Source organism: Sorex fumeus, unplaced genomic scaffold, assembly GCF_029834395.1.
Source record: "Sorex fumeus unplaced genomic scaffold, SorFum_2.1 ptg000047l, whole genome shotgun sequence".
Taxonomy (NCBI): Eukaryota; Metazoa; Chordata; class Mammalia; order Eulipotyphla; family Soricidae; genus Sorex; species Sorex fumeus.
The window spans coordinates 23,063,342-23,190,433 of NW_026606104.1; the positions used below are offsets into that span (position 1 = coordinate 23,063,342).

At 36.3% G+C, this 127,092-nt stretch overlaps 1 pseudogene; it reads right to left on the minus strand.

Annotated features, from left to right (window-relative positions):
• Positions 1-55,302: 55,302 nt before the first annotated feature.
• LOC130031527 (poly(rC)-binding protein 2-like) lies at positions 55,303-110,816 on the minus strand (annotated as a pseudogene).
• Positions 110,817-127,092: the final 16,276 nt, after the last annotated feature.

Consider the following 127,092-nt stretch of genomic DNA (forward strand, 5'->3'; position numbering starts at 1 on the left):
GATGACATTGTTTTAATAACACTAAACATCAGCCAAGCGGCACAAATGCTGGCCGACTTTGACCATGAGTGTGGAAAGGTAGGACTACAGCTGAATCTTACAAAGACAATGTTTGAGAAACAGCCTCGTTCCTGACGCCCCATTCGCTCTCAACCAAACGACCATCTCCGAATGCAACAGCTATGTGTACCTAGGTCGAGAGGTCAACATGACAAATGACCTGGCACCCGAGCTGCACAGGAGGAAGAGAGCGGCTTGGAATGCCTTCAAGAACGTCGAAGAAATAGCTAAGAGGACGAAGAACCTCCGGCTCCGGGCACATCTCTTTGATTCCACTGTTCTTCCTGCATTAACATATGCCTCAGAGACCTGGGCCCTACACAAACAAGATGAGAACGCTATTCAGGTCTCCCAAAGAAGAATAGAAAGAGTTATGCTTGGAATATCACGTTTCACTCAAATGAGAGAAAGAATCCGGTGTTCCGACATCCATCGATGATCAAGAATCAGGGACGCTGTCTCATTTGCAAGGTGTCAAAAATCAGATGGGCTGGTCATGTAATGAGATTTAAAGATGACCGCTGGACTAGAGCTGTTACCGACTGGATTCCACGGGATGTCAAAAGACCACATGGCCGCCCACCTACCAGATGGTCAGACTTCTTCGTCAAGATCGTGAACGATCGGTTTGAGGCCCTTCATGTTCCCGGAGCGAACAGATGCCATTGGGCTACACTAGCATGTGACAGGGACAAATGGTGATGTTACTGGCGCCCGCTGGAGCAAATCGACGACTAACGGGAAGTTAAGTGATTAAGTGATTACGTTTGGCATTTTATACAATTATAATAGGTACATGAAAGTCGTCACAAGATAATTGATTCCTGCAATAATAACTAAAGAAAAAAAGAATTAAAGGAGGTGTTTAATGCATTATGGAAACAGCAACAAAACTATTGTGAAAAATGAACCTCACAAATTGATTTGGGCTAGAGTAAGGGGGCAATGTAACTATGTAGATAAGGGTAAATTTATAAACTTGCTTGCATATATTTTTTATGTCTATTTTGTTGAGTCCATAGCTAGAGTTAAGTTAAAGTTTTGCTAGTAATGGATAAAAAAGTAAATCAAATAGGAATGGCAGGTAACTTTCAGTATCAGAGCTTCCATTTGGGGGAAGAAAGATACTGGAGTTATTTTGATTGAAGGTGCAGTTTCAATAGACTGACACCAAGGAAGTAAAGTCTTAAATTTATTACTTACAGGAAAGTTAGTCTTCTCTCCTAGGACATGGGCAAGCAGGAGACAGAGAATATAGTAGTAAGTTAACTATTACTTATAAGATAGTTGGTATAGACATCACTGATTTTTTTTATGGACTCAACTTTTGGGTTATTTTAAAAGGAATCCCAGAAAAAGCAAAGCTGGACCGTTTAACAAGAATCTTGAGCTAGGGTCATTGTTGAAACGTCCAAATTCTGGGTGAGAAGGATTTTTGTGTTGTGAAATTCCTATCATTGGTGATAAGAATGACTTCCCCTAGTGGTATAAGATTGTTACCTTTCACAAAGGTTTATGCTCTTTCGGGGAATAAAGGGTGAAGGTATGTAAGACGAGTCTTTCTGTTTCTATAAATATTTTATTGAGTTCCTCCATCTTAAGATATTAAAAATATTAAAATACATTATATAACAAACTCACAGTTTTGAAAAATGTGTCCTGAACCTCATTAAGAACAGTAAGAAATGCCCATTATAAAATATAACTATTGAATGAATGCAACAGAGGTAAAGGTAAAGGCCCTCCCGTTGATCGTCGATTTGCTCGAGCAGGCCCAGTAACGTCTCCATTGGAGACTTTGTTGTTACTGTGTCTGGCATATCGAATACTCTCGGTAGCTTGCCGGGCTCTCCTAGAGGGGTGGAGGAATCGAACTCGGGTCGGCCATGTTGCCGCTTGTAAGGCGAACGCCCTACCCGCTAAACACATGAGTCTGGAATCATAGTACAGCAGATGGGGCATTTGCCTTGCACACGCCTACCTGGGTTCAATCCCCTGCATCTCATATGATCCCCCAAGCACTGCCAGGAGTAATTCTGAGTATAGAGCCAGGAGTAATCCCTGTACATCAGCTGGGTGCGACACACTGTAGCACTGTCCTCCCATTGTTCATCTATTTGCTCAAGCGGGCCCAGTAATGTCTCCATTGTGAGACTTGTTGTCACTATGTTTTGGCATATTGATACCTCACGGGTAGCTTGCCAGGATTTGCTGTGCAGGCGAGATTCTCTGTCTTGCTTGCCAGATTCTCTGAGAGGGGCGGAGGAATCGAACCCGGCTTGGCCAGTCTGGCCGCATGCAAGGCAAACGACCTCCCGTTGTGCTATCTATCCTTCCAGCCCCTGGGTGTGACACCAAAAAAAAATAATAAAATAAAATAAATAGATAAATACATTTTTTCAAACAAAATATCCCTAATGGTAGAAGTACAAATAGAAAATTTTCTCACTCTAAATGTTTGTGTCTGTGTCTATATTGCATTCAACCATCAGAACACAACTATGGTCTAGAAAGAGTTTCCTAGATTGCATGATTGAGAATAAATAACCCTTACACTCACATATGACTTCATAGTAAGTTGCTAATGCCAACTTTAGTTATTCTGCTCAGAAGTGTAAATAGACTGTTTAGATACTGCAACTTCACCATGATATGGCCTTTAAAGGCTATGGGAAGCAACATTGTTCCACTGGACATAAAAATCATTTCATTTGTTTTCTACTTTATCTGGAAATTGAATTGACCATGGTCAATTAGATGTTGAGAATATTTTTGTTTTGTTTTGGGGCCACTCTTTGTTTTGCTCAAGGCTTACTCCTGGCTCTGGGCTCAGGAATCTCTCGTGGTGGGGCTTGGAGACTATATTAGAGATGGAAGCTGGTCAGTCTTGTGCCATATGTACTGTGCTATTACTTCAGTCCCTAAATGTTAAGGATATTTGAAAAAGCAATACTTGACTAGTGAAAAGGAGAACTGGAGTGAGAAACCAGATCTCTTAGAATAGGACTGGAGCTTAAAAATATCTGTGTTCCAAGAGATCAGTTATCAAATTATTTCTACCCCAAATTTCTCTCCCTACAAAAGACGATTCTTAGTTATCAAAGGATTAGGCAATTCCTCTTATATATTGTCCTACTATTCAATTGGGTGACCAACATTTTTTAATGATTGAATTACAAAGCAACTACATAAAAAAAATGTGAAAACTTTTTTTTTAAATGTGTATTTCCTTTGTTGTAATACCCAAAATTGAGCTACTTCTGTCCAGGGTGTCGAGCCATCAAACTGAACTTTTTTTCCTCTAAGTTCTCTGATTAAACAGAAACACAATATTGTAGTCCATTCTATCTTATTTTATGGTTTGATTTCCCTTGAATTAAAGACAAAATGATTACTAAATTGTACTATTTTTGTCATTTTGTAATTTGACACTTCCAACACTGACACAGTTACTTTCAATTTCAAGATTTTGATTTTCAAGAAATAGAAACAACATTAAGTATTTGGTTATGGGGGATAGTGTGGAGCTGCAAGGATGGAACTCTGGGTTTCTCACATTCAAAGCAATTATATTACTGCTGAGCTTTAGCTCCAGCCCCAACATTAAGCTCCTGTTTTTCCTCTTCTTTTCTTTTTTTGGGGCTGGAACGATAGCACAGCGGTAGGGCGTTTGCCTTGCACGAAGCCAACATGACCGACCCGAGTTCGATTCTCCGCCCCTCTCGGAGAGCCCGGCAAGCTATCGAGAGTATCTCGCCCACACTCAGAGCCTGGCAAACTACCCGTGACGTATTCCATATGCCAAACACAGTAACAACAAAGTCTCCAATGGAGACGTTACTGGGCCCACTCGAGCAAATCGAGCCTTTTCTTTTTTTATCTATTTAAAATTTTTCAGAATATCTGCTGTTAGACTGCTTTTAAAGGTGGGATTTTTTCCTCAATTGAATTTAGACTCTTAGAGATAAGATTATTCTGAATTTGGAATTAGTGGTTTATTGAACTCAATACTGTACTACAAATGATATATCAGTCAGAATCCCAGAATGTGGCCATTTTAAGGTCTTTTTTTATTCAGTAAAAGTTAAAATGAGATATATTAGTATGACTTGCATGTGGCTTAACCTTGGTTTGATCACTGGAACCCCAGGCAATCTCCCAAACATTACCAGGATTAATTCCTGAACACTGCCAAGTATGGCTCTAAAACAAAAAAAACAGAAATCCAAATTCAAGGAGGGAAAAAAAAGCTCACTTAAGGAAATTTCAAGAATAAATTGCAATCAAAGCAGCTTGTACTTTATAAACATGATATAAGCATTTAATAAATGTGAATTTTTTTCTATTAGTCTTTTCATTATAATTAATATATTTTATTTATGAATCACTGGCAAACTTAGAAAATAGATGGTAATTGTTATGTTTAATTAAACTAGGCAAATTACCACCAGAATAAATGAATAAGTAACTTTTAGCTACAATTTATGAAAACCTCAGCAGTTTTATGCCATTAAAATCCATATTAGATGTAGGGCTTTTTTGCAGTTAAATTCCTAATGTCTTCCTACATTAACTATAATATAAACCTCATTATTTATAAAATCGTATAGTAGGTAATCAAAATGATAAAGAATTGTATAACAATAAATTTGCTCTGTTTTTCAGAAAAAGTATCTCACTAAATATTAAGTAATTTTAAAAGTAAAAAAGAGAACTCTAAGTTGAAGAGTATTTAAGGTTTTTTCACATTTCATTATTAAACTGCAATTTTTAGAAAATACATTTCAAGGAAAATTAAATTACAAGTTTATTTATAATTTAAGATCTCATCTCCCCAAAGATACAATTATGCTCTAGCAAATTACTTATTATAAAAATACTTCATATCTAATGAGTACTTCATGTGTGTGGAACACAATTCTAAACTCTCATTCATATATATGTGAGCTCACTTACGCTCTCATCTCAACGAAAGAATTACTGATATTATCCTTATTTTGCCAGAGGAAACTGGCATTAAATGTTATAATAAGCTCTCTAAGATTAGAAGAAACTAAAATAATATTCCTTAATATTAACTGGTATAAACTAGGTAGAAAAAAATATTATTTCCCCAAAAGTTTATAATCAAAGTTGGCATTTCTCCAAGATGTTCTATATTCCCATCAGGAATTGCTAGATAACCTAAGAGAAAGGACTCTCATAGGATATTGTTTTAAATAAAGATAACTGTGTGTGAAGACTTTAGGTTTCAGTTGGTTAACAATGTATTAATAATGTGCAGTATGATACATCAAAAGTAAAATATAAATAGTTACTTGGGCAAGCTATTTATTGTAAGACCCCTACTTTGTAGGTATTGTGTTAGAAATTAAAATAATAGAGAAATATATAAAACTTACTGCTGGAAATATTTTGCATAATGAGATCCATGAACAAATATTATGTATAATTTAAACATATAAAAAGGAATCATATGGAATTTATAAAAGAAGTGTCAGTAAAGGATTTTGGAGTAGATTCAGGAATATCTTAAAGCGCTGGAACACTTATACAAAGCCCTGGGTTCAATCCCTAGCACTGCCTGACTTTCTGGGTACTTCTGGGAGCAACCTCTGAGCACTGAGCCTCTGAGCACAGCCATATGTGTCAAACAACAATAAAAAACAAAATAAAGTTTTTTGGAGTAAAATAAGTAGAAGGATGGGGTAGTTAAAAGAAGAAAAAGAAAGATGTCTGGTAGAACTGCAGTATGTGCAAAAATACTGAGGTAATAGAGAGGAGTCACATAATTTGGAAAAGTTTATTAGAAAGAATCTACTCCTAATGAACTTGTCATCTTCAGAGATTTGGAGATATCAAAGATTTTTGGTTTCACCTATGTAATTAGCTAAAATAGGTTTTCTTTTTTGGTAAATATATGCCAATATGTATTATTCACATAGAAGAATAAAAAGAAACTAATACGTATTTCTCTCTAATAATACAAATCATATATACTTTGCCAAAACTCTTTATTTGCTTCTGTTTATTATTACTAGTTTAGTTTAAACCACCACCCATCCTTTTTCTATCTTTTTGAAAAACTACCTCTAAGTACTCTGCTACTTCTCCCTCAACCCCAATTTCTAGTCTTAATTTTGGATCTAAATTTTATTACAACATATAAATCACAGTATATCGATAGCACAGCGGGTAGGGCGTTCGCCTTACAAGCGGCCAACATGGCCGACCCGAGTTCGATTCCTCCGCCCCTCTCGGAGAGCCCGGCAAGCTAGCGAGAGTATTCGATATGCCAGACACAGTAACAACAAAGTCTCCAATGGAGATGTTACTGGGCCCGCTCGAGCAAATCAACGATCAACGGGAGGGCCTTTACCTTACCTTTTATTAATTTAATACCAGGGCTTCCCAATGACCCTCAAGAACTCTATGCTTTTCTTTAAAGCTCTGATCTTGCTACTTTTGCTCTAGAGCATCTGAACTTACAAGTCCATGATTCTCACTATTTTTGGTGCAGAGAAGTGTGTAATTTTGTCCACACACAGTGATGCTCAGAGACTATTCCTATCTCTCCTCATTGTGCTCAGGGTTGTAATGCTAAGGATTGGACTAGGACATGCAAGACAAAGTGCCTTAGACCAAGTACTATAGCCCTGGACCCTCCTGGTTTTCTCTTTATTCTTTGGTATAAATATTAAAGTGTATTTTGGTAAAGAGATCAATTTATTTTACTTTAAATAATATAGTTTTGTGAAATTGTTATTTTTGTCTAGGGTTGTCATCTCTTAGATTTCTAAAACTCTGTCAATAAATATTTAGATAACTCAAATTTTGTATATTTCAGACAATTTAATAAAATACAAAGGTTGATAATTTATTTTACATTCAGCAGAAGAAAGTTTGAATTGGATGATACAGAACATTTATAATGACTTTAAATTTAAGTTTTCCCTATCTTGGAGATAAATTTATGGAGGAGAAACATGACTTTTTTTAAGTTAAAAAAAACTTAAATTATCTGGAGCATAAGATATTAATATAGAGACATAGTTTCCACTACCTTAGTTAATTATGATGCTGCTGAAAACAATAGATTGATTGCTATTGTCCTTGAATGTGTCACTGTACAATGGGAGCTGAGATCTGGGTGTGGTTCCTGTGTTAATTACTAAGTCTAAGTAAGTAGTGTATTCTGTAAATAGCAAGCTAGCACTGTCTGCACAGACTGTGTTTTTCACTGTTCATAGCTACAGGAAGTGAACTCTGCTCTAATTTCCTAAATGATTCAATAGGGGGGAAGCAAAGAAATCCAAGCTAATGTGACCTTTAAATGCTTTCTATGATATTAAACTTTAGACAAAGAATTTTGGGAAGAGGTTGCTTTTTACTATCAGGAATAAGCAATTCTGTATTAGCAAACAGAATTTAACAATTTAATGTCTTATTAAAGAGAAGTTCAAAAATATGTTTATGCAAATATTGTAAAGCTTAGAATTGTAAAGCCTATTAGAATATAATTAACCTAGTCATCGAGATTGGTGGTCAATTTATTATGTTTATAGTGTGACACTTTGTAATGTTATTTCTAATTATTATTGAACATTACATAGTTGGCATAATCTTCTTCATAGCTATCTTTGAAGTTCCTGTAATTAGACCTCACCTTTGTGTGATAAATCTTTAAATTTGATATATGAATGAATTAATTTCCAGATTATTTAGTAGTCAGGTAAAAATATCTCAACGAGAGAATAAATTTTCTAAAGAAAGTCTGGTAATAATGAAAAGTGATAATATTGCTGACCTTTAGTGGGAAAACAAGTTTAGAAACAAACAAAAAAATCCCCAAGCTGCTCAAATGATACTTGAAAAATCTTGATTCAGAGACAGCTGGAACTTCTAAGTAGGAAATACCAGAATATTACTTATACCTCCAGGTGAACGTACCCGAATAACAGATTGCAAATGTGGCTGCATAATTGAGGAAAATTAAGCCCTTAATTTTGGGGGTGGGGGTGGGAAGTGAGGTTGGGGATACACCCAGAGGTGCTCAGGACTTGCTCTGGCTCTGCAGTTAAAAATCACCCCTGGAGGGGCTCTGGGGGAACAAATGCAGTTTGGGGAATAAAACTGAGATTAGCTGCATGCAAGACAAGAATCCTACCCCATTACGATCTAAAAACATATTTATACCAGTCCTAAAATAAAAATATGGAGCATTTCATACTTTTCCTCTATTGAAAAAAATAATAGTTTCTTAAATGTGCCTCAAGGAATTGTTTAATCCAGCAGGGATTTTTGTTGTTATCATTTTTATCAGAATGACCTCCTTGGAGTCAATGAAATAGTACAGTGGGTAAGGTCTGACCAGTTTTGATTCTCTATATGGTTCTGTAAGCATGGCCAGGAATGATCCCATAGGACAGAGTAAAAAGTAAGCTCTATTTAATAAACCAAAACAAACAATGCATAATGCCATCATTCCACTGGGAATCTAGTCACCCATTTTGGTAATGGCAAAAACAAAAAAGTATCTTAAAATCCAAGAAATTCTAATTCATATATGTTAGTGAATGGGAGGATTATTTTTACTCTTATTCATTCATTCAAATATATTTTGAAAGGTATATCAAGATGGAAGCATCTAGAAGTTCAGAGATAATATATTGTCTCTCAACTATATTGAAAGATTTTGTCCAATATTTTTCATATTTATTTGTCAGTCATGTTTATATGTGACTCTGCTCTCTGACAGTGATGTAGGTGGAGCAGTGTTGAGTTTCCATTTGAATCTAGAAACAAGTTCTCTTTTCAACAGAGCTAGGGAGAAAATCTGAGGTATTCATGTCATGGGTGTGTAAACACACAAAAAATAAAAAGGCCGGCGGTCTGGCTGTTTCCCCACTCCAGGGAGGTCGATGGCGATGGTCAGGCGAAGGAAGGAAACGAGGCCAAGCTAGTTGGTCTTAGTAGCCGTTTATTACATGGAAGAGATGTATGTCATGGAGGCCTCAGGAATCCTCGAGCACGTGCGCCTTTGTTCTCTCAGCTTCTGTCCTCAGCCCCATCTTCCCAGGTTCTCTGATTCACGTGTCCCCCCAGAGAGCCCTGAAATCTCCCTTATATAGATCATAGTACCTCTAAAGGGCGCAATATAATGATGTCATCAAAAGGAGTTACAGAAAGAACATTGAGGCAGCAAACATACATTGTTTCCTTACATCCCCAGGCAGGCCAGTAATCCTGGCCTCACCTTTTCACAAACTACAAGCACTTAGATTAGCACAACAAAGACCAGTCTGCTAGAGCTTGGAATCTACATCTCCAAAAAAGCAGTCTCATCCAAGCTAGTCAGGACACACAGGAAACTGCTTCTAGGACGTTTCTCCTCTCCTTGTCCAACCAACATATAAGCATACATGATATTAATCATTTCGTATGGACACAGTAAGAAATACTTTGAGCTTATAAAATTGCTCTCCTAAGGCCATCTCGATCTCAGACTGCAGTGCTCAGGCCAGATATCTTTCCTATTCCTAGCAGCAGGGCCCTAGTCTTGTCGTTACTTTTGGATCATGACATAATGCCTATGATCAACCTCTTAACTTATAGTTAAGAATCGTGGCACCTTGGCCTGGCCCATCGCGATGCCAGGGTAGCACATAACTTACCGGCTTGCCCTGGTTCCATCCAGTCCTACGTCGGGACCCTGCCCTTGGGGTGCTAGGAAGTGAGGGCAACTGAGGCTTAAGTTGAGAAGGCAGATGCCCAGGAGTGAATAACATTCAAAGCCAATCAATTCCTAAGTTACGGAGCATATTAATTAATTGTCTTCCTGTATCTATACAAAAGGACATTGCATTAAAGTAAACTGCTCAAAACCCTCCATGACATTGAAGCTAATGGTATCTTCAAAGATGCCACGCCACTGGCCGAGCAAGTGAAAACAGAGATAGATAAATGGGACTATCTTAAACTAAGAAGCTTCTGCACCTCCAAAGAAACAGTGACCAAAATACAAAGACAGTCTACAGAATGGGAAAGGATATTCACCGAATACACATCTGACAAGGGGTTGATATCCAGGATATACAAAATACTGGTTAAACTCCACAAGAAGAAAACATCCAACCCCATCCAAAAATGGGGCAATGAAATGAACAGAAACTTTCTCAAAGAAGAAATCCGAATGGCAAAAAAGCACATGAGAAAATGCTCTACATCATTAATCATCAGGGAGATGCAGATCAAAACCACAATGAGATACCATCTCACACCTCAGAGACTGGCCCACATTCAAAAGAACAAAAGCAACCGATGCTGGCGTGGATGTGGCGAGAAAGGGACACTCCTTCACTGTTGGTGGGAATGTCCACTGGTTCAGCCCTTCTGGAAAACAGTATGGACGATTCTCAAAAAATTAGAAATTGAGCTCCCATTTGACCCAGCAATACCACTCCTGGGAATATATCCCAGAGAGGCAAAAATGTATAGTCGAAGTGACATCTGCACTTGTTTGTTCATTGCAGCACTCTTTACAATAGCCAGAAACTGGAAGAAACCTGAGTGCCCAAGAACAGATGACTGGTTAAAGAAACTTTGGTACATCTACACAATGGAGTACTATGTAGCTCTTAGAAAAGATGAAGTCATGAAATTTACATACAAGTGGTACAATATGGAAAGTATCATGCTAAGCAAAATGAGTCAGAAAGAGAGGGATAGACATAGAAAGATTGCATTCATCTGGGGGATATAAAGTAACAAAGTATGAGATTAATACCCAAGAATAGCTGAGATCAGCACCAGGAGGATTACTCCATAACTTAGAGGCCAGCCGGGTATCCTAGAGGAAAGGGCTGTTCAGATAGAGAAGGGAGCACCAAATAAAGGATGTTTGGAGGATCCTCCCAGGAGGGGAGATGCATGTCGAAAGTAGACTATGGACTGAACATGTTTGCCACTCAATGCCTCTTTTGCAGACCACAACACCCAAAAGGAGAGAGAGAACACAGGGGATTGCCCTGCCACAGAGACAGGGGGGGTGGGGGGATGGGGGTGGGAGGGATATTATCCATGGTGGTGGAAAATGGGCACTGGTGGAGGGATGGGTATCTGATCATTGTATAATTGAAATCAAAGCACAAAAAATTGTAAATCTACAACTTTAAAAAAAATAAAATAAAATAAAGGGAAAAAAATAAAAAATAAAAAAAAATAAATAAAAAAATAAAAAAAAATAAAAAATAAAAAAAAAAAAGTAAACTGCTCAAAAGACATAAGGAGAGGAGAAAGGCAATATTAACTACAAATTGGTTGGGGAAGAGAGCATAGAAGAGGTTACAGACAGACAAAGTAATGGGAGTGACTCGGGAGCACTGTGATGGGTACAATCTGATAAACCTAAGCTCCGTGTACTCCAACAATGGGAAATGTAATGTTATTGATTCTTGAACCCCAGGATGACTATATGTATTTTGCCATTTGAACACAGTCCCTAACAACTGATCAAAACAGAGAGACTATTGTATTAAATGAAGGTAGAGATGCAAGGACAGTGGAATAAGAAACTTCTTTGGCTTCTGTTATATCCTCAGAACATTTCCCCCCTTCTCTCTTGATAACATTTAGCTTCTGAGTTTCATGAAAAAATTCTAAATCCATATACAAGCTGACTTCTGAATTTTTCAGGCAGTGAATTTTTAAATTCAGCTTGTATGGTTAATGCTTATTAAGATAAAAGGACTCTTAACTACACTATAAATTTTACTTTAGTGCAAATCTACAAACCTAATTTCATAATTATATGAATGCTGAATAGATGGTGCTAACCTAGAAGAATCATGCTTTAGGTGAATCTAGAAGAAATGACATACATGAGTGGCTAGGTGAAAGTTGTAAATGAAGTCCGAAAACATGTCAAGTGCGAATATTATGAAGTATTTAACACTTGGTCTATTTGCTAATATGATAGAAAAAGAGAAAAGGACCAATATATTTAGGGTTTGAATATGCCTACTGTTAAAATATACTAGAGCTGAGGAGTTTTTTTTGTATTCTTATAATATGAATGTAGAAAGATTTCTAGGTAACATTTATCCTGATAGGAGGGATTAATTTTAACTCTAGTAAAATGAGTAGAACATGGAAAACACACACACACACACACACACACACACACACACACACACACACACATACACACATCTATTTTAGTTTGAGAAGGTAACAAGCCAATTTACAGAATAGTAGCTATTAATTCACTACCTCTTTCTTTAAGATACTGCAGATACACAAAGCAGTTAGGTCAGCATAAATGTTATCAATGGAAAATAAAATGCCTACCAATCTCATTAAGATAAACCATGTCTTTGATGCTCAAGAACTAAAATACCATTAGACAACCCCTGTAAAAATTGTGATATCTCTAACAAATATATACACAAGAATTTATTTCTATCAACTGTGCTTTGGGCTTTCTAATTACATGGTATTTATGATTAAATATAATAAAGTTTATTATAAAAAGAATTTTAATGAGGTACCATCAGGGCTGCTATTATTCAAAGGAATGCATTTGAAATATGTGAACAGTCAATGTTACATCATCAAAACCTACTTGTACTTTGATTTGTTCTCATAAAAATGTAATAGCATTGTAATACCAAAAGCAAAGTTAGTTAGATTTAATATTTTTATTAACTGTATCATAATTCATCACTCTGATATGAATATACTATTTTCAGGTTACAATTTCTTTCCCAGGTGAAGGATTTATAAACAATAAAATAAAAAACAGGAAAAAAAGGAAGGAAAATAATAAGTCTGCTAATAAATTGAGAATGCCCACACTTTCCCCATGGTTTATGGAATGATCAAGTACTTTGGTTTTAGGCATCCCAAATTTTGGAAATCATGTCCCTAACACTCTTATGTTGTGTCATCTCTTGTGTAAGAAGCAATTTGATGCAGAGTGTGCAGATACATTAATTGCAATATTACCAGTTCATATATCATAAAATTTTAAATCTAAAAGCATTCTAGGAGTCATCAGTCTCGTGATCTTACCAAAATGTAACAGAAATATAAAGAAGTTCAGAAATTCTTAAAATAATCTGTTTCAGCTAATTAGCAATCACAATTTGTGCTGTGTTTCCTTCATCTCTGGACTTTTGATCTGTATCTTTTAGGAGACTTTCTACTAAGAAACATCATCTTAAGGTAATTGGCATACATTATATTATTTTACAGTTTCTAAGATAAGCTTTTCATTACATATTAATACATATGATAACAACATACCTAGAATATAATAAATATTATAATACATTATATTAAGCTACCTAGAATTTCGTGGCCAGGCAACACATCATAAAACTCTCCCTACCCATTATCCATAATTACCACAATATATTTGATGGAGTTCAGACAGTAAGCAACAAATCATAGAGAAAAATACATTTATAAATACAACATATATATATGTATATATATGTTGGAGAGCCTGGCAAGCTACCAAGAGTATCCCGCCCACATGGCAGAGCCTGGCAAGGTACCCGTGGTGTGTTCAATATGCCAAAAACAGTAATAATAATGGGTCTCATTACCCTGACCCTGAAAGAGCCTCCAATATGGCACCATTGGGAAAACAAATAAGCAGAGGCTGCTCAAATCACAGGGCTGAGTCAAATAGAGACGTTGCTGGCACCCGCTAGAATAAATTGATGAACAACGGATGACAGTGATAGAGACAGTTAGCTAGAATTACAACTAACTTATTTTTTATTAATTAATTGCTTATTAATTATATTGCTTATTCAGAAATCTAAAGTATTCACATTTCACCCTCAAAATTAAAATTCTATATATTAATGTTAGAATCTGATTGTGTTCTGCACAACCACTCATTTGTTGTCTTTAGTCATTTCTCTGACCACACCCATTACTCCACAACTTTTATCTTCTCCAAGCATAATAATATCTGCATGAAAATTAACTAATTTCTTGAAATTTCTCAGTCGCCTATGAAATCCACCATTTCTGTCAATAGCATTTTATATTTGATATATTTATTCTGAAAGTACAGCTTATAAAAATGCTTTCTGTGCATCCTTTTGTCTGTTCAATGCATTAAACTGTTATGTAAATTAAATAAGGATATTATTAGTCTAAGGCAGCTCTAATGCCAAGGTGACCTACCAAAGCAAACTGAAATTTAATCTAGTAAATTTCTCAAGGTTCTCACCCCAAAATACTAAATGCTTTAAGGCACAGTCAATGGCACCTAACCACCTCCAGACCGGCACTGATGATTTGATTTGATAAATGGTCAAATACATCCCTAAAGATCTGAAATCTTTATGATTATAATATTTATTTTTTCTACCTTTATTGTAATTTTCTTTACTTTCTTTCCTCTGTTGTTGTTGTTGGAATATCCACGGTTTACACACACAAACTTGACTGTGGTGCTCATGTATAAGCACCAGGTGTTGCCTGTGAAGTTGCAGTGCTAGTACATGTCACAGTGCTCACTACAGAATATACAACTGCAGTTTTAGAGCTCATAATACTCCCAGAGACAGAACTTTCTGAATTTACAGAACATGTTTTCAGCATTCAATGTTTGCATATCTTTTTAGTCATGGTACTAACTGGAGGTAGCACCCTTTATTTGTGGTGTTTTGTACACACCTTGCTGAGATGAGGTAAGCTCATGCCAAGAATCTCTAATAGCAGATATACAAACAGCAGTTTCCAAAATTGTTCTGGGTTTCTGCAAGGTGCATCACAGATTGAGCCTATAATCTGACACTTGCTAGGCAGGCATTATAGTCACTGGGTCATCTCCCAAGCCCACTAGCACATGCTTTAACAGTACTGTTCGGTACATTGAATCACAGACAATTATTGGCTTAGACTTTTCTAAGGTATAATGCACTGTTTTCCCTCTATATGATTGAAACTAATGTTGACTACATAGCTTATAAAACATAGCTTTCATCTAGTCAAATCACTAAAATAATAACCATCAGACTTTAATGTTATTAAAATCATTAACCGGTCTCTTGGCAAATAAAGAACATAGTGACTGGAGTTACAATTAGGTTTGAGCATTGCTTTGCATTCAGAAGGTCTGGATTCAATCCATAGAACTGCATGGCGCCCTGAGTTATGCCCAGAGTGACCCATTTAGACAGATGGGAATAGCCCCTGCACACTGCCCCAGTGTGAGCCAGCCCCCTTTCCCAAAATGAATATGTTGACCCATTGTGACTATTTTATTTTTATAATGGTTGCCTTTGTTGCTGTCTGGTTATGTTTGTACATTATTTTAAAAGTGTGTGTGTGTGTGTGTGTTTCATTTATAAATGTAAGGAATATCTCAAAAAAGAAATGGCAACATATGCTTATATTATTAGAGTTTTACATTATCAGACAATCAAGCAAGGCATTATTTTCTAATTGCCTTCGATTCTTTGAAAAATTTAGACTTGGCAGATATTGCCATGAAAAGTGTTAACAAAACAATTAAGGACATTAATTACAAGGCTCTCTTTTCAATTATTCCCAAATGTGTGTTTGCATGTATATGTTTGTGTACAGTTACAGTTTCTCATCAGCATATAGGAAGAACTAAGATATTTATCTATTAAATTAAAGACTCTAAAGGCAAATGTCATGTATTTGTCTTGAACTATCATATTGATCTAAATATAGTGATCTTAACAATCTATATACTTCCATGGGTCTACTTCGGTATTTTAAAATTTTCTCTTTTCATAACTTTGTGGGTTCTTTTTCAGTTGTTTCCTTGCCTTGCAAAGTGAACTGTGATTGCAAACTGTTTTCTTTCCTTGTGCACAGGTAACATTTAAACTTTTATATTAATAAATGGTTTTCTCTACTCTTTAACAGGAACTTGAAATTTGATGTGTTTCACTCTTTCTGAATGACAAACAGTTCCATTTTCCTTTAGCATTTATATTTTATTAGTTTTTTTTAAAAAAAAACATCAAATTAACATGCTGGGTAATAAAAGAGTCAGTTGTATTTTTATAAGCTTTGTATATAAATTTAAGAAAAGTGTTGAAGATCTGACAGATTGGAGAGAGTAATAGTTAATAGATATATGTATTACAAAATAAATTACATTTTTAATCGAAATTGATAGTGGATAAATTTTTGAAGACTGCTTCCTTTAATCAGGGCAAAATATGAGAAAATATTATAAAACAAAAGAATGTTCAATGTTACAATTAAATGAAGGGCCCAAATAGGGTTTTAAAAGTAAATCTATATTAAAAGTGCTATGCATAAAAACAGACTTTGTAATCTGTGATTAGAAAGAAGTACATGCACTTCACTTGCCCTTGAATATCAGCACCTAATTTTTTACTGTACTTAGTTTACATTTTACTTACAGAGATTAATCTTCTCTTTTGCTAAGTGCATTGGAAATCATGAGCACTAACTATGTAAATTATGCTGGAAATGTATCCCCCAAGTATGAAATAAAGTTCTAACTAGATAATGCTAATAAATATTAATATGTGAAGATAGCAATGGAATTTTAAATGATTAAGCTGCCCAAAATAAGAATAATAATATACCTAAAGTTCTCAAAGCAGCCATTCAGTTTTTTAGGGCTCTACAAATATTAACAAAAGTAGAGCCTGCAGAGAATTGCATGTCCTAAAGCTTGATAATTGAATCACTACAATAAGAAGAATTGGCAATGCCTCTAATAACTAAATATGAGAAAGATCGACTCAGTGGTTAGAGCTGGCAATTAATTCCAAAAGTCTGCTGTTTTCATATTTCAATAAGCAGAATTTTTTTCTATAGAAATTACCATACTCTACTTTTTTCCCATTAAAAAGATTTTTGTAGAGTTTAATAGTCTGGAGAATTTGCTTCTATGATAACTAAATGACTTATTATATTTTATTCAGATAATTGATTAATATTAAAGTAAGAGGAATACATTTATATTAAGTAAAATAAAGGAGCCTTTCTCACCAAAGCAAAAATGAAGTTCACCAAGATACATGCTATGCATGCATGATATCTTCGCAGAGTAACAGATGAAATGAGACGCAAATGCCCTAATTCCCTAGTGCAATAGAACATCAAGAGTGGTCATATTTATTTTTTATTGGCTCCAGCATTTGAAGAATATCATGCCCAAGACAAAACAAATGGCACCAATTTAAGTGGACATTCTCTCCACTTTCCTGCATCATTGTTATTTCCAGTATACTCTTGCATCACTCCTAAGTGTCTCAACTGATGGCCAAGTCAGTGGAGTTTTCTAAGAAAGAATTTGTACACAGCCATAAATGTTTTACTTTTGTATTAAAAAGGTAAAGAGAGTAAATGATGATAACCTTTCTAAGGTGCCAGATTAATGCTCAAGTTTCATGGCTAAACCCAGCATTCAAATATATCCCTTGCATCAAGAAAAAATACATAATCATACAACCATATATTGGAACTATAATAAAAAGTTCTGAACATAATCGTAAGATTATTTTCATGTTGTGATAATATTTGAGAGTGATACCAATTCACCTGCCATATTAATAGTTATACCAGAATCTGTCTCTAAATTAAAGGCAACAGTTTTGGAGATATTAAGAGTCAGTATGTTAAATCACAGAACTACTGTTGCAGTTTAAGTTGTACTTCTTGCCTATGGGGATTATGTAAAACCAATAATGAGGAAATGACCTGGAAACAATTGAGTAGCCTTAGCATGATTGCTACTGTGCTTGCAAAAATCAGAGGAACACAAAAAAGAGAAAACCGGATTACTATAAGAAGCAATACAAAGCAAATGGCACAAAGCAAAGTCTATATATGTTTCAAGTAATTCAGTGAGTTTCTATACAGTGCATAGCTTTCAGCTTCAATAGAAAGCCAATTATTAATCCTGCAATTACAAACCCTTATCACCACTGCCCACACATGCTGACTATGGCTAGAGTTCTAGATGATATTCTATTCATTAGTGTGACCAAAGGGAAATTTAATTAGAGATACATCTCTTGAATGGACAAGAGGAAATATAAGGATTAACAAATTAATCCCAACACTTAATTACATTAAAATATTTACCATTCTTTATAGAAAATATTGACACTCCAGCTGACCTTTTTTTATCTACTCTTATATAACAGTGAAAACACTATTTTTGAAGAGATAAAAAAGTGGGGTTTCCTTCCTGCTAGCTTGAGTTCTGAACAGGAAGAAATAATCAACCTGTTTTATTCTGAACTTTATCAGTTCCTGAGCACATTCCGTAAATGCAAGCACTGAAAAAAATGATATACAGGTAACAGACCCAAAATGTGTACTGATTGAGAGATAGGATACTGTGACTAAATGAATGCAAGTAAATTCAAAATACAGTTAGAGAAAGAAGCCTGATGGAATTTTTAAAGACATAGTCATAACTGCATCACTAACTTCCATTATCCAAGCTACTCATTAAATTCTCTTTCCATAAATCTATGCCAGCTTGGTTCTTTAACATTTTTTTTCCTTACCTTCTCCCTGTCCTGCCTGTGTGCATAGGTAAGATAATACGTGTTTCTTGGTGGGTTTCTCAGCTGTCTGAAAAAATAAGGTCAAGTTATAAGGATTTAAAACACTCTCTCAACATTTTACATGTGCATGCTATAACTTGACTATTATTGTTTTGACATTTAGATTTCCACTTTGGAAAGCAGACATCTGTTTTTCAGAACTCTTTCCAGAAGCCGAAGCGCTCTTGCAGGAGCACTATAAATTAAAGAAGCTCTACCATCTTGCCCCCTTCTTCTGTCCCTTCATCCGAAACATTTTAGGAAACAGAAAAAGAGAAACGTACGAATAAACTTACAAGCTTGAAGACTCTTATGACATTGATTAAATAAGCCTATGAAAATTAAATGTTCCCTCCAAAGGAATCTATGCTAATGCAATGTACTTGTAAGAAAGAAGAAGGAAGTTGAGCTCTCTGAGCTGTGATATGTAAAGAGTTGCCTGAGGAGCCAGGTAGTCCAGAACTTCAGAAAAATTGCATAATTCCCATGAAAAATAAAGTCTGTCTGTTTTTATTAAGAAAAAGCTAACATAAATTGCATATAATCATTTGTGTCTGGTTCTTGCTGTTTGAACGCAATGCTTAAAGGGGGGAATTTTCATGAAATGTGCAGAGAAGGAATTCTTTTTTTTGTGGCTTGTTTGGACTTTATTTTGGGTGGGGGGGGTCACATTTTGATTTTACTCTAAAATGTATACATTTCCAGTTTCATCAAAGAGTAGTTTGCAAAATATGAAATTGTAAAACCCTCAGAACATATCTGGTTCATCTGGAATTTGTAAATATATTAACTCACTATTCTCCAGGGGGGCAGTGTATGTTTTAGATGAATTTTGGATGTAAATTCTAAACAGGTGGACAGAGCAGCAGGGGGTCGATATCAGGCTTCATGCAGGAGGCCCACACTGTATAGTTGTAGAAAATGAATCACAAGGACTGGTGAAATTATATTTGCCAAGCTGAATATTTATAGGCGAAAGGAGCATAAGCGTTTAGTAAATTATAGATCAGCGATCCAAAATTGTGAGTCTACAACCACAATCATGCAGCCTCACTGCACGCATCTAACTGTCCTCACTAAAACAACATACACATTTTTAATTCAATTTTTTAAGGACTGTGCCATAGCCTAAATGTTTGCATGATGGGGAAACATTTTTTTTTCTGTACACATAGTGCACACATGTTCCTGGCAGCAAAGTTGTGTTTTCTTTTAATTACAGACATTTGTGAAATTCCTGCTGATGACACAAGTTGTGAATTGGCAAAAATCAAGTTCAGGTAGAGAGGTTATGAACTTTGTTTGCCTCTTATTTAAATAAAACAGAAGACTGCAAGTGTCTTTGTTTTGTTTTCTAGCTAGGCACAAATTGACCCAAGAATAAATAATGAATGTGGCATTTTGGTAGTATACTGCCTCTGGGGTCATAGATATTTTTTGTAAAATGTCCATTTATTCTTGATGTTCTAAGACATGTACAGACCCTACCCACCACCCCATAGTTGGTAATTTGCAGGAAGCTTGAGAGTTTTCCTTTAAAAATGAATTTTAATAATTTTTTTAAACAGTGGACATTCCATGTTTAAAAGAGCTTGACTTACAGGCTATATTAAACATGGTGAGTTCATTCAAATCTTTCAGAGAGGGGAAGGGGAGGGGATCCCCAGCATCACTTGCCCACTTTCTCACAGCTGCACTGATTGACTCTGGCATTTTGCTCAGCATGACAAGAAATATATTGATAATAATGTAATTAAGATTTACTGAGCATTTACTACTTACAAGACACTGGATTAAATGTTTTACATTCATTATCTCACTTAATCCTCACTCTAACTCTGGGAGTTAGGTAGCATTATTATCCGCTTTAGAAAATGGATGATGAAGCAATAGTTTGAAGAGGTTAATTAATTTGCCTGAGATAACTCATTTTAATCATTGGGATAGCCAGTCTCAAAATTAGACTTTTCCTACAAGGAAGCTGTATAGAACCAATCAGTGCAAAGTTTATTGACTTCTCTCCAGACTATTGATTTTATTTTTTATTGAATGCAGTTGTAGAATATTGGTCTTCAAAAGTTAGCATAGGAAAAATTGGAGTAAGACAATTTAGTTTGACTACACGGAAACTTTCTTTAATGAACTCTGGAAGAGGTTTCCCCTTTCCTTCCCTTCTAACATTTCCCTTGACCCAAGCAAACAATCCCGATTGGCCCTCATTCTTGGCACTTATTATTCAGCCCCTAGCTGTATACTTTGCAACTTCTAGATACCTTCTCTGGGCAGTCCAATGAAACCTAGAAGAGTATGGACTTGTTCTTGTCCTCCCAGAATTCATCCAATTGACTGGCACTAATCAGTTTTGCCTCACCAATATCTAGTCTTGTAAGTACTCTCTAACAGAATAATTCTTTTCTTTTTTGGCTTTTTGGGTCATACCCAGCTATGCTCAGGGGTTACTTCTGGTTTTGCACTCAAGAATTACTCTTGGCGGTGCTCCGGTGACCATATGGGAAGCCGGTGATCCAATGGGTCAGCAGCTTGCTTCGCAAACTCCCTACCTGCTGTATTTTCGCTCCAACCCCCGAATAACTCCTGACAATATCATCTAAAAAGGAAATAAATCAGCCTTTCTTTCTGTAAATGTTGGTAGAAAAGAGTTACACTATAGTTTCCCAGACGTCCTCATTAGTAGAGAGTAATATATGAGGAGTCTAATCTCTTTATCCATGAAGACCTTCAAAAGTAACTTTCAGTAAAGAAACATGAAATTGTGTTTCCTCTTGGATAAAGAAGACCATGAGTTTCAGAATACAATCTTTACATATATTGTGTTTTATAAGAATGACCCCAGGTTCGTGCTTTTGCAGTTTCAAAGTACTACAGGAAGTAAAAACACTTAGAACAATTTCTACAGAGTTTATTTTGTAAATATGCATATTATGATTTGGCAGATACACTAGCACATTTTCACTCACTAGTAGAAATTTTAGTTTGTTGTATCCTGTTATACCTCTAGCTTTACCACTATAAGCATCACTATCTATATCTACAGTATCTATCTCTCTCTATCTACCTATCTATACCTATCTATCTAAATGATTTTACTTAAATTTGGAACAGTTTTCTTAGTGTACTAAGTAACTTTGAAGAATTTTTCTTTAACTTTGTTCAGTGCTTATGCACTGTAATTTACTATTTTATGCATATAAATTATTTATATTTTTAAATATGTAACCAATACAAATTCATGAATATTTGATGAAAAATCACTAATTAAAAAACTAAAGCTAGACTTTTGGAGTTATGACTGAGTTTATATGTAGAAATTTTACAATTTTCAGTCATATTATTCAATTTGATTTTGAGTAAGTGGTCTAATACACATATATATGTAATTTTTGTCTTAAATGAGTATTAGTACCACCATTTTAAAATATATTTTACATTTCTTACATTAATTTAAAAATTGAAGTGCTGTGTACATTGAAGGCATTGCCTTTTTAAAATTTATGACTAAAAATTAAAATTTAATAAGCTACTTTCAAAGAAAAATGCATTGTTAATTGCTTTAAAATAATAAAATTATAATTACTATTATTTTAAGTCTTTAAAGGAATAAAACAAGATGATAGTGAACTCTTACTGTTAAGATAAAATAATATATAATTCTATTTTTAATGAAATGCAATCAAAAGTGAAAATTTTATTTAAATAATTAAGAAGATATTATTTTAAAGAAAATTGTCTTTCTTTAAAGTTTCATCATCCATTCTTTCCTGTATTTATCTTGCAGAATGCAGAATTAATTTTGGTAGAGTTATTAAATATATTAGCATTTCATTCTTTTTGAGAGGTTTGTACATCAATAATAGAAAGTGTCACATAAGCGTAGACCTGGCATTCTTGACTCAAAAGCATTGTCTCCTATTTTTAAAAATGATGTGACTTGGTTGCTATAAGCTTGTAAGGTAAAGGTAAAGGTAAAGGCCCTCCCGTTGATCGTCGATTTGCTCGAGCGGGCCCAGTAACATCTCCATTGGAGACTTTGTTGTTACTGTGTTTGGCATATCGAATACTCTCGGTAGCTTGCCGGGCTCTCCGAGAGGGGCGGAGGAATCGAACTCGGGTCGGCCATGTCGGCCCCGTGTAAGGCGAACGCCCTACCCGCTGTGCTATCGCTCCAGCCCATAAGCTTGTAAAGTGACCAAATCCAAATGTTTTTATAACTCTATGTGTTCGGACCTTTCTCTAAGTAGATGTGTACAACCAAAAGCAAAGGAAATTTCAGATACAGTTCAATCTAACTTTACGGAAATCATTTCAAGTCTGGGCTGGAGCAATAGTATACCGGTAGTGCGTTTGCCTTGCATGCAGCCAATATGGCCGACCCGAGTTCGATTCCTCTGCCCCTTTCGGAGAGCCTGGCAAGCTACCGAGAGTATTTCGCCCACACGGCAGAGTCTGGCAAGCTACCCGTGACGTATTCGATATGCCAAACACAGTAACAAGTGTCACGATGGAGACGTTACTCGGCCCGCTCGAGCAAATTGATGAACAACAGGAAGGCTGTGACAGTGAATTTCAAGTCTACCCTGCTAAAGATCCCTATGCTAATATATTTATGTATATATCAATGCAAATGCGATAATACTTCAGAAATTATTTGACTCCTGTTAGACAGCAATGAAAAGAAAATATGGGCAAGTATTCAAGATAGAACCCTCAATATATACACTGAAGTGCTTACTTAACATTGTAACTGTGAACTTTTTCTGTTGCTGACATTTTCATGAGCAAAACACATTGGATATAGCTAATAGAAAATAATGTAGCAGGGATGTTAGCTGGCTGCTCAAAAATAATATTTGCAGTTCATCACAGTCCTATTCAACACCTATTGAGAAGTCTTCACACAGTGCCAAGTCTCTGGTGGCCCTAAAGAAGGGATAGGAAAAGGAAAAGTTGGTGGTTATTCACACCTAAATTTTATTAAAAGTCGGAAGCATTTTTATCTTATTATCCCAAAATGTATTGGGATCACCAGTGATGCTCAGGGATTACTCCTGGCTCTGCACTCAGGAATCACTCCTGGCAATAATTAAACAGCTTTATAGTGGTCTCTCTTAAGGTGATTCAATAAAAATTTTTTTAAAAGTTTGCAAATTATTTTTTCTAAAGTAGCATTATCCTTTCACATTCTTCCCAGTAATGTCAGAGGTTTTGTTACCTGCAAATTATTTATTGGTAATATTTATATTATGACACTAGTGAAATAATTACCTCCACATGGTCTTGTTAAGAAAAGGTGTTACTCAAGGGCTTAATGCAGAACCCAGCAGCTTGGAGCAGAAAAGTGAAAGGACTATGCGTTAATCCAGGCAATCATTTCTGCCCAGAGGGGAAAGGGTGTTGCTCCCTTCCGCCCTCCTCCCTCTGGAAAGAAAGATGGCGGCCACATGGGAGCCTTGTGGACAGCAGGTATGAGCCGGGGGTGTGGGGGCGACTAAAACCTCATGGGAAGAGGGGCGTTCTGGTCCGTCCTTCACGCCCTACCGAGGTCACCAGTTGCCCCCCACGAGCGGCTCCCCAGCACGGCCACAGTCCCAGAAGCACAAGGACTTAATGCAGAACCCGGCAGCTTGGAGCAGAAAAGTGAAAGGACTATGCGTTAATCCAGGCCATCAAGTCTGCCGGAGGGGAAAGGGTGTTGCCCCATTCCCCCTCTCTTCTCTGGAAAGAAGGATGGCGGCCGCATGGGAGCCTTGTGGACAGCAGGTATGAGCCGGGGGTGTGGGGGCGACTAAAACCTCATGGGAAGGGGGGCGTTCCAGTCCGTCCTTCACGCCCTACCGAGGTCACCAGTCACCCCTCACGAGCGGCTCTCCAGCACGGCCACGGCCCCAGAAGCACAAGGACTTAATGCAGAACCCAGCAGCTTGGAGCAGAAAAGTGAACGGACTATGCGTTGATCCAGCCCATCAAGTCTGCCGGAGGGGAAAGGGTGTTGCCCCATTCGCCCTCTCCTCTCTGGAAAGAAAGATGGCGGCCACATGGGAGCCTTGTGGACAGCAGGTATGAGCCGGGAGTGTGGGGGCGACTAAAACCTCATGGGAAGGGGGGCGTTCTGGTCCGTCCTTCACGCCCTACCGAGGTCACCAGTTGCCCCCCACGAGCGGCTCTCCAGCACAGCCACGGCCCCAGAAGCACAAGGACTTAATGCAGAACCCAGCAGCTTGGAGCAGAAAAGTGAACGGACTATGCATTGATCCAGGCCATCAAGTCTGCTGGAGGGGAAAGGGTGTTGCCCCATTCGCCCTCTCCTCTCTGGAAAGAAAGATGGCGGCCACATGGGAGCCTTGTGGACAGCAGGTATGAGCCGGGAGTGTGGGGGCGACTAAAACCTCATGGGAAGGGGGACGTTTCGCTCCGCCCTTCACGCCCTACCGAGGCCACCGGTTGCCCCCCGCGAGCGGCTCTCCAGCACGGCCAGGACTCCAGAACACAGAAACCAATTTCTTAACTATCTGACTTTCAGTAGAAATACTTCCAGGGTCAATAGGTAAAAGAGCAGAAATACAAAACCAACATTTAATTCTTGAACCCAGCCGTAGAAAGCAAATCACTTCACAATGCTTTTTCAGCATTGGGGGGGGGGGGGTAAACTCTAAATAATAGTGGTGAATCTTTTATTGAAACAATGAATCTAATCAAAGCAGATAGAGTGTTAACTAGAATTCATCTGCCTCACAGGGACGGGGAGGGGTGGGGGGTGGGGTTTTATTGGGGTTCTTCATGGTAAAAATAAGTATTGGTAAAGGGAAATGTGTTTGATATTTGCATGACTGAGACATAAACCTGAAAGCTTTGTAACCTTTCCCACAGTGATTCAATAAATAAATAAAAAAAATTAAAAAAAAAAAAAAGGTGTTACTGAAGTTGAGTTTTTTTTTTGCTTTTTGGGTCACACCTGGCGATGCACAGGTGTTACTCCTGGCTCTGCACTCAGAAATTACCCCATGCAGTGCTCGGGAGATCATATGGGATGCTGGAAATCGAACCTGGGTCGGCCACATGCAAGGCAAATGCCCTACCCGCTGTGCTATTGCTCCAACCCCAGGATATTTTTTGTTTGTTTGTTAGTTGGTTGGTTCAGAAACTCTAAAACCAATCTCCCGGAAGAGAACAAGGCAGAGTCTTCAGCCCCCACACCTGGCTGTCCTCACCAGGGCCCTTGGAGGAGGGCGGATTGACTTTCCCTCTCCGCCCTGAGCAGAGCCCCAACAGATGAAGACCTCCAGGACCCAGCCAAAGCCATGCCGAGACCACTCTCCACACGCTTGGATGAGGAACCGGCAGAGGAACCCAGGTATGTGGGACCAGGGCTGAGATTTCCAAGCCTGTTCGGTTCAGGACTGGTCATCCTCCACCCACCTTCCAGTAGCTAGACAGTTACACCCACCAACTGCTGTGTAACCCCATCAACAGCCAGGATCCAGAGACTCTAAAACCAAGGTCTTATTAATGAGACTTCTTATTTTCTAGTTCTCACTCTCTGAGAACCCAGCAGGCTACTGAGAGTATTATATCCGCCTATATGCCTAACTAGATCACCTGTAAATGTGATTAGAGGCTATTCCCAGAGCCTCCATCCATCTCGGAGAGCCTGGCAAGCTACCGAGAGTATCCTGCCCACACGGCAGAGCCTGACAAGCAACCCTTGTGGTACTTCATATGCCAGAAACAGTAACAATGAATGGTCCTCATTCCCCTGACCCTGAAGGAGCCCCCAATATGTCATTGGGATACACTTGCACATGACAGGGACAAATGAAGACGTTACTGGATCTGCTCAAGCAAATTAAAGAACAGGGTGATAGTGATAGTGATAGTGATTCCAAAATGTAAAAACATTGCTCAAAATATAGAGAACGTTTATTTTGGTCATTTTTTTTCATGATTTATAAAGCCATCATAGAACTATCAACCACAGAGTAGTTGAAAATGATTTATGCATTTGCCATTTCTTTCTCTTACCTATTTATAAGACAAATATTGTCAAATAGCTATAACTGCTAGAACTTTCATCACCCTACAACATAACTAATAATCAAAAGCTAATATCAATAAAGTAAACTTGCAGTATTTGTTTGAAGAAATCCAACTGTGTTTTCTCTCTATATAGATTTAAAAAGGAAAACTGGGGTGAGTCTGATTAGTACTCATGCCTTTAAGGAGCTCACTTTTTCAATAAACTATTTAATATCTTTCAAGAAAATTGCCAATAGGCTTCTTGAAAGAGTTGGTTGGCCTCACACATATTCTTTTTCACATCTAAAAATTGCCAGTTTAGTTTACTAAATTATCCTTCAATAAATATCTGATTTTGATTGCTGAAAACATAGTACACAGGACAGGGTTCTTGCCTTGAACATGTCAATGTGGGTTCAATGTCTGGAACTCCAAAGGTTCCCTGAGCAACACGAGGAATGATGACTGAGCACAGAACCTGGATTAAACTCTGAACATCACCAGATGTGGTCCCAAAACAAAACAAAAATGATGTATCTAATTTTATATAATACTTATAGTAAATATCCTTTGTATTTAAAGTATAGGAAATGAAAAGAAAATTTTTGACAAAGATTAATATCTAATTTAGAGGAAAGGACATTTCCTAGTGTGAAAAATAAATTGCCCATTTTTTTATTTCTCAGAGGAGATATAACATATTTTATATCCTTATCCAGATGTTTTTTTGACTTGTTCTTATTTCATAATGAATTAACCATTTCCAAAACAGATTTGAAATCCCTGACCAAAAATTATTCATCACCAAAATCTTAAGTCAACTTTGTAAGATATATAACATGCTACACATAACTCTTTTTAGGGTCATATGAAAATAATTCTGAATTAAGGTTTAATTGATTGTTACTATAACTATAAAATTTCTTAAAAATAACAAATTGTAAGAGCATATTATTATTTATTTTCACTCTTTATTTCTTCATATATTTTGATGACACAATTGGTATGTAAACTATGCTTGTTTTATAACATTGAAATTCTTATGTTGAGAAGTTTGTAAAAGATAAAACAACTACTTACGCCTATAATCCACCAAGTCTTCTACAATCTCAAAGAGATAAAGAACAGCTAATTTTTTTTTTTTGTCTTTTGGCTTTTGGGTCACACCCGGAAATGCACAGGGGTTACTCCTTGCACTCAGGAATCACTCCTGGAGGTGCTCAGGGGATCATATAGGCTACTGGGAATCGAACCCGGGTCGGCCGCGTGCAAGGCAAATGCCCTACCCGCTGTGCTATCACTCCAGCCCCATAAGAACACCTAAGTCTTACAGGATTTGGGACCACAGGTATTTGGAGGTCATTTCATAGAGTTTACTTGTTCTAACAGGAACTTCTCAGGTCCAGACACTTCCAATGAAAAAGAGACTATTTCTGTATATCCTTAACTTAATGGGTAGCTACCAAATAAGACTCAATTCCAGGAATTGAGTTACATAGTATGTTTATTTCTAATAAAACCCAGTATCATATCTAAAGCTATTTCTCAAAAAGAAAAAGCTGTGGCCTTGTTCTAAAATTAAGAGTACTCAGTCTGAGATTCCAATATAGGAAACAGTCAGATTCCAAACATCATCTCTATGTCATCAGATATCTTTGCCACTTAATGCACAATTGGTTTAGCTGAATCATACAATTTGCAGAGCAGAGCAGGTTGCACACCTGGGAATTGTTTCCAAGTCTTCTCTAGTTCTGGGTCTTATTTAAAGCTAGTAGTTTTAGGTTAACTTGGTTAAAGGATTAGTGTACATATTCAAATTAAGAATGCTATGCTTAGCAAAACCAAAAAACCTGCTATGCAGTATGTCTTTTGCAAGGTGCTGATAACCACACTTCATTCTTCTTCTATTTTTGAAGAACAAATAGGGTTTTAGACAATTTATGTAATATGCCCAATATAGATAGCAACGGTTCAGAAGTAGAAATAAAGTATAAACAGAAGAAATATTATGTTTCAAAATTTGTTTTCTTACAACTACATAAGATTCTATCTTAGTGCATTTTGGTCTCTCTAGATTTACTTTAAAAACTAGAAAATCATGACAAAATATTGTGGAAATAATTGAATACTAACTCAATAGTAATACAAATACTAACACGTGTTGATATAAATCCTCATGATAGGCACTATAAGTATAGAAGAAACAATAATAATATAAGCATTGATTTACTCATAAACTGATAATCTACCAGGTGTTAAGTTGACTCTTAAGGTTAGAAATATAAATTAAAAGACACCATCACTACTATACACATGTACCTAATTTAGTGAAGACAAACATTCAAACTAAAACATAAATTAAATTAGTGGATTCACATAAACATGACCTCAGATTGAGCCTGCTGGTGTAAGGAAAAATAGGTGTGTGTAAATTTGTCAAGGGGGTTCAACAAAGGGAGTCTGCATTAAAAGAAACAGTATGTAAATATTGCCAGTATATAACAATTATAAATGGCTTGTTATTTCTATACTGTAGATCCATTGAGAGAACAGAAAACTGATCGGTACAAATAGGATTGATAAGCAATAATAATTAAAAGCCTCAAAATATTTGTGGTGGAGACATAGGAAAACCATGTTAGAATTTGCATGTTCAAATGATATTTCATGTCAATTAAGGTGTCATATATGATGATGTAGGATCTGCCATTGAATGTATTAACCCCTCAAGGAAATTTAAAACAAATTATTGCAAATTGCTATGATGTCAGGAAGTGGTCCAAAAATAAACGAAAAATTGAATTCAAACTTTAAAGCAGCCAGCTCTTCTGGGCTGGGATTGTTGACAATGTAACAGATATTTTTCTTTTCTTATTATTCCTCTAAAATTTTATACAAGGAAACTAACATGAATGCTAAATTATTCTGATACAGTGGATCAGCCCACAAGGAAATTTATTGACCATCCTGGTGATCAATTTTGACAGAAAGCTGCCTAGACTCATGGAAGGAATTTCAAGAAAAGGCTATCAACTAACCAGAATTCTTACAACTAGATGGTGACTTTCTTGAAGGGGAATAGAAAAGAATATTCCTGTGTCTGCCACACTCAATAGTACCAATAAATCTGAACCTCATTATTTGAGTCAATATAATTTGACACTAAAGAAGACATATTATCCCTTTACTTTCAATGTGACAATCAAACCAAACATGCTATGCATTCAGAAATCACACCGGTGTTTGTCTTTGGAAGTGTTTTGGAAACAGGACATGAGAGAACTTGTAGGGATGATAAAATTATCCCAAGTCATAAATACTTGTTGGAAATGCTGGTATAATTGTCAAAAATCATTCAGTTGTCTACTTAGAGCTGTACATTCTGTTTCAATTTAAAAATTAACTATTTACCATATTTCACTGTCACTGTCCTCCCATTGTTCATCAACTTGCTTGAGCAGGCTCAGTAACGTCTCCATTGGAGACTTCATTGTTACTGTGTTTGGCATATCGAATACGTCACAGGTAGCTTGCCAGGCTCTGCCGTGCGGGCAAGATACTCTCGGCAGCTTGCCGGGCTCTCCAAGAGGGGCGGAGGAATCGAACTTGGGTCGGCCATGTTGGCTGCGTGCAAGGCAAATGCCCTACCGCTGTGCTATCGCTCCAGCCCATATTTAACAATTGTCAATACTTCTTGAAAAATATGTAAGCATATGAAATATAAAATGGAAATATTTTATCTTTAATTCTCTATCAATTTATAGGTGTCAAGTAATGATTCGCCTATAAAGGTTTAAGTACAAACAATTGAATCTTGAGGGACAATTGGACATTTAATTGGGCATGATTTGGGACATCAAAAATGTAAAAAAAACTTAAATACTTATGGCAGGAACTTTTTGCCACCGAGTCACCTCCTCTCCACACTCCCCCCTCCTGCCCAAAAATACTCAGATATATATTTCTCAAAATAATATTTTGCCTATTTTCTACATTTTTTAAGAAGAAAAGGTAGTAATAATTGTTAATATGAAGATAAGATAAAGGCTTATATATCATTCTTAAAGTGAAAAATTGCATTTATAAATGTGAAGATAAAATCCTATTGTTCTATACACATGAATAAATAGGTAATTAAATATATATTAATTTCACCAACTATTGCTGAATATCTATAAGATGACAAAAGTGGAAAAAAAGTAGATCTGTAGAATAAATGAACAGATTTATTGCTGCATGTGACATTTGCTATTGATTTTATATAATGTGAATAATATCATTACTGAAATAGTAAGAGATTATATCAATAACTGAAAGCAGCACAAACTGAGTAGAAACAGTATGAAAATAGAGAACCATCAGTTCATCCAGTCAATAAAGATCACAGTTCGCCATATTATGCTCAAATTACTGTCATTAATCACACAACGCACTTACAGCAGACAATATTGTACAGTGATGATTGATAATCATCTTGGGCATTACATCAGATCTTCCATGAACCAGGAAGATGTGGACTAGGAATTTGAAACTCTCATAAGTAGTAAGAGTCCATGATTCAATAGCTGCTCAAATTGGTTACTTATTATCATTATTATTGAATGTCTTTGGAGAAAACAACTGAAAAATTATTCTTTAGATTTTTAGAGTGATTTTTGAAACAGGTGAATTTATGACACATTGATCACAAACATAAAAGTTATTAGAAGCAATTGTTCCATAATAAAAATTGGGTGCACATAATGTGTTATAGCACAAACATCTGCCACTCATGCAGACATCATTCTGTAAACCACTGTAACTAACTCTATTTTCCCTTTGGATTGTATCAGGATAGCTTGTGGTGTGACAGTGATTTGAGTGACAAGCATCCACCCTGGCACCAGGTGATGAATACTTATATTTTGTTTATGGGGATCATACCTCCATGAAAAATGTAAATTTTTAATTTTTTTATTGAAATGGAATCTATTAGGAAGCAATGTTGTTGTCTTCACTCTTTAAAATGTCATATTTATAGTCTCCCACTTTCATAAAATTTTTACTAACTTTTCAAACTGACTTTTTGGTTTTGTAATGAAAAAGACCATGAATTATTTAAAAGATCTAGACAGGTTTTTTTTTTAAAGTATATATACGTATATACATATACATACATATATATGTTAGAACCACAGAATACAATGAAAAAGATAGCATTTGAGCAAAAGCAGAGCACAAGCTACATAAAAGATGTTAACATTTTTACAACTACCTCCACAAAAATTCCAAATCATTTTTAAAATTTTAAACTGATGTTTGTGTTGGGTTTATTATATGTTATATACAACTCTAACAAATGTATAGATTATTTGGGGAAGTTAGCACTCTCTGTTTAGAAGACATTTCTGAATATATTATTGTCAAAATACCATCCAACATTTGCTCAAACATATACCAGCATTTGAAATTTATGTTTATATAATTTTCTAATATTCTATATTTGAAAATACTCTATAGAAGGATCATCTCATACTAATCTAATATCTATCTTGGCTCTATTTTCACAGAAAATGCTTTCATTTCCAAGCTATCATCACAATCACGATCACGACCGTCCTGTTGTTTGTCAATTGCCTCGAGCAGGCCCCAGTAACGTCTCCTTCGTCCTAGCCCTGAGATTTTTTAAAAAGTGCCATATTCAAGGCTCTTTCAGGAGAGTGAGACCCATTATTGTTACTGGTATTTGGCATATTGGGTACGCCATGAGGAGTTTGCCAGACTCTGCCGTGTGAGCAGGTTACATTCGGTAGCCTGCCAGGTTGTCTAAAGTAGGAATGAGATAATAAGATGTCTCCCAGCTTCCGGGAGCTGGGTTTTATAGTCTCTGGGTCTTGGCCATTGATGGGATTACACGGCGCCAGGGGCCCAGTTGGTGGGTGTGACCCCTGCCTACTGGAATTTGGAGGATCCGGGTGGAGGATGCTCAGCCCCGATCTGAGCAGGCTTGGAGATCTCAACCCCGAGACCCGCATGCCTTTGTTCCTCTGCTGGTACCTTCATGCGTGTGGAGAGTGATCTCAGCATGGTGGTAGCTGGTTCTGGAGGTCTTCAGCTGCCGGAGCCCTGGTCGGGACGGGGAGGGAAACTCAACCCTCTCCCCTCTAAGGGGCCCCTGTGAGGACAGCCAGGCGCGGGGGCAGGAGACTTTGCGCTGTTCTCTTCTGGGAGCTGGGTTTTATAGTCTCTGGGTCTCGAGACCTAAGCTATCATAACACAGCAAAATATTTTACAACTGTCCATAACACTGTCCTCCCATTGCTCATTGATTTTCTCGAGCAGGCCCAGTAATGTCTCCATTGTGAAACTTATAGTTACTGTGTTTGGTATATTGAATATGTCACGGGTAGCTTAGCAGGCTTTGCTGTGCAGGAGAGATACTCTTGATAGCTTGCCGGGCTCTCCAAGAGGGTCGGAGAAATCAAACCCAGGTTTGGCCAGGCCAGCTGCATGCAAGGCAAAACGCCCTACTGCTGTGCTATTCTCCAGCCTGTTTCTGCAATTTTGTTTTGTTCTTAAAACAGAATCTTTTCAACTGCCCCCTTTAATAACAATGAAAATTGTTAATGTATATGAATGTAATCGCCTTTGAAAATAAAATAATTGTAATGTACCATAAACTGAAATTAGTTTTATCAAAACAAACCAATTCCCAATGTTGAAGAGACTATATAATAAATATTAATACATAAGCTGGCAAAAAATTGCCTAAGAATTTGAATTTCTGCACTTCCCTTTGGTTCTGTTTGACCACACCTTCCTTCCATCACAGAGCAACAGATGTGATGGGTCACTATAACAATTGTTATGAACAATTTTTCACCACCAGAGCTGCTGTGTAGACCAATAAACAGACCAATAAACAAAATATTATTGGTCCTTTGCCAATAAACTCATGCTTGCTCTTTAATTGTACCAATATATAAGTAGATATTATACATTGTGTGTTTGTCTTACTGCAAATTAATTTGTGATGTGGGGAGAAAATTAGTATACAGACCCAGCAGACTCTTATTGCTGTATCACTGTGTTGTACTACAAAAGAAACCATGCTCTCATTTTTCTCTTTTATTTGTTAATTCAGTGGCCTCAGATACAATTTGCCCTCGGAACTTTATTTTTATTTTTGAATCCCTGTCATTTTCTACTACAGTTATTAATAAGAAAAATATTTATGGTTCACTTAATAGAAAATATAGAAATTCAGAATTTAACCCAACAATGTCATTTTAATGTTGTTTGAACCAAGATAAAGATTGAATATAGGTAAAATTCTGCCCTTCTGATTCAGATGCAAATTGTGGTACAATTCTCATATAAAATATTCTTTCCACTATGAGTTTAGGAGGAAAATAACAATAAATAGGAGACGGAAAAATTTTATTGATTTCCTTATCAACCTGAGTATTGAAAAAAGGTGTATTACATATTTTCCAAAGAACTTACATTTTTTATACTTAAACAGGGTAGCAGAACGAATGCAATTTTCACAGACTTTGTCATTTGTACTCATAACTTTAAAAAAGTATAATAGTTTATATATGCAAGTCTTGGTATGGAGAGTATTATATAGGGAAAAATAGCTTAATAGAGATCTCAAAAGACTTATTGAAAATGATGTGTTATAAAATATTGAAACAACTTAGAATGTTGCAGTTATAAGAAAGAAATATGATGGAAAATTTAGGTAACAGTAAAATGTACAGGGTTCCAGGAAGGATGCACACAACTGGTAGTTGTCTGAATAATAAATGAGTAAATTTTGCCACCATTAAAGGTATGTGGGCTTTTAAAGTGGTTTTTAAAATATTTTTCAACATGAAGGTATTTTTAATACTCATCCTTAATACAATGAAAATGTGAGAAAAGGGTGCTATCACCTTTTATTATTTATGAGTATAATTTTGTTTCAAAGGACCCCATTTCCTTAAACAGAAGACAGATCAGCTGTGCCCCGTTACCTGAAGTCATTCCAGTTACTTAAAGCTAATTTTACCTCCACACTAGAACTGTGTTCTTTCAAGTCATTCTAACATACTGTAGAGAGATTGACAATACTGGGTGGTCAGGAACAATGAGGTTATATGGCACATAGAACTCGTTGCTGTGTTAAAATAAAGTCAAGAAATAGGGTCAAGTGATAGTACAGAAGGTAGGGGGTCTCCCTTGCTAATCCCAAATCTATCTCCTGCACTGTATATGATCCTTCAGTCAATCGGAATGATTCCTGAACACAGAGCCAGGAGTAAGCCCTGAGCACCGCTGGCCATACCTAAACACCAAAACATTTTTAAAAAATAAATAGCACTGTAGCACTGTCCTCCCATTGTTCATCGATTTACTCGAGCAGGTCCAGTAACATCTCCATTGTGAGACTTGTTGTTACTGTGTTTGGCATACTAAATACATCACGGGTAGCTTGCCAGGATTTGCCCTGCAAGCGAGACACTCTTGGTAGCTTGCTGGGCTCTCCAAGAGGGGGAGAGAAATTGAACCCGGCTCAGCTGGGCCGGCCACATGCAAGGCAAAGACCCTACTGCTGTGCTATCGCTCCAGGCCATAAATAAATAAATAAATAAATAAAAATAAAACTAGGAAAAGTCCTGGAAAAAGTTGACTAGCCAGCCACCTACTGGACATATAATTACCAGGAAATTACAGAATATAGACCTATTTTATATATAGCCTCTATAGTTCAGACACAAGAAAATATTTAAAAACTCTGGTCTATTTCCAAAAACCCCAGGAACTGATGTTCTCTTTCAACCTTTTCTTGTAAATGAAACAGAATGGGAATAATTAACTATTTAAAAACGAGACCAGCCTTATTGAAAGTGTCTGTTTGTTTTTAGTGGATGGTGTTCCTGGTGGTATTCAATTTAAAAATAATTATTATCCTCTCACAATGATAGATTCCTTTGAAAGAAAATGAACACTGCTTATCTTCTATTTAGAGAACTAAGTGAATTCTAGAGCCAACCTACCCATTATGATGCAGGTTTTTAGTTCAGAAAACAAAGCCTGGAGGGAATAATGCATAAAATAAAGGGTAAAATAAAAAGTGCAAAGGTAGAATTTAGTGAGAGAAAATAATTGCATAAACATTGTGCATTATGCATAACATTCAGGATATTTGCCACCTGAGGGAAGAAAGTTCTTTAATGTATCAGAGATGGGAGAGGTGGTAAAAAATACTCCAGGAAGTGTGGAATAAAACAACTCCCATAAAAATAAGAGTGCAGGACAAAAACTAGTTTATAATGATTTCAGTAAAGGAAGCAAAATCTTAGTAAAAATAGAAGCATAGAAAAAAGGCAATCAGTTTGTAAACAGAAGTCTCTAATTCTAATGCCGTGCCTGAAAAGTTAGAAATCAAAAGAGTTGGGCATTTAAGTTTAATATTTTGATTATAGTGAAGCAAGAAAACAGATGTGTTTGCTACAAATTTGCAGATTTTAGGGAATAGTCACGTGCTCTCCACATAGGTGATCTCATCTAGTCTTTTGGCTTTAAGTATTGTTGATATGCTGATAACAACCCAATTTATATTTTTGAAAAAGACTTCTGTCTTGAACTCCTTACATGGCTGAAAGTCAAACTACATTATTCCTCAGTGTCCATCCCTACAATTTCCATCTCTTTTAAACCTTTACATTCTCAATAAAAGAGCAGAAAGGAGAAAGACAAGCAAGAAATCTGAAAAGTAATGTGCTCAAAAAGTAAGCTCTCCCATTTGACCCAGCAATACCACTCCTGGGAATATATCCCAGAGAGGCAAAAAAGTATAGTCGAAGTGACATCTGCACTTGTTTGTTCATTGCAGCACTCTTTACAATAGCCAGAATCTGGAAAAAACCTGAGTGCCTGAGAACAGATGACTGGTTAAAAAAACTTTGGTACATTTACACAATGGAGTACTATGTAGCTGTTAGAAAAGATGAAGTCATGAAATTTACATACAAGTGGTACTACATGGAAAGTATCATGTTAAACAAAATGAGTCAGAAAGAGCAGGATAGACACAGAAAGATTGCATTCATCTGGGGAACATAAAGCAACAACATGGGAGACTAACACCCAGGAGTGGCTGAGATTAGTACCAGGAATTTTGTTCCATGACTTGGAGGCCAGCCACATGTGCTAGGGGAAAAGGAAGCTCAGATAGAGAAGAGAGCACCAAGTAAAGGGTGTTGTGAGGATCCTCCCAGGGTGGGAGAAGCATGCTGAAAGTAGACTATAGGCCAAACATGATTGCCACTCAATGCCTCCCTTGCAAAACACAGGACCCAAAAGAAGAGAGAGAGAGAGAGAGAGAACAAGGGGGAATGCCCTGCCACAGAGGCAGGGTGGGATGGGGGGATGGGGGGTGGGAGGGATGCTGGGACCCGTGGTGGTGGAGGATGGGCGCTGGCCGACGGATGGGTACTTGATCATTGTATAACTGAAACCCCAGGCGCAGAAATTTGTAAGTGTATAACTGTACTCATTTGTTGGTGTTTCACTAAGAAAAAATAAATAAATAAATAAATAAATAAAAATAATAATAAAAAAGTAAAATCTGACGTCCTATACTCTCTTCACCAGCGACTCATTGTTTTCCTTCTTTATTCCCTTTCTCTATTAATGAATTTTATGTTGATAAACCTGAAAATGATGTTTTTTCTCCTCCCCCCCTCACCTACATTTAAAGATTAGTTTAGTTTTAGCAACAAAAAATATGAGAAATGACATCTTCCCTGTATATTCACTGCAATCTTTTCTTCTGTACTAAGATTCTATTTGCAAAAGTGTGGAAAGTTTACTCAAAGGAAAAATGGGACGAAACAGCATTCCAGGTCTAGAATTAGTGGAGGAAATTTTACCACAGTAAGTCCAAAGAAGAAGGAAGAGATCACTGCATGGTAGGATAATTAGAAGCCTAAATCCAGCTCATGTAAACCAATTAACACACATAAAATTCTCTGCTTCATATTTTTATTTTACCCAAAGAATAAGAATAGATAACAATGGTATTTTGTATTGAATAAATTTAACAAGAATTCGGAGGATTTATGAGCCTTTTGATACAGTTTATGAAAATCTCCATAAACAAAAATAGAAAAGGCTGGAAAAGACTATATATTTACTGATTTCTCATTTCTGTTTTGACTCACTGCAGTCACTTCTTCATTCTTTAGGTCTTCTCCTCAGAGAAACATCAAGAGTCCTATTGACTTCTGCTTTTACTGTTCATCCTATTCACTGCATCCTTTTCTTTTGTGAGCATATGCATCTATCAGAAGCCATCGCATAGAGAGATAGATTGATGGGTGGGTAGATATAATGGATATAAAAGTAGACAGATGAAAAGATATAGATGAATCAATAGTGTATATGTTAATTCTGTCTTCCTACACAGGAAAGATTTTAAATGCATTAGGAAAGGAACCTTGCATGACCTATTTATAGCTACAATCTCAGGTTATAAATCAATGTTTCATTTATTATATATTTGTTGAATTGATCAATAAAATTATATTTGAATTATTTTAATGATGAAAATTGTTTTTAGATGCATTAATTGGAGCATTAAATTAAAAGCTAATTCTCGTGAATATTCTTAGAAGAAATACAACCCAAACTAGCTGGAATCCATCATTTAGGATGCCCTGAACCTCTGAGTATGGTAATAATTATCAATTTCTAAACAATAACTTTGCTATCTATATGTTAGTTCAAAATCAAGATACACTGCTATATTACCATAACTGCTCCTTTTGCATTTTTAGTTTTGGGTTTATACCGGGTAGGATTAAGGGTTTACTGTGGAGAAGCCCTTGGCTTTACATCCAGAGATCACTCTTGGCTGCACTTGGGGGATTATTTGGGATACTGGGGATCAATTGTCCCACATGCTATGCTATTGCTTCATCCCACTATATTGTAAGGTCCCTAGGGACCCTGAGAAAAATTCCAGAGCTAAAATCTGCTAATTAGTAACTCTTCCTTACCTGTCCCCTCCCTGGTAAAGCCTTGAGATGTAAATTCTGTCTCCATTTGTTGACCCTTCCTTATTGGGATGTTAATTCTGAAACCATTTGTTGGCCCTTCCTTATCTGTTACCTCTGTTGGGAACTTTTCCCTTATCTGCCACCACCAGAAGGCAGGAGCCTTGAGCTGAGAATCAAAGAGAGCCAGGTAATAACCAAATATATGAGTTACCAGATACCCACTAGTCACAATGCCTATGTGCGTAAATGCTGATCTTTGAATCTATAGGCTAAGGAGTGATGTACTTTTAAATGTATTGGTTAAGAAAGTATATGTCGTTACAAATCTATTGGCTATGAAATGCACAGGCTTTGCTGAAATGGCCAGTGAAGGCCTATATAAGATCCCCTTTGAAGAAGTTCGGGGTCTTGCCTGATGGCTTGACCCTGGCTAGCCAGCTCAATAAACTACCTGCTTGCTGATTGCATTCCTGTGTGGTCCTTGCTTGCGGTTGGAGATCCAGAGTTGTGCCCTAACATTATATTCATACATAAAAGTTTGTGTGCATAAAGATAGGGGGACAAGTCAACCCCAGCTGTGCTTGGGGGTTCCAGGGTCACTGCCTGAGATTGACACAGTGGTTTAGACTTGATATTTTGATACGCAGCGTTTCTTGTTCTTGTGGTTCTTCACAGACACTAAGGACACACCACAAAATATCAGGAGACCAAGAAATACTAGGGATTGAGCTGAAGGTCATGTGATTCAGTTTTTTGACTTCTAACAGCAGTTTTCTCTTTTCCTCTCTCATACTCTCTCTTTATTAGAAATTAATGATCATTTACCTTAAACAATCTCAACAAGTTACTGTGAAGTTACTATCTGAGAAGTTATAGGTAGGGTTTGGGGGACACTCGCAGAGTATTATCATCACCCTTTTAATTTTGGTGGGCTCTTATATTCATAACCTCCACTGAATACTTAGGGCTAGGACTGATGGTCTTATTTTGCGCAGGTCTGGGTTGAAATCTGAGGCTCACATTTGCTAGTTCCACCCAAATACTATGTTGCTGGTTTATGCTGTTTCTAGCCTTCACAGACCAAATCTACACCTCTGTGTTGAGCCCCTTTTAACAAATATCTCAAAAAATAACGCTACACCGGCTGCTTTAGTCCAATAACTGGATACTTGTTTTCCCCTAGATGATGTCTGTCTGGAGAGTTCTTCTTTTGTCTTCTTCTTTTGTTCTTCTTTTGTCAAAGCCTGACACCAGCTTTATCTTGTCTTTGTCTTTGCCTGAAGCCTTAGCCAGAAGCACTAGAGGGAGGTGTCTGTGTTCTTATCAAAGTTTTCCACCTAGTTTTATGCAGGTGGAGATTTCAAAGATTATGAGCCAGTTTGCAGTCCATGTATTCCCATGTATTCTGCGCCACCTTGGTCAACTTCTACCCCCAGCTGCTGTCTGAAGAAGTATCTTTTTTTGATATATTCACCCTTCCATTAGGACTATTGCTTCACATTCAGTTGAAGAACTGGTCACTAAAACTCTGTGTGGAAATTCCTTCAGAGATCTTAGCAGATACCATCACCAGTTGACATTAGAGTCTGATAGAAAGATTCTTGTGACTGGGTTTGTTGTTGTGTTATTGTTTTGTTTGGGGGTCCCATTTATAAGTGTTCTGCATTTACTCCTGGCTCTGTGCTAATGGATAACTTCTGGAATGGTTTATGGGACCTTATGGAATGCCAAAGATCAAGCCACAGTCAGTCGCTACAAGACAAGTGCTCTACTCATTGGACCTAAGACTACTTTTATGTGTTTGGCTGCCAAGCCTGAGGTGAGATCAAGAGACCTGATAGATCATGAGACCATATAGAGTGCCAGGGATCACACCCAATTTGAGATGTAGTCTTTTCATCCCCACAAAGACAGATCTTGGTTGTTTTTACAACATGAACACTTCTCTGATATGGACACTGAAACCAAAGCAATAGTAGAGAATAGAATGGTTGATGCCATGTAGAAATGTTTTTAGAGAAAAAATAAAGTCTGAAATAAGAATTTTGACATATTTTCACAAAATTGCACTAAGCAAACATACCATTCCTACCTATTTCTGGCTCCTTTACTTCTTTTGCCTAAGAGCATAACCAGCCATTCCTTGTGTTTCTTCTCAGCCAGTTGGATGTAAAAATGATTAGCATTGAGAATTTGATTATGATCTACTTTCATTTACTTAATAGTAGATAGAGCCCAATAAGTGAAAATAATAACAATAGTAGATAGAGCTCAATAAGTGAAAATAATAACAAAATGGCTTATCCTTCACTAACAAATAATTCTATTTGCCTTTGTTTTGTAACAAACAATATTAAGTAAATTTGTTGTTGTCCTAAGACAACAAATTTGAAGGGATTGTGGGCCTTTGTGTTGTAACAAACAATATTAAGTAAATTTGTTGTTGTCCTAAGTAAGTAAATTTGTTGTTGTCCTAAGTAAGTAAATTTGTTGTTGTCCTAAGACAACAAATTTGAGGGAATTGTGCGAAGCTGGGGACATTGGTGGAGAGGGAGTCACAGTAGTGATTGGATTAGTGTTGGAACACTGAATGGCCTGAAACACCTTCATTATGAACAACTTGGTAAATCACAATGCTATAATAAAAATTGTTTTAAAAGAAAATATATCCTTGTTCTCAATAGAGCTTCTGGTCAACAGTAGACTACTAGCTAGTAGGAAGATTACTAGTTGTTACGTTTTCAGGAAGTGGAAATTTATACACGGATTTCCAACTTTGCACGCCTGAGTGTTCCAAAAATTGGTATTATTCAAGGGTAAACTGTATAAAGATATATATTATATAAATGTTTATAATTAAACAATGCATTGCATAATTTTGTTATATTCATGTGTTTATTATCATAACTATAGAAATATATTTACTATATTTTTATACAATTCTTTTTGAAATACAAAAATAAGCATATTACAATCCACAAAGATCTTTAATTCCCAATGGGCAAGAACTAGTTAGATGAAAAATATAAAACTTTAAAAAATTTTACTAAATATAATCATGGGGATATGTTTAAAAGTTATTTAATTATTAATTTATTCATGGAAATAGTTACATATAGCAAGTATGAGTATTAGAGTAAGATCTTTGATGGACAATTTACTAAATTTGAGGGTAGCACTGTAGTACTCTCCTCCCGTTGTTTATCGATTTGCTTGAGCAGGCACCAGTAACATCTCCATTGTGAGACTTGTTACTGTTTTTGGCATATCGAATGCACCAGGGAGAGTTTGACAGGCTCTACCGTGCGGACGGGATACTCCTGGTAACTTACCCGACTCTGAGAGGGGCAGAGGAACCGAACCCAAGGTTGAGTGCGTCCAAGTCAAATGCCCTACCCACTGTGGTATCGCTCCAGCCCAAATTTGAGGGTAGTTCTGGAAAAGTTATCCAAAGGTTTTAATAATTATTCTCTTCCTCATGTAAATAAATTAAATAGTATTATAAAATAGTATCATAGCTAAGATTTTAGATGTGGGGCTAACGCAATAGTATAGGAGGTAATGCTTGTGTAGAGTACAAAGTGATTATCTTACACACAGCCTATTTTGGTTCAATCCTAGCACCCCAATTGTCCCCCAGGCCTTGCCAGGAGTGGTCTCTGAGCAGAGTCAGGATTAATCCCTGAGCACTACTGGGTGTAACACATAAACATGCACAAAGATTTTAGATGAAAATTAAATAGGAAAGTAGGCAAAACGTACATGGTATTAAGTTGCCTGTAGATTCCACCAAATTGTTAAATTTCCTCCATTTCTTGCATTGTATTGTAGGATCATCTTGAAAAAAATGGAAAATTCTATGATAAAATAAACATCTTTATTTCTGTAATTATTATTTACATTCTATACATGCTTAAAACTTGAGATATAACTTTCCTAGGAAACTGTAAAATTCAGAAGAAATTTTTCAGAAGTAGCATATTAAGTTTTCTTTGAAATGCTCCATTTAAAGTTAAGATTAAATATTAAAAGTAAAAAGTATTTCTAAAATACATATAAAAGCTCTAACTTGACACACAGAAAAGATGAAGAAACAACAAATAGTCGTCTTTTGGAACACTATGCCAATGTAATAAATGTATTCACCCTTCAAGGGGAAGACTAATCTAAGAACTGCATTGATTTTTAGTACTGAGTATTACTAATAAGGAACTCTGCATTAGCTTTCAATTCCGACAAGGAATAATCCTTAATAGTCGCTCTTTATCTCTGTCTCTGTCTCTCTCTCTCTCTCTCTGTCTCTTTCTTTCTGTCTCTGTCTCTCTCTGTCTCTGTCTCTCTCTCTCTCTCTCTGTCTTGTGCACACACTTTGAAAGAAACAAATCCATAATTTGACAATTTTCAACAGTGAAAGAGAAAAGGGGAAAATCACACTAACCATATCAAACATTTCAGGGGATTTCAATATTACAGGGAGTATTATAACTCCTGAATGAAAGCACTCAATGAGCGTGACATGTTATTTCTTCAAAGAAACTTTGCCTTTGCTGGCAATTGATTTGACTGAGAAGCAATCTTATAATTCCTCATAAATGGATACGTATCTTGACCTGAGCACACACAAATATTAATCTTCCTCATAATGTACATCTTATCTGTAATTGTTTAGAATTCTAGTTTTTCATTTTGAAAGTCCTTTGACAAATACTACATTAGTTGTCAGGTTAAATGTTTAAGTAATCAATAATGTAATTCTGAGTTGTTCAACCCATATTTGCATTTTTATAACTAAAGAAAAATACTAGTGGGTATAAAAAGCTCTTCTTGGCTTTAAGAGAAGCTAGGAATCATTCACTCTCCTGTATGTATAAAGTCTCAATTATTCCTAGAAATGGAAGAGGTAAATTCATGTATAATTCAAAAGCATGAATAATAATAAATTGCATTATATTTGGCTTTGTGGTACATAATTTGGGGTGCAGAGAGATTTCATCTTCCTAGACTGTAATCTGCATACAGAACTACAAATAGGAATTGGACCAGTGAAACTGGTGGAACATGGTAAGACCTTTAAATGAAGTAAATCTTATATAAAATACAATAGTAAAACTTTGTCATGTTGACAGATAAATAAAATATTTAAATACAACTTCTGTCACGAAAAAAAAAATCTGACTTTTGTCAGTGTGATTTGTATAGTCTTGAATTAAAATTTTTTTAAAAAATGTCTTGGCTCTCTCATTAACTCATGAGCTTTATGTTCTCATGGAATTAATGTTATTTTACTGAGCTTCAAGTATTTCATATGTAAAATGATAGATTTTCATTAAGCAATCTCTAGGGTGCTTTCCAGATTTTAAAATCAGCATATCTGTAATTACTTCTAACACTGAAACAAACTCTCTCAGGAAAGAAAAATAGGCCAGAGCAGCAGTTCTTAAATTTGTTTTCTCTAGAAACATATTAAACAACGAGATGTTTCTATGGATCTGCATCCACCTTTTTTCTCATTTATTCTTTCTTGTACCTGCTCCAAAACCATAGTTTGTATTTAACCTCTACCAAATTTATCTTGGTTCCAGAAATCCACCAGTTTTTACATATTTTCTTCTAGACTTAATCATATTTTTAGTGATTCAAGACAAAATTTTTAGACCATTCCTAAACTCCTCTCAAAAAAGCTCTACTTTTTGATTTAAAAAACATGATCTATAATGTAGCTATACAGAATCTTATGTATTGCTCTACTATACTTACTTTATTAATCAATTAAATTTCATTTATATTACTATATTTTCAATAATAAAACAAGCATTTATGAAGTTATTGTCTCCATAGACATGTTACTAAGTGGACAATTTTATTCTATTTATTTATTTATTTATTTATTTTGCAATGTCAGGGCACAAACTCATGTGAGGCTTGTGCTCCCCATCCTTTATATCATTGCCTCTGCTCCTAATGCAAAATAACAATAATCAAGTACCTTAACTCATCACCTCCTTTCTAATGTTTATACATATTCAATCCATGTATATATATTCTATATTTTATTTTATTCTTTTTTGTTTTGGGGGATGCATCTGGCTGTGCTCAGGGCTTACTCTGACTTCAGGGGTCACTCCTGTCAAAGCTCAGGGGACCATATGGGGATGCTGGGATTAAATCTGATCAATTATGTACAAAAGAAGCACTGTACATGCTGTACTATGTATGTAAACTCCAAGATTTTAGTTATTTACTAAAGTTCATTAAAAGATTTTCATTTTTGTACATATATTTATACATATTTAGTTAACATTTTAAAATGGAACCAACTTTAATTTACATAACTGTAGATGTTTTAGAAAGGTAATATAAATGTATGTTACCACATTGCATCCTACATGATATCCTAACAGCCTTCTCCAAATTTCAGGAAACCCACCCCCAATAAAGCACATCTCACCCTTGACTTAGAGGTGGTTAGACTCAACAACCTCTAAGAATCTCAATTCTGTGAACTGAATCCAAGGGTTTCCTTATTTCTTCCTCCTTTTGAGGGGAGGGAGGCGGTCTGCTTCCTTGCTGTTTCTGTTTCTCTTTTTCCCTCCAATAAAGGAAATTATCCACGGTCACGGTCATGGTCACGGTCCTCCCATTGTTCATCGATTTGCTCCAGCGGGCCCAGTTATGTCTCCTTCGTGAGACTTGCTGTTACTGTGTTTGGCATATTGAATATGTCACGGGTAGCTGCCAGGCTCTGACGTGGGGGCGAGATACTCTTGGTAGCTTGCTGGGCTCTCTGAGAGGGGCGGAAGAATCGAACTCGGGCAGACCATGTTGGCTGCATGCAAGGCAAATGCCCTACCCGCTGTGCTATAGCTCCAGCCCAAAGGAAATTATCCAGATTGATAAATTTCTTTCTGACAAATTTCACTTAGCATTACCCTTACAGTTCTATCTATGTTGTAGCAAAAGGAAAGTTATTTTTTCTAATGGCTGAGCAATATTCATTGTGTGTAAATAACACTAATTGTCCACTGATCTGTTATTAGGCAATTGGATTTTGGATTTTCTTTCAATGTTTTGTGCTCTTGATTCCTTTATCATCAGTCCTTGTGTGTGAGGATTTAGTTTGAATTTTATTTCTAGTTTATTTTTATGTATGATTTGAGTCCAATAATGTATTTCATTGATTCCTATAGCTTTGAAGTATGGTTTGTAATCAGAGGATATGAAGCCTCTATTCTTTGATTCCAGATTCCTTTATTTATTTAGGTTTTTGTAGTTTTGTAGAATCTTGTAATATTTGTTCTATTTCTTTGAAGAACATCATTGAAATTTTGATAGGAATTGCACTGAATTGACAAAATGTTTGGGTTAAGATGCCATTTTAGGTTAATCCTTTGAGTTAAGATACCAATTAGGTTAATCGTTCCAAATACCAAATAAGGGACATATTTTCATCTCTTTATGTCTTTTTTCTATTTATTTTAATAGTGATTTGGTTTTCTTTTATTTGTTTAGTTTGTTTCTGGTGGTAGTACTTAGGGCTGACTCCTTATTATGTACTCAGGGATCATTCCTGTTAGGTTCTGGGGTCCATACGGGGTGCAGGAGACAGAACCCAGGTCCTACAGAACCCTTTTTGCATTTTAGGACAGACTGGGATATGCTCAGAGTTTACTTTTGCCACATCTAGCTATGTACAGGACTCAACACTCCTACACACTAAATGTGGTGCTGAGACTAAACCCAGGTCAGCTGTGTGCATGGGAAACACCCAACACCCTCTACTATATTCCCTGCCTGAGTAGTTTGGTTTTCAATGTCTTCATAATATTCATTCATGGAAAAATAATTCTTTTTAATGTGGTTGTAAATGTCATTCCTTCCTTTCTCTTTTACTTCATCGCCTGAATATGAAATTCATCAGATATTTTATAATGATTTTATAACCTGCCACTTTCTCTTAACATACTTAACATATTTTAGTGGAGAATTTGGGTTTTTTTTTCCATTTTTACAGGGGTGTAACATATGTAATCTGTACACAGTGAGTTCTACTTCTTTTTCAACCTGGATTCTAATTTAATTTTATTTTTAAATTCAAAATGCTATGCTCAAGACTTCCAATATCATATTGAATAAGAAGATCAGAGTCAACTTCCTTGTCCTGTACTCTCAGAGAAAAAACTTTCTGCTTTTCAACATTAAATGTGATATTAACATCAGGTTTTTATATATATAGTCTTTACTGTAAATAAATATATTTTTATTTTTATTTTGTTATCATAAACTCATGTTGGATTTTGTCAAAAGCTGTCTTTGCATACATTGATACGATGTTTGTATTTTATTTTGTTGATATGGTATATTACATTGAGTTTTTAAAAATCAAACTATTGTTGCATCCCTGGAATAAATAGCACCTGATCATATTATATTCATATGTTGCTAAATTTGGTTTCCATAAAGGCTGATCCTGACAACCTTTCCAGTAGATGCATGTCCAGCCCCACTAAAACTGGCTGTTTCCAGGCATTTGGATATACACCATTCTCAGCAGCATGTGATGCTATCTCTTTGTTAAAACACCTTTTATTCTAAATTATCTTACCTCTTGAGTAGTATAAAGAGGCTATATAATGAGGCCATAAATGTAAACATCTCTAAGTACCTAACTAGACAATTAAAGAGTTAAGTAACAAGATAGATGGTATTTTGGGAATTTTTAGGGTCTCTAAATAAATAGTTCCTGAATAAAGCAAAAGCATGTCTAATTCTGAATATCTGGAAACATATTCTTCAATAAAATGAATTTATTTACTTTTATGCATCAGTAATGTCCAGGAAAGTGGACCCAAAATGAATTTGTCTAATCAAATCATACCCTAATGCTTTTTGTTAAGAGAAATCATGCACTATTTACATAGTATTATCCAGAGTTTTATATTGGCTTTGCTTAAATCCGGGTGAATTCTCAAGATGGCATAATTCAATATACTAAACGTGACATACAGAGAAAGTAAATACCTAACTATTGCATTTAGAAGCTATATCTTAGAGTTTCTATTTCTATAAATTATACTTCATCTGATTTCAGACAATTTTTAAATGATAATTTCTTACAAATATGTATAGCCACTTTCAAGTTAGTTTTGTACCCAGGAAAGCAAAAGTACAGTAAATTTCAAAATCATATCCATATTACTAATAGGTATTCTCACATACAAAAATCAAGACAGTTTGCCGTATTTGGTACTATTAACATGATGATTGAACTTGCAAAAATTCAAAATTAGTGGGACTTTGGGGCTATAGCTCAAGTGGTAGAACATGTTTTATATGTTCAAGGGCCTGAGTTGTACTTCTGGCACTGAGTGGTACCCTGAGAAACACTTTTCCCTGCATCTTGGGGCCCCAGCTCTGCAGGGTATAGCCACCACAATAATTGCAAGAAAATCTCAAATTAGAGTTCACAGAAGAGAGCAAAATATGGCTAAAGGTAGATGACAGAGCTAACAAGAGTTAGATGGTTGTTGTAAAGAAGACATTTTTCTAATAGTAATTATTGATTAAAAATAAAAATTACTTGCCTAAAAATTCACTTCAAGTATTTCTTTTATCCAAATAAACTAGTATGTTAAACAATCAAATTCTTTTTTATAATATAGTTTCAATATACCATGTCTTAATTTTATATCAAATGCTGAAAATTTGCTGTAACATTTTTCTCTTCTCAGTAAATAATGTACTTGTTTATTTTTTTAATTGGGGGCCACAGTTAGTGATCCTTATGGCTTACACTTATCCCACATTCAGGATCACTCCTAGTAGGCTCAGGAACCATACAGAGTGCCAGGGATGGAACCTAGTTTTTCTGCATGCAAGGCAAGTAACCTACCTGCTATGCTATTGCTCAAAAAAATGTTTAAATGATAATTTTGATAATGTCAGTTTTTATACGTGGATGAAGCTAAAAATGAGAAAATTTAGCCTTGTTTGGAATTTAGGAATGCCAAATGGCAGCCAACAACATTTAGATACTAGTTTTTAGGAAAAAAAAACTGATACTGTTTTAGAGGGTTTTCCAAATGACTGTTTTGGGGGGTTTTGCTTGTTTGTTGGTTTTTCCTTTTTGGGGGCACATAACTTCCAAGAAATAGATATTTCTATGAAGTTTACTTAAAAATTTATGAGCATGGTCTTGATGGGAAACTATGTATTTAGTAGTTGTCTACTGATTATTTTGGTTAGTTTACCTAGGACAATGTAAAGTAAGTAAAGGCCCTCCGGTTGATCATCGATTTGCTCAAGCGGGCCCAGTAACGTCTCCATTGGAGACTTTGTTGTTACTGTGTTTGGCATATCGAATACGTCACGGGGAGTTTGCCAGGCCTTGCCGTGCGCACGAGATACTCTCGGTTGCTTGCCGGGCTCTCCGAGAGGGGCGGAGGAACTGAACTCGGGTCGGCCATGTTGGCTGCGTGCAAGGCAAACGCCCTACCGCTGTGCTATCACTCCAGCCCCAAAGATTATATATACTGACATTTCAGAAAATCATAAAGTAATATACAAAATAATAAAATAATATAATGCATAGAAGAACTACTTTTGTAACTGCAGCCGTTGTAGCCTCTTTTAGTTCAAACTGTTGTAAATTATATGGGCTTTGGAGATATAGTAACTGAATTCATGGGTTTCAATTTCCAAGGAAAATAAAAGCTAAAATTGTACAACACTGGTCTTCTATGAAATTAAAATTCAGAATTAGGGATACATTAAAAAAGAAAACAGTAATATAAACTAGTCAGCAGGGTTCTAGATGCTCAAAAGTAATCTGAGGACAGAGACATGAATTTTACTTCATAAATATTCCAGAATCTATCCTTTATTATCACTTCAATTACAGAAACTTTACGTAAACATTTTTATAAATCTTCTTTAAATACTGAAAATTTCAAATGTATTATGTATTTATTTGAAAACTGTCTATTCAAGGAAAATATCATTTCAAATCACCACTAAAGTTTAAATGGAGGATTGGTTAGGTATACAGTGGATCAGGTGCTTGCCTTGCATGTAGTGTGAGTTGGTGATATGAATGTATTAATTTTAAGGGTTCTTTTAGAAGGTCTATTTCTAAAGAATAAAATTGAAGAGACTGATAGTGAAGAACGTTTGTAAAATTGAGATCTTCAGGACAAGTTGTTTAAAATATAACTGTATATATGCATTTTTCAAAATGGGAGAAAATTTATTGTTGAGTATATGAATTATTATACCTTTATTTTTTCTATACATGAAAAAATCCATAAAAATGAATTAAAGAAGTTCATTTTCTTTCAATTATTTTCCTTATTTTTTTCATGGTTAAACTTCTAATTCAAATTCACTATGCTTTTGCAAAATTTGCATCCTGTTCTATATTACTTGCCTAAAAAATCATTGCCAAATTTAGATACTCACACAAAGAACCAATACCAATATGTAATCTTGTTCAAGCCATTGATAATTCAATAATTTGAACAAGACTCAATCATATGATTCTTCTGTTTCATGTAATGTTAAATGAGGTTATTTCATGGTGATAAACAGCCATATGGGGCATTATTGAATGTTTTCAGAAAGCTTTCTTCTCTGGAGTTTTTGCCAGAATGTCTGGAAAGCTGGACTGCATATTCTTAGGACAGTTACCTTTCCTGTCTGCTCTAGATTTTTAATTTATTTTTAAATTTTTATTTATTATTATTTTATATTTTTAAATGAATCACTGTGAGATACAGCTATAGGTTTACAAACTTTATGATTACATTTCAGTCATACAATGATAAGTACCCATCCCTCCACCTGTGTTCCCAGTATCCCTTCTGCCACCCCCACTCTATCCCCCACTCTGTATTTTTTTTAAAGAAAATGAATGTCTACAAGAGAATAATTTTCACCAAATCCAAAATTAAAGTCCTCTTATAAATTTTCTTTTAAAAGTCCCAGGTTTTCACTTCTTCCTTTTTTATTGGGAAATTAATTTCTATCCCTCAATGGGAAATGTAGTAAATATTTAGCTGTGAGGGAAGAATGTCAGCAGTTCCATTGTATGACATGCTCTATGGTCAAGTGCCCAGCAGAGGAACCAAAGAGACAGGGGACCCACAGACTGATGGTCAAAATGGCCAGTTTGTTTCCAGAACCAAATGGCTTATTATAGAGAATCTGAGGGGGTTCAATGACTGCACATAGTTGTGATTTGTTTTAAAGTTGTTCATGAAAATTTATTGCATCCAATATTCCAACACTAATTTCACCACCATTATTTCCAATTTTCCCAAGCACCACCCATACCTGCTCCAATAGTAGGCCCTAAATACTTTATTTTTTATTCCTTCTTATGAATAATTCGCTAAAAATAATCAAAAACAATTTCTTTAGAAGAATGTGTGAAGGTTGTTTTATCTCACCCTGGAGCAATTAATCCCTTCTAAAAGAGATTGCTAACATTTTGTGATAGGTTAAACCTTGTGTATTAATATTCTCTTAATCAAGATTAGTTGCCTTCCACTTTACATCCCATCCAAGGTGGTGTGCTATACTTGGTGCACACTTCAGGAATTCTAAAATTCTTAATGGAGTGATACAGGTGGAGTTAAATTTTTAACTGTATGGTGACTTTGGGGCCCAGAAACATCTCAGTAGCTTGTTGATCCCTTTCAAGATTTATCTATCAGTTTCTGGATCATGGTCAGTAAATGAGTTTATATGATGCCAGAGGCAGTTCATGGGCATGACTACCAGACTTCTGAAAAAATAGAGGAATTGAAGGCTTCACCCATCCCAAACCCTCTGAGAGCCTGGAAATTTCAGACACAAAACCCGCACACCTGAGTTTTTTAACACATTCATTCCTGGATTAAGCTCATTTTAAACCTATAGAATCTGGCCATGAGCATGGTAGCAATTAGATTATAGAGGTTTCGGCTGACCTGGCTCTGTTTACACTGGTGATGGGCTTACCTGACCCCGTCCAGGATGCCCCGGATATGAGAATCAGCCTGGTGAGGGATCTGGAGGAATCTCTACTACTTGTTGATCTCTTTCGAGATTTATTTATGAGTGTGCATGTAGGTGTGACTGATCATTTACAGAGGTAAAGTGTTTCAATGAAGGGAACTCTTTGGGGGGGATTAACTCAAGGAGATGTTCTGTCTAAAACAATACTAACAAATTCACTCGGGCAACAAGCATCTATATTGCTTTTCTCTTTCCCTTGCTGTTAGCACATATTAAACAATTAAGTTTATTTCTTACTAATATGGATAAACACATTAAGCAATATAGATTCCAAAACTTAGTTATCTGGGGTTCAGAATTTAAGGTTTAAATTCAGCTGAGCTTTTACCATAAATCCCAGACTAAGTCTTCAAACTTTTCCTACTTTATATGGTCCTGTATTTTAGGTCATTATAACTTGTCAAGACAGTGTTTTATGATTTCTAGACCGTCCCATATTGAAGCCAGGGTAGCTTTGCTGTTTTTCCCTGGGTCCATCCAGAGATCCCTTGGTGGGACACAGATTTGGGGGGTGTTAGGAATCCTGAGTCAAGTAATTATGACAGATTCCCAGGAGAAAATATATTTTAGAGTCAGTCAACTCCCAAATATTAGGAGCACAGCATTAACAGTCTTTCTGTGTTTAAGCAATAACATTGTTCTATAGTAAGACATGAAAAGGTTCTAGGGGAAAGATAAAAGCAAGTAGTTCACTGTAGATACAAATTCCAGAGTTACCAGAAGGTTTGACTTTATAAGTAATTAAGCGTATTACTTTGACTTTATAAGTAATCAATTCCTCAATTTTAATAGCTAACAATGAGAGGTAAAGTACAAAGGAAAAGTGAAAGATAAACTCGGGATTAGGAATGCTCATGTGAGCACTGTAAGTTTCTCTGTGGGGGAAAAAACAGGACAATCCACTGATGAAGCCTAAAATACTCAGGGTTAATATCCAATATCTAGTTAACTTAAATCTATCACACTCAGATGTCTGATCACCCATTACTTATCCTTCTTCCATTTAAAAAATACATAGTGTCCTCTCAAAGCCAACCAGAAGTTATTGCATTACAGAATTAGTTTTAAGTTCAAATTCCATGAATTTTATATCTAAATCAAGTCTGGCTTAGAAAGTATTCCCCCAACTACATGTTTGCGCATAAAATCTACCTTCTGCCTCCCATGAATTTCAACATATTTATTATAATTTTCCATGTTTCTGTGAATTTGCCAGGTCTGGTTATGTAAGTTTATTAAATGCACTTGTATTTTGTTGCACCCTGTTTTAGTGAGCATTTAAAGGGATGGGAGAGGAGCTCCTAAGTGGTGCTCAGGAGGCTCAAGGAGTTGATTTCTGTAATTCTTGGCTAATCAGGCTGTGTGGAATCAGTGGACCAAGGATGCAGTGTTTCTCGGGTTTTGCAGTACTAGAGATTACCTGAGCCGCTCTCACGGTGTCAGGGGACCTCTGGTCTATTCCCTGTAATATTCATGTAATGTCCATGGGGACCATGTAGTCAGGGATCAAACTGGTTTCTGTTTTAAGCACGGCTTGTGCCTTAACCTCTCTACTATTTCTCTGGCCCCTTGTTTAACTCTGTTGTTGTTGTTGTTGTTATTTATAGTAATGCCAGCACATTTTTTAAAAAAAATGTTTAAAAAATGCTCAATAATGCCGCAACCAACATTTCAGTAAGAAAAAAAATCTTCATAGGGTTGGTGTAATGGTAAAACAGGTAGGGAACTTGCCTTGCATGCTGCTGACCCAGATTTGAAACCAACACCCCGTAGGATAATAGGATACCCTGCCCTCTCCTGGAGTAAACATGGATCCAGAGCCCTAACAACACAAAATGTGGCCCAAAAACAAACAAGAAGTTTATATAAAATCTGAGACAATCATGCAGTATACTGACATACAGCAGACATAAAGCAGACATATAACAACACGTATATGGCATTCATACTACTATGTGGTTTATATACTGTTATATGTTTATCTAGCATGTGTTTACTTATATTCCCCCATACAGACTCTTCAAATGACTTTTTTAGGTTTTCTCATACATGATATTCAAATTCCACACATAATGACTGATATGCCCCAAAGTAAGAGTTCTGAGAGAAAATAAGGGGCAAATATTCTTTAAGACAAGAATTTAAAATTGGGATAATGGTAACTTCCTCCAAAATATTTTGCTCAGCAGCTGTTCAGCCTCAATATTGTATCAAATTACTTTTTATGGTATACAACATCTTATTAAAACATTCCTTTACATGAGCCCTTATTATCGTTTTAGTCTATTAAGTATCACTTTGATACTCATTGAATACAGGATTTTGGTTTCAAATTTTACATGCTATTATTTTGAATAAATTACGGAAAGTCTTTATAGTACCACATATTTTATTCACACCAGAATTTTCACATCTTTCAACTAATGAACACCAAAAGGACTAGTGTTCATGAGATACATTCTATACTTAACCAATCTGGAAAACTATAAAAGTTTATATAAACAAAGACCTGCTTCAAACATCAGGATTAGTATTAGTTTTAAAAAATAATATATATTTAACTATTTTGCTTACTTAATGGGCTGGAGCAATAGCGGGTAGAGCGTTTCCCTTGCACGAGGCCGACCCAGGTTTGATTCCTCCACCCTTCTCTGAGAGCTACCGAGAGTATCTAGCCCACATGTCAAAACCTGGCAAGCTACCTGTGACATATCTGATATGCCAAACACAGTAACAACAAGTCTCACAATGGAGACATTACTGGGCCTGCTCCAGCAAATAGATGAACAATGGGAGGACAGTGCAGTGCAGTGCAGTGAAGTGCAGTGCAGTGCAGTGCTTACTTAACAGACCAAAGTTGTGGAAAACAATTTATAGTATGTTCTCATAGTTCTCTCTCTTTTTTTTATTTTGTTCTCACAGTTCTGAGAAGCCATGGCCTGGGATCACTGCTGGGTATTAATCCTAAAATGGGAAAATATTTTAAAAGTGAGATTGGTTATTATCTTACAACATCATTATAAGAAGCATTGAGATTTTGAACATACAACAAAGTCCACTTAAATGAACAGTCACAAAGAACTACAGATAAAATTAAACATTCATTTTATTATTCAAAGTATCTCTTAGTAATGCTTCCTGAAAATTACTTAATTCTCATAAGTAGACACAACTATATTACTTTACAAAGCAATTCATATGGACAAAGTGAGTGAAGGATTAATTATAGTCAATAAGCTTAGAAATATTAAAGGCAATGTATTCAATGTGTTCATTTAAAAATGAAATTTTGTGACCTCTCTCCCAACACTGCCATCCTGCATCATTGTTCTCTATCTTAATACCAAAATACTGTATTGAAAATATGTACACTCATTCCATTCACAATTAAGTGGGATTTAACTTTCAAACATGAGAAAACCTCAATGTCTAAAAAGAACCATATTAAAGAGTTATACAGACTACCTCTGAAGTCTCAAGATGATACTATTGGAAAAATTGAGACTTGCAATTACTTTTTTTGTTTGTTTGGAATTAAAACACTTTAATTAAAAAAGCACAAGTGGATGATAAAGTGTGTAGAAACTGAAAATTTACAAACTATTTAAAACCTGGAATCGGTGACTGTTCAGAAACTACACAGATGGATCATGGGTGGTGGTGAACAGCAGAATGAATTATGGATTAATCTGCATTGTTCTAGCTGCTCCCCATGCCACCCGTCTCTGAGGAAAGCCTGACATTAATAAGATATTGAACCAAGCTAATGATGGCAGCAGATCCAGTGATGGTAACCTGCCTATCAGTAGATCCTTCCACTGGGTTCGCAATTTTGATCTCCACCCCAGGCATCTGACGGATGGATCTCATTGATTTTGGCACCTTGACACCCGATTATGCAGACAATCAAATCGTTTGGAATGGTGAGTTCATGAGAAGTAGTCTGATGCACCCAAACCTGAAGTAGTCTGATGCACCCAAACCTGCACTGAATCCAATGTTGCCATGCGTCATAGGAAAATGTTGCATTGCCAATTGGTGCAGCCTGGTCAAATCCAGCTGTGTAATTGCATACTGTCTTTGAATGGTATAGGCCTCTAGAGATGGTCCCTCCAGGTCAGGGTTGAGGCACATGGATGGGGTTGTGTGGGGATAGCTCTCATTGTCGCTGCCTGTGGTGTACCTACCCTGACCACCTGCAGAGATGACTGGAGAACTGGATGTCTTGGGCCGGTACGGGATGACCCTTGGAGGGGCCTCCAACATGACCATAAAGATCTGTTTCACACACTCAGTGATAGATTGTGGGATGCCAGCTGTATGACTGAACAACTTTGTAAGGGTCTATCTCACAGTGATTCAATAAAAATGTTTTTTTTTTTAAAAAAAAAAAGAATTTTCAAGCTAATAAAAAAAAAAGAGGGACAGGTCAGCCCCTCCTGCTCTGCGGTCATCCCCACCCTCCCCCATCCTCCACGGCAGAGAATATTCCCCATACTCTTAACTGTCGTTATTTTTAATTGAAACAAAACATTCCTATTTCCATCATTGTGTTATAATTTATGGGATTTCTATACCCATAATGATTGAAAGTTTAGATTATCAAGTATTTCATAGGAATCGTCTTAAACAGTGTAAAATGTTTACTTAGGTTAATTTTGTACACTATCTTGAGGCAGTTTTTTTATAACCCCAGTCATTTATTTAAATTTGCCTTTAGTTCTTTTAAAATTATAACAATTTTAGAGCAATCTCATCTCTATTTATTCATCTAGAAGTTAAAAGTATTTTTATTAGATTTTATTCTTTCTATATTGAATTCCTACTTTTTTGAGCATCATTTTGAGTGCCTGTCACCTACAAATTCAACATATTAATGTGTCTGAGTCACATTATGAATTATTGAAGTCTAAATCATCCCATCAATCCTCAGGTTGAAGTTTTTAGTGTTTTGATGCAATATTCTCCTTTTGAACATTAAACTTAAAAGCAACCACTTATTTAATTTTCTTTCTATAATAAATTAATTAAAATTAATTAATAAAGTAGAATTAGAGGTGTTAAGATAGTTAAAAGCTAAATTTTAACTGAAATCTACACTTCTAAAGTTACAGGTGTTCCTATTTGAGTATTTGAGACTTGAAATCATGTATTACCAAGTAACAAACCATTTCAAAACATTTTGGGTTGATATACCTTAATTTATTTCTGGACTAATAAATACCCCAAAACAAGGAAAACAAAGAACATGAGAAGTAGTACTCAGAAGGAAACATACCTATTGAGGGGTTGGGAGATAGGTCAGAAAGAGGACATAGTCTATGATGGAGGAAAGCATTCAACAGCAAGTCAGAGTTGGTGCTGAAAGGTGGTAGAGTGTAATGTATAAAATTCTATCAACAACCATACTGTAACTATAGTGCAAAAGCTTATATTTAAAAAAAATGTGCCTCTTATACAAGCAGACTGGATGGGAAGCAAAAAGGGGTTGGGAGGGAGTATTGGTAGAGGGAAGTGAACACTGATGAAAGGATCAATGTTAAAACGTTATGTACCTATGGGGCTGGAGAGATAGCACAGTGGGTAGTGCATTTGCCTTGCAAGCGGCCGACCCGGGTTCAATTCCCAGCAACCCATCTGGTCCCCTGAGCACCGCCAGGAGTAACTCCTGAGTGCAGAGCCAGGAGTAACCCCTTGCATTGCCAGGCGTAACCGCCCCCCCAAAAAAGGAAAAAAAAACGTTATGTACCTGAAATCAAACCCAATTGTGAATGACTTTGTCATTTCATGGTGACTAAATAATATATACATGTATATACCTTAATTCATAATTTATTATAATTCCTTGAGTTATTAGAAAAAATGATATGTTGGTTCAACCTACACAAACTAATCAGTTGCATTGAGCTACAGGCCAATAGGTGACTGACCTCAGTTGGTTGATGGGAAGAGTTGTGCCTTTTCTCTGAGATGTTATTTTATGACCCTATGGGGTCTTCATTGATTTCTGAAGGTTATGTTCATCTCAGAAATTCAAAAAAACTAGGACAGCTGCATATTTGGTGGAGTCCATTAAAAATTAAGGGGGAATTGTTCAAAAATTATTAAGTTTAGAGATGATCACTTGATCACTTGACATTCCGTTGCTCATCAATTTGCTCGAGTGGGCACCAGTAATGTCTTCATTCATCCCTGATCTGTATTAGTGTAGCCCAATTGCATCTGCTTGCTCCAAGAATACAAAGCGCCTCAAATCGTTCATTTAGGGTCTTGATGAAGAAGTCTGACCATCTTGTAGGTGAGCAGCCACGTGATCTTTTGATGTCCCTTGGAATCCAGTAGGTAGTGGCTCGAGTCCAGTGGTCATCTCCAAATCGCATTACGTGTCCAGCCCATCTGATTTTCAACGCCTTAGAAAACGAGACGGCGTCGCTGATTTTTGATCGTCAATGGAGGTCAGAACTCTGGATTCCTTCTCTCACTTGAGTAAAGTGTCATATTCCAAACATAGCTCTTTTGATTCCTCTTTGGGAGACCCGAATGCATTCTCAACCTACTAATGCAGGAAGAACAGTGGAGTGGAAGAGATGTGCCCAGAGTTGAAGTTTCTTCATCCTCTTAGCTATTTCTTTGACGCTCTTGAAGAGAGTCGCTCTCTTCCTCCTGCACAATTCAGGTGCCAGATCGTTCATCATTTTGAGTTTTCAACCTAGGTACACATAACTGCTGCATTTGGAGATGTTCATTCTGTCGAGAGCGAATGGAATGTTAGTAACTAGTCATTTCTCATAAACATTGTCTTTGTGGGATTCAGCTGCAGTCCAACCTTTCCACACTCATGGTTGAACATATTAAATATATTAAACTTAGCACAGACTTTTGAAAGTTTGGGACTTTTCAAAATTTTCAAGCTGGGAACTACATAGTCCAGAAAACAAAGAAGTGAGTCCTAGAAATGAACAACACTGAAAACTATAACATTTCTTGGAGTTTTGGTTTAAAGTCACACATCTTCACATATTTCAAAGTCTTTGACCGCAAGACCAGAGCACATTCTAAGGAGTAGACCAAAATTACAGAAAAAGTATGTTATTAAATTTTACATTATATTGCAATTGATGTTTAATGTCACACTTTGTTTGGATTGATGGTATACCTGGTGGTACTCAGGGTTTAATTCTTGCTCTGTACTCGAGGAACACTTCTGGCAGTGCTGGGCCAATATACGGATCAAGATGGAGTCAACAATGTAAAAGGCAAGCACCTTAGCACCTGTTTCATTGCTTTGTCCTACTTTTCCTGTATTATTTATTCGTTTTTATAATTTTCTTTATTTCAACAAAGATAATTAATCTTTAAACACTACTTATTTAATAAAGTTGAATTCATCCTGTCATTTACCATCCTTTTCAGTAAACTTTAATACTTTTTAAACTATGGTGGATGATTGAAAATAAGGTAAGGTAAAGGTAAAGGCCCTCCCGTTGATTGTCGATTTGCTCGAGCGGGCCCAGTAACGTCTCCATTGGAGACTTTGTTGTTACTGTGTCCGGCATATCAAATGAAAATAGAGAAATAAAATTATCTTTTAAAATTCTATAGTTTAAAAATCAACCGATGCTGGCGTGGATGTGGCGAAAAAGGGACACTCCTTCACTGTTGGTGGGAATGTCGACTGGTTCAGCCCTTCTGGAAAACAGTATGGACGATTCTCAAAAAATTAGAAATTGAGCTCCCATTTGACCCAGCAATACCACTCCTGGGAATATATCCCAGAGAGGCAAAAATGTATAGTCGAAGTGACATCTGCACTTGTTTGTTCATTGCAGCACTCTTTACAATAGCCAGAAACTGGAAGAAACCTGAATGCCCAAGAACAGATGACTGGTTAAAGAAACTTTGGTACATCTACACAATGGAGTACTATGTAGCTGTTAGAAAAGATGAAGTCATGAAATTTACATACAAGTGGTACAACATGGAAAGTATCATGCTAAGAGAAATGAGTCAGAAAGAGAGGGATAGACATAGAAAGATTGCATTCATCTGGGGGATATAAATTAACAAAATATGAGATTAATACCCAAGAATAACTGAGATCAGCACCAGGAGGATTACTTCATAGCTTAGAGGCCAGCCGGGCATTCTAGGGAAAAGGGCAGCTCAGATAGAGAAGGGAGCACCAAATAAAGGGTGTTTGGAGGATCCTCCCAGGAGGGGAGATGCATGTCGAAAGTAGACTATGGACTGAACATGTTTGCCACTCAATGCCTCTTTTGCAGACTACAACACTCAAAAGGAGAGAGAGAACACAAGGGATTGCCCTGCCACAGAGGCAGGGGGGGATAAGAGGATGGGGGTGGGAGGGATATTATCCATGGTGGTGGAAAATGGGCGCTGGTGGAGGGATGGGTATTTGATCATTGTATAATCGAAACCCAAGCACAAAAAATTGTAAATCTACAACTGTACCTCATGGTGTTTCACTAATAAAAAAAATTCTATAGTTTAAAAAGGAAATTACATTTGGTAATAAAGAGATATATCGAGGGGTCATTAAGTTAGCAGACTATAAAGACTTGACTGGTAAATAATTTATTATAGATGAGTTCCTGGGTGAGTATATATGGATATGGAGATATTAATTTCCACCAAACAGAATTTCCTGAATCCTAGATTAGAATCAACCACTATAGAACATCAGAACACACGTTTGCTCAAGTGAGAATTATCCTCTAGGTGTGCAAACTATATCAGACATATTTTTTATGTGTAAGTGAAAAAAAGCCACTTGTTTTCTTTAAAGAGAACAGAAGTGAAGAACTTTGAACACCAAAATCTTTAAATTTTAGGAAGAAAGGACAAATCTAGGGTGATGTCATTTTCATCTAGAGCCTTCTTTGCCTTAAGAGAAAGCTGCTACAATACCAAAAATTTCAAGTTCCTAACCGGAAGATCCAAGGAAACTTAAATCTTGAAAGACTCCATTTTTCTATCACCACTTGGAAGTTTAATATTTAGATACAGTCTTATGATTTTAGTAACATTTCTTAAGTGCGACTCTATCAATAAAAGAATGGATCCTATGTATCTCCCATGTATCAACTCAGTTTTTCTTTGTTTCCAGCTTGGGGGAATGGTAGAGATCAATATATACAGAGGTGCTCTACTGATGAACACTTTTCATGGCCATTCATCAAATCTGATCTTCCAAGAACATTCTATTACATCTCCTCTATATTCTTACTCTATTTGTACTGTCTTCCTTTTCTTGATATCTAAAAAATCTAAAAGGATAATTTTGAACCTTAGAATCACTGTCCTCATACTTGTACAAGATCAAAGGATTGTTAATAGAAAGAAATTGGACATGCTATATTTTATGATAATTGTAGAGACTTTGTTGCCTTATTACTAAGGAGGGAATACAGTTTAGTAACTGAGGAGTGTAGAAGGTTCCCTGGGGTCTTCCAGTAAGAACTCCAAATTTTCGTTGTGATTGCAGTTTTCCAACTTGAAAAAGACACAAAGGGAGAGGCAAGGAGAGCAGTGATGTCTGTTACCAACTCAGGGTAATTGAGAAATTGGATCATTCTGCTGAGAGGGCACCAAAGAGAAGAAAACCCATTAGTAGATGAGGGTGAAAAACCTGGGGAGCGACCAGATTGCCAAAGTGTGGATCTAGCCGCACTGAAAGCAGGCATGAGACAGAGCCCCCCACAGCTTCAGCCAGAAGGACTCCTTTCTTGTCCTAATGCTGATCATGACGAAGACTGAGGACATTTAACAGGCTGGGCTTACTGGGAATTTTCAGCTTTCCATATGCTATTTACCGCTGCCAGGCTGCATTACGTTAATTAAACCTCTTCCTCCAACACAGCTATTACAAAAGTCTGCCAAAGTCCAACACAGTGTACGGGCCCAGGAAGGCAGAATAGGGACTCTGCCAAGAGATGAGAGTAATCCCAAACTAACTCACCCCGAGATTTGGGAAGGAGAGAGTATAATAAACACAAGATTAACTGGTTTCTATTCTTACAGTGAAACAATATGCTGAGTCCCTGAAAAAGCACTGTGTGAGTAGATTCCTTGGAGCCAAATTTACTAATTAGAATATTCTCAAATGACCCTACATCTCTTGCCAAGGACTGCAGTGAAGAAGAGTAGATGAGTGCCCTCTTCTGCAGGATTGTGCTTACATACCTCCCTGAGATGAAGTGGTATAAAATGAAAAGTTTTGCATGAGCACTGAAAAACAATGATACTGAAAAGTTGAAGAAGACCCTTGCCTAGAAATTTATTACTAAAATAATTTGTCCGTATGACAGCAATATTAGGTAGATGAGACTTTTCTTTTTGCTAATTATGTCAGTATAGAAGAAAGTAAACTTGTGACAATGAGTCGTGGTTGTGTGCAGAAAGATATATACAAATTGGAAGAAAGAGAACACAGATAAGAAAAACAAGTAAAGTAAAAGTAAAGGCCCTCCCGTTGTTCATCGATTTGCTCGAGCGGGCCCAGTAACATCTCCATTGGAGACTTTGTTATTACTGTGTTTGGCATATCGAATACGTCACAGGGAGCTTGCCAGGCTCTGCTGTGCGGACAAGATACTCTCAGTAGCTTGCCGGGCTCTCCGAGAGGGGCGGAGGAATCGAACTCGGGTTGGCCATGTTGGCTGCGTGCAAGGCAAACGCCCTACCACTGTGCTATCGCTCCAGCCCAAGAAAAACAAAACTATATAAAAAAATTTTTTAAAAAGCACCTTTACCCAAAGACAAATCCTCAAATCTATGTTTATTTTCAACAAAGGAGCTGAGTACATGAAGTTGAGTAAATATAGCCTCTTCAACAAATAGTTTTGAAAAATTAGATAATCCCATATAGAAAAATAAAGTTGGATTCAGATTTTATTCTTGACACAAACATCAACTCACAGTGTATCTAAGGCTTTGAGATCAGATCAAATCAAAATCCATTAAATATATTGAGGAAAATAGAAGTAGAAGACTCCAAGATTTAAACTTTAATGGTATTTATAATGATATGATTTCTTTTGCAAAGACAACAGAAACAAAAATAAACAAATGGGACTACATCAGATTAAAAAGTTTCTGCTGGGAAAAAAAAGATTAAAACTAAAAGATTCCCAACTGATCACGATCACGATGATCTGTTGATCATCAATTTCCTAGAGCAGGCACCAGTAACATCTCCTTCGTCCTCGCCCTTGAAATTTTAGAAAGTGCCATATTCAAGGCTCTTTCAGGGTCAGGACAATGAGGCCCATCATTATTTCTCATTTTTGGCATATTGAGCACTCCACGGGGAGTTTGCCAGTCTCTGCTGTGTGGGCAGAATGGTCTCGGTAGCCTGCTGGGTTCTCCAGAGTAAGAACTAGATAATAAGATGCTTCCGGGAGCTGGGTTTTACAGTCTCTGGTTCTTGGCCATTGATGGGAGTACCTGGCACCAGGGGCAGTTGATGGGTGTGACACCTACCTACTGGAAGATGGGGGATCTGGGTGGAGGAGGCCTAGTCCTGATACGAGCAGGCTTAAAGATCTCAGCTCTGGGACCCGCATGCCTTTGTTCCTCTGCTGGTTCCTTCATAAGTGTGGAGAGTGGTCTTAGCATGGCTGTGGCTGGTTCCGGAGGTCTTCAGTTGCTAGGGCTCTGCTAGGGGCAGGGAGGGAAACTCAACCCATCCCCTCCAAAGGGCCCCGGTGAGGACAGTCAGGTGCGGGCGCAGGAGACTCTGCCCTATGGAAAAAAAAAAAACATAAGATTAAAACTAAAAGATTCCCAACTGAATGGGAGAAAATATTAAGGAAATAAGAAAATATTTGGTCAAAACACCAAATAAAGTATTGATATTCAAGTTACAGAAATAACTCACAAAACTCAATAACAAAAATCCAAAGACCCAATCAAAAACTTGGAAGAGGACAATTTTACCCCTTTTACCCTCACCAATTCCAAGGGTTCTTGGGTCTTTATATTTTCTCCAATATGTCTATTCTAACCCTTATATACAAATGGGAATATTAGGTATGGAACTGCATGAACAGTGAAATAACATCCTAAGCACAGACATTATTCGATTGATACATTTTGAACGAGTACTGCTTGTTGAAAACAACAAATTACATAAGATCTCAGATATTTGGAAGGCTGAATCTCAAATTATAGTACCCACAAATCTTTAGGAACAATTATGAAATAAAGTATTTAACCTGCTCTGGCAGATAAGAAAACAAGTCCTGAAAAATCATAAAGTTTAAATAAATCTGCAAGCCTCAATGTTGAGACTCTCAAATCAAAGCCTCATACAACAGTCATGGAAATAAAGCAATCACTGGAAGAAAGATTCAAGCAATTTTAGGATGAACACTAGATGAGGAAATGTATCCCGATAAAGGGGAAATGCCTAGGTCACCCTTGACCTAATTGTTTAGAGAAGGACAGAGAAGGAAAGAAATCAAGGGCAAGGGGTAGAAATGAGAAGAAGAGAATGGAAAGTAATGAGGAACATGGTTAGAGCTTCAGTTTTACTGACGATATGGATGAGTGTTATTCCCAAAACACAGAATCATCAAGACTGAAAACATGAAATCTAAGATGAAAATCTAGACTGGAACTTGGTAATGTCCCTCTCAAATTGGCAGACAGGGGATGAGTCTTGAGTTGGGGCGTTGGGAGGGAATATGGGAACACTGGTGGAGGGAAGTTGATACTGGTGCTGTGAGTAGTGTTGAAATATTATATTTCTAAAACTCAACTATCAATAACTTTGTAAATCAGGGTTTTTATATTTTTTTAAATTTTAATTTTTTTAATTTTTAAAAATTTTAATTAAATTTTTAAAAATTACCAAAAAAAATCCCCTGAGCGCTGCTGAGTATGGCCCAGAAATCAAAGTGGGGGAAAACTTATTTCAAGATTGGAGTTCTGTGTATTAATTTTATGCATAAATATTTATTTATTTTAAATGTTCACTATGCCTAATGAACTATTTGATGGGATTTCCTATTGATCTTTACCTTTGAAATTAAATTTTGGTTAGAAGTGTGCCAAATTTACATTGAAAATTAGTTTATATTAAAGTGTGAATTGTTTGTGCAATTTCTCATTTTAGTAAATACACCAAATTTAAGCATAGACTACCATTTCAACAGTGTTTGGTATACAATACAGCACTGTTATCTGTATGCATAATGTTAACCAACATATATTTAGAACGTGTTCATCTTCTATAACTGAAATTGCATGCTATTGATTTATAACTCCCCATTTGTCTCTGCCACTAGAAACCACCTTGCAAGTCTATGATTTTATTAGTTTGATCTTTAAAAAAATCTTATATAAGTGAGTCATGCAATACTTGTCCTTCTATAACTGACATATTTCTCTAAGCTTAACGTCCTTCAGGTTCAATCCATGTTTTAACTTATATTACAGGCTATCTTAATAGAGACATGTTTGTCATGTTTGTTTTGTTTGTTTGGGGCATCACACCCAAGTGGAGATATTTCTAGCTCTCTGTTCAAGAGAGAATCCTGGTGATGGTTTAAGGACCAAATGTAGTGTTGAGGACTTGAGCCACGGTCATCAAGATGTAACTAAGTGTGTTAACCCCTGTACTATCTTTATGGCACTTAAAATAGTTTCTGAACAATTATAGAAAACATTAAATTTAAAATGATCAGAAATATAAGAGCAAGTAAAATACTCTCTAGGCAAAGACCAAATATGTTAGAAAATAAAAGCATTCTCTTGACTTTGAAGCTGATCATTCAACAAATTTGGAGTTTGCTAGATTTTCTGGTTTGTTCAGCCCCAGGCCATAAGTTTTGAATTCTGTTGCTCTTGAGGCTCAAAGCAATTTATGGCGAAAATAAACAAAAATGAGACTCACTGATCGAAAGTCTAATTCTAGAGTTACTCTATTTTCTCCAGTGTTATATGCCTTAGTTCTGATGGAAATTCACTGCAGAGGCAACTATAACCAAAATGAATGTACTGAATTTGGAATCAGAAGCCTCAATTTATCACTGAGTATGTTCATTTACTAGCTAAGGAAGGGTGAGAACTCTGGATTAGAATATATATTGGTTAAATCATTGTTTTATTAATACACAGAGATAAATCTAAAAAGCATATATTTAACAAAAGACTTCTAATTGTGGAAAGGTGAATAATGTGTATAATGTATAACAATTTCAAGAAGAAGAAATTTACAGAAGAAACTAATCTGCAGTGAAAGAAGTAGGAAGAGTGATTGCTGGAGATTATGATGGTAAGGTAAGATCAGAGATAAAAATTGACTGGAAATAAATGAAGTAAATTGCTCAATGATGGATATGTTTGATATTCTGATCATGGGATGGTCCCTTGGGTTTATATTTGATTAAAATTTCCATGAAAAGGGCTGTATTATAGTACAGTAGGTAGGGTGCTTTTCTAGCATACAGCAAAACAGGGTTCTATTTCTGCCACCCCAAGTTATGCCAGGAGTGATCCCTGAGCTCATTGCTAGAAAGCCTTGAGAAACTTCTCAAGACTTTTATTAACTTTGTGGTCCAAAAATCAATAACAACAACAACAACAACAAATCTGCTTTTATTGATTTTGTGGTCCAAAATCAATAACAACAACAACAACAACAAACTTGCCATGTAGCAATCAGGATTTGAATATTGCTTTCACATAAGTTATATCTCAAAAAGACACTGAAAAACATACATGAAAACTGAACAAACAATATACAAGTATAAAAAGGCTTATATTAAAGAAAGCAAAGTCCAAATCTGCATGAAAGAATAAAAATGTGCTTTGGGATTACTGCATCCCTAACTTAGTCTGTTGAGAAAAACAGAATTATTAACTAGAATAAGAGACAGAAAATTTATTTTATTTATTTATTTTCTTGAGTGAGGAGAAAGAGTTTTAGTCACATCTGGTGATACACAGGGGTTACTCCCGGCTCTGCAGTCAGGAATTGCTCCTGGTGGTACTCAGGGGATCATCTGGAATACCACATTGGCTGTCTGCAAGACAAACACCCTACACATTGTATTACCACTCTAGCCCTCATAAAAATTGTTTAAATAGAACGTCTTTCTTGATAACCATGGGTCAGTCTATCCACATTATTTTAATTTATATGTCATTGTTATTGATTCAAGAAGTTCACAAATGACCTGGGTAGACCATACTCAGGGACCCAGGCAGAGAGCTCAGTGCTAGGACCCAATCTTAGGCTTTACAATCAACCTCAGGACTCTGAACATGCAAAACATGTACCTCTGACTCCTGATCCATTGTGCCTCTGGTTCCTACCCATTGTTTTCTTGACTCTCAAAAACCAAATTGTTTTTTAGTGCATACTAAGGATTCATTAAACAAACAAAATACATTTTTAGAAAATTTAGAAAATTATTTTTCTATCTGAATATACCTAAGTATGTTTTGCAAAAAATATTAAAGTAGGATTGCACAATATCCAAATATTTGTTGTAGGCGGGTAGGTACTGTCCATATTTACTGTATTTATTATGTACTGCCTGATGTTTTGTCATTTTTGTCTTCTCATTTTAACTTCTCATTTAAGGGGAGACTGCAATCCTCTCCCCTTCCCTGCCCCAACATTCAATGTGTTGCTAGGAAATCCCTTACCAGAGAAAGGCCATATCACATGCAAATACTTTGGGGAGATATGATTCAGAAATGAAATATAATTACTCATTAATAATCAAAGAAAATGGATCTAAGATTTCCATTTCATCTCCTTGCCATTTCAAGATTTTTACACCATTAAAATACTCATATTGTAATATAACCAAGTAATATTACATTTTATTAGTTCACATTTTAATATGACATTTATATTCCATTTTCTATTTCACTAGTTGTCATGTATATTCTTATTGTTTTCCTATTCCTCGTTTTGCCAATAGTGCTTTTTAATAAGATTTTTCTTATAAAGTCAAATCTAAGATGTTTTGATGTTCTGTATAATCAATTTTCCAGTTTCTGTAATGATGGCTTTATAACATTCGATGCTGACTTTATTGCCTTTGTTTTCATTTTAAAACTATTATAAGAATTGAAAATATAAATGCAAGTGTATAGTTTTCCATATCACTGCAAACTTTAAAATTCAGAGCTTTTGCAGAGCACTTTGTAAAAACATGACAATATAATCAGAAACTTAAATGATGGATTTTTTTATAGAGGACTGTTTTTGTAATATAAACTTAAAAATATAGAGTGTATAACCTGGATGTTCATACTTCTGGGGAACAAGAATGTTTTTTTACTCTCTCAGCATCATTTCCCACTGGAGTTAGTTAACAAAACTATGTCTAATGATAGTCTCAAATTATCTAAAAAATTAAGTACCTACCAATCAACAAATTACTCTAGCACCAATTAAATTGTTGAAATCTTTAATTGCCTCACTGATTTTTCATCATTGGAAACATGCATATACACATATACTCACAAATGAGAATTAGTGTCAGAAGCCTAGAGCATATTGTATCGCAATGTTATAGGCAGAACTGTTTCTGAAATATTTTTGTTCCTGGAACAACCCCTTTAAGTATAAGATTTCAGGCCATTGTTTCTTAACTCTAACTATATATAAAAAAAATTTGGTGTAATGCCACTTTCATTCTCCAACATGAAATTCACAAGAAATAACATCTATCAATATTCTTTTAAAGAAATAAATCATTAGCTGTAATATGAATGATAATTATACAGAAATTAAATATATAACAAAGTGCTATACATTTGGCATGCAAATTTTATGTATGATTAGTCTAGTAATCACAATGACAGGTGTTTTCTCATATAGATATCATCACTGTAAATGCTACAATTTAAAATGCAAATTGGGGACAAGGGAGATAGTTTAAAGGACTGGACCACATGCTTTGTATATCTGAGCCCTGGTTTTAATTCCTGGCAATACATGCCACTAAAAATTGCAGGAAGCAACCACTAAACACCACAAATTGAGCCAAAAAAAACAGCAAGAAAGTAAACTGATAACTCAGGAAATGACTCAAATGATAAAGCAAATTCCTTGCATGTTTGAGACTCGGGTTTGATCCCAGGTACCACTAGTTCCTCACCTCTCATGTGCTGAGAAAATATATATGCCCTAAAATTACTCTGAGAAATACACAAGCATAATTGTTATCTGCAAATATGTCTTTTCTTTTCATGGGTATCAGTGGAGTATCAGAAAATTACACAGACCCATATTATCAGTCACTCTACAGAACTTTTCCAAATAGCATAAATATCAAGGATCTCTGACAACTACCCACTAAATTTTAAAGAGCATTACCTTTCCACTACTTATGACAAATGTCCCAAAACACTGCACACCTAGTAAAAAAACATTGCTTTAAATAAATAGTAAGCTACCCCTTTGCTACTATGATCAGGGCACACATCTTTAACAACAAAGCATTATAAGAGAGCTTCCCTTCCATTTTTCTCTCTTGCTTTTTGCCTTAAGAGTCTTTAATATAATGGAGAGAATCATCTTCTACACTCTCATTTTCACTTCTTTTATATCACAGTAAGACTAAAAATAAATAGCTTGAAGACAAGGTGGGCAAAACGCTCCACAACATTGAAGCAAACGGTGTCTTCAAAGATGACACGCCACTGGCCAAGCAAGTGAAAACAGAGGTAGACAAATGGGACTATCTTAAACTAAGAAGCTTCTGCACCTCAAAAGATGCAATTACCAGAATACAAAGACAGTCTACAGAATGGGAAAGGATATCCCAATACCCATCCAACAAGAAGTTAATATCAAGGATATACAATGTACTGGTTGAACTCCACAAGAAGAAAACATCCAACCCCATCGAAAAATGGGGCGACAAAATGAACAGAAAATTTCGCAAAGAAGAAATCCGAATAGCAAAAAGGCACATGAGAAAATGCTCTACAACACTAATCATCAGGGAGATGCAAATCAAAAGAACAATGAGATTTCATATCACACCACAGAGACTGGACCACATCCAAAAGAAAAAAAACAACCGGTGTTGGCGTGGATGTAGCGAGAAAGGGACCCTCCTTCACTGCTGGTGTGAATGCTGATTGGTTCAGCCCTTTTGGAAAACAGTATGGATGATTCTCAAAAAATTAGAAACTGAGCTCCCATTTGACCCAGCAATACCACTCCTTGGAACATATCCCGGAGAGGCACAAAAGTACAGTTGAAATGACATCTGCACTTGTTTGTTCATTGCAGCACTCTTTACAATAGCCAGAAACTGGAAGAAACCTGAATGCCCAAGAACAGATGACTGGTTAAAGAAACTTCGGTGTAGAAACAATGGAATAGTACGAAGCTGTTAGAAAAGGTGAAGTCATGAAATTTACATAGAAGTGGTTCTACATTGAAAGTATCACGTTAAGTGAAATGAGCCAGAAAGAGAGGGACAGACATAGAAAGACTTCACTCATCTGGGAAATAGAAAGTAGCAGAATGGGAGTCAAATGCCCGAGAATAATTGAGATAAGTACCAGGAGGTCTGCTCCAGGGCTTGAAAACCAGCCTCACATGCTGGGGGGAAAGGCAGCTCAGATAGAGAAGGGAACACCAAGTAAAGGATGTTTGTAGGACACTCTTGGGATGTGAGATGCGTGCTGAAAATAGACTATAGACCAAACACGATGGCCACTCAAAACCTCTATTACAAACTATAAGCTCTAAAAGGAAAGAGTGAGCAAAAGGGAATGCTCTGCCAGAGACGGGGTGGGGGGGGGGATGGGGTGTGGGGATGGGAGGGCTACTAGTATCATTGGCGGTGGAGAATGGGCACTGGTGGAGGAATGGGTATTGTATAACTGAATGGATGGATCATTGTATAACTGAAACCCAAGCACGAAAGTTTGTAAGTTTACAACTGTATCTAATGGTGTTTCACTAATAAAAAAAAAGAAAATGAATCTTTAAAAAAATAAATAAATCACTTGATCACTTGACTTCCCATTAATCATTGATTTGCTCAAGCAGGCGCCAGTAATGTCTCTATTTGTCCCTGTCACGTGCTAGTGTAGCCCAATGGCATTTGTTCATTCTAGGAACATGAAGAACCTCAAACTGATCATTCAGGGTCTTGACAAAGAAGTCCGACCATCTTGTAGGTGGGCAGCCTTGCGGTCTTTTGACATCCCATAGGAATCTAGTCAGTAACGGCTCTAGTACAGCAGTTGACTCCAAATCTCATTACGTGTCCAGCCCATCTGATTTTTGACGCCTTGGCAAAGGAGACAGCGTCCCTGATTCTTGACCATCTATGGAGGTCTGAACTCTTGATTCTTTCTTTCATTTGAGTGAAACGTGATACTCCAAGCATAACTCTTTAGATTCCTCTTTGGGAGACCCAAATAGTGCTCTCATCCTGTTTTTTTTTTGTAGGGCCCAGATATATGAGGCGTATGTTAATGCAGGAAGAAAAGTGGAATTAAAGAAATGTGCCCAAAGCCGGAGGTTCTGCATCCTCTTAGCTATTTCTTCGACTGCCCTCCAACATCCTGATGGATCTATCACATCTTCCAGAAGGGCAGTGGAGAAGATTATCTGACTTCTATTCAGATCTCTTTGATAGCCACATCCACCTGCCCACATACCAAATTCCGCAGGATGGTATGTCGTTCCCAATGTTCTCACTTCTGAAATCCGACATGCCATTTCGTCAGTAAAGAAATAAACAGCACCTGGCCCAGAAAAGGTCGGACCTGAACACCTGAAGAACCTATCATCAGTACTCATCAATACACTGGCTCGGCTCTTCACACGCTACCTGTCTGAATGCAAGGTTCCATCACAATGGAAAATCAGCAGGACTGTACTACTGTACAAGAAGGGAGACATCCACAACATTGGCAAATATCACCCGATCTGCCTATTGTCTGTCATCTACAAGCTGTTCACTCAAGTCATCCTGAACAGGATTGGCAGAACTCTAGATGAAGGGCAACCATGCGAGCAAGCCAGCTTCCGAAAAGGATTCAGCACCATCAATTATATCCACATGATAACCAAGTTCATTGAGTTTTTGGGGGACTTCAAAATACCTCTGTCTAATGTTCATTGGTTTAAAGAAGGCCTTTGATTCCATTGAGACGGAAGCAGTCATTGAAGCCCTAGCCAATCAGGGCATTCAAACTCAATACATCAGAATCCTCCGTGAGCTGTATTATGGATTCACTACCAGGATTTCACCATTCTACAAAGAAGTGATCATTGATGTCAAGAGAGGGGTTCGGCAGGGTGATACCATTTCAACGAACCTCTTTAGTGCCATCCTCGACAACGTCATGTGACAACTGGAATAGGAAGAAATGGGAGTGAAGATTGATGGTTGGCAACTACACCACCTCCGCTTTGCTGATGACATCAATTTAATAACACCAAACATTATCCAAGTGGCGCAAATGCTGGCCAACTTCAACCATGAGTGTGGAAAGGACAGACACCAGCTGAATCTCACAAAGACAACGTTTATGAGAAACAGTCTCGTTTCCGACGTTCTATTCACTCTCAACAAAACGACCATCTCCAAATACAACAGTTATGTTCCCCAGATGAATGCAATCTTTCTATGTCTATCTCTCTCTTTCTGGCTCATTTTGCTTAACATGATACTTTCTATGTAGTACCACTTGTATGGGGGTTGGGAGGGATACTGGGATCTGTAGTGGTGGGAAATGGGCACTGGTGGAGGGATTGGTATTTGATCATTGTATAATTGAAACCCAAGCACAAAATTTGTAAGTCTACAACTGTACCTCATGGTGTCTCACTAATAAAAAAATAAATTAAAAAAATAATAAAATAAAACATGTTAAATAAAAGGAGTTAAACTAAAAAAAGAATAAAAATAAAAATAGCTTGTAATCACTGAACCAGAATATTTGCTTTTGACCGTTTTTTTTTTTTGCTTTTTTTTAATTATTATTGGTGAAACACCATGAGGTACAGTTGTAGATTTACAATTTTTTGTGCTTGGGTTTCAAATACCCATCCCTCCACCAGTGCCCATTTTCCACCACCATGGATAATATCCTCCCATTCTCCTCCCCCCCCCATCCCACCCTGCCTCTGTGGCAGGGCAATCCCTTGTGTTCTCTCTCTTCTTTTGGGTGTTGTGGTCTGCAAAAGAGGCATTGAGTGGCAAACATTTGACCGTTATTTTTACACTAGATTATTTCTGAGGACAACGAACCACTGACTTATAGGATTCATGTAGATTCATGAAACATGAGACTGGAGTGTACCTATTAAGTATGAAACTACACTTTCAACAAAAAGGTAAAAATCAAAGTGAACTCCAAAAATTATTTCAGGTACATTTCTAAGCTATATTGTACCCATCAATACATTTAATTCTCTTAGCCCTAAAATGAAGGGCTTATCCTATCAATTTTATACAGATGCTCGAGCTCGAGCCCTCCCGTTGATCGTCGATTTGCTCGAGCGGGCCCAGTAACGTCTCCATTGGAGACTTTATTGTTACTGTGTCTGGCATATCGAATACTCTCGGTAGCTTGCCGGGCTCTCCGAGAGGGGCGGAGGAATCGAACTCGGGTCGGCCATGTTGGCCGCTTGTAAGGCGAACGCCCTACCCGATACAGATGCTAAGTGAAATAAAGTTTAAAGTCACACAGCTGGAAAGATAAAACAAGACAAAAAACCTGGTTGACTGTTTATCAATCAATGTGGTGACAGAATCCATGTATAAAAACTATTAACATATTTTGCATAGTAGATATGCTTTCTAAAGCACATAGAAAAGGGCATATTGAATAGTTATAAACTGGCAGTTTAAAAGGTTTTGTTTTATTATTTATTTTAATATTGTTAATGCAGCCATTCTTTCTCTATCAGCTGCCTTCTCAAATTACTTCTGCGGAGAAAGCATTTTACAAGATCCAGCACCCGCTTATGATGAAAACCCTTGCCAAATGGGGATAGATGGGACTTTCCTCAATATAGTTAAAGCCATCTACCTCAAGCCTACAGCAAGCATCATCCTCAATGGGGAAAAACAGAGAGCCTTCCCCTTAAGATCAGGGACGAGACAAGGAAGACCACTTTCTCCACTACTGTTCAATATAGTACTGGAAGTACTTGCAATAGCGATTAGGCAAGAAAAAGATCTTAAGCGCATCTAGGTAGGAAAGGGACCCTCCTTCACTGCTGGGGGGAATACCGACTGGTTCAGCCCTTTTGGAAAACAGAATGGACAATTCTCTAAAATTTAGAAATTGAGCTCCCATTTGACCCAGCAATACCACTCCTGGGAATATATCCCAGAGAGGCAAAAATGTATAGTCGAAGTGACATCTGCACGTGTTTGTTCATTGCAGCACTCTTTACAATAGCCAAAATCTGGAAAACCTGAGGGCCCAAGAACAGATGACTGGTTAAAGAAACTTTGGTACATTTAAACAATGTAGTACTATGTAGCTGTTAGAAAAGATGAAGTCATGAAATTTTCATACAAGTTGTACTACATGGAAAGTATCATGTTAAGCAAAATATGTCAGAAAGAGAGGGATAGACATAGAAAGATTGCATTCATCTGGGGAAAATAAAGTAACAAAATAGGAGACTAACAACCAAGAATGCCTGAGATTAGTACCAGGAATTTTGCCCCATGGCCACACACTCTAGGGGAAAAGAGAGCTCAGATAGAGAAGGGAGCACCAAACAAAGGGTGTTGGGAGGATCTTCCCAGGATGAGAGAAGCATGCTGAAAGTAGACTATAAACCAAACATGATTGCCACTCAATGACTCTTTTGCAAACCACAACACCCAAAAGGAGAGAGAACAAAAGGGAATGCCGTGCCACAGAGGTAGGGTGGCGGGTGTGGGGGGTGGGAGGGATACTGGGACCCGTAGTGGTGGAGAATGGGCACTGGTGAAGGGATGGGTACTTGATCATTGTATAACTGAAACCCAAGCACAAAAATTTGTAAGTCTACAACTGTACGTCTTGGTGTTTCACTAATAAAAATTAAATAAATAAGTAAATAAGTAAAAGCATTGATGGATACTCAAAAAAAAATCCACAATCTTTTTTCATTATTTTGAATCACCATTTTCTGCATATTTATCATAGAAATTAAATAATGATTATATTGTAGTTTAAGCATAATTTTCCACTGTAGTAAAAGTTATGGATTATCAGAAATTATGCTCTAAGATCCGAAAAAAGGAAATATTTATATTGGTAGATATAAAATAATCAAAATTGTAAGCTAAGTGCTCAAAAAATTACCTCCATTTACATAATTTTAAAAATCAAAACAATGTCAGAAAAGTTAAAAATCTATAAAACGTTCATTGCATCATTAAGTTGGCATGTATGTAATGGTTTATCTTTCACTGCAATGATACATCAGTATGGCATGACATGAAGGTATGGCTGCAATAGACAGTTTACTTCATAGTATACATTTTGTTGAAAATCAAAAAAGAATTCAAATAAAAAATATTTATATAAAATATTCTTCTGTCACATAATAAACTGAATTAACCTGAAAGAACAATTCTTTTAAAAATGAAACAACACTTCAAAGATCATATTTTAAGTAAAATTTAACTATACATTAAATTCTAAAGTATATGCCCTAGTAGAGTATACCTTTCAAAGAATCTCCATAAAAGTTTTCTAATGTTCCAGTTATTTTAATTTGCTTTATCCTACTAAAGGGAAATTCAAACCTTATCTTTCAAAAACAATTCAAGTCAACTTTTAAAAAGCTACAATTTCCAAAATTAAAATACAGAGAAATATCTCTATTAGAATAAACTGAGTAAGACTACAAATTTTCTCTAATACAAAGGCCTCAGAAGAGCATTTGGGACAATATATCAGAATGTCTAAAACACTTTAAAGGAATAACAACTTGCAAACATACATTTAAATATGCAATTCACATGTTACACATTTGATATGATATATACAAATATATTTATATACTTTAAAATTTTTGGATTCTTTCTCTCATTTGAGTGAAGCATTATACTCCAAGCATAACTCTTTTGATTCCTCTTTGGGAGACCCGAATAGTGCTCTCGTCCTGTTTTTTTGTAGGGCCCAGGTCTCTGAGGCGTATGCTAATAAAGGAAGAACAGTGGAATCGAAGAGATGTGCTTGGAGCTGGAGGTTCTTCATCCTCTTAGCTATTTCTTTCTCTTGAAGATGTGCCAAGCTGCTCTCTTCCTCCTGCGCAACTCAGGTGCCAGGCCATTCATCATGTTGACTTCTCGACCTAGGTACACATAACTGTTGCATTTGAAGATGGTCATATCGTTGAGAGTGAATGGAACTTCAGGAACAAGACTATTTCTCATGAACATTGACTTTGTGAGATTCAGTTGTAATCCAACGTTTTCACACTCACGGTCGAAGTTGGTCAGCATTTGTGCCACTTGGCTGATGTTTGGCATTATTAGAACGATGTCATCAGCAAAGTAGAGGTAGTGTGGTTGCCTACTGTCTACTTTCACTCCCATTCCTTCCCATTCCAGTCGTTGCATGACGTTCTTGAGATTGGCACTGAAGAGTTTAGGTGAATTAGTATCACCCTGCTGAACCCTCTCTTGACATCGATGATCGCTACTTTGTAGAATGGTAAGATCCTGATATTAAATCTGTAATACAGCTCACGGAGGATCCTTATGTATTGAGTATGAATGCCCTGATTGGCTAGGGCTTCGATGAACGATTCCATCTCAACAGAATCAAAGGCCTTCTTTAAATCAATGAACATTAGAGAGAGCGGAATCTTGAACTCCAAAGAAACCTCAGTGAGCTTGGTTATCGTGTGGATATGGTCGATGGTGCTGAATCCTTTTCGGAACCTGACTTGCTCACATGGTTGTCCTTCATCTAGTGTTCTGCCAATCCTATTCAGAATGAATCAAGTGAACAACTTGTAGATGACAGACAATAGTCAGATAGGGTGATAGTTGCCAATGTCGTGGGTATCTCCCTTCTTGTATAGTAGTACAATCCTGCTGGTTTTCCATTGAGACGGAACCTTGCATTCAGACAGGTAACGTGTGAAGAGCCAAGCCAGTGTATTGATGAGTACTGACGGTAGGTTCTTCAGGTGTTCAGGTCTGACCTTGGCTGAGCCAGGTGCTCTTTCTTTCTTTACTGACGAGATTTTGTGTCGGATTTTGAAAGGAGAACATTGGGAACGACATATCCATCCTGCAGAATTTGGTATGTGAATAGGTGGAAGTGGCTATCGAAGAGACACGAGTAGAAGTCATGGATAATCTTCTCCATTGCCCTTCTGGAAGATGTGATAGATCCATCATGATTTCAGAGGGTAGCAATCTTGGTCTTGCAGTTGGTGAAGGACAGGCGGGCGATACAAATTCTTTTCCTGGCTTCTGCTGCATCTACCATCACTGCTACTCTTCTCTCTTTGAGGTCTTCCTTGATCACATCTCTGCACTGCTTTGCAAGCTTGGAAGTTCGCTTGAGGTTGCCTGAGGCATGCACCAAACCACGTTGGCTAATAAGCTCAAGAGTTTTTGAAGACAGGCTTTTTTTGTTTTCTCTCTCTTGGCATTCCTCACACAATCATGGAGGTGCTGAACCAGTCAATCATATTCCTGGTCAATGTTGTCAATGATGGCATCTTCCCATGTTGCCGCAACAGAGCCAAAGAGCTCCCTGTTGGTGTTCGTTCTGGGAGTTTTCTTCTTAAACTGTACATTCCTTTCTCCCCACTCTGTGAAGTAGAATTTTGCATGAAGGAGACTGTGATCTGATCCTGTTTGGAATTTTGGGATAGCAGCAACATCAGTCAGGCAAAACTGTTGACTGAATATGATGTGGTCAATTTCGTCGTGGATCCGTCCACCAGGAGACTCCCATGTCCAACGTTTAGATTCAGCCTTTTGGAACTGTGAGTTACCATGGATGGTCTTGGTTGACATGATGAACTCAGGCAGTTTCTCACCCTTTTTGTTCCATTCTAGGCCATGGGTCCCGATGTGGAGTTCTTCGGCTGATCTTCTCGGTCCTATCTTGGCATTAAAAGCACCCACAATGTTCTTGCAGAAGGTGTGGTCTTCTTTATAGAACTTCTCCAGCTCCATGTAGAACTTCTCAATTTCTCTTTCACCATAATTGGATGTTGGTACGTAGACATCGAAGATAGAAACTGCCAGCAGTGAGCCTCATCTATTCCAGTGTAATCGTCCAATTCGGGTTGTTAGGCATTTGAGTGAATCAATGCTCATGGCTAAGTTCGTGTTGACAAGGACACCGACACCAGTGACTCCTCTTTTGTTGCATGTTCCAACGAACAGTTCTTTTTCAGTGTTGAAAATGGTGTGATGTGATTGATGCCTTCTTGTCTCGGTCAGACCAATGATGTCGTACTCGATCTTTCACGCTTGTACCATCAAGTCCTCGATGGATGCATCAGATGCCAGTGCATTGAAAGTACAGTCATTTTTGTCTTTCTTCCTTTTGACAGCCTAGTTTAGCCTTGAGATTTTATCAGCCTCTCCTTCCACATCCTTCTCTATGCTGCCATATTCAGGGTCAGGGGAATGAGTTCCATTGTATTTACTGGATTTGGCATATCAAATACACCATGGATTGCTTGACAGGCTCTGCCGTGTGGGTGGGATATTCTCAGTAGCCTGAAAACACAAATAAACTTTTCAGGTGTTCCTATTCAGGCATATGTGCTGGTATGATACTCTCAGTAGCCTGCCGGTTTCTCTGAGACAGAATTAGAGAATAAGCTTCCAGGAGCTTGGTGTGATAGTCTCTGGATCCTGGCCATTGATGGGGTTACATGGCAGTTGGTAGGTGTAACTATCTAGCTACTGGAAGGCCCAGTCCCGAACCTTGCAGGCTTGGAGATCTCAACCCCACGTCCCACACACCTGGGTTCCTCTGCCGGTTCCTTTATGTGTGAGGCTCATCCAAACGTGTGGAGAGTGGCCTCAGCATGACTTTGGCTGGGTCCTAGAGGTCTTCAGCTATCGGACCCTGGTGAGGACAGTCAGGCATGGGGGTAGGAGACTCTGCTTTGTTCTCTTCTGGGAGCTTGGTGTGATAGTCTCTGGATCCTGGCCATTGATGGGGTTACATGGCAGTTGGTCCTTTATTGATCGTGTACCTCTTTTTTCATATTGTAAGTCATTTTCACTTTATTGTTGTTATATAAAAGCATTTCATCTGTTCATTCTCCAATATTTTTCCCAGTTTACTCATCTCCAAAGGTATATCCTAAACCAAAAACTCTGTTTATAACTAAAAATGCTATTCAAATAGAATTTATAGAAGCTGCTATTTTCACAGTCTGTCATCAATTATTTAAATATTGCAGACATATTTCAATATTGCAGACATATTTTTACCAGTTTGTACTATTTCTTATAAAACTTAGTATGATAAATCCTATCCACTTGATAATAGAATAAAAATAGTATTGATCATGATCACAACCATCCTGTTGTTCATCGATTACCTCGAGCAGGCCCCAGTAACGTCTCATTCATCCTAGCCCTGAGATTTTTTAAAACGTGCCATATTCAAAGGTCTTTCAGGGTTAGGAGAATGAGACCCATCATTGTTACTGGTATTTGGCATATTGGGTACACCACTGGGAGTTTGCCAGACTCTGCCGTGTGAGCAGGTTACATTCGGTAGCCTGCCAGTTTGTCCAAAGTAGGAATGAGATAATAAGATGTCTCTCAGCTTCCAGGAGCTGGGTTTTATAGTCTCTGGGTCTTGGCCATTGATGGTATTACACGGCACCAGGAGGCCAGTTTGGTGGGTGTGACCCCTGCCTACTGGAATATGGAGGATCTGGGTAGAGGATGCTCAGCCCCGATCTGAGCAGGCTTGGAGATCTCAGCCCCGGGACCCACATGCCTTTGTTCCTCTACCGGTACCTTCTTGCATGTGGAGAGTGGTCTCAGCGTGGTGGTGGCTGGTTTTGAAGGTCTTCGGCTGCCGGAGCCCTGTTTGGAGTGGGGAAGGGAAACTCAACCCACTCCCCTCCAAGGGGCCCCGGTGAGGACAGCCAGGTGTGGGGGCAGGAGACTCTTGATTGTATTGATAATAGAACAAAAATAATATAGTGTCTACATAAGATTCACACCCCTAATCTTTGATAAAAATTTCTTTCTTTCTCTATATGTATATATAAAGAAAGAAATTATATAATATATATATATATATATATATATATATATATTTGCTTTTTGGGTTACACCCAGTGATGCTCAGGAGTTACTTCTGGCTCTGCATTCAGGAATCACTTCTGGCGGTGCTTGGGGGACCATATGGGTTGCTGGGAATATAACATGGGTTGGCCCCATGCAAGGCAAATGTGCTATCGCTCCAGCCCTTCCTTAGATATTTTAATATATAATTCTGGAAGCATTTAAAACCTTGGCAATAAATCTGGAAAGTTCCTTTGTACATATTTTATGATTCTCTCTCAAATAATGACCGGGCATCCAAAAATCAATTGAATACATATAGAAGTAATTCCTGATGTATACAAAATTCTGCTTGGAAGGTTAGAGTATTGTCCATTTATATGTTTTGTTTTGTTTAGTTTTGTTGTAGACACAAATAACTTTTTTTAAGTTATGAAGAAGAAGAATGATTAAAAACATAGATGAGATTCCACACTAGTCAGAGAAATTGAAACTCTTCTCAACTTCTCTTTGAGATGACCCTTCATTCATAAATTTACAACAGTAATAGTCCCACTTCAGAGAATTGAAAATAATTAAGTTAATTAATACATATATAGTCCTCTGTGTATTTTATGTTTGAAATGTATCAAGAGTTATGTAAGTAGTTATAGTTTTAAAGATACATATTCTTTAGCCTAGAAATATATTATTTAATTCCAGAAAGTATTATAGCATGACAAATGTGAGTAGATGTATAAACATATTTATAGTGAAATCTATTCAGAAGATTCCCTGTCAAGAGTACATGACATGAGGCACAATGTGTACTTTTTCCAAGTATAATAAATATCTACTATTATTTTCTTTTTCTTCTGTTTAGACTGGACAATTTAAGGACATGTCTTTTCAACTTTATCAAATAGAGGTCACCACTGGGAGAACCTTGATGGAGTGCATCTGTAAAGATGGCGCCATTTAGTTAAGGGCAGAGTTCCAGTGTACAGAACTGATTTCCCCAGAGAGTTCTTACTGGACATAAAGTTTCACTGAAATTCCAACTCAATAGCAAAGTGCAGGGATTATCACCATTAACCACAACATATTCAACTCTTCATGTGATCTCTTTATAAAGACAGGTATATTTAACCTGGGATATACTTCTTTTATCTAACCAGGGATTCCTAATAGAGAAAAGTAGAAGCAAGGGAACTCTTGTAAATAGTCGAATACCTGAAGAAAAATTTTATACTTCTCGTTTGTTTTTGCTTATATAGATAGTTGGGCAAGTACTTTCCTGTAGGATTTAAGTTACTATTACTGATGGTCAGAATATATTTTAATATATTTTATATATTTTAATTATATTTTAAATATATTATATAATATGTTTTATATATTGTATGTTTATGAGTTTTAATAAGTAAGATTATACTTGCTAACATTATAGTTGAAAGAATGGAGGTCTTTGTGTAATATCCTACACAAATAGTAGCAGTAACAAAACAAAAATTTAAATGATTCCATTTCACTATTTTATGTTCCCTTTGTCATATTATTTTTGACTTTTCTTAGAGCTGAGGAAAATTAAATTATTGTTTTGATTTTAGGGCCATACCTGGAAGTACTCAAGACAATATTCAGGCTGAATGCTCAGAAATCACTTCAGGCAGGGTTCAGAGGACCGTACGGGATGCTGGGGGATTGAATCCAGGACTTCTATGTGCAAATCACTCTGCCAGCTATACTATCTCTCCATCCAAAAAAATTACATATTTTCTAAATTCTTTGCTTGACCAAGGAGTAAATATAGCTTAATATTTTTCACTTTCCTTTAAAAAACATAGTAACTATAATTTTGATTTTTTTACCTCTTCAATTTTATTGACGTATCTATTCTGTTTTGTCTTCTGATCAAGAAATGTTATTGCTAAAGCAAAAATCACTAAGTAAATCATGATGCTACAGATTAATGTGACCTGATCTATGTTGACCTGTGACTATTATGGTCTCTAGATACTTCTACGTTGCTTTCAGAAATTCTACTATCAGAACATGTCTGCTATTCTTCCACGAAAGCTAACTTTAGCTTTGAGAAATTTTATCAAAATAATAAAGAGGTCATTAAAAGTCATTTCATGAATAGTCAGTTTCTGTACCTGAACAGCTGCATCTTATCCAAAGAAAATCAGTTCCATGAAGTTGCTGCTAAAACAGTATATTTTAAAAATTCCACTATGTTCAGCAAGATTTTAATAGGTAGCTAAGAAACTTATCATCCAACTCAAATAATGCTAAAGCAGTGAATGTTATTATTAAATTGAGCTTTGAGAAAGATTAAAACAATTATGTTGGTTTTCTATAGTTACTGGATTTAAAAATTATTAATTAAAAATCTATTAATGAAAACTATTAATAAAACTATAAATAAAGGTATTTTCCAACATGTGAGAACAGTTAGAGCAGTTTTCCCTAAGTATAGAACCAGGAATAAGCCCTGAGCATATTTTGATGTGGCCCAAACACCCACCCGTCTCCCAACAAACACAAAAATTGTTATACAATATTTATAAATTTTGAAGCAAAAGGTCAAAACATCATCTACAGAACCACAAGGCTCAATCATAATGAAAAAATCATCAGTTTTCACATTTCTGGATGAGTGAAAAATATAATTACTTTGGAAATATGAGGAAGACTATCTCAGAATACCAGAATTAATCTTGTATTAAATTAATTAATTAAAACCAATCCTGTCTCTGAGTCTATGAGGGCAGGGACTTCATCTCATTAATCATTCTACTTGTAGTACCTACAATTATAGATGAACAATGTGGACTCTTAAAATACATTGGGAAAAGGATTTATTAAAGTAATAAATGGCTAACTTGATAGTAGCCAAGGGCAGAAAATGCTGAAAGAATTCAGTACATGATAAGCTTGCCAGAATTTGAGAAGAATGGTTAGTTGACTATAAAGTAAGCAGAATTTCTCCAATTTACTTACCACAGTTTCTGATTATATGCAAACCCAAGTATGTTGTTGGGAAAAAAAAAAACAAAACTCTTAGTACTCATTTCTAGTGTTCCAGTCCCAGAAAAGTTATATCTCCGACAAATTGTGCTTCATAGTATCTGCCATCCCCTTGTTGATCACTGTGCTATTCTTACTGTCATGCTGAGTTGCACAGCGCCCCCTCCCCCACCCAAACCTGGGACCCCAAAAGTCAGCCGCCTCTGGGACCCTGGCCTGGGGCACCAGCTTCCGCTTCTCCAGCAAGTGCCAGCCCAACTAGTCATTGCCCCAACAGATCTGTGGACTAGCATCTGGACTGGCTGGAGTCGTGGCCACCACTGTAGGGGGTGTGGCCTCCTTGAAGTGGGCGTGGCCTCATTAAAAGTGGGCTTGGCCTTCACCAATGCCCTCGTTCCTACTCCCAGCACTTCTGACTTTCATCCCAGCCTTTATCACCTAATTCTGTGGAAAAATTCCTGGCCACCTCAACTACAATACACCAATAATCCACTGGCCTACTCCAATTCTAAGAAAAGACCAGTACACAAGAAGCTGTACAAGCCCAATATTAAAGAGTACCTCCTCCAAAGCCTCACTAGATGCCTGCCATAAGCCAAAGAATAATGTGTGAGAGGAAGGTCAAACCCTAGAAAGGGAGACGTTTGACCACCATCCACCAACTTTATCCAGAAACCTGGAGGACAGTGACAGTGACAGATTATAATTTGTACAGACAGAATAAATTTATAAGACAGAAAAAGATATTGCCACACATTATTTTCTACTTGCTATCTCTATGCTACGCACTGTCTAAAGTACACATATAAAATATAAACAAGACTTTTTCAACATGAAATTAGTTTTAACATTATTATCCCAATAAAAGAACTGGGTTGGACTCTTGTAACCTACCAAACCCTTAAATATTACATCATACTTTTCTTATTTCTTGTGTCTAATTAAGTTAATAGCAAGAATACTATTGTCACTAGCAAGATAGCTATTAAAAGGAAGAACAATTATGAGCAGAAAAGATGAGTTAGTATTTCTCTATTTTAAATTACAGGATCTGACACGATACTCAAGAAGTTGGAGTAAATAGTAAAATGTTTAGAAATTGGATTCACTGGGTTGTGTATGAAAAAATAAGGTCACTACATAAGAGGAAAGGTGTGGTAGAGATTAGGGAAAAGAACAGAATCTTGAGTACAGTCTTCATTTATAAAAGAAAGTATCCTCAGAGAAAGAGAATAAAGAGTTTCCATTATTTCCTACTAATGCACTGTACCTTTGGAGTAGGGTTTCTGGGTAAAATTCATTGGAACATTATTTCAAGCTTAGGCCACTTTTGACTTACCACCTTTCCAACACTCATCATCAGGCTTTGTGTTTGACAATTAGGATACTTTCAAAACTATTTTCAAATTCTTTGTAAGGAGTTAATATTTTTTAAGTATTCTATATGGCTCATGAATTTTTATAACAGCATCATTGGGGGTTTTAATTTCCTCTCTTTAGAAATAAAGTACCTCACACATTTAATAAATGGGAAAACTAGTAATCAACACAAGATTTGACTAATTCCCAGTCGGTTTCTGTTTTCCAAACTTTGTTACAGAGACATCTGCCTTTTGTTAGTTGAATTGTTTTCAGTGTGATTTAATTTTTATTGTGGTGGTGATGATGATTGTTGTTTGAAGGGATAAAAAGCTTTATTTAACATGAAGTGATGAGCTGTCATTCTTATTGTCTTTCTCATTCTATCATAAAGTTTATATGAAGAGGGGAACAAAGGACATATTGACAAAAATTTTGTGTTTAATAAAATAGTTATTCTGTCTAAACAAAAGGAACCAAGCAGTTAGCAATATATAAAATTGTTATAAGATAGTTTTATAATACCTCTGAAGTTTGTTGTTCCAAGGAAAAATCATCCATCTATCCAAAAAAAGGGGGGGGGGAATTTATACTAAGATAGTATATGCACTTTTGTCTTGCTAATTGCACAAGCAGTAATTCATGTGTAAACCTTAGGAGTTTAGTACTTAAATATATCTGCTGATTTGGATATTGAAGTAGTAAATTTTATTCTTTCTTTAAGGGTTATCCGTTTGTCCAAGAGGTATTTAGGTGAACAAACCAAGGCCAAACAGAGGAACTATCTGATTTGCTCTCCAGATATTCTCCAGAACCCAGAAGCAAAGGACAGGTTTTCCTCTTTTGTAATAGAAAAGATACCCCAACCATTGGGGTTTTTTAGTGTAATATTGATATTTCTGATGGAAAAGTGTCATTTGTTTCTTAGATAAGAAAGTTGTGCATTGACCCAAATGAAAACATAGTATCTGAATTACAACTCCCTCCCTCCATTTGGAATAACACGAAACAATCCTCTGCATTGCTAACTCTTCAATATGACAGTGAGAGTTTGAAAGGAAATAAGACAATATCCTCATGAAAAAGAAGGGAAGGCAAAAACACACACACACATAAAATGGCACTTTTTATGTGTATAAGCAAAACTGATTTATAGTAAAATCCTCTGCAGATTAACACCCTGAGGTATTTAGAGGTCCATGAGGTGTCAGGGACAGAAACTGAAGCTCCTGCAGGCAAAGCAAGCCTTGCAGTCTTTTGAGACATCTCCCCAGTACCTTTCATTCTAGTAACTCATCCTCTTACACTCACCCTGATCTCTTAAAGCTTTTTGTAGATTTCATAATAAATTTTGATATATTTTAAAACAAAATGTAAAACAGACAGAAAGAAGAATTAAAGCTTATGTTTTCTCAATAGCTATTTATAATGTTAGTGCATTATAAAGAAAATAAGTGTATTTTCCATTCTAGTTTAATTTTGATATTTCATTGTTATATTTGGTATTACTGACCAATTACACTTTATGTATACATTATAGATTATATGATTGGGAAATGTAAAGACAGTACATGATTTATTTATTTAACATTCTATTTTCTGTAGCCTGACCTCTGGTTTCACAAATTCTAATCATGAAACAGAATGAAAATCAATAGAATTTAAAAGTACCAGTAATGACATACAATATGTTTGAAACAGATATGGCATTCCATACACAAAAATAATCACGTCAGAACTTTTTTTTTGTATTTGTTGATTTATCTTCCTCCCATGGACTGGCTTTCATTGATACAGCCAGATTTTAGGTAAATATTTCTTTTCAGTGTCCCTCCTACCTTCCAACTCCATCTTGCTACCTAAGTAAACAAGCAGAGTTTCCCTTTTACAATTCTCCAGTAAGGATAAACTTTATGAAAACTGCAACTTCTCCTAAATCTAAAAGTCAAGTCATTCTTTAAAAATCTCACATGATTTGCTCTCTGGCACCCTGTATGGTTCACTGAGCCTCACCAGGAATGCAGAGCTAGTAAATTCCCACCTCAGACAAACCTAAAAATTAATATATGTCAAGAATAGAATTAAAACAGCCAGGAAGGTTTATATTATAATGGGCATTTTTAGTTTTCAATGTTAGTATTTTAGCCTTTTTATACATTAATTGTGTCTATATGTGGAGCAGTTTTTGTGAAGAAAGTATTTGTTATTGTAATATTTTTTATGAGTAAGGTATACAAACTACTATTTAAGCACAAAATTTACATATTTTGAAAATTAATATTATGTAAAATGACTATTTAATCCAAAATATTTATTGTAAAGAATAAGACCAGGTTTACCAAATAAAAGAAACTGAATTGGCAAATTGATGGTAATATGATTATTTTTCTAGGAGTAAAATGTATCTTTCAATCAATTCTAACATAACTATTCTCTCATAAGTTGTTCATATGTGCTGGTCAATTTGCTATACAATCTATAATCACCATACCAAAAAATAAAAATCTAATTCATCCAACCAGAGCTGAAATATCTGACCTGTTGCTCACTGCATAGTTCTAACCTCAACCTCATTAGGTAGTTCTGAATCAACGGTACTTACCAGTACTCACCAGCCAGAGACATGCAGGAGCGTCATTAAGTGTTCAGATTTCCTGACATATACACCTTCCAAACACACCACAACTCAGTGATGCTTAGTAATGACTCATCCAGAAGCTGCCATGCACTTCTAGCTTCCTGAGGAAGGAACAAAACAACAAAACAACAGACTGAACAAACCCCAGCCCTGATAAGGTTTAAGACATCATTATCTTCAACGTCTACCAGCACTTTTACAGACTTCTTCTTCTTGGCATGGTGACATATCAATTCCATCATATCTCAGAAAAACATACCTCAAAATAATGCCTCATGCAGAATTAATATTATTACTATTTTGTTATTAAAATTTAAATTGTTCTTTTAAAATCTTTCTCTTGGAAAGCTATATTTAACTAGATAACATCTAGGTTCAGATACACCAGAATATACATTTCAGTTACTGGATGTTTATTGAGAAACTCAGATAAAATGGCTAAGAAAGTTTTAAAAGGATTTATTTTAAACATAACTCAAAAATACACTGCAAGGAAAGCACAAGGCCATAGGGAAAGAAAGGGAAATGACCATTTTATTTAAAACTATTTGGCAAGTCACTTTCCTCATAATGTTTCTTAGAACTCTTTATGTGAGCTCAGAAAGCTGTGAAAATATTGTATATTATACAACTGAAAACATTACAGTCATCCTGAAAAGTAACAAAAGTGAAATAGAATGCTATTTCAATCACAAAAAGTTAAACATAAGGGTTTCCAGTAATGTTCTTATAAACATATAGTTCTAGACATATAGAAGAACACGTATAAAATCCTGTAATTAAAACATCCATTAAAACACATATGGACTTAAGAGTCTCACTGAAATTTCACTATTAACTTTTAAAGAGTCTTAAAGTTGCCAGGTCAGCTGTTTAAATAATAGGAAGACTTGTAATAGGAACATATTAGGTCATTGTAATAGAAAATCCTCTATTATATACCCTTTTAAAGTCAGTCTTTCCGGTATATTCCTTGCATATCTTATTAATATCAGAGTCTAAGTGTTATTTCGGCTACAGAAATAATGTAGGTCCTCCAGAATACATGAGAATAGAAGTATTTGAATAAAAACAGAAATAAAAGCATTTAAAATAACCATAAGTCTTGTAAGCAAAAAAGACTGCTTATGATGGTAATTTTATCTCTCATCAGAATTTAATAAAATCATTATCCTAAACTGTCAGTGTTTAGAAACTCTCTGGGAAAATTTGAATTGTCATGAATATAAAGAATAATAGATGAAGCTTCAAGTACTCATGACTGAAAAAAGTAGAGTCCTAGAAGATTATTCCTGTGCCCCTCTCGGAGAGCCCCAAAAGCAACCAAGAGTATCTTGCCTGCAGGGCAAAGCCTGGCAAGTTACCCGTGATGTATTCAAAATACCAAACACAGTAACAAGTCTCACAATGTTACTGGGTCCGCTCGAGCAAATCAATGAACAACGGGAGGACAGTGACAGTGATATATATGTATATATATATAAATATATATATTTAAAATCGCTGCCATTTGAGTGGCCAGAGTGATAATACAGTAGGTAAGGGGTTTTCCTTGCTTGGGGCTGACTGGGTTTAGATCCTTGGCATCCCATGTGGTTTCCTGAGTTCACCAGAAGTGATCCCTGAGCACAAAGCCAGAAGAAAGTCCTGAACACTGCCAGGAGTGGTCCAAACACTTACAGAAGTAAATAAATTAAATAAAATTGCTGGCACTATTTGGAAGATAATTTACTAAAGGTATCTGAGAAATTATTGACTTACTGATAATGAACTATCTTTGGTAAAAACATCATATCACTGGGGCCATAGGAGAAAAAGCAATTACTAAGTATAATACAGAATACAAACTAAAAGTGTCTCTGATACAGCAGGAGCTGAGCTGTGGAGCACCAGGTTACTTTAAATCTCCTCTCATGGAACAGGTAGCCAATCAAAATAGATAATGGGATGGCTGGGGGTGGGATCTGGCAACAGATTAAAGGAATACCCCAGCCCCAGTCTGTATCTCTGTCTCTCTGTATCTATCTCTCTGCCTCTGTCTTTGTCTCTGTCTCTCTCTGTCTCTATCCCCATCTCTGTCTGTCTCTGTTTCTATGTGTGTGTGTCTGTCTCTGTGTCTGTCTGTCTATCTGTCTGTCTGTCTGTCTATCTCTCTCACTCTCTCTCTCTCTCCACATGCTCTGTATACTCATTCCTCTCTCCCAAACCTCCAGGATCAGGAAAGGCTTCATACACAGGCCACTCAGGGCCAGACAGGGGCAGTTTCAGAAAGGGCTCAAATGCCAAGGTGCTGAGCACAGGCATCTCACTCACGTGCATTTGCCTAGAGACAAAGAAGAGCGGAACAGAGGCTAGACTAGGAAGTGACTTCCTCCACAGGAGGCGAGGTGACTGCCTGGGGTAGGACAGGGACATCATTCAGGGGTAAAAGAGTGGCCTGGACATCTGGAGAGGGGCCCAGACTCTTCTATCCTCATCTGTATAATAAACTTTTCATCTACCGAGTCTTGTATGCAAATCTTTCATAAGATTCTCAAGAACCCACCAGCACAGGAAAATTCCCTTTTGCACTAACATATTAAGGGTCTCTACTGGAGCGATAGCACAGCGGGTAGGGCGTTCGCCTTACAAGCGGCCAACATGGCCGACCCGAGTTCGATTCCTCCGCCCCTCTCGGAGAGCCCGGCAAGCTACCGAGAGTATTCGATATGCCAGACACAGTAACAACAAAGTCTCCAATGGAGACGTTACTGGGCCCGCTCGAGCAAATCGACGATCAACGGGAGGGCCTTTACCTTTACCTTTACTCTTAATTTTATTTGCATTTACCTGGCATTTAAGATTATTTTCCTCCTGTATTTATGTTAATGTAGGCACTTCTGTCTTCAATCTCCTTCTCTGATGAAATGCCCTCTCCGCTATCTATTGCTTACCAATCTATCTGATTTTCAAGCTTCAACAGAACGATCGCTCTTCCCATGCATCTGTTCCAAAGAGTTTCCTACCACGTCTCTGTCTCTCTACCAGCCTGGCTTTTTTTTCCCTTTTCTCCTTTGTCCCCCCAACACCTTATTTCTAGTAACATGTTATGCACAATATAATATTCTGATTTATGTTTAGAGGACACAATCATCCTTTACATATTTGAGATCCTTAAAAATATAAAATGACAAAAGGACTGTCCTCCCATTGTCCATTAATTTGCATGAGCAGGCACCAGTAATGTCTCACAACAAATTGTGAGACTTGTTACTGTTTTTGGCATATCGAATATGTCACGGGAAGCTTGTCAAGCTTTGCCATGCAGGTGAGATATTCTCAGTAGCTTGCCCGGCTCTCCGAGAGGAGTGGAAGAATTGAACCCGGGTCATCCACACGCAAGGCAAATGCCCTATCCACTGTGCTATCGCTCCAGTCCTCGAAGAAAGATCCAACAAAGGTGGGTAACTCAGGTTTAGGTTCTGACTTCCAATCTTCTTTCCCCTGAGAATTTCAATCGTGGAAGGAATGGCAGATGTTCTGTCTGACGATGTGACAAGCGTGTGTGTCCCTCTGTCTCCCTATACTTTTTCCTAAAAGCATTCTCACCAGACTGAAGATGATGCTATTGTTCTAAAGATGCAGAATTAACTTTTCACAAAACGTGCCCCTCGATTTATAAGACGTCACTGGTGTTCAATGAAAAAGAAAAAAGTAATACTAACCAATGCAAAGGACATTCATGAAGAATTGGGTCACTTTGGTGGTGATGAGGTGTCACAATGTACATCAAAACGATAAATATTAACACTATTGTAGTTATGTTGCCTAAACTACACCAGTAATTTTTAAAAAGCTGAAAAATATGTGAAAATTTGAGTATGACCTTTGGGCTCACAATGGGTTTCTCATACATTTTCATACATTCAAGTTCAAATATGCAGTCAATATGCCCTATCATTTAAACAAGGAACTGTCACTGTCACTGTCCTCCCAATTGTTCATTGATTGCTCGAGCAGGCCCAGTAACATCTCCATTTTTTTGAGATTTATTGTTACTCTGTTTGGCATATTGAATACGTCACAGGTAGCTTGCCAGGCTTTGCCGTGGGAGGAAGATACTCTCACTAGCTTGCCAGGCCCTCCAAGAGGGGCGGAGAAATTGAACCAGGCTCGGCCGGGCTGGCTGTGAACAAGGCAAATGCCCTATCGCTGTGCTATTGTTCCAGCCCGAACAAGGAACTAAAGGAAATGATATCAGGAGCATATATATTAAATTTCTCCAAGAAGCTGGCCACTTCTACAATTTATTTCCTTGAAAATTGGAAATCCACTGTTCCCAGCCCAAGGTACAGAAGAAAGGACACTTCTTCAGAAGGCAGAAGACCTGGTTCCTGATCCTTTTTATAATTTACCAGCTGTGCAAGCATGGCACCCCACAATAGCAATTTTTAACTTAGCAGTACACCTAAAAATAATAATTTACAAAGTTGACATGTGGCAAAAAATCTAAAAATGTTCTCTACATTCCAGTGTATTATTCAAATATCAATATTAGAATGTTTCATAGATATGGGGGAAAAAACTACCTTCATTGTTTCACATAGTAATTTTTTAACTGATAAATGAGACACATTTAAAAATGTGTCCTTACTTAAACATCTCTATCCTTTCTTTATGTGTCATTATGTTGTAATCCCATCAACAACCAAGATCCAGAGACTATAAAACAAAGCTCCCGGAAGTGAGTGATAATGCAGAGTCTCCTACCCCCATGCCAGGCTGTCTTCATTGGGTCCCCTTGGAGGGGGGCGGCTTGAGTTTCCCTCCCGGCCCAAGCAGAACCCTGGCCGAAAACCTCCAGAACCCAGCCATAGCCGTGCTCAAGGCCACTCTCTACACACTCAGACAAGTCTCACGCATGAGGGAACTAGGAGTGGAACCCAAGTATGCGGGACCTGGGGCTGAGATCTCCAAGCCTGCTTGGATCGGGACTGGGCCTCCTCCACCCAGATCCTCCATTTTCCAGTAGCTGGTCAGCCACACCCACATACCACCCTGGCGCCATGTAATCCCATCAACAGCCAAGATCCAGAGACTATAAAACAAAGCTCCCAGAAGCGACCTCTTATAGTCTAGCACGCTGATGTGCCTAAAGCAACATACATGTTTGGTTTTAACATACTTGCTTATATACACTCTCTAGCCCTCTTGGAGAGCTGAGCCCGGCAAGCTACCAAGAGTTTCCAGCCCACATAGCAGAGCCTGGCAAGCTCTGCCACATGGCATATTCCATATGCCAAAAACAGCAACAATAATGAGTCTCATTCCTCTGACCCTGAAAGAGCCTCCAATACGGCATTGTTGGGAAGGACAAGTAAGGAGAGGCTGCTAAAATCTCAGGGCTGGGACTAATGGAGATGTTACTGGCGCTCACTTGAACAAATTGCTGAACAATGGGATGACAGTGATACAGTGATGTTGAAGAATAGTTGAAACATGGATTAAAAAATTGGAATTACATATCATTTTACATATCTTATTCTCTCTCCCTGGTGGTGAAACCTGGTGCTTAAATGGTTGGAACCTCCAACTAGTCTAACCTTTTTGGAAAACAATATGGACAGTCCTTCAAAAACTAGAAATTGAGCTTCCATATGACCCCGCAATACCACTTCTGAAAATATATCCTGAGGATGAAAAAAAAGTACAGTAGAAATGACATCTGTACCTATATGTTCATTGCAGCACTGTTCACAATAGTCAAAATCTGGAAACAACGCAAGTGTCCTAGAATAGATGACTGGTTAAAGAAACTTTGGTGCATCTACACAATGGAATACTATGCAGCTGTCAGGAGAGATAAAGTTGTGAACTTTGTTTATAAATGGATAGACATGAAGAGTATCATGCTAAGTGAAATGAGTCAGAAAGAGAGGGACAGACATAGAAGGACTGCACTCATATGTGGAGTATAAGGTAAAAAGGTAAAGGCCCTCCCGTTGATCATCGATTTGCTCAAGCGGGCCCAGTAACGTCTCCATTGGAGACTTTGTTGTTACTGTGTCTGGCATATCCAATACTCTCGGTAGCTTGCCGGGCTCTCCGAGAGGGGCGGAGGAATCGAACTCGGGTCGGCCATGTTGGCTGCGTGCAAGGCAGACGCCCTACCCGCTGTGCTATCGCTCCAGCTGGAGTATAAAACAACATAACATGAGGTTGACACCTAAGGACAGTAGATACATGGGGCAGTAGATTGCTTCATAGCTGGAATACCTGCCTCATAAACAAAGGGGAGAAGGCAGCTGGAATAGAGAAGGGGTCACTAAAATAAAAATGGCTGGAGGAATCGGTCAGAAAGGTAGACATGTGCAGAAAGTAGATAAAGTTCAAAACATGATAAACTCTCAGGGTCTGTATTGCAAACCATAATGCCCAAAAGTAGAGAGAGATTATGGGGAATCATGCCTGCCATGGAGGCAGAGGGAGGATGGAGAATGGGGGGGTTATACCTGGGATATTGGTGGTGGGGAATGTGCACTGGTGGAGGGATGGTTGTTTGATCATTGTGTGATTGTAACCCAAACATGAAAGCTTATAACTATCTCATGGTGATTTAATAAAATTTAAAAAAATACTAAAAAATAAATAAATAAAAATATATTTAAAATAATAAAAGGTTGGAACCAGAGGAGAAAAAATCCCATTTTTTCCCATTAGTTTTGTTTTCCCTTTGCAATTCTTGAGATCATACTCAGGACCTCAAATATGCAGTAAAGGAGCTCTATCCCTGAGTCACATTCCCAGACTTCTCAATTAGATTTTGAGTCAAGGCAAGTTAGTGACAAGTTTCAGCCTAGGAAAATGAACACCTTCTGAAAATGGTATAACTCTAGTACGTTTTAATGAAATACCTGAAAGTACTTGAAGCTCAGCAAAACCTAATTCACCCAGCCCCTGCCCTGTACTCCCAACAAACAGAATCACAGTCTTCTGGTATTGGTATTAAAAAGAGGGATTAAGATTCAAGAACAAACCATGTATATGAAAACATTGTATGTAGAAGCTTAGATTGGTAACAAGAGAAATAAGAATTGAAATACACTAATAGATGTGTGTGAATCACTATGAAATATAAAAACTGGATCCCAATTATACTATTTTTTTGTAACCAGAGTAATCTTAGAAACATCCTTTATCCTAAAAAACTGATTTACTAGAGCAATTGAAGATTCTACTTTGGGAGATTGGTTCCTAAATTAACTATTACTTATCTGCTATGGATATTTATATGTAACATATACAAGCTATAATGGGATATTCAGATATGACCAATGAATTACAATCTCATTAAGCCTTTATGTGCCTTAATTTTTAGAGTGTTAAATAAATGTTAAAATACCAACTCTACCTCTTTAATTGTGACCAGGATCAGAGAGGATATCTTCATGAATAAAAGTTAAGGATATTGTTATAACCAGGTAGTAACCTTGGCTTTGTATTATACATACTAATATTTTTATAATCTTCTATGTACTTTTATGGTATGTATTTCACTGAGTAAGTGAGCTGGGACAACCCAGGAAGCAAATTTTGAGTATCTCATCATCTTCTTAGCAATACTTAAGATTCTGCTTTCCATCTAAATTAACTTGGAAAGTGATCTGATAAACCAGTTGACACTAAAGTGATACTAATCAACATGAGAATTTACTTGAAAAACATGTATATATTGTTTTATTTCTATGCTTTGGGACTATACAAAATTATTCTGGTTTGGTGTTCAGGCATCACTCCTGGTAGGGCAGGAGGACCTATGTGATGCTGGGGATCTAACCTGGGTCAGCTGCTTTCAAGTCAAGCACCTTATTCATTATATTATCCCCCTGACTCCAAGATAAGTATATATTAAAAATAATAATAGTAACAGGTAGCGTTTACTGACTAGTTCCTGTTTCACGGTCACCGTCCTCCCGTTGTTCATCAATTTGCTCGAGCGGGCCCAGTAAAGTCTCCATTGTGAGACTTGTTGTTGCTGTGTTTGGCATATTGAATACGTCACGGGGAGCTTGCCAGGCTCTGCCGTGCGGGCGAGATACTCTCAGTAGCTTGCCAGGCTCTCCGAGAGGGGCGGAGGAATCGAACTCGGGTCGGCCATATTGGCTGCGTGCAAGGCCGACGCCCTACTGCTGTGCTATTCTATAGTCTTTAAGTTCATACATGGCAAAGATACTCTTAAGATTTCAATTTTGAAAATAAATTAACAACTAAACTAAAATAAACTAAAGCATTTAGCTCAGATACTGGTCACTATTAAATAGTGGGACCAAGATTTAAGCAGTCACTTGTAACCTGTTGTTCCGTTGTTCATAGATTTGCTAAAGCAGGTTCCATTAATGTCTCCATTTGTCCCTGTCGTGTGATACTGTAGCCCAATGGCATATTGGGGGCTCTTTCAGGGTCAGGGGAATGAGACCCATTATGTTACTTAAAATATGCCACGGGTAGTTTGCCAGGCTCTGCCATGCAGGCAGGATACTCTCAGTAGCTTGTCTGGCTCTCCAAGAGGGCCAGGAAATATTGCATAGTTCTCTTCCTGGAGCTTTATTTTATAGTTGCTAAATCTTGGCCATTGATGAGATTGCATAGTGCCAGGGGTTGGAGGCAGTTTGTGGCTGCAGAGCTACTGGAAAACAGGGGATCTGAGTGGAGGAGAACCAGTCCCAATCCAAGCAGGATTGGAAATCTCTGCCATGGGTCTGCATACCTGGGTTCCTCTACCGGTTCATTATTGCGTGAGGCTTGTCCAAGCATGTGGAGAGTGACCTTAAGCATGGCTGTGGCTGGGTTCTGGACTTTTTTGGCTGCCAGGTTTCTGCTTGGGGTGGAGAGGGAAACTCAACCCCCTGCTCTGAGGGGGCCCCAGTGAAGACAGCCTGGCACGGGGGCAGTAGATTTAAGCAGAATTTTTTTTTAAAAATTTAAAATATCAACTATTACTATTAATACCTGTATCTATTAATATTAAAATTATTTACATTAATAATTAATGCTCATATTAATATTCTCTTTGTTGGATTTTATCATCTCATAATATTACATCTCAAGGCAAATTAGATAATCATATGACTTTCTTATGAAAGAGACTCTTACCTTAATTATGGAAATCTTTTCTAATAATCTAATTCTATTCAAATACTAATGACTTCATTTTTTTCTGAGATTTGGACCTCTATATCATGTCACTGCCTTCCAAAGTCCTAAAAGTTTCTCTTAGGTCATAGAACTTAGGATCTGTCTCTGTATGGCAAGGGAAAATAACTACTCCAGCTTTCATAAATATATTGTATGATTCTACTTTGTACTTCTACATAAAATGCTATCCTTAATCTCCTTGACAGCTTCCATTCATCTTAAGGGTCAAATCAAGTATCACCGGTACTCTATTTAGAATTGTAGAGTTTTGAGATTCAAAGACCCAACTAGCATAGATTAGATCATCTGCTAAAACCTCGTTATTCTACCAACCTAACTTGGAATCTAACTCGGAACCAAACAAAAGTAATTTTATTATTGTTTATGAAATATTTCCCAAAGTTAAAAAATAACCATGAAAAATAATCATAAATATTTATGGTATCCATGTCTTAGTTTTATTATCACCATTTTATCTTGTTTTGTATCATACTATAAATTATTTCCTACCAGACATCTTTGAACCAGAAATATCAGGTTCAAAATATTCAATGCTCCTTTATCTCTCCTCCAAACCTAGAGAATTCATAACCATTCAAGTAATGAGCATCTGTTTGTGCTCAGTCATCTAAAGAATCATTCTACATGACTTCCTTCTCTTTCTGATCCTCCACAGTCATTAAATCTGTGGACTCCATATTTTAATTCTTTTTCTTTTCCTCTGCAAAACTATTTTTTACAATGTCTTGAAATACTGTAAGAAATTTCCTGGCTTTTTCTTCTCCACTATGCTCCTTAAAAAGATCCATTTTTTCCAAAATATAGTTGGTCACGTTAATTTTCTGCTCAATCCTTTTCATAGAACTATTTGTTTTCAAATGATCTTTAAATACCAGTGGAGGGATTGATGTCATAATCTGCAATTATAAAATAATTACTTTGAATGTAACACTTCAATTAAAAAATAAAATTAAAATTGAATAAATATATAAAGATTCCTGTAAAAGTCAGACCCTGGTTAGCACAGATGATGAGTCATTTATTTTTAAAGTTACTTTGCTTCTTAAGCTGAGGATCAGAACCCCATCCAGGTAATTTTTTTCTTAAATAGTATTTTAGAATACATTTATTTACAATTTATTTAATATACATCTTTTTAAATCTACTTTCTACTTTCCTCTTCATCTCTTTTATTAACTCTCTCTCCAAACTCGCTAGACACTTCTCATTCTATGAATGTTTTGTATTATGTTAGCCTCGTATTTCCTTCTTGGATTATTTTTCCTCTTTAGGGAACATAACTAGCTTACTTTTCTGTATATACTGTCTATAAATTCCTCTAATAATCTCTTACCTACTCCTTCTTACCCTTTGTTTACTCTCTAGCATGTGCTATTTTATAATAACCTTTAAATAACAGTTTCATATTTCACATCTACTGTTTATTAATACTGAAACAAGAGTTTAGATCAAAATAATGGCAAAATTCTAATTAGTTAGAAAAAATTTTTCAGAACAGAGAGATTGAGGATTAAGGCACTTGCCCTACTTCTGTCTAACACTGGTTTGAACTCTGGCTCTGCAAATTGTCCTTGAACAATGACCTCTGAGCACAGAATTAGGCATATACTCTGTGTAACACCAGGAATGTCCCCCAAACAAAAATCAAAACAAAAAAATTTGCACTTTTTGAAATTTTGTTTAATTTCAAAAAGTATTCATAATTTCAAAAAGATAGCATTCATATCTCCTTCCATTCTAATTTCAGTTTGTGAAAATCTGTGCCACCCTTCAAGAACCCACTAACGTTAGTGGTTTTATTTTGGTTTCATGATGTACAATTTGTAATAAGACCTTTGCAGTATAATGGTATCATGAAGACAAGAGAACTATAAAAACACTTCTCTCTACAAGGATTTTGATCTGTCTCTGTCTCTGTCTCTGTCTCTGTCTCTGTCTTTGTCTCTCTCTGTCTCTGTCTCTGTCTCTCTCTCTCTCTTCCTCCCCCTCCATCTTTCTGTCTTTCTCCTCTCTCTGTCATCTCTATCTTTTACTATAAGCACTTGGTTTTGAGATTTTTAAAAGTTTCAGATATTTTTGGGTTACTTATTCCATTTTTAGAGATACAAATACAATATTCCAATGAGCTGTGTTTCCCTGAATGAAAAGAAACTCTAAGGAAGCACCATAAGAGTGAACTGTGGTCACAAGACACCAAACTAAAGATAGAAAAACATTCTAAAGATAGAAAAAAAATTTGATTCTTACTTTCATGTGGATGACTCTTTTTATTCTAAACATTTTTGTGATATATAATGTTAAATGTCTTAATTGAGTAAAGATAGCTAGATATTTTTTAGTTTAATCTCTGTTTCTTTGATGTTTTTAATAACATTTGTGGTCAAAATTACTACTAAATCTATTTTTTGATTTCTTATACGCATTTCAAATAATTAAAGAGGATTGAGTATATTTGGATTGTATCTATGTTAAGAACATCCTGGAGCTGGAGCGATAGCATGGCTGGACAGATAGCATCTGCCTTGCACACCGACCAGGTTCAATTCCCAGCATCTCATATGGTTTCCTGAGCACCACCAGGGGTTAATTCCTGAGTGCAGAGTCAGGAGTAACCCCTGTGCATCGCGCATCTCGGTGTGTGGCCCAAAAAGAAAGAAAAGAAAAGAAAATCCTGCCTGTCTTAGAAATCTAAAGTCAAAAATTTCATCTCCAGTGCCACTCAAATATATCAAGAAAGTTCTCCCTAAGAGACTGTTGATTGCAATTCCAGGACCACAACTGAAATGTATAAATCCATTGAACAATGCAAGCAGGTGAAAGATGTCTGAGCACCATAGCCCAGTGAGGAGTATCTGGCAAATATATATAAACTATACCAGCATATGCGCAAACACTGCCTTTAAGCAGTGCAAGCCGGGAAGCATCACAACCAAGCACGTGTGTGACCGTTAGTCAGCACAACAACCAACGGAAAGAAAGGAAGGGAAGAAAATTCACAGGTATTATTAAAAAATAAACATTTAAATTATATATATTTCTGTGGGATATCTATTTATATGTATAATTCATCTAAAAATTATTACAACATGAAAATGTATTAAACAGGATAAAAAACAAACAAGAAATAAAAAAACAGGATAAAAAACAAACAACAAACTGCCTAAAAATAATGCTTGTATATCTGACAATAACTTTAGTAAATTCTTAATCAAGCTTTTCACAAACGATTTCAGTGAACAATATGTAGCTCAGACTTGGGGGTGGGTTAAATAGAATAGTACATATACCATTTTTATCCCGTGCTTAGCATTTAAAAACATTAAGTAATATAAATATGCTTCCTTAAGAGTTAAGAAATCATAATAATTCTAAATGTTGAATCATTCTTATGTTTTAAGTCATGGTCACTAATACATTCTAATATCGGAGGGGAAGTAGTTCTTAAATTGAAATCATTTCTTTGTTTTGATGCAATGTTTTAGATTTCCTGAGCAGATTCTTTAATCGACTCATTACTTAGTGTGGTAAGTGAAAACAGTATAAATCTAATTCTGTGTTGTTAATACTATAAGTATTAAATTTGATGCAGAGTGTAAAGCTTTTAATTAGAAAGGAAAAAAGGAGTCAGCTATTTTAATAGATAAATATTTCTTTGGAATATTCCTTTGAATATTCCAAAGAAATATTTTAATAAATAATGTTTTCCTTCTTGAATTTTGTATTTTAGCTTCTGGTATATGTAGTGAAAATAATAACTAGAAATCTATCCAACTTTATTTCTTTTATCCCCAGAAAGTAGCCAAAACAAAATATTTACATTAAGCTTTTTGTTTTATTTTGAACACTTAAAATAATAAACTGTATATAAAGTTTCAACCTAAATGTTTTTACACACACACAACACACACACGTGCACACACACACATTTATTTATAGCATCTATATTTACTATGGGTCATTTGAACATTTTAGTATTATGTTTTGTTTTATTTATAGCATCTATATTTCTACTTAGTGCGGACACCCGATCGGCATAGCGCACTACAGTCCAGAACTCCTGGGCTAGAGCGATAGCACAGCAGGTAGGGCGTTCGCCTTACAAGCGGCCAACATGGCCGACCTGAGTTTGATTCCTCCGCCCCTCTCGGAGAGCCCAGCAAGCTACCGAGAGTGTTTGATATGCCAGACACAGTAACAACAAAGTCTCCAATGGAGATGTTACTGGGCCCGCTCGAGCAAATCGACGATCAATGGGAGGGCCTTTACCTTTACCTTACCTATATTTCTTCTACATTTTTATTTCTAGGTTTTAAAATGTGCATACACAATATGCATAAATAAATCCGTACATATATTCCTGAAAACTCATCAACACTCTCAATGTATTTACTACCAAAGTTTCTTTGTGCCTGTTTGTTAGCACTCTGTATCTCCCACTTGTCTTGGTTTCCACACAACCACTTATCTGCTTTTTTGTAATTATAGATGGTTTTGGAAATTTTTAGAGAATAATTCTTGACCTCAGTTGATAGTACTCAGGGTTAACTATGCTCTGGGGTCAGCCTCAATAGTGCTCAGGAAAACATATGGGTGCTGGGGATTGAACCAGATTAACCACATGCAATACAAGAGTCTAATTATTTCTCCAAATCTATTTTGTAATTTTTATAGTTATATGTACATGTGATAACACAGTATTTGTTGTTTTTCCTTCACCCAATTTAATAATTCTAATATACACCTATATTACTACATGCATATATTAATAGTATGTTCATTTACTACTTAGCAATAATAGCTTCTATAATAATTTTTAAAATCTGTTTATTTGTTTACCTAGGTTGTTCTGAGTTTTCATAAAATTTGGCTTTATGACAGATAAGATTAAAACATCTATCTATATTCTTAACAAACTACAATATGGATATGCTCTTGAATATATACTTAACCATGAAAAAATTATATCTTATAACAAATAAATGGGCAAATATTGTTTTTTTAATTTTGGGGGGGTTTGGGATCACACCCAGCGATGCATGGGGGTTACTCCTGGCATGCACTCAAGAATTACTCCTGGAGGTGCTTGGGAGGGCCATATAGGTTGCTGGTAATAGAACCAGTGTCGGCTATGTACATGGCAAACCTGCTGTGCTATCACTCCAGCCCCACATGGGCAAATATTCTTAAGAAATGAATTATTTACCAAAGTGATCACACAATTTTACACTCTGAGCAGTTGTATGAGAGTTTAAGTTATGCCAATTCACAGAAATCACTTATGACTAGCCTTTCTAATTTAGACATTATGGTAGATATATAGAAAATATATTGTGACAATTAAATGATTTTTTGATTCATTTTTTATTTTGAAGTGCCAACTAATTCATGCTCAGTTATAAAAATTATACACCCTTAGTACCATGGTAGAAAATGCCATAAATAGTGATAATTCAGAACAGAGGACAGTTGTATACTTCTAAATATATCTCTTGCTGCTCCTTTGAAACCATGTAAACTTCTATTTCAATTATTTTATTTGTTGTTTATGACTTTTTTATTAAAATTTGTATGGGTCATTTGAACATTTCAGTATTGTATTTTGATTTATTTATACCATCTATATTTCTACATTGTTATTTCCAGGTTTTAAAATGTACATACACAATTTAATGCATAAATCAGGTATCAACATTTTATCATGTTGAGTCAAGTCTTTCCTATAGGTCTTTTCCCGTACCTCTTTTGAAAAATAATCCCTTATTTCCTCTGTATAAAATCACTACCATGTATACAGCTGTTATAATGTTTGTATCAATAATTAAGAGATTCGTGTAAAGCTGAGTTGATTATTTAACTCATTTTTATCCATTTGATGTTCTTTCAGAAATTTTCAGCTCTTTTCTATTATTATTTTGTATTTGCTTAGAAAATTTCCATTAGACATTTTTTAAGGATAAATATATCGACAATAAATACTTTTAGTGGTATTTTTTGTTTGTTTGTTTGTTTGTTTATTTTTTTGTCTGAGAATACCTTTAGTTTATTTTCCTCACTGGAAAGGTTTTTTTGATGTTTATAGAATTTGTGATTAACTATTTTTTTTAGTGTTCAGCCACTTTCTCCTGGCTTCTAAGACTACACAAAAAAAATCGCGTAATTGATGTGACTTTATAAGTATTATGTCATCTTTCCTTGCCCATTTTTAATATGTATAACATATGCATCTATATAAAAATGCACGAACTATACGTAGTTCATCTAAACCTTAGCTTTGTTAAATTTAATTATCATGTATCTTAGCATGTACTTGTTAGAACTTATTCAATTTGAGGTGTGATCAGATTGTTAAATATATATTTCTGTCTTCTCAAGTTTGTGTTTCCCATTTTTATCACTTCAAATACTCTTTTGAATACTTCAAGTATACTTCTTCTGGAACTGAAATGATATAGATGTTTGTTCTTTTGTCATTATTCCACAGGTAATTTTTAAGTCCATTTTGTTGTTATTCAGACTGGATAAATTAAAAACTGACTTATTCACAAATTTATTAATATTATCCCTTGTAATCTTCACTCTGGTACTAAACTCATTTCATCACTTTTTGAATTATTGCATTTTTCAATTTTTTTATGATTTCTATTTGCTGTTATTTTTTTCATTTTTTTCCCTTTGTTTTAAAGTATTTGCAATTGTTTGTTGCAATATTTTTTATAGTCACTCTTAAAATCTTGTCAAATGAAATAAACATCTGATTCATCTCGGGTTTGGCAGTTGCTGGTTATATTTTCTCATTTGATTTTCCTCACTGTGAGGTATAATTGTTTCTGCTTTCTGGATACACGTGACTTTATACTATGAGATTCTTATTTTATCAGGCACTCAGGATATGTAAACTTAAGTCAGTTAAATATATATGTTCACATTTTTACTATAACCACTGACAACAGAATCACTCCTGAGTCACTGAATGCATTTTATTAAAGACAACTAGAAAAAAAGTTCAGCTTCTCTTTGTCTCTGGTGATAACTTTAAAATGTTAGGCTCTTCGCACCCCCTCATTATTTCTGACTGCATTAAGATTATCAGATTCCTGCTCTTCTCTGTAGTCATAAAGTGAAAAGTGAAAGTGGAAAACTGATTCATTGCTAAAAGTTGGAGGTAGAAGCTCAGTTCTTCATTGGGTCACAAGAAATCAAGAAAAGGGAAATGAGGCAAACATAATGTCAATCGATCCTGCTTCCATCATGTATTTGTGCTTTCTGTGATGAATACTCAACAGCTTGCTAAATCTGCAACCATTACTAGGATTGAGGTAAAATCTTATTTATTTATTTATTTAGGTTAGTGTAATCACTGTATCACTGACATTTCGTTGTTCGTGGACTTACTCAAACAGGCCCCAGTAATGTCTCCATTTGTCCCTGCCCTGAGATTTCAGCAGCCTCTCCTTACTAGTCTTACCCAATGCCGCCGTATTGGAGGCTCTTTCAGGATCAGCAGAATGAGACCCGTTATTGTTACTGTTTTTGGCATATCGAATATGCCATGGGTAGCTTGCCAGGCTCTGCTGTGTGGGCGGGATATTTTCAGTAGCTTTCTGGGCTCACCGAGAATATATATATATATATATATATATATGTATATGTATACATATATATGTGTATATATATATATATATATATTTCTCTATGATTTGTTGCCTACTGTCTGAACCCCATCAAGTATGGTGTGGTAATTATGGAAAATGGGTAGGGAGTGTCTTATGATGTGTCACGTGGCTGTGAAAGCCAGGAATATGTTCACTCATATGTGAGGCTCGGCCAGAGCATGTGGAAAGCAGCCTGGAGCATGGCAGTGGTTGGGTAGTGGAGGTCTGCTGCTGGGGCAGGCTTCCTTGGGTTGGGGAGGCTCTCACCTGCCCCTCTCTAGGGTGACCCGAGTGAAAATTTTGTAATATCGTGGACTTTCATTGGCAAGTAAGTAGTACTTCATGATATGGTTATAGCCTGTTTCCACTTTGGGCTTATTAAAAAGAGGAATTATCTCAACAATCACCAACTGGTTTTGTGTGAATAGAAATTTAAGTCTTCCTTTCTATTTGCATGTCTTATTACCATTTATTATCAAACCACATTGACTGAAATTCACAGTACTATGCTGAATACTAATGGTAAGAACATTCTTTTTTAATTTGTTTTGAATTTTTCCCATTTTTTAGTTGAAATGCAACAATATATACATATACAAAGTTGTTCATGATTGGATGTCACTCATACAATGTTCCAACAAGTGTACTTTTTCCACCATCAATGGTGCCATTTTCCCGCCTGCCCCCCACTCCCACCCCATCTCTCTCTCTCTCTCTCTCTCTCTCTCTCTGTCTCTCTCTTTCTTCCCCCCTCCCCCTTTGGGCATTGTGGTTTGCAATATTGATACTGAAAAGCTATCAAGAAAACTCTTTTTACCTACTTTTAACCCTCAGATCTAGTCCAGCATTATCATTCCCAGCTATTATTGTCATACTGGTCTCTTCTCTGTCTTACCTACCCCTTGCCTCACACATACTTGTGGTTCATTCCAACCTTTGACCAATCCTCCTAACCCTTCATTTCCCTGGCCATGGATATTAGTCTTCTACTATATACTTTTTTACATACCAAAAATGAATGCAGCCATTCTATATCTGTCCCTTTCCTTCTGACCCATTTCACTAAGCATGATACTCTTCATTTCCATTCATTTATAGGCAAATGAAGCCATGAAATTTGTCCATTAAAATTGTGAGTGGGAGTATGAATGTTAGTACTTACCTATCTTGGATCTTCATTTTTGCTTTGAGGTCCTATTCTTGAAGACTCAACTGACCACTCGACCCCACTGATTCTATCCTGGTAAATGGAATCAGAACACCATCATCTGCTTGACTGATGATCAACTACCTACTCCAGTGGTTGGTACTGGAACAGATTTCTATGGACAAAGAATTAAAGAACAGCCCTGTACCTGGAGGTCAGTATCTTGAAAACCAATATTCCATATATTTTGTCAATCTTTAGCTATTTATATCTTAACAATAAATTTGAACACTGTTATCTTAGCAAGAAGGTCACGGTCACGGTCCTCCCGTTGTTCATAGATTTGCTTGAGTGGGCCCAGTAACGTCTCCAACGTGAGACTTGTTGTTACTGTGTTTGGCATATTGAATACGTCATGGGTAGCTTGCCAGGCTTTGCCATGCGGGCGAGATACTCTTGGTAGCTTGCCAGGCTCTCCAAGAGGGATGGAGGAATCGAACTTGGGTTGGCCATGTTAGGAGAAATACAAAATAAAGATTTTTGTTTCCTGATTGCTTTTTGTGTGTCACACCCAGAAATCTTGAATGCTTACTTCTGAATCTAAGTTGTGGATCACTCCTGGAAGTTCTCAGGTGACCATACACTGTGCTTGGGATAATACCAGATTGACACAACTCAAGACAAGCTTGCAGGGAAAGCACCTTACATCTCAACTATTTTGCTGGCCCATGACATAAATTTACCTTTTAACCTTATGAACATAAATTTTGAAAAAGAAGGTTTGAATGGTACTAAATAGTTCACTTTGTCTAACACTGTTGATAGGTAAAAATCACAGAGGAGTGCCAAATTGTTTATATCCATCTATATAAACTATATCTATACAGTATTGATAAAGTATCAATTTAAAAATATTAATGCATAATTAATGTATAAACAATTATGTTATTTCTTCAGGAAAATCTGTTGCACTAATACAGTTTAAGATCTTGTCCCATAGAAACATACCCCAGGGCCAGGGAAATAGTACAGAGTTAAGGTGTTTGCTTTGCACACAAAGTCATTTAAAATCCTAGTATTTCATATGGTCTCCCCAAGCACTGTCAGGAGGAAGCATAGAGCCAGGAGTAAGCCATGAGTCTCACTAGGTTTGGCTACAAAACAAAATAAAAGGAAAAAAAATAGACTCTAGTGGTAACACTAAAATACAAAGTGTGAAGACATGTCTCAAATCAAGCCCACTATGGAGTTTGCAATGTCCTCATTTCTATTTGGTTCAATTTTACTCATGTGATATAGCCAGATAGGCAGAACTAAAACTGTTCATTTTCATTTCTGTCACCTTCAGTAACTTCTTAAAACTATATAGCTCTAGAGCTACCTACAAATTAACCTCGAGTAAAATAAGTCACCATCAAATGATGAAATTGCTTTCCTGGATACATGTAATAGCACCCAGTGATTAATGTACCTGAGCACCTTGGCAAAACTAAAGTAATAAATGTTTGAAAATGGAAGGTTTTGTGAACTCAATAGCAGAAAACAACGGGGTATGCTCTTAAAATAATTCATGACATTTGTAAACCGTCATCACTTATATAATTTTGTCATATTTTAATATCCTTTATGAGAACAAGCACAGGCATTCACATGGTTTATAGACTTTCAAAATTAACAATATTTTTCAGAACATTGTATTTCAAAAGTACTCAGAGCACCTTATTTAGATATCTAGTTCCTCCTTCTTTTTTAAATTTTCACACAGAATAAAAGATCAAACACGTTTTAATGATTAGCAATAATGAGCTATCTTAAACATTTGATAAAGATAGAGCACATTTTTTAAATTAGCATAGAAACTTAGAAAATATTAAACACTAAGAAAACCTTGTGTTTTAGAAGTATTTTTCAGTTTTCAATAAAAGTAACACCCAGACAGCACCATATGTCGACTAGGTAAAGGCGAGAAGGGTAATGAATAATTCAGAATTGCTGCCAGAACCTTAACATAATGGTTTTCATACTGTCTGGTTATTTCTTGCTGGACTCACTTAACTGGCATAGTCCACATTTCCACAGAGCTTTATTCAGTGAAGAAAATCTAAACTGAGACCCTAAGCCTTAACAAATTGCCAAGGGATGAGGCTAGAGATGAAGAGGGATCTCTGCATATTTCAATATTCAGGAACAAAACTTGATAAAGATGGAAGGTAAGGCAGAAATTTAAGTGAAAGAAAGGTCCCCATTTGCATCCCAGGTAGTTTGCCAGTTCACTCTGATGTTAAATAAGAGTCTTGGCTTTCTGTATTGACAGATGAATGATCTGACTCTTGAGGAAGAGGTATTATCCAGTAAGGGCTCTGTGTTATACAAGCAATTCTGTTTTAGTTCTGGGGGCACTTGGCATAAGGACCCTCCACTATTATCTGCAGCTTGAGAATGCACAGCTGGAATGGCGATGGATTTGTTATTTGTAAAACATCCATGAATTTCACCACAGGCCTCTACCAAGGCGGAAGCATCTGTGTGTCAAACTGTTCCCCAGCTGTTCATCCACTACCTGCAGGTTCTTGTAGCATAAAGTCCCTATTAATACTGCTGGTTACACTGCACCCCTAGTGAGACCATACAAAATTGTTCCTCTTATACTACAGTTTAATGCATAAAATCCCTCAAAATCCCCTATGATTCTTTTTTTAAAAAATCATGTCCTTTTAGAATTACTGCCAGAGTTTCTGGGGGAGTTCTGGACATTTTCATCTGAATCCTGTTTTGTTTGCCAGGTTTTGCAAAAGGTCCTCCCTTACAGGACGATATATCCTGGGTACTTTTCAATACAAAGAATAGAGAAAATTTCATGGAAGTCATATTCAAAAAAATATGCCAGACCAAGGTTTGGGCCTTATCTTCAGAAGCACAATTGCTTCAGGACCTCTCAGTAAATGGTTTTTCTTGTTAAGGCTTTGGAATTTTTAATTTATTTTAAAATGACACACATATTTTAGGTTTTAATTAAAAGCTTGAGGATAATGATTTGTATCATTGGAGCAAGGTCCTTTTATTTAAGAAAAAACTGCACTTATAAATCATTTGGTTAAGGATATTTAACCATTTTACTTCAGGAAATTAGAAAAGAGGAGACCGTCATATTTAAAGCAAATCAGTAGTAGATAATGCTATTTTCTAAAGTGCATTCATTTTGACTTCAACACTAATGATTGTGGAAAATTAATGATTGTAATATTTAATAATTCAACATTTTTGCCAATGTTAGTAGAAAACATACAATGGCTTTTTCAAAGTTCTTATATTGTATTATTTATATTTTCTTATGACTCCGATATTTCAATAAAATCATGCTAATTTCTGGAATATGTGAGTTCTATTAGTGGCAATCATTCCTTCCAAATCAGTAGATCTTAGTTTATTGTTATCATATTTTCCTTCCCAGTGCTTTCTTTCAACTTTTCTGCGAAACCTCTCTGAATTTGTTTCTTTGGAGCTAAAGAACTGTCATGTTAATATATCAGAAATGTCTTCCCTATTCAAAGCCTAGTATAATTCTCCATTATTTTCTGAATAAATAAGAAATCCCATTTGTTTGCCATGAACAAAAAAAATCACTGTTTTCCTAGGGCCAGGGTCTCTGAGGCATATGTTAATGTAGGAAGAACGGTGGAATCAAAGAGATGTGCCCAGAGCCGGAGGTTTTTTGTCCTCTTTGCTGTTTCTTTGATGCTCTTGAAGACATTCCAAGCTGCTCTCTTCCTCCTGTGCAACTCAGGTGCCAGGTTATTCATCTTGTTGATTTCTCTACCTAGGTACACATAACGGTTGCATTCAGAGATGTTCATCCTGTTGAGAGTGAATGGAACATCAGGAACGAGACCGTTTCTCATAAACGTTGTCTTCGTGAGATTTAGCTGTAGTCTGACCTTTCCACACTCACTGTCGAAGTTGGCCAGCATTTGTGCCACTTGACTAATGTTTGGTGTTATTAGAATAATGTCATCAGCAAAACGGAGGTGGTATAGTTGCGCACCATCTATCTTCACTCCCATTCCTTCCCATTCCAGTCGTCACATGATGTTTTTGAGGGTGGCACTGAAGAGTTTCAGTGAAATGGTATCACCTGCTGAACCCCTCTCTTGACGTCAATGATCATCTCCCTGTAGAATGGTGAGATTCTGGTAGTGAATCCACAATACAGCTCTCGGAGGATCCTGATGTACTGAGTTTGAACTCCATCAAAGCTAGGGCTTTGATGACTGATTCTGTTTCAACAGAATCAAAGGCCTTCTTTAAATAAATAAATGTTAGATAGAACAGCATCTTGAACTTGCTTCAGAGACCTGGGCCCTACAGGATAAGAACGCTATTCGGGTCTCCCGAAGAGTAATTGAAAGACTTAGGCTTGGAGTATTATGCTTCACTCAAATGAGAGAACGAATCCCGAGTTCCGACCTCCGTCGACGAACAAGAATCAGGGACGCTGTCTTGTTTGCCAAGGCATCTAAAATCAGATGGGCTGGACATGTAATGAGATTTGGAGATGACCGCTGGACTAGAGCCATTATCAACTGGATTCCACAGGATGTCAAAAGATCGCGTGGCTGCCCACCTATGAGATGGTCAGACTTCTTTGTCAAGACTCTGAATGATCGGTTTAAGGCTGTTTATATTCCTAAAACGAGCAGATGCCATTGGGCTACACTAGCATGCAACAGGGGCAAATGAAGATGTTGCTGGCAATGATGCAAATTGATGAGTAAAGGGATGTCAAGTGATCAAGTGATCAAGTCAACAAAAAATTCAAAGAGAAGATTAAACTAATCAGGACTTTATTTTTCACTTTATTTTCTTATGCATAAGAAATTGGTAGGCAATTGATAAAGTTTATTCAAGACATTGTTCTGTCTTTATCACATGATCACACCCTTTGGTTTCTGTTACTTTAACACTTTTTTTTAAGACTGCATTGAGAAATCTCTAAGATCCCTGTCGGGTTAGTCTTACAAAACCTGAGAGGACTCGACCTTCGACCTGTTGTTCCTCAAGAATGGAGGGCTCTGCGCTGCTCTGGCGGAGGAATGCTGTTTTTACACTGATCACACTGAGGTTGTCAGAGACTCCATGGCCAAGCTACGAGAAGGCCTTGAACAATGCTGGAGATTAAGGGAAGCCCAGGAGAATTGGTTTGAGTCTTGGTTCAAACAATCCCCCTGGATGGCCACCCTCCTTAGCTGGACCAGTGATAATCCTCCTAATTCTGGTAACTGTAGGCCCCTATATCTTCAATCACCTTGTGGCATTTGTCAAAGACAGAATTAATGCAGCTCAACTCTTGGTCCAAGGGCAACAATACCGGACTCTGCTCTCCACTGGGGAAGATTACTCCTCTGTATGAAGGGCCCACTGAGAAAGATTCCTCAATATGAAGTAGAGAAAGGGAGGAATGCAAAGTCCCTTGGGACCCCAGGGAAATTCCAGTGCTAAACTCTGCTAATTAGTAACTCTTCCTTACCTGCCCCCTGCCTGGTAAAGCCTTGAGTTGTAAATCTTGCCCCCTCCCTAGTAAAGCCTTGAGATGTAAATTCTGTCTCCATTTGTTGACTCTTCCTAATTGGGATGTAAATCTTGCTTCCTCTGTTGACTCTACCTTATCTGCCCCTCCATTAGTAACTCTCACCTCATCCCCCTCCACTGGAATGTAGGTGCCATGAGCTGTAATTCGTGGGGAGCCGAGTGGACATGGAAGATAACCAGATGTCTGAGTTATGAGATGCATGCTAGCCACAATGCCAATGTACACAAATGCTGATATTTGAATCTATAGGCTAAGAAGTGATGTAATTTTAAATGGATTGGTTAAAAAAGTATATGTTGTTACAAATCTATTGGTTATGAAATGCGCTGGCTTTGCTGTAACGGCCAGTGAAGGCCTATATAAGATCCCCTTTGAAGAAGTTCGGAGTCTTGGCTCACCTATCTGATCTGCATGTCTGTGTAGGCAGCTCGACCCTGGCTAGCCAGTCTTACAATAAACCTTGCTTGCTGCTAAAATCAAAAAAAAATTCTTATATGCTAAAAGAAGTAAATGGTAAGGAAGTGAGCACACCTGTGTAAGTCAGTAAACCTGTCCCAGAAATTTGGAAGTTATCTTCACATTTTGTTAGTTAGAATTGTGTAACATCATTAGCTGCCAAAAAGACCCCAAAAATACAACAGTTTTACCACTGTAATCAATAGTAAAGTTCTGTTAGTAATAAAAATAAATTACTAGGCCTATGTGCTGTGAAGCTTTTGTTTTTATTCTTTTTCACATTACTAATTGGTCTACCTGGTTATTTCTTTTTTATTATTATTATTATTATTTTGGGTCACATATGGCTCTGCACTCAGGAATTAATCCTGGCAGTGCTCGGGGACCATGTGGGATGTTGGGAATTTAACCAGGGTCCACTGCGTGCTAGGCAAACACTCTACCCGCTATGCTATCACTCTAGCCCTTATTTGGTTATTTCTTAAAAGGTATTATGCACAGTCTTTCACTTACTAAAATAAGAGATTCAGGAAATCAGAAGCTCCCATTTCTCCACGGTACATCCCTATGATCTAGAAAACCTACTGGCCCATAATTTCAATAAAGGAACATTGGGTGGATTGAATCTGACATAGATAAGAACTTGAATTTATATAATCTAAACTTGTCAATTATTTTTGTTTTAAATTGTAGAAAGTGATAGACATGTTTAATTGAGCCAAGGTCATCTAAATTTTTGTTCTGAAAAACTAACATATGTAACCAGAGACAACAAGGATTTTCAGTCTTTACTTCGGCTTGGTTAGAAGTCTTCCAGTACTTGAAGATGAGCTTTTTTATTTTCTAATAGAATTAATGATTCCTATCCTTTCATGCCCTTCTCTTCTCACCCCCAATCATCCACCAATAACCAAAGTACAGGAAAAAGTATAATTTTGAGCAAGTTCTGAATATTGAAAACTACACTAATATTACAAATATGCATACTTATAAGATTAGAATTAAAGTCATTTGTTTACTCAAGTTCTATAATACTACAAACGAAAGATTATCATTAATTTTATATAGTCTCAATGTAATTTGTACCATGCAGTATTTCATAAATGGTAATCTGTATAGGTGAATTAAGAGAACTAGACTCTGTAGTGAGCTTTAAAATGAAATGTCTATAATTAAGTGTTAAATACCCTCTCGGAGAGGCAAGCTACCGAGAGTATTCGATATGCCAGACACAGTAACAACAAAGTCTCCAATGGAGACGTTACTGGGCCCGCTAGAGCAAATCGATGATCAACGGGAGGGCCTTTACTTACTTTACTAAGTGTTAAATGCGTTATTCTTAGAAGTAATTTAGTTGGAGGGTGTTAAAGCACTTTAAAGAAAACTTTATATTAACAAACAAATATTGTTCTTTAAAAATATAAGCTCTTAGGGTCCAGAGCAGCAGTGCAGGGCTTGCACAGGTCTTCCAAAAGTGTGGTTACAAGCTCAAACCCACAGTATCCTCTGAGCACCAAATGTGATCCTGGGAAATTCTGCCCTTTGAGCAGAGAGGCATTGCTGTCTTTATCCACTGTGCCACAAACCACGTCTGACTACACCACAGCCAATCATGTATGAGCACCAAAGAAAAGCAAGATCAGAAAGTAGAAAACTAGTAAGAATGTGTCATTTGTGCAATGACTCCCCAAGAACCAAGCAGTAACTTGTGTCCTTCATTAAAAGTAACTCCAGAAAGCAAACACCACAGCTGAAGAGAAAACTTCCATGACCACCTCAGTGGAAACTGCTGACATAATATCACAACCTGGTTTGTGACCCTCTGACAAATACCCAGCTAGTTAGCTGGGCACCCCAACCAGAGAAACAACACCAACAATAAAGAAGGAAGTAGACAAAAAAAATAGGTAAATAATGTTTTTTTAAGTAAAATGAGAACTTGTATACAAAATAGGTACAATTCTACACATTCAACTCCTACTATCAAATTCTATGCTGGTTAATGGGCTACCTGTAAAATAGCTACATATTTTCTGATCTTAGACATTATTGGAATCAAAAGAAAAGTCATTATCTTTTTTCACTCTGCTCAGTTAGTATGTGACTAGTGTGGTACTTGAAATCAATTACCCAATTATTACCACTTCAAAATATTCCAATTATTAAGAGTAGGTTTCATTGACTCACCAGAATTTCAAACAGCATTGACAGACTGTCAATTTCAAATTTTGTAAAGTTTCTTTTTAAAAGGCAGAAACTCTGGGTTGGAGTGATGACACAGTGTGTAAGGCACTTACCTTGCATGAGGCCCACTGGGTTCACTATCCTGTACCCCATAATGGTCCCCCAAACCCTGCAAGTGCAGAGCCTAAGTGCAGAGCCAGGAGAAAACCCTGAGCACCACCAAAAACCAAAAAGAAAAAAATGAAAACCTATATTGTTATGATCTCATTGATAAACAGTAGTGAACAAAGGCTATAAATTAAAGCAATTGTACTGATGAGAGGATGTGAGAAAGTGGACCTAGTACTATCACTTAAAAGTGACTAGCCAAAATCACAAAATGGCTTTAGAAGGAGTATTAAACTATCATGCAAATTTCCTGACTGCTGGACAGGTAAGGTTTGGATTACTCTTTCACTAGGGTGCCTAATATATTGGCAATTGTAAAGGACCATTAATTCTTTCAGAGTACTGGGTATAGTTTAAACACTCAGGAAGAAAACATCTTGCCAAGTAACTTCCTGAAATAGTTAAAAGAATGAAGCATTTGCAACCACAATTTATTTTATAGACTTTGGTTCATTTTAGAATTGGAATATAACTTCTAGCCTCAGATCATTTAAATTAACTTAAAATTTCACTGAAATTGGAGAAGGAGAAACTGGAGTAGGAAGGAGAGGAGAATGAGAAAGAAGGAGAAGAGGGATGGTAAAGAATAAATAGGAGGATGTATAAGGAAAAGGAGAATGCAGTACCCCTTTTTCTAGTTAAAGAAAGGCTATCAACTGGAGCAATTCCTGAGCATAGGAGTAAGCCCTGAACACAGGTGCTCTGCTGCCCCATCTCCAAGGGAAGGAAGGAAGGAAGGAAGGAAGGAAGGAAGGAAGGAAGGAAGGAAGGAAGGAAGGAAGGAAGGAAGGAAGGAAGGAAGGAAGGAAGGAAGGGAGGGAGGGAGAGGAGGGAAGTAAGGAGGGAGGTGAGGGGAGGGGAAAAGGGAGGAGAGAAGGAAGGAGAGAGGGAAGGAATAAGGGGAGGGAGGGAGGAGAGGGTGGAAGGGAAAGGAGGGAAGGAAGGAAGGAAGGAAGGAAGGAAGGAAGGAAGGAAGGAAGGAAGGAAGGAAGGAAGGAAGGAAGGATGGAAGGGAGGGAGGGAGGGAGGGAGGGAGGGAGGGAGGGAGGGAGGGAGGGAAAGGAGGGAAGTAAGGAGGGAGGTGAGGGGAGGGGAAAAGGGAAGAGAGAAGGAAGGAGAGAGGGAAGGAATAAGGGGAGGGAGGGAGGAGAGGGTGGAAGGGAAAGGAGGGAAGGAAGGAAGGAAGGAAGGAAGGAAGGAAGGAAGGAAGGAAGGAAGGAAGGAAGGAAGGAAGGAAGGAGCTGAGGGAAGCAAGGAGGAAGGTGAGGGAAGGGAGAAAGGGAGAAGGAGGAAAGGAGGGAGAGAGGGAGGGAGGGAGGGAGGAAAGGAAGAAGGAAGGAGGGAAGTAAGGAGGAAGGGAGGAGAGAAGGAAGAATAGAAGGAGGAAAAGAGGTGGGAGGGAGGGAAGGAGGGAGGGAAAGAAGGAAAGCAGGCTGCTGTTAAAAAATTTATCTCCAATGAACTCGAAATATGATAAATATTCCACTGTTGGTCTGTGAGGATCACTCTACTTCCTCTCTTATAACCATCTTTTTTTCACACTTGTCCTTTGTGTTCTTTCAACATTTCATCTTTTCTTTTTCGAACTTAATGTAATCTGTTCACCTAAAGCACAAAATCATGCTGACTTAAGTCTTTCTGCTTTTTTATCTTTCAGAAATATAAATTGACTCTATCTTTGAAAACACAAATTACAGAAGGCATTAGTGATTCAGATTTTGATCACCAATATAATGTAGAACCCTTTTTCTTTAAAGTGAAATGCTTCTCTACAGGTAGATCAAAGCTAGAACTGATAGTAATTAGGAGACTTTACATAAAAGCAGCTGCAATTCATTTTGTTTCTAAAATTTATAGTTACTATCGGGAAACAGTTCTAATTAAGAGGTTTATAGAAATCTAAGAACAAAAAATGTTTCTCTGTATTTCAAATTTGGAATATTAAACAATACTTCTATATTTAACTTTGAAATGCAATTTTTATATTTATTTAATTTTTTGTTGGGTCCCACACCCATATGTGCACAGGGAATATTCATGACTCTATACTCAGGTAAGACTGCTGATGTTTTGCGGGAAACATATGTGTTGCTGGGATTACACCTGGGTTGGCTACGTGCAAAAAAGAGCCCTACCAGTTATACTATATTTTCAGCTTTCAGAGCCAAATTTTTGATAATGTTATCAGTTTTAAAACATTTATATGTCTATTATTTATGGTATATGTGCTGACAAGTATGTTAAGATATTGTTTTTGCAATAAATTTATAACCTGTCTTTGAGGTAACTTGATAGCTGCTTCTTTCTACTAAATATCACATGCATCATTTTTTAGTATGATAAATATTCAAAATGCTGCTTTCACCTATGAAGAAATTAGTATTTTTATAGATACTAAAGTATTTCCAATTTTTGCTCGTTTTTATTTTGGGGCTTCACTTCACTGTGCTCAAGGCTTATTTCTGGCTCTGAACTCAGGTATTATTTCTGATGGGCTTGGGAATAATATAAAGTACCAGGGATCGGACCCAGTTTACCACATGCAAGGCAAGTGTCCTACATGCTGTACTATCTCTCCAACCCCTCCAATTTCTTTTTAAAATGGTACATTTTCTAAGCATATTTCACTTTATGTACAGACCACATTTGAAAATAATTTGGTGACTTCCAGAGAGAAGCTAAGTGAAAGTAATATTTGAGAATTGTTTGGTACCTCCATTTTAATTTTGAGATGGAATTGAGACTGCTTAAAATTATAATTCTTAGCATATTGTAGCTAACATCCTTCAACTTATGACTTTTATTTGTCAACATTAATGAAAAAAGTGCCCAGAGATATTAGAAGAACTGAATAGAGTAGGGCCAAATATCCTTGAAGAAAGATGAGTCAATAATACCCTTATTGAGAAAATGTTCTCATCAATGTACATAAAAAGTTTATGCCTATAATTTAAAGTAATTTGGGAATGCTTGTCAAAAAGTACCATTATCTTCTGCTTAAAAGTTTCTTCTATTAAAGTGTTACTTTGTTTATAGCTATCAAGCTGCTGAATTTTCTTTTACTCCTTTTAAGGGTTTTGATCCTTATATGGAATCATACTCTGTTTTGCAGGTATTGTTAAAACCTGTATATTAAGCCATTATTTCTACATTAGCAAATTTTCCCAAGGTGGGTTTTTATCATTTTAAGATATTTTGTTTTGTGTGTTACTCCCTTTTTGTCTAATCACCTCTAAAATTATGAAAACTACAAGAATAATACATGCTGAATAACAAAACAGCTTGAAATATTCATAAGTAAGAAAGCAACTGTTAAATGTTCATAAACAAAGTTGTTTGGAGACTCCTTTATTAATTTTTAATTTATTTTCAGTCAATTCCTTATTACTTCCAAATTCCTGTAGGGGATTCTGTTAATTAGTCATGTGTAAAATATTCATTAAAACCAGCTTCCTATTTTCTTCTTTTATTGCAAATTTACATTTCTAATCTTATAACCAAAATAAATGCCATTGGGTAGAAGAACCACATTAATTTTTATCAGTCACTAAAAATAGAAGCTTATATAACAAAAGTTATGGTAATATAAACTGGACTAATATTGAAGTATTATATCGGCGGATCTTGATATTGAAACAGCAAATTATTTTCAAGTACAGGTTTAAAAAATTCTCAACTTTACATAAAAATGACTGAGCTTAAGATAATTGTAAAATTATCTGAATCTGTGATCTTGTGTCTTTGCTCTCTACAAACCTTTACAAAAACAACATATGCTGTAGAAATTCATTCGACCTATAGTGACAAATTGATGCTTAATTTAGATAACTGTCACATGGATTTCACTACACTGTCAAACTTCATGTTTTACTTTGTACTTACTTTCTTTATGTTTTTTCACTTTTGAAATATTTTGAGTATCTGTTTTTACTATATATTAGTTTGGTTTTGTTTTACACTACAAATAGAAAAGAAATATATAGAATGGAGCATTTATGTGAGCTTAGATTATTAGTGTAACTCTTGTTTTGTTTTAGTTTGACCCTTACAGAAATTTTGAATAGTATCATTGGAAGTGGAAAAAATATAGTTTTTGCTTTGCTGAATGGCAGATTTTGGTGGGTTAGGGTAGGAAACCCACAAAAGATATATATTTATAAACTACTCTAATTCTATCATAAATTAGACCATCTGTCCCTTTTTCTTGCTATAATATTTTTGAAAACTGTCAACACACTCTGCCATTACTGTTCTCCAAAGTTTTTTAAAATCCAAACATTGTTCTCATTGTCTTAATACTATACCAGAAAAAATAATATATGAGTATTCACATAACCTTACAATGTTTTCCCAACATACCTTCTGATGATGACCAGCATTTAAGTGTGTGTTATGTGTGCGTGCACATATCTTCAACAAAAGTAGTTGGACAAGCTTAATTTCTTTTATAATTGGGATAGTAGTTCTCACAAATAATTAGTAACAAAGCAGTCTCAGAGCTAAAGTTTATACTTCCAAAAATATCCTCAGTTTTGACTGGGAAGTCTTTTAATGCAAGCTGTGACTCCCTTTTAGAAATATGTCCCCCAAATAAGAGTATTTCCCACTTAAGACACTTGCCATATGCAGCATTTCTTGTTCACTTAGAAATTGTGTTTGATGTCTACAAAAATACATTGTGTTGATTTCTTTGAAAATATTGAAATTTTGAGTAAATGTGGTTCTTATTGAAGAACTAATTAAAGTGCTGAGGATGTGGCTAAGCAGTGAAGTATGTGTCTTGCATATGTTAGGTCATGAGTTCAATTTCTGACACTATAAAACACACTAAAGAAACACATACACACAAATCAAATTTTTTTCTGACCTCCCAAGCAGTGCCCAGGATCCCACTAGTGATTCTTAGCCTGTATAGTCAGCAGTTTACTACAAGGACCTGGGGATTTTATGTTACCTGAGCAATTGCGGTGCCCAGGGATTATGGGCAACATGGTGATGCTGCAGACCTTTAGTACCACACCATCATTGCTTGAGAATCCAGTGGTACCTGAATCTGAATCTAGGTTAGATGCACATTAGGTGTGTGTTCTATCTTTAGCTAAGCCTCTCAGATTTGTTTTTACTGTATACACTAGGTAAATATTGATGAAAATAAATGACTTTATTCTAAATATATCTGTTCCTTTGATAGTTATATATGAACAATGTCTCATAAAATTATATCTAAACAGTTTTATGATTCAATATCTCAAATATTTTAGAAAATAATAAACTCAGATTAAAACTATAAAGACATTTTTAATAATATAGTTGTTTTACTTAAATTTTTAATAAAGAGTTAAATAATTAGCGACAATGCCAAAACTTACTGTAGTGTAAAACATTAAATAAAATGCAATGTTATTAGATTGTACGTCTGGAATTTTGTCATAATAATAATTGTATTTTTACTTCACTATGTAACAGAAGAGAAATTACTTTCCAAAATCACTTCAAATTCTAATAAGCACTAATACTCAAAAAAAAAAGTTCCTAGATAAGAAACTTGAACATATTTTGTTCACTTTCAAAAATCTCTTTAAGCTAAGATTCCAATTGAAAAGAGGGAGACTGAGAAGAGAATCAAAGATTAAGAATTTATGATTGCAGAATGACATTTCTTTTGACAACTTAACTCAGTTGCAACTCAAAAATAAATAATTTATGATTCAAATGTTCTGAATATTTATTTACTGTCATACTTGTCATTTGTTTGACTTTTCCCTCATGGATAGAGAACAACTGTATATCTCTTATTATACATCTAAAAATTTTCCTGGTAGCAGAAAACCAAAAATGTTACATACCTTGAAATGGGCACAGGGGGCTAGAGCAATAGCACAGCGGGTAGGGCATTTGGCTTGCATGTGGCCAACCCAGGTGCAATTCCCAGCATCCCTTATGGTCTCCTGAGCACCACCAGGGGTAATTCCGAGCACAGAGCCAGGAGTAACCCCTGTGCATCGCCAGGTGTGACCCAAAAAGCAAAAAAGAAAAAAAAAGAAAAGACAGGGGCACAAAAATTTTCATTTGTCCTTAATTACATTTTTCTAAATACATTGCAAAAAATTATATGATTCTTGAAATAAGCCCCCCATAATAAAGCCAATACTTTATAAGTCATCATTAACAACATGAGGGATATCTATGCATAACATTTTATAGGGACATATTATAATATTTAATACCTTAGAAAGAGTAAAATTCCTAGTCTTTATCAAAAGCTTAGTGTCTAAGTGAGATGTAAATTTTTTTCATTGCACTATTATTAACTCTGTGTCAATATTATCCTTAGAAACCACTCATAATGGTAACTTATGAGTCTAAATGACATTCTGAACAAAAAATAGGCAGGAAAGAATTTAAAACAACTTCTAGGAAATTAATTTGATGAGACACTACTAGATTATATGTAATAATCATGTCTTAATTAGATTATGAAGTAGCTATATGATGATATTTTTCAATATTTTAAAACATTTAAAGGAAATTTTTTAATAACTTTCGATTGTTATTCAATAACTTTCAATATTGTTGGATATAAGTTTTATGACTAAAATATTTTACAGGAAGAAGGATTTTTATTTTTTTAATATTTGGGCTTGGGGGAGCCACACTCAGCAGTCCTCGGGGCTTGCTCCTAACTCTGTGTTCAGGGCTCACTATTGTTAGGGCTCATGGAACCATAATGAGTGCCAGGGGTGAAACTTGGGTAAGCCATCTGCAAGGCAAGCACCCTAACCACTGTACCCTCTGAGACCTGGACAAAAGATTTATATTTATTTGTTCATTTATTTATTTGTCTGCTTACTAATTTTTGTCATGGCTGCTGGTGCTCTGGAGCTATTGACAAAATGCAAGGGGGGTTCATGTGATGCCAGGCATTGAACATTGTGTGTCCTTTTCCCTTCTGATTCATCTTCTGATAGGATTTCAAACAAAAGAAAATACAGAAAGAGTACAATGAATTCTGAGATGCAGTCTGTCCACCTGTGAATGTTAACTCTTACAATTATTTTATCCATAGCTGTGAATTCCTATATAAAATAATATATGGACTTAATTTCAAGTAGTAAATGGATGCCACTACTTAAGACATTGTGAAAGTTATTTATTTCTTTCAGCAAGTTCAATTAAGATAAAAAGTTCATGACAATTTGCGTATTTTCTTTCTTTTTTGTCTGAGTGACAGGAAGTAATTGTATATAACTGCCAAAAATATTAGCATATACACTGCGGAGACTATTTTGGATTTGCTTAGAACATTAATAAGTGTTCTAGGGAAAATTTAAAGCTTATTCCTGGGTATATTTTACTGCTTATTTTTAGTAAGCTGAAACTGTCTTTTAAGTCAAAACATATTGAACATGTCTATACATTTAAATTCAACTATTAAATAAAATTATGAAACAAAATACTTTTCAAAATAACTTTTAAGAGTATTATAAGTTTTTTAAATCATGAAGTTCATTGAAAAGAAAGATGGAAAGAGGAAGGAAAACCTGAAGGGAGAAGGAAATGAAAAAGAAATGGAAGGGAGAAGGGATACAAAGAAGGAAGAGGGAGCAAGTGGAGGAAAGGGGAGGAAGGAAAATAATTCTGTTGACCTAATAAATAAACTTGCTTCCACTGCCTTGTATTCCTTCACACTGAGCAGTTATCAGGTGGCAGAATGTAGAAGTAATTCACAGATTCAGCTGATTTCAGTCACACTCAGGGAATGGATTTTGGTCTAAGAATTCACTGAGAAGATGAAGCTTGGCAGAACCTATGTGGAAATACATTCAATCTGTTTCTGTATTATAGTGTATATCATGTATTTTGATGACTAAGTGTAAAAGAAAAAATAAAATTCTACCATATGAATTTATATTAAATATCATTTTGGCTATCAGTTATCACACCTGTCATTTGATGCATTCCAGTCAATTGACATCATTTTATATATTTGCAACTCATGTCATTCTATGAAACCTTATTTACTTTAGAAAAAGTTCAATTTATTACAAATTTATTTATGCATTTTTGCACAAATATTTATTTCCAACATACTTAAATATACATTATTATGAATCTACAAGGGATTGATAACTGTTTTTAAGTGAAACATGAGTCATTAGTTCCATGACAAAGTCAAAACATCTATGCAGTCTCTAAAAATACATGCCAGCACATAAAATTTGACTTGCACACAGTTTCAGAAACTTTTGAGATTTCCTGATATTGCTTTACAAACCTGTACCAGTTTCTGAAGTCCTACTAAACTTTTGTGGTATGTTGTTTCCACAACTCTATAATTATATTTACAAGTCCATCTCATTTTTTAAAAAATTCTATAGTATAGATAAATTTATATAGTGACATATAGGGTTGATTTCCCTAATATATCACCATGTATATATGTGTAAATACAGTTTTTTTCTATTCTTTTTGGGTTTTTGAAACAAACGACTGTAATTGGGGACTGCTTCTAGCTCTATACTCAGTGATCACTTCTGATGGTGCTAGGGGTATCATATTCAGTGTAAGGGATTGAACTGAGGTTGGCTGCATGCAATATAAGCACATAAACCTCTGTGAAAGCTCTCTTGCCCTATAAGGAGATTGTAGCATATTCTTTAAAATTAAGAATAAATTAAAAAACAAATACTTTATGATTTTCTTCTCTCATTGTCATAGTTAATAAAAACATGTTCAATAAAATCTCGAACAATAAGAGTTCTTAGATTAGTTCTTCTGTATAGACATAGATACAAGATATAGACATATATCTTGTATGGATCTCAAATTAATCTTTCTTTTTATCTACTAAGTCAACTTTGTACAAATATCATTTCACCCTTATTTTTTATTTATTTAAATTTGGGGGGCCATATCTGCCAATTCTCAGGGGTTACTAGTTTCTGCGCTCAGTTATTATTCCTGGTAGTACTTGGGGGAACATATATGATTCTTGGATACAATCTAGCTCATCTGCATGCAAGACAAGTGTCTTGCCCACTGTACTACTTCTCCAGCCCCTTATTTCATTTTTTAGAAACAGTAATCTGTAAGTTCAAATTTTGTTCATATGTGTATATGAACTATTATACATAGATATTCATATATAAATATATATATATGCAGACAAATAAACATATTGGTGTTATTTTTAACCTGATTGAAAAGGAACACTCAGTCAAATAAATTTCTGACTGTTGAGTAGACTATTGCCTAAATAGTAAGTTCTCAGAGGGATATCAAGAATATCCTTGGCTGTATATGTCAATGTACACATATTTTAATTTATTAAATCATAGTCAATACTTTAAATAATTTAAATGTATTTTAAATAATTTATAAATATACCCATATTTACTTCTTTATATATTTCCTACATTAAGTTTTTTAATATGCACTTTGCTGTGAACCTTGCTGAAAATATTTATTATAATTTACTGAATTTATGTTTCTATATTTACATAACAATTATTTAGAGTTATTCTTTGTCTATACAACTTGAGAGAAAAACAGAATAAAAGAAAATACCTTTTGTTAAAATACTTACTTATTTCATAGACTTTTCTTGTAAATATACTTTTTTGAATAATGAACAATGCTTTCTTTTGTGAAAAAAATATGCTATTTATCTCTCAACATTCTCTTGTTAAAATACATTTGAAAGTGTATTATTTATTGGCACTATGCTGAGTGTTACAGATTCTTTCAGAAATAATTGATATCTGCTTCCTCTATACATAATAATTCTGTCCTGAATTAATTGAATTAACAGGGAACCACCCAAAATTCCTCTGATAATTCATTTTCCTACTTGAAATGCACTTTCCTTAAGTCAGTAGAAAATAGGTAGTGCTTATCAACGACACAAAAAGCTATTTACTATTATGAATGGGCACATAAGAATCAGTCCCCACCCTTACAATCTGACTTTAGAATAAATCCTGGAAATTGTGCTTATTTTGTCAGGGAATATGAAAGCTGACATTTCTATAGTTAGCATACTTATTCTTTAGTAGTGATAGAAAAGAAGGAAAAGGACTGATCTAATCATTCTAGTATTTAAAATTACATCATCCAAAGTGACTCTAAAATGAAAACATACTTCATAGACTTACTCTGTAAGGTTTATATTCTGTACTGTGACAAAGTATTTTGGGAGTGAAAAAGACAGATGTGAGGTACATTAGCAAAATGGATAGTTAGTTCTTACCACCAGATGAAGCACTTTTATCACAGCAATTTATCATGAACTAGATAGTAATTTAAGAGGAAACATTTGAACTATAGAATATATTGCAAGCAAGTTGGTGAATCTGAAATTATGACTAGAGAACTGGCAAGTATTTTGATACAGATTTTAATATTTTGGGAAAAAGTGCATCATTTAAAAATGAAGAAGTGCAAAGATAAAGTGAAAAATAAGTGAGCAATTATAAAAGTTATATTGAAGTTAGACTACAGGAAGTCTAACCACATTTTAATGAGTAATCATTTATTATAATTTTGACTTTACCTTTATTCAACAACATAATACAGATTTTGTGAGCACTGAGTTTTTTATAGCTTAATATTTCTACTATTTCTGCTATTTTAAAGTAAATATAAGTCTATGCTAAAATTCAAACACTTTAGCATCAAAGAAGTTCTTTTAATTCTACTTTGCTTTATTTGATTCTAGAAAGGTCATGCTTGTCCAGGAAGAGCTCTCAACATAAGTGCAGAAATAAATTTTAATAAATAACAAAAACTTAGGATGCCTGCTTTGGTCAGAATAAAATGCTCAATCTTCAATCTTTCATTACTTGACACATGGAAAATTTTCATTAAGCTCTAGTGGGGTGAGGACTGGGGCAGAAATAAAGATAATGCAGCAATTTAGGAGCTCACTTTTACCAATAAGAGAGTTAATTTACAACATATGAGGGCCGAAAGAGAAAGTATAGAGGTGCTTGTTCTGCAACAGACCCTGATTTGATCCCTAGTACCACATATGGTCCCCTGCATAACACCAGAAGTGATCCCTGAGAATAAAACCAGGAATAAGCTCTGAGTACCACTCAGTGTAGTCCAGAAAATAAAAATCATTATTAGAAAAAGATTCAAAAGACAATGTTGGGAAGCCTGGTAACTCACATGCAAAATAATAACTTGATTCCTGTCTTACTACATACAGAAAAGTCAGTTAAACATGGGTGAAGAACCTGATACCAAAGCTGAATACATTTATGTTGAGGAAAACAAAGGTAAAACTGTTCATGATATTGACTCTAGAGGCATCTTCAAAATAAAATGGCACTAGCCAAGGAAAGAGAAGTAAAAATAAACAAATGGATTGCATCAAATTAAAAAGCTTATGTACTTCAGAAGAAATGATAACAAAATAAAAAAAGATACCCTACAGAGGTTGGAGTAATAATACAGTGGGTAGGGCACTTGCCTTGCATGTGGCTTACCTGGGTTTGATCCCCGATACCCCAAATTGTGTCTGAGCCTTGCCAGGAGTAATCCTTGAGTACTGAGCCAGAGCAAGCCCTGAGTACAGCACCTAAAAAATTAATTATAGAAAAAAAATCTTGCACTTACAGACTGGGAGAAAGTAGTTGACAAAAATATTTGAACACTTTTCTAATAGAGGGTTAATATCAAAGATATATAAAGTGGCTATAAAACTTAACAAAAAAATTAAAAGATGTGAACTATGGAGACCTGTCCTCAAAGAAGATATATAGGTAGCCAATACTCATCACTTATCATCTGTAAAATGTGAATAAAAATAAGAGAGCCTCAGACCAGCAAGACTGGAATACATCAAAAATGAATAGAAATAATCAGTGCTGGCACAGATCTAGGGGAAAATGACCCTATCATCCACTTTTGGTAGAAAAGTTCTCTGTGTAAAAGCCACCAACCCACTAAGAAAAATAATATGGAGACTTCTCAAAAATGAAAATTTGGTCAAAACCACAATACATAATTCCCACATCTTGGCATCTACCCAAAGGTCCAAAAGCACTATTTCATAATGATATTGGGCTCCTTATGTTTATTGCAGCATTAGTCACAATAATCAAGATCTGAAAGCACCTTAAGTACCTAAAACAGATGAGTTAATAAGGAAATTTTACTCGAGTATTATTCAACTTTAAGAAAAGATGAAATCAAACAGTTTGCCACTGTATGGATGGAAGTACACAGTATTTTCATTGAAGTAAATCAGGAGAGGGACAAATACAGGCACTCTGTATATAAAGAAACATAGTCAGGTAGTGAGAAATAGTCAAAGGAAACAGCACTTGAGAGTTGGTCTACATAATGGAGTTTACCAAATGGGGTGGGGGTGAAAGGCAATCTTGGGACTTTAGTGGAAAGACTGCATTCTGGTCTCGGGGGAAGAGTTTTAGAACATCTAATGCATGGAATGCCATCATTAACAGGACTGTAAATATGATATCTCATGAAGTTTGAGAGAAACGAGTTATTAGCCTAGCCTAATCCAGTTTAGACAAGGTATAATATAAATGGTAGATGCCCTGGGAGAACCATAAACATACTTTCTCATTTTCATATTGAGAAATTCTTCAATAGAAGATGATTTGTAGAGAAGAGAAAAGCAGAACATAGTTAAATTTCCATATTAAAATTACAGCAACTCTTCTCAAGCTGGAATTCTATGAGGATATTTCCAATTTTCTGAACAGTCACCCCTTTAAGAATATTGGCAGGGGATAATGCTGTAGTACAGAAGTTAAGGCACTGCATTGCATATAGCACAGCTATCGCATCCTACTTTGAACCCTGGTACTGCATATGGTCCCCGAAGTCACATCGGTAGTCCCTGGACACCACCCTGCCTGACCCTCCTGAAAGTAAAACAAAACAAAAAGTTTCAGAAAATGTTACTGCACAACATGAATCAGCAGGGGATCTGTACAAAGTAAAGTATTAGTGAAGTTGGGAGAAATAAAAATGGATACATAAAGACTGAAATTTCCTTTTTGCATGCATGCTATTATTCCTGCTCCTAAGAACCACAATTTTGACTTCAATTCCATTGCTACCTTAAGAAGAAATAGGAATAAAAAGTTGAGAAACATCTATCTACCTGCACACAATACAGAATTTATTCAGTAATTTTAAAAGAAAAAAAAAGGAAGAATGAATTTACCAACTGGTTCGTAAAAGATAAAGTGGTCAAAAACAGTAGAATCTGAGAGTTGCTCAAAAAAACTGACCTTATCTTTTGGGATGGATGAGAGGAATCCTTAAAACACTGGTGGGAGAAAATGAAAACGGGTGATGAGTGTGGAGTTGGAATGACGTGTGCATGAAACTCCTTCATTAGCTATATTGAACAATTAACGTGCATAAAAATGGTGGGGAAATTCAAATGATGATTGTTCTATTCTGATACTGGAAAAAAAACTAGACCTGTCAAATTTAGATGAAACATGGATAAACACTTATAAGTATACAAAGATATATAATAGAACAACTTCTAGTGAAAAATTATCTTTAACTATTCCATTTAGAACTAAAATTTGAACCCAAATGTTTTGATCACATGTGTCCATAGAAAATTTTCAATATTCTTACATAGACTCAGTGGTTATTAATGTGATAGTGTACATTA